Source organism: Amborella trichopoda, chromosome 4, assembly GCF_054954075.1.
Source record: "Amborella trichopoda isolate Santa Cruz 75 chromosome 4, AtrichopodaSantaCruz75HAP2 v2.0, whole genome shotgun sequence".
Lineage (NCBI taxonomy): Eukaryota > Viridiplantae > Streptophyta > Magnoliopsida > Amborellales > Amborellaceae > Amborella > Amborella trichopoda.
Window position 1 is genome coordinate 3438273 of NC_142339.1, and position 144179 is coordinate 3582451.

The 144179-nt window shown below is 36.5% G+C and overlaps 4 protein-coding genes across 29 annotated transcripts; 1 reads left to right on the forward strand and 3 right to left on the reverse strand.

Moving 5' to 3' along the window:
* Positions 1–22335: 22335 nt before the first annotated feature.
* On the reverse strand, positions 22336–25962 carry LOC18439346 (Ribosomal L18p/L5e family protein). The gene is made up of 2 exons (XM_006849512.4): positions 25525–25962; positions 22336–23513 (listed from the first exon to the last, which is right to left on the reverse strand). Exon 2 carries the CDS (start codon positions 23505–23507, stop codon positions 22434–22436), a length of 1074 nt encoding a protein of 357 aa, XP_006849575.1. The 5' UTR covers positions 23508–23513; positions 25525–25962; the 3' UTR covers positions 22336–22433.
* Positions 25963–30216: 4254 nt separating this feature from the next.
* APO1 (APO RNA-binding protein (DUF794)) lies at positions 30217–54672 on the forward strand. Of its 18 annotated transcripts, none has more exons than XM_088864361.1 (6): positions 30288–30383; positions 42420–42493; positions 42658–42772; positions 49460–49549; positions 50315–50629; positions 53625–54672. In XM_088864361.1, the coding sequence occupies exons 3-6, from the start codon at positions 42660–42662 to the stop codon at positions 54460–54462; spliced, it is 1356 nt and encodes a 451-aa protein (XP_088720487.1). In that variant the 5' UTR covers positions 30288–30383; positions 42420–42493; positions 42658–42659; the 3' UTR covers positions 54463–54672. The 18 variants fall into 18 exon arrangements, with proteins under 18 accessions (XP_020526007.2, XP_088720485.1, XP_088720486.1 ...); XM_088864364.1 differs by having other exon boundaries at positions 30296–30383; positions 42646–42772; XM_088864363.1 differs by lacking the exon at positions 30288–30383 and adding an exon at positions 31096–31329.
* Positions 54673–70381: 15709 nt separating this feature from the next.
* On the reverse strand, positions 70382–98829 carry LOC18439342 (P-loop containing nucleoside triphosphate hydrolases superfamily protein). 9 transcript variants are annotated; one of them, XR_016053820.1, is made up of 24 exons: positions 98763–98829; positions 98284–98625; positions 97874–97971; positions 96427–96516; positions 95646–95698; positions 92890–92955; positions 92739–92792; positions 87981–88040; positions 83915–83993; positions 81510–81577; positions 81152–81214; positions 80847–80951; positions 78608–78712; positions 78325–78432; positions 78107–78253; positions 77364–77542; positions 77022–77180; positions 75034–75267; positions 73164–73304; positions 72943–73068; positions 72792–72842; positions 71995–72042; positions 71691–71885; positions 70382–71393 (listed from the first exon to the last, which is right to left on the reverse strand). XR_016053820.1 is itself a non-coding variant. In XM_020670429.2 (24 exons), the coding sequence occupies exons 2-24, from the start codon at positions 98472–98474 to the stop codon at positions 70815–70817; spliced, it is 3003 nt and encodes a 1000-aa protein (XP_020526088.1). In that variant the 5' UTR covers positions 98475–98625; positions 98763–98829; the 3' UTR covers positions 70382–70814. The 9 variants fall into 9 exon arrangements, 6 of the variants coding, with proteins under 6 accessions (XP_020526088.1, XP_006849572.1, XP_088720505.1 ...); XM_020670429.2 differs by having other exon boundaries at positions 77364–77546; XR_016053819.1 differs by lacking the exon at positions 98763–98829 and having other exon boundaries at positions 98284–98752.
* A 34560-nt stretch (positions 98830–133389) lies between these two features.
* Positions 133390–134118, reverse strand: LOC18439341 (zinc finger protein GIS). Its single transcript, XM_006849508.3, has one exon. It carries the CDS (start codon positions 134116–134118, stop codon positions 133390–133392), a length of 729 nt encoding a protein of 242 aa, XP_006849571.3.
* Between the last annotated feature and the right edge of the window lie 10061 nt (positions 134119–144179).

Genomic DNA, 144179 nt, shown 5'->3' on the forward strand with positions numbered 1-144179 from the left:
TGATTGGCAAGGGGATAATCCATCTCCACACTATTCTAGCCTTCCTATGAAAGTCTTGGAATAGCAGCACAGCATCGTTTAGGAGTTCCAAGAAAGGCCGCTGTAAAACTAGCTAGTAACTATCTAGCCCCGGAGCTTTGTCTCTTCCAACAAGACAACCTCCAAATTAGATAGTATTTCTAAACCATTAATCTGAGGCAATTGCGAGTTTGATAAGGGGTATACTGTCAAATCTTGTTCTTTGCTTCTTTTGTTTGTGTTAAATCTTGTTCCTTGCTTTTTTTTTTTTTTTTTTTTGGGTTTGGAAGTCGGTGTCTCAAACATGGGTGGTGGTCCCCCAAGTTCAAATGCCATGTGACCCCACTTTGCGCATTCGCAAGCGAGTAGGGGCGACAATGGGTTGGGCTGGTTCTCGGTCCGGCCGGACCCATACCCAAAAAACAATGATATGGAACCCCGACCCTATCAGACTTGCACCTAGACCCAAATAGTGGTTAGGTCCAAGATTTAGACCAAGACCCCACCCAGCAGCCAATTTTTGGACCTGTATCGGGTCTATCCCTCGGGTCTCTAGTTCTGGGTCAGGTCTGGGTCCATTGCCACCTACAAGCGAGCTCTCAAAGGACTCACAACATTTTGTTGAGCCATTGGCTTGAGGGTTTTAGATGGTAACTTTTTCCTCGAATAGATTAGGTCAATTCTTATGAAGAGATCTTGAACAGCGGTTTTTAGTTTCTCTCTTTTTCGTGTGGGACGCTTGCAACATCTTTTTTTCCACTCCCAACTCTTGTATCATTGCATTGTTGGATACCAATTCTCCCATTTTTGGAAATTCAAATTTCATAAAAATTTTGAGGCTGTCACATGAGTTTCTCGTGTTAGAAACTTAGAAATGCATCATTTCTACTAAAATTTTGAGGTTTGAATTTATTTTCGTGTTGCCTAAACAAACCCAATAATATAATTCAGGCCAAGAACAAAACCGATTGCTTAAAAGATTGTATACTCCTGCAGTAGTATACTACCCATTTACACCCTCAGCCAAAACCCAATCCGGAAGTCAGGACCCCAAATTTTGGGATGTAATATATCTTCAATCCATAGATCAACCTCAATAGAAATATTTCAATTTACACTTTTAAGCACTTGAAAAAAAATGCCTCATGATATATATGGCGACCATCCAATTTTTGGAACGTAAGATTCAAATTCAATTTTTTTTTTTTTTAAATAATCATTTAGTGACTCTTAAGTCAATCGTATGACTGATGGAGTAGGTGTACAATATGCTCCCATTGGAGCATAGTATACACGCCAAAACGGATTTTCAGGATAGACAGTGCTGGTTGTGAATAGAGAAGATCTAGCCTCCTGCGGTGACCACGCAATCTTGACCGTTAGTTTCAATCGTACCCTACTCATGCTAGAAGACATTGTCCATGCCAAAATGATGTCTTTACTCTTTCTCTCTCTCGTCTTTGTCTCTCTCTTTCTTTGGCAGGCAGCGTCAGAGATTGTAAAAGCAAATTTGCAGTTTATCAGTCGATCCATGGCCATTTGTGGAACAGTAAAAGGATCTAAGGACGCAACATGATAGTAAAATAACCATGATGACTGGAACTCATATATTTCATTTTTTATGAATAGAAGGGCCTTTGAACATTTTTTTCAAATTTTTTTTTTAGGAATATCAATTACTTAACATTTTACCTATTTACAAAAGGGTGAGGTTTGTATAGAGCCGAGGTTCTAAACAATCAAAGTAAAGCACACCTTCAAATAGTATCGAGAAATGTGGTTTCAGTACTGAAAATCTTTGCGACAGCTTTAACATATATTTTCATTTTTAATTATAAAATTTAAAGCTTCAGATATAGTGTAGATCGAGCACATCTATGAAAACTTGAAAATCTTGAAAATTGACGGTCCAAAAATGCATTACAAGATGTACTATTTCCAAAACTTGAAAAACATTTTTTTCCTTATGCCCATGCATCTTGATATCGAGATGATCAATTTGATGATATTTGGACATCAAAACAACCTCGTCGAGTGAAATTTTTTAGGTGGGCTCTAATTTGATTGTTTGGAGCCTCGGTTCTATATAAACGTTTTTCTTTAAAAAAAGTGCGTTTTAAATTTCAACTATTATAGCTTATGATTATTTTTAAAGTTTTAAAAAAGAAGAAATGGATAAAATTTGAAATAGTTCTTGTCTTACTCATTTCTGATCATTTTTTGAGGAAAAAGTTTATATAACTCCACAAGGTTGTTTTGATAATGGAAAGCTGTCAAATTGAATTTCCTCATCAAGATATGTGGGTATGAAAAGAAAAAGAAATTCAAGACATAAAAATAGTGTCTTGTAACACACTATCTAAATCAGGGTTTTAAAAAACGCTGAGTTGAGCCGGACTCATCCGGTTCAACTCGAGAATCGCCACAGAACGAGCCGGTTCTACACATAAAACGGGAACCGCCTGTGTTTAAAGGGAACCGGGCGGTTTTAAACAGTAAATTACCCGATGACATCATCAACCAGTGGTTCTGACGTCACAACTCAGACACATGCAACAAGCGGACACGCGCACATGGACACGGACACATGCGACAAAATCACGTGTGAGGTTGCCCTAATGTTTCTGCACGAATACCTTAGTTCTTATTATATAGGTATTTTTATACAAAAGTTGAATACCCATCTTTCGATGTGGGATAATTCCCAAACATCATTAAACGAAAACGGAATGTAAATATATTCTATTAATCAGCAACTTATAATCACATGCAGTGAGACAACGGGATGGTTATGACCTTTGTTATTTCACTTGACCTCCCAAGGTCGAATCGCCTTGGGCGTTGCATTTTAGTTGTATAGTAGTTTTTGTTGTATATAGTGGTATAAATATTTTTGTAAATAATATAAAAGGCATAATTTTTTGTATAGCAGTTAATTTTTGTTGTATATAGTGGTATAATTATTTTTGTAAATAATATGAAAGGCATGAAAAAATAAAAAATAAAAAATTTATTCTATTTGAAATCTCCATCTTTCTATTAACAATCTCTTTCACTAAATTTATTATAGAAACCTAAAAAATAAATTTTTGAAAAATTGAAGTGTTATTTCCAAAATTTGTACGCATTTTATTAATTTTTACATTGATAACCAAATCTTTTATTTTATTTATTAAATTTTACATTATAAATAATGTAATGTACTATTTTTCTTACAATTGTCAATAATACATTTTAAACTAGATAATATTATAAAATATTTTTAATTTGTTATTATTTGTCTAATAAAATAATTATAAAATATAAACTAATAGTTATAATTTCAGTGTATAATATTATAATTAGTTAGGTTATAATAATTTTGGATTATAGTTAGTTAGGCTGTAATAAATTGGGTTTTTTTAGCAGATTAGGGTTTTTCGCCAAAATGAAATTTTAATGGTCATTCTTTCATTGATTTAGTTTACTCTTTATTATAGTCCATGTATAATTATATATTTTATCCACAATATTTCTATGATTTTTCTTTTATGTGATGCAAATTTAATACTTAGGTTTATTCAAGAGCATATCAATATTCACAAATTGATGAAAAAAATAAAAGTGAATAATGTAGTACCCTCATTTATTATTGGATTCCTAAGAAACAACATTTATAATGAATTTTAATAATTTTTTCGGATTTTTTTTAAAGCTTTAATCCGACCGATTTAGCATATTCCTGATCCGGATCGCCGATTCGCCGATCCGGATCGGTTTTTGAAGTGCCCGATCCGGGTCACCGATCCGCTTTTTAAACCATTGATCTAAACCAATGGTTTAAAAACCGGATCGGTGACCCGGATCGGGCTTTTTCAAGAACCGATCTGGATCGGCGAATCGGCGATCCGGATCGAAATCGGGTGAATCGGTCAGAATAAAGCTTCAAAAAAATCCGAAAAAATTATTAAAATTCATTATAAATATTGGTTTTTAGGAATTCAATAAAAAATGAGGGTACTCCATTAAGAATTTTCATGTTTTTGAATGAATATGCGAATATTGATATGTTCTTTCCCTGCATGAACCGCCATTCAGCATTTAATTTACAGTATTTCGTGCTCATCCCTACACTGTTGCTGTTGGGACTCGATATGTGAATAATATGGCTGGGATAGGGTGGCTTCAGAATCATCATCTCTCTCGTTTTCTCTTTGAATAATATGGATTAAAAAAAAAAAAAAACAAATTTTCAAAAAAATCGATCATGGATTAAAAAAAAAATCACAAATTTTCAAAAAATTCTATCATGGATTACAAAAAAAAATTCGATCATGGATTAAACAAAAAAAATCACAAATTTTCAAAAAATTCAATCATGGATTACATAAAATTCGATCATGGATTACATAAAATTCGATCATGGATTACATAAAATTCGATCATGGATTACAAAAAAAAACAAACAAAAAAAACAAAAAATTCAATCGTGGATTACAAAAAAAGAAAAAAATAGTTCGATCATGGATTACAAAAAATTCAATCATGGATTACAAAAAACTCTATCATGGGTTACAAAAAAAGCAAAAAACAAAAAATTCAATCATGGATTAAAAAAAAACAAACAAACATTTCGATCATGGATTACAAAAAAAAAACAAACATTTCGATCATATATTACAAAACATTCGATCATGGATTACAAAAAATTCTATCATGGGTTACAAAAAAAAAAAAAAAAACAAAAAAATCGATCATGGATTACAAGAAAAGAAAACAAACATTTCGATCATGGATTACAAAAAATTCTATTATGGGTTACAAAAAACCAAAAAATTCGATCATGGATTACAAAAAAATCTATCATGGATTACAAAAAAATCTATCATGGATTACCAAAAAAAAAAAAAAATTCCGTACGGAATCGCCGATTCACTGTTCGGACTCGCCGATTCCGTACAGTGAATCGGCGATTCACTGTACAGAATCGTCCGGTTCTCTCTAGAACCGGACGATTTCCGATTTTTGGGCGATCCGGTTCCTTTTTCACTATTTTCGAGTCGAACCGGGCGAGTCCGGTTCGACTCGACGTTTTTTAAAACGCTGATCTAAACCATCCATTTTTTAGTTTTTAAAATTTTTATAGGTATGCTCAAATTGTACTATTTTTTTAGATATAAATCTCATAATTAGGGATATATATATATATATATATATATATATATATATATATATATATATATATATATATATATATATAAGGCGTACCTCAAAATTTCATTAGAAAAAGTTATTTCGATGTCAAAAAACCTCAAATCGATTATCTCAACCTCTAGATGTATTGACGTGAAAAAAAAAGGATTTCAAATCTGGGAAATAGTGTATCTTATACTATATTATCTGGTTTTCAATTTTTAATATTTTCAAGTGCTTATAAATCTACTCGATTTACGCTATTTTGAAGTTTTAAATTTTATAATTAAGTATAAAAATAAATTTTCAGGCCATCACAAAGATTTTTGCTTCTAAAAATCATCTTTCGACATTATAAAAAGGTACGCCTTACTTTGATTGTTTAGGGCCAAAAACTTATTTTGATTGTTTAGGGCCTCGACGTAGTGAAAGATATGTATGAGGGAGCACTAATTAGTGTGCTAACAATTAGTAGGGAGATGAATGAGCTTCTTATGACAATAAGTTTACATCAACGGCCAGCATTGAGCCCAAAGCTTTGTCTTAGTTATGGACGATTAACTAAGAACCTACAAGATGAGGTACCATGGTATATGTTGTTCGCGAACGACATAATTTTGATTGATGAGACTCAAAGTGGCCATCACAAAGTTAGAACTTTGAAGGGTTGCTCTATAATCTAAATGTTTAAAATTAGCTAGATTAATACAGAGTATATAGAATACAAGATTAGTAATAGTAGAAGTAGAGATGAAGAAATAGTTAAGATTGACAGCCAATAAATACCAGCAAGAGTGCATTTTCGTTATCTTGATTTGATAATCTAGAAAAATAGAGAAATTAAGAAAAATGTGGCACATAGAATTAGAGTTGGCTGTTAAACGAAGAGACGTGCAACTGGAGTTTTATGTGATTGTCGCATACTAATAAAATTGAAGGAAAAGTTTTATCACACAACTATGAGACCAGCTTTGCTTTATGTGGTAGAATGTTCGGTAGTCCAGAAACACTATAAGATGAGTGTAATCGAGATGAAGATGTTGAGATAGATGAGTGGTAAGATAAAAAAAAAAAAAAAAAATTGAAATGAATTCATTCGATAGAACTTAGGTGTAACTGCAACAAATGATAAGATGAGAGAAAATAGACTTAAGTAAGCTGACCATGTACGGTGTAGACCTAGTATAACATTTGTTCACGGGTGTGAGTTCGTTCAAGTGGAAGCATAAAAAAGGCATAAAACATTATTGGAAGTAGTGAGAAAAAATAGTGCGATTCGGCGAAAACCATGTTGGTTTTTTGTGCGCAATTATGGCGGCTTGTGCGCAATTGTGCACCGTACTATTTTCCCCACTTTTCCCCAAACACATGCGCACGAAGTCGCACTAAAATGCCCTCCGTATGAATTTTTGTGTACATGCGTACCGCACCCACTCAACTCAACGCGTGCGATTCATGCGAAAACCATGCCAATTTTTAGCACGCAATTATGGCAGCTTTTAATGTACTATTTGCCCCATATTCCCCCAAACATGTGGGCACGAAGTGGCACAAAGATACCCTCTGTATGAACATCGTGTACATGCGCACCGCGCGTGCTTAACTCAACTCAACGCATGCAATTCGCGCGAAAACCGTGTTGGTTTTTGCCGCACAATTATGACGGCTTGTGAGCAATTGTGCACCATACTATTTGCCCCACATTCCCCCAAACACGTGCCCACAAAGTGGCATTAAAATGCCCTCCCTACGAACTTTTGTGTATATGCGCACAACGTACGCTCAACTCAACACATGCCATTCGCAGGAAAACTGTGTCGTTTTTTTGCACACAATTATGGCGGCTTGTGCACAATTGTGCACCGTACTATTTGCCCTACGCTCCCCCGAATATGTACGCACGAAGTGGCACTAAAATGCCCTCCGTATGAACTTTCGTGTACACGCGCACTGCGTGTGCTCAACTCAACGCGTGCGATTCGCACGAAAAACCTTGTAATTTTTTGGCGCGCAACTATGGCCGCTTGTGCGCAATTATGTATCGTACTATTTACCCCACGTTCCCCCAAACACCTGCGCACGAAGTGGCACTAAAATGCCCTCCATACGAACTTTCGTGTATACATGCATTGCACACGCTCAACTCAACACGTGCGATTCGTACGAAAACAGTGCCAGCTTTTGGCACGCAAATATGGCGGCTTGTGCACAATTGTGCACCGTACTATTTGCGCCATGTTCCCCCAAACAAGTGCACACAAAATGGCACTAAAATGCCATCCATACGAACTTTCGTGTACATGCACACTGCACAACGTATGCGATTAAACTAATGACCTCATTGAGAGTATGATAGTTGATAGAACATAATAGTAAACCAGAATTTGTATATTCAATCCCAAAGAGTTAAAAAAAAACTTTAATATGTCTATTGCCGAATGATATATCCATCTGATCTACCAAAATAAATGAGGCATGCGCATGCGAAGTGGAGCCTCAAATCCCCCAAACACACGTTTACGCATGCACAAATTTTCGACTTCAACCGCCCTAACAAAAGCACGTAGGCTTTATCGACCGCGCCTAATACGCTTATTTAATATTTCTCCAGTTTTCAATGTGGGACTAAAATCTCCTGCTTCGCAATAATGCATACCTCTACAATAATGCAGAATTCCAATTTTATGTGATTTGAGATAATATACAATGGATTTTTCTAAGAATACAACTTAATATATGGATAAAATATAAAGACTAACAACAAGAAATAAGAATCCTGCTAACACAAAAAATAAAAAAATAAAGTAAAAGAGAGTAATAGGAATGCTGCTGAAAGCAAGCGGTCGATAAATGTTATGAACCAGTTAGAGAGAGAAGGAGAGAGAGAGTTGAAGTCGTGTTTAACCTGCTAACTGACCAAAATGACTATAATTAGTAGCACACTTTAAAGTAGACACTGGAGCACACCATGTGCGTGCATCATCTTTAGTCAAAAAAGCAAAGACGTATATAGAGAGCGAGGGAGAGAGTCAAAAAAAGCACAGGCATCAAGAGTTGCTCAAAACCCCCATAGAAAAAGTATAGCGTAGCACCACATCAATAGTTTGGTCCTTCACATAACCATCATCCATTTGTTAGACAACCCTTCATAGTTTTGCGGCAACCCCTTCTAACAATTGAAATTTTAGAGAGAGAGAGAGAGAGAGAGGACCAGTTGGAAGTTTGAGACTAAGAGAAAGATGGTCCATTGCAAATTTTTAGAGAGGGAGAGAGTGACATACATGGATAGAAAGCAAAAAACCAGAAGATATTCATTTTCAGATGGTGAGATAGATGGGTTGAAGGAGTGACTCTCAGCTGGTAGTTAGAGAGAGAGAGGAGGTCATGCGAGGAACCACATCTGGTGAAAAGCAGGCTGATAAGATATCATAAAGAAGAGCACCATCAAAACCGCGGCCACACCCCAAGGGGAGCTTCCCGCCCTATGCAACAAGCCAGGGTCCCCTCCGCCCAAAAGCAAGGCACCCAACTGAGAAGGCTCGGCCGAAGAAGAAGAGAGCCATCTCACCGCCACCAGAAGCAGCAGCGGCGTGATCACCACCACTTGCCGTAGCCGCTCCGCCGCTGCGGCTACCAGCACCTCGTAAATTAGGTACCAAAACACGAGGGCCAATACCAGGAGCAGTGCAATGGTGATGGCCATTTGTTCCCATAGATTACCGTTCTGGTAGTAGTAAGTGGAGGAGGCCATCTTCACTTTTGAATGAGAGAAAGTAAACTGTATGTAAATAAGAGGGAGAAAGATAGTTGTATCAAAAGAGAAGTACAATGTTTGTGTATGAGAGAGAGAAGGAACTGCAAAAACGAAGTGATGTGTTTTTGGGTGAATAAGAGAAGTGCAGTGTGTGTGTGAGAGAGAGAGAGAGAGAGATGTGTTTACAAATGGAAGGAATGGCTGAGGGGAACACAGGTGTTGGGGTTTTAAGAGAGAGAGAGAGAGACTGGTGTTGGGGTTTAGAGAGAGAGAGAGAGATTGTTGGGTGGGGCGACATGTGTAGGCAGTAGTGAGAGGTGCAATGAGACCTGACACAAGGTACGTACATTGCATTATTTATGTTTGTCGTCATTGTGGCTCGAGTTTTCAACTTCTCAGCCCATGCATTAATTTTCAAAAGTTTTGTCCGTTTTCAAGTCTTCAATTTCTTCGACAATATGACCAAACCCAAAGAATATGGAATGGTACGCAAGTGGATATCTCTTAATTTTGGAAAAATATCATTAAATACGACCTTTTAAATCATCATCGTCATCTTTCTTTTTTTTTCTTTTTTTTTTATTTTCTTCAAATAATTGATGTTGACTACGTGAGTGGTGATCTACCATTTTGTTCTCTATATCATAAGTGAGGCCAAAAGTTATCATATCTTTTTAAATTTCGTTTAAAAGTTGTCATATTTTTTTAAATTTCGTTTAATCATGTTTTTTTGGACATACCTCTTGCCTTTTTCGATCTTTCTATTTGAACAAACTCGCACTTCATAACATATGTTGTACTTTGTCGATACCACACATAACCAACTGCGCTAAATCTACTCTCTCTCATCTTGTCACTTATTGGTGCCACCTAAATAAGACCTTTACAATATCATTCATCTTCATCATTATTTTAGTTTTTTTCCAATTAATTAGCGTCGGCTACATGAATCCTAGTTCTCCATTCTGCTCTATTAAATATCATATCTTCAATGATGCTATAATTCCCCATATCTTTTCGAATTAGTTCCAACTACGTTCCATTGTCTTTTCAATCCTTCCACTTGAACTCGTACATCCTACCAAGTGTTGTACTTTTTCGACACTACACATGGCCTACCAGTCCACTCTCTCATTTTATCACCTATTGGCGTCATGTCTAAATTCTCTTGAATAGATTCATTGTGAATTCTATTCGTTCGCATTTTGCCACTCATCCATCTCAACATCCTCATCTTCACTATACTCATTTTATGAGTATATTATTTTTTGTTCGCTCAACATTCTGCTCCATAGAGACCAACTGTCCTATAGAACATGCCCTTCAACCTCATTGGTAGGCACCGATCACATAAACTTTCAGTTGCACATCTCCACTTAAAGTAGTTATATTATATTTGGTAACAATTAAGGGCATATATTTCTTTTTCATATCAGTTAGATACCTTATCAAAAAGAAAAAAAATTAAAATACCACCCTAATTCGGTATTTGGAATGAACAACAACCATTAACATTTCTGTAATTTGGTCCTTAAAAGGCCTCCTCCGGGTAATGAATATGCCCCTAGTTATTCCATATGAAATAGATGGAATAGATTGTTTTGTAATCAATAATACAGAACAACTTAAGGTATTCTTTTCTTTTTTCAATTAAATGTTTTGTATGTATCCAATTACAAAAATACGTCTAGATTAATAATATAAAACAACTCAAGGTATTCTTTTCATTTTGCACTTAAATGTTTTGTATGTATCCAATTATAAAAATACGCCTAGTTGTTTCACATTACTAATATTGAACTATGTGTTCTTTATTTGCAATACAAAACAACTATAAAGATTTTTATTATTTAGGTGAGGGCTATTTAGGGATCAAATTATTGAAATGCCCTTTATTATTCTTCATTTCAATTACTGCACAAGGGCAACTTAAGTATTTTAAAAAAAATTAGATGAGGTCTTTAAGTGAAATGAAAACAAAAAATACATCCTCATCTGTTTATAGAAATAATTTGATCCCTTTAATGATTTTTTAAAGGTTTTTTTTTTTTTTTTGAGAAGCGCACGGCCGTTGGAGCCATTAGGTAAAAACATAAGGTAGTTGACAATGCATTATTTACTAAAAATGTATACAATGAGACCATTTATTTTTTTGATACAAAAAAATCACAATCATCATTAACATTTAGATTTAAAATCAGATGGTTGAGGATGTGTCATTATTTGGACACAAAATCCAAAACAAAAATTCTCAAATGTTACGTCACTTTCATTTATTGAATTTCACGTCGAATGACTAAAGTTATTGTAACTTTTTTGTACAAAAAGTAATCAATCTCATTGTACAATCGCTTATTTACCTATGTTTATGACTGTTTTGAAAGTTTAAAGGATATCCTTCTACTTTGTTACACTTCCATAGTCATCTCATTTCACATCTAGCGGTAAAGGATCACTTTGACTATCACAAGTTAAATAGTCTTGTAGCGATTATTTATTTATTCATTTATTTTTGAATATTACAAAAACGAACGCTTGCTCTCATCACCCCATATAGTATGCTTCCACAAGAGCATACTATACAACAACTCCCTTGGGCAAAATTACTACTCGGAAGATTTTTTTTAAATTGAAAAGTTAGGATCCATCTAAATATCAATAGATGATTGTTTACAAAGAAACAATTTTGAATTTCGAATTCTTAAACATGTAGATCCTTCCCTCCAAAAATTGGAGGGTTCTCATGCAGTCATGAGATGCCATTTTTAGACACATAAATGGTGTGGGTTTTTTTTTTTTTTTTGGGAAGTTGGTCATTAGGCTCTAGAGAGTACATTCACAAATTTCGGGATCTAACAAGGTTTTTTTTTTTTCCCTGAGGAAGTAGATAGAGTCTTCTTCCACTCCCAAGGGAGTAATAAATCTTTTGGCAAGAAAATTTATTAAATCACCATTAAAAAACTAACAATCTCATATTTTGTAGAGTTATATAAAAAACAATTAAAATATCAACTTTTCTCTTATTATTTTTCTATTGGTTGTTAGGGTGGCGGGGTATCACAACATGGCGTCTTGCATTCCATTATTACTACAGATAAAGGACCGCACTACCAAAAAAAAAAAGATATTAATTTATGTTCGGGGTGCTGATAAATTTCCGAATGACATATTGATTTGGATGCAATTTCTATAAAGGCTATGAAATAACAATAAAACCACACTTTGAAATCTCGTTTGAAAGACCCTTTGGGCATTAGAAATATTTATGAGGGCTCTAAAATCAATTTCCACTAGCTATAATGAAATTTATAGCTCAAAAAGTGGAAACTTGAAAATTGATGGTCTAAATAATATGTTATATTATATACTATTTTTAGAGCTTTAAATCCTAATTTTTATTCACAACCATAATAGTGAAGATTGAGATGATCCATTTGAACGTTTTTCTATGTTATAAGTGTAATTTTCATGAGTTTTGAGATGAGGCTTTACTCATTTTAAAAGCTGCAGCCCTATCAAGCCATTTGCAACAAAACTTTGTGCCTTGAAACCTAATGTCTTGATGAGGATATGACACTGCTCCTTGTTATCAAATAAACTGCATATTCAATGGAAAAATTGGTTCCGTGCTTTTCGGATCTGTCATTTATGGACGTAATGGACGTCTCAGATGTTTCCTATTTGTAGTTTGGGCCAGACATCTTAAATGAAATAGTTTATGGGATCTGAGCCATCAATTTTCATGAATTGTCCATTTCAAAATCAGAGAACGGTAGGTTGTAGTACCATCATTGGAAAGGCTAGCAAATTACTCGATGGTGGACAATTATTGGAGAGCACCTATACTATGCTACCGTGGGAGCGAACTGTACAACTACTCTCTCAGGATTATTTGGGAGGATTTTTTTTTGAAATTTTGGAAAGCACATAAAAATCTCTAGATGATTATTTTCAAATGAAAAAAATTGAATTTTGAATTTTCTAACGCTTAGATCTCACTCTCTAAAAATTCTATATTGAGATGTTATTTTTTTCAAGCGCCTAGAGAGTACAATTTGGAAACTTTTTAGTGAAGTTAATAGGTTGGAGAGGTTACATCCCCCCCTAATTTAGGGCTATAAAATTACTCCTAGATTATGTTCTACCCAAGGGTATACTCTTGCGGGAGTATAAATTGTTTTGGCATTATGGCCACTAGACCAACCAGTCATCTCAACTTAGAAAATCATGAATTTGCAAAAATAAAAAATAAAAATAAAAGTGCAAACATATCATTTATCTTTTGTACATGAAGGTTACAATCATTCTTATCCCTTAAATTTCAAAATGGGTGTTTGTAAGAGTGCTATTGAATAGACAAAAAGTTCAAAAAATAAAATTCTCGGACTTCGTGACTCACCTCAAGCCATCCAATTTGATATCTAATGAGTGAGAATGATTGTGACTTCCATAGTACAAAAGATAAATGACCTCTTTCTAGACAATCCCAAAATAAAAATCAATTTCAAATATTAAAAAACTTTCAATATAGTGTAGTATATTTCTGAACATTTCATTTCATATGTTCATGGATCCCCCACTTCTACATAAATTTTATTGCTTTGAACATCATAGTAAAGAGTGAAAACCAATTTGTATGCTGCGATGTTTAAAAATCCAGATTGGAAGGGCAGTTTGTTCACCCATAGATCGATGTCGTATTGCTGGATAGGTGATTTGGATCAAGGTTGGATCGGTCCGAATCAATTATCTAGAACATATTAATAAATAAATAAACAAAATACTGACTTATGAGGTGAAAAACATAATAATAAATAACTAAATAATTAATTAATTAAAGCTTTATGAGGTGGAAATTTAGAAGAAAATATTAGACATGAGGGGAATCTCTTCCAAAATTCAAAAGAGAACCTTAATTGCTCAAAATTCTCACTTCTCCAGCAATATCTCTCTCTAACCCCTCAATTGTACAATCTAACAATCCCTCTCTCTCTCTCTCTCTCTCTCTCTCTCTCTCTCAGACACACACTTCAGTTGCATGTGACACTTCCTAATTTAAGCTTAGGCAGACATTAATCTCAATGCTCAAGTCCAAAACACAATTATAATATATAATGGACTCACGACCAGGCTCCATGTGAGGTCTCAACAACTTCAAAACTTGGAAAGGAAAGCAAAAGAGTTTATGCAGACAACAAAGTGTTCTTCTCCAAATAACTTGCACACCTGAATGTTGTCCTTTTACTTGACAAGAAATTTCAATGGACTCCAAATCTCTCTCTCCCTCTCTCTAAAGCAAGGGGACAAAAACTCTCTCTCTCTCTCTCTCTCTCTCGCTCTGGACAAAAGACGTGAAGCTCATGTGTTGCTATCTAGTTTAATCCTTAATTAGACACTAAACACTAGGTGGGTGCAAAACTGAACATAATATAAATATTCTTAAGTTAACGCGTGAGGTGTCCGACATTTGTTTGAAGAACAACACGACTTTGCATACTCTTCCTCACATGGCTTACACAGACAAGATTCATGGGCCACTTCTGAGCACCAAGTTCAAAAATGTCGATCCGTGTTGGAATTGGTTGTCGTTCGAGCCGAATCTTGTTGGTATCGGGAACCGGATCCGTGAAAGTAGGATTGGGGTGATCTAGTATTGGGCCACAGTTTTATGGTGTATAGAGGTAATATCTCTCACATATGCATACATCACCATCAATGGTGAACTGCTTTTCTAATACGGCCATCATACGCATATGCCCTATGATGGATTAGTGATGAAGCTTTTGATCCTCGTCTCTAAAGACCAACCATCACACACAAAGGTCACACAATCCCTTGGCTCATTCATCTGGACAACTCCAACCTCATCAAGGGATAACCCATCAACCCGCATCAGTGTTTATTCCATATCCAAGAATCAATGGTTTTCTAACTCGACCAGCCTAACACGTAAAGCCCAGTCTGAGTTATGACAAATAACATTTATTTAGCATGATCCACATAGAACCACACTCCCACTTAATTTAAGTTTAATAAAATTCTTATTGTAAGCTCTTATAAAGCCTTTAATGGCCACACTAAGCGAACAACCGGTTCAGAGTGATTCGTTCAGTTTTCTCAAGTAATGACTCGAGCAACTAAAATATGAGATGTTTCCGCACTAGAGAATCAGTCCGATTCTGATCAATCTAGACGGTGATCGATCTGGCCTATCTAAGTTTTAAAACACTGAAATAACCGATCTGGGCCTTTCCCCTTTGGGCCGGCCCAATGACAAAATTGTAAAGAAAGATGCTAATGTTTGGAGTAAGGACATTTTGTCTTGTGCTTTTGAGACACATTTCTTGTTGCGCGTGTGCATGTTTTTTTAGCTCTTCTCTTCCTGTTTTGAAGCTGCTTTATGGGTCGAATCCCGTTCTTATACTACAAAAAGGTGATACAGGATTGGGACCCTAAGGATTACCGTTAGATCGCAACCCCAACTGGTTCACCGGCTAACTTGTTACAAAGTAAGTAGGTTAGGTTTCCAGTGGCACATGCCCAACGGTTACAAGAGAGAGAGAGTAGAGGCCAAAGTATACGAAAAAGGAAGAGAGTTGAGGTTGTTAATGGGGTTTGAAACATGAGAGAGAGATAGAGAGAGTTACAGATGTGAAAAAGGAAGAGAGTTGAGGTTGTTAATGGGGTTTGAAACATGAGAGAGAGATAGAGAGAGTTACAGATGTGAAGAGAGAGATGGGAGAAGAGGTAGAGTATGTCACGGATGAGTTTGGGTTGAGAAGGAGTGGTATGAGAGAGAAAGGTACACATCTTGTCACGGAGCATTAAATGGGTTCTTGAGCTTTGAGAGAGATAAATGGGAAAATAATAAAAATCCTAGCCGTTGATGTTTCCCATATTAATTGTAGTCGTTGGGCGTCTACCACGGGTAACTTGCTTTGGAGCAAAGCAAGTTAGCCGGTGAACCTAGAGGTTGGGGTTGTGATCTAAAGGTGATCCTTAGAGGTCCTATGTCATTGGATGTGGCAGGGTTTTATAGGATCAGTACTCTTTCATATTCATCAATAATAATAATAATAGTAAATTAAGAAAAAAAATATATGGACCTATCCTAGGAGCTTCTCTAAATTATTCCTACTTTTAACCAACCATAGAAAACAAGAACTACAAGAAAGGATAGGTTAAGGGTCCAATTTCAACATTCGATGACGGGAGAGAAGCAAGAAGATGGTGGCTTTTTGTGATGATAGAACATGCTAGAATAGAGAGATTCGTCTTGGTGGTGTTAGAACTTAGAAGTAGACCGAGATATATTTAGATTGCACCTCCTGCTGCTGGTAGTCTGAAACTCAATTTCGATGGTAACTCTTTTGGTAACCCTAGTGTAGCCGGAATTGGTGGTGTAACAATGAACAACGTATCCCATTGGACCTTCAACCTTCATGGTTGCAGATTATGGATCTGATATCCTCCATGTTGGTCTGTTTTACTCATGTTATCATAAAACGAATTTTGTGGCTTACGTGTTAGCAATGGTGGTGCCTCTTTACTTTCTCTTGTAATCTCTAATGATGTAATTTTTTTTTCATAGTATTCAATAAAAGTAGTAATATTTGTCAAAAAAAAAAAAAAGAGAGAGAAAGAGCAGGATCAGGGTCAAGGCTTTGGTTGTTAGGAACCAGATGCTTCACCATAATGTCCTACCCTTCACTCCCACGGTTAGCATGTCAAAAGAAAACAATGATTGATTTTCAAAGAGAGATTGACTGAGTGTGTGTGTGAGAGAGAGAGGATGGATGATCGAGTTTAGATCCCAGAACTAAATATAACATACATGAGGGTTATGATATCATTTCCCAACTTTTATTGACGTTTGGGCCAATGAATCCGTTTGATTCTCTCTTTTTTCTATTTTTTTTTTATGAAAGTTATCAACGTTTGTTAAAGTTACCAATGAATTCGTTTGATACTGAGTGCGAATGAGGAATAGAGGAATCATTATTATCAAATGCGGCCCTCATAACGCGTCATGCGGTCCTCAGCACATTGGCCCACTGGTATATGGGGAATTTGTGATGCGGCTGCAGTTGTGGTGCATTGATCGCATGTGCAGCCACATCGTATTAGGGTGATGTGCTTACGTATATAGTTCTCATAGGCAAAACATTTGCCAATGAGAGGGGGAAAGATTTGGGAGGCGTATAACCTCCTTGAAAACCCTTAAAACCATATTTTCATGGTTTTAATGAGATTGAAATAAAATAAAAATAAAAAGGAAGAAAAAGAATGGGGTAGATTTATTTTGAAGGTTTTATAATAAAGATTCAAAAGGTATTTGAAAGATTTAGGGCCTAGGATGTTAAATCTTAAAAATCAATTGTTTTTTTTTTAATTTCGTAATTGGGACTCAAACTTATCTAATTGAGAGTTGAGAATTGACGCATTGATTAATTGAGCATGAGTTCATTTACTATCTTTTATATTTTATATGTTATGAACTCTTGGTTTTAGAGTTTGAAAGTTAGTTTTAGGTTGTGGTTGTGAACTTGTGCTTGTGAAGCATTTTTAATCTTTGGACTTTATGTTAAATTGTTAATTGTCAATACTTTACACTATTTATGAGACTATCAGGTCACTTGAAAATGTCCTACAAGTGCACAAAAATTAGAGCTTAGTGTTTGTCTATGCATTCTTATGTTTTTTATGATTTTTTTATTTTTCAAAATTTATTGACCGCATTGTATGTGATGTGGCTGCCTCAAGACCGCACACATATAAATATGAAAACTTCCGAGAGTTAACTAGACCGGTTTGGTCCGAGGCTCCAAACTAGACCAAGACCTAGACTTAGACCTGGACGAACCCCAAGTTAGGTCCAGGTCAAGTGGACCAAACCCGACCTGCAACGACCAATGTCTAGGTCTAAACCCATACCCCCATCGGATCAACCACAGGGCTAAGCATCCCAAACATTCCTCTCTCTCTCTCTCTCAGGCCAACCCCACCCCAACATGAACGTTAAGTATGATGATGAATTGGGCACAATAACTCTCTCTCAGAGGCCAACCCCACCCCATGAACGTTAAGTATGATGATGAATAGGGCACAATAACAAAGTGCAAGCCTTAAAAGTAATATTTCATGGACCACTACCGTACAAAGCAGAAGCAAAAAAAGAGGTTCGTAAGTTCCATCCATCTTTTGTTCAGAAGCCCCAAGGGGACCACCATCGGTGGACTATCCTAACTTATTTCCTCCTTTTCTTGGTGAATGTCTGATTTTGAGATTGTACCATTTCGATTTTTATTTAGAAAAAGAGCAATGATTTCATGCATCCGTTGTATAGTAATATGATGCAATAACCTTAAAAAACTATCTAATGGCTATCTATTTGATCCAATTTTTGAAATATACACTCCTTTTATTATAATAAACAATTACAAAAAAGAAAACTTGTAAACACAATCTAAAAAATATTTTTTTAACCCAATTAACATAGGCCATTCATTTTAATGAGATGCTCAGATCTAGACCTTAGAAAGATTTTTTCATTTCCAATTTTTTTGGATGACGTTATTATCATTAGATGAACGATGTTAAAAAAAATAGATATATTTTGAATTTATAAAGACTGGACCGCATTTCTACATATGCGGTCCAGCATCCATCTGAAAGATGGATGCAAGTAGATGTTCCATCTAAAAACAATAGAAACTAGGGAAATTATCACAAATATACTTTAATTTAAGCTTAATTGGAAAAAAAAACCCCAATCTTCCATTTACCTCGTCTACACATTTTTTCTTCATTTTCGATTTTTTTTTTATCAAAATAACATTCACGATACTCTTACTACCATAATACTTATCATTTTATACCAGGTATTTTAAATGTCGTAGTAACTTCAGGTAATATTACAGTACTTTAAGTAAAGTACTGTAAAACTCTGGCCATGGCCGTGAAGCCAATTACGGTACTTTAAGTATCGTAAAAATTAAAACCCATTATACAGCATTTTAAGTACCGTAACAACTAACCCTAAAACCTATTATACGGCATTTTAAGTATTGTAACAACTAACCCATCTTATAGAACACTTAAAATACCGTAAATCATTTTCTCATTATGTTTATCTATTTCATCTCTAATTCTTTTTATGTTTATCTCTTCTTTCTCTCTATAATTCTTTTTAATATTCATCTTGTATTTCTCTCTCTAGTTCTTTTTTCTCTTCTTTCCCTCTCTACAATCTATTCTTTCTCTAATTCTTTTTATGTTTATCTATTCTTTCTCTCTATAATTCTTTTTAATATTTATCTCTTATTTCTCTCTCTAGTTCTTTTTTATCTCGTCTTTCTCTCTCTACAATCTCATCATCATTTTCTTAGATAGATCATGTCCACTGTCTTGCACAGCCGAAGTCAGTATTTGATTACTCTCTCTATATAAACTATGATGAGATTGTAGAAAGAGAAAGAAGAGATAAAAAAAAATTAGAGAGAGAGAGAAAGAAGAGATAAAAAGAATTAGAGAGAGAAAGAAGAAATAAATATTAAAAAGAATTAAAAAAAAAAAAAAAGATAAACATAAAAATAATTAAAGATGAAAGAGATAAACAGAATCAGGTTTACAACATTTTAAGTGCCGTATAAGGTACTTAAAATGCCGTATAAAATGCCCTGAGTATTACGGTACTAAAAATACCGTATAAAATTCCCTAAGTGTTACGGTAATACGACTATTGTGACGGTCATTTTGGTAAAAAAAATAAAAATAAAAAATGAGTAAAAAAGGTGCAAACTAGACAAAAACAAAAGTTTGGGGTTTTTTTCTAATTAAGCTTAAATTAAAATATATTTACGATAATTTCCCTAAAAGCTAACGGTCCAAATATTTTCTTACTAGAATTACTATTTCAAGTTTTAAAATTTTATTTATTTATTCATATTCATGATCACAATGTTAAAGATTACATGTCCTTAAAACTTAAGTCCTCAAATCAATCTCAAAAATAGATTTATTAAGAGGCCTGCATTTTTACATACGCGGACTTAGCCACATAGAAACCAGATCCTTTTATTTATCACAGGCTTAGCATTGTTGAGATATAACTGATATTACTCAAACCAGTCTAAAGCTTTATTAAGCTATATGCATGTTTTGCTAGAAATGGCTGATTCTATATTGTTTTCTAAATTCAAACTCACGAAAAAGCCGGCTCCCTCCACCAGAGCATTCAAATCAACTTGTTGAGCAAGAGAGAGAGAGAGAGACGGAGACAGACAGAGACCATTCAAATCAATTTTTTTATATACACACAGATGAATGGGAGATACAACACTACCACATCAAATTATAGAAGTCCATGGCTCGATGAAATTATCGCTTTCACATCAAAATATACAAAATGTGAACATGAACAAAAGGACCATTTCCTTATGTATAACTGTTTATATAATCTGCCCCTTTCACAATTTGCAACCGAGAGATCAGTTGGTGATAGTTCTGTACCAAAGTGCTTGTGTCTAGAAGATGAGAAGCTCTACAAGTGATGGATGTGAGGAAAGGCATTGAACTCAAGTTGTTAATGACCACAAATGCCATTAAAGAATTTCATCCAATTACAAACATTCGATTCATCGATACTTAAATGGCACGGATATTCATATTGACATGGTGGTGCAGAGATGGCAGATGAGCATGTGTATCTTTAAGTACAATGTTTGAAGACATCGTTTCACTGCACATTGATTTTATAGCTTAACAATCCGTACCTTAAATTAAGGGTCATCATCTCATAGAAGCAATTGAACTCTGCCATGGCCGGTCCCAATCCTGGATGAGGAAGGAGGCTGTGTTAGGTTGGGCATCCAGCCTAAAACTTCTGTCACATCTCTCATGAATCATGAACCAATGTGGTGAAACAGGACACGTGTAGCCGATCCCAGATGGTTGGAATAAAGCTCGATGATGATGACGATGATGGTCCCATATAAGCAATTGTTGTGATTTCGCAAACTGAGGTCATCACTGATATAGACGAGGAGTTCTCCTCAAAAGTCTATAGCATATCCCAAAGAAGCCCAAAAGCCACATACTTGAATTTCCTGAATCCCTTCTAAGCTTAACAATATGAAGCTGTGGTACAAGCTCTGAATCCCTCCTAAGCTAACCAAAAGACAGAAAAAAAGAAGTTGAACCATTTAACCAGTCACAATGATGCTCTACTTGACTTTCCTCCAAACGAATCATCTAAGCAGTCGTTCTAGGTTACCTACTTGTTAGTAAAACCAATTTCTATTTGATGCATTTTTTTTCCATATTGCCTACTATGAATTAGTGCTACATAGGTTTGGCCCATACCAAAAGTTCTACTCCAGACAGAAATGAGCAAACACCATCAAACAATGAGAATGGGCAAGTAGAGGATATGTCAGTAAAATAAAAGACGACCAGCCCCAAGTATGAAACCACACACATAGCAGTGGCCCATCTTATCTCCCATATGACCTAATTTGGTAACTTCATGTTGTTTATATCTTTAAATACACAGCTACCCTTCTCATAATCATATTATAAAACATAGTTTAATCAATGAAAAACCAATATAAGCTACATACATAAAAGCATAGCTGGAACATAAAAGCACAGCAAGAACATTAGGCTTCCTGTAAATCACATCCAATAAGTGGCAAATGAATGACGGAGCTACTTGCATGTGAATGTTATCGAGGGAGTGAGCACATGCCAGTTTACTTTACCCTATGAATGGAAATATGCAGCATGAGAGTGCATACTTGCAAGATTATGCATAAGTGACATAAAAAATGTGCATTAAAAACCACAGCCCATGAATGGAGTGATATAATATCAATGTTGATTCAGTGTGCCCAATGCAGTATGCATTCATGCAAAAAATATGCGCTAATGCTCTGCCTGGTCATGACCACTCGTGTGAAAGAGAATGAAATCATGACAACTCCTGCATACGACTGCAAATGGGTTAGGTCGGGACCTGACCCATACCCTGCTGTTTAGCTTTTAGGTAGACTGGGACACAGATTTAGATAAGTCTGGATAAGCCAGAACTGGACTAAAGCCGCTGGGTCCACTACTTGTACTGACTTGGCAACCCACAGGGTCAATCTGACTCGAAAACCTTTTCTCCTTTAAAAACTTAGTCAGTCCCAGACTTGGACCTGAAGAGGACAAGAGTATGAAGGTATGGTGCATGATAAGTTTTAGAAGTAGGTCCGGTTCACATTACTGCGAAACAATGTTCCTTAACTCATGGCAATTGATTCGTGCTCAATTCCAATAGTGTTTGGCAAATCATACACATCCCCATAATGTACACAGTACACCATGATGATGGATTTCCAGAAAAGGCATTCACCCAAGAAATGCAAGGTAATCACCATTACATTTTGTCAATTGAGTTATTATAAACACATTATTACAGGAATCCAATTGCCAAGACAACACACAGCTACTTCACATAATCTGGACAATGTACCCTTGTGGTTTTTCGTTGTTTTATTTTAACCTTGACATTAATCCCATGATCAATCAATGACTGCAAGACAATCTGAAGTTTTCCTTCAATCTTCTCCCCTTTCCTTGGTGTGTAGACTACATTGTGTATATCGTCTGCTATGGCACGCTGTGCTAGAACAACCCCCACTGCTTCACAAGCAATTGAATCCTTTGTTGAAACTAAGTCATGCTTCATGTCCTTAGAAATAGAATGAGCCACTGCAACAACCTTGCTGGTTACTCTGTGAATTATGCAAGCACGAACTGAGCTTTTTGAAATGTATACATCAAGGCAAAAGGGTTGCATATAAGGGTCAGTGAGTTGGTTATATGTTGGAGAACGCAGCTTTTTATCACCCACCAAACAAGTAGTAGCGTCATTTGCACTAAAAGAACCATTACCAGCTTTTTGCAGTGAAGCCCGATTCTTATTCATGGTGAGCTCTCCAACTTCAAGAGAGCTAAGAGTCTTTAGTGGCTTGGATTTGGCTTCAGGTTGTTTGTTTATGGCCCTTGTCTCTTCGGGCTTTTTTGTTTTTCTCCTTCGATGGAAGTCAAAATTGTATTCCTCGAACTCTCGAGAATCCCTGTCCAGCCTATAATAGAGATTACCATGGAGTCTCATGTCCTCTATCTCATCAAAATCAAACTCTTTGTCCACTACTAAAGAAGAATTTGATCCATCTTCATGGGTGTTCCCTTTGTTTGCTTCTTCATGTGTTTCTATCGAGTCTTGGGCATCATCTGATGAAACCCACCAAGGGTCAAGATCAACTAGCTCAATATTAAGACCTGTGGAGTGACTGTGTGTTGGAAAAAGGGTAGAAAGGCAAGTCTTGCTTGATGGGGTTGAAGAAGGGGTAAAATGGATGGTGCTGAACTTTTGCGTCCTGGAGAAACCTGGTGAACTTAATTCATTCCATGTGTCATGAAGGGCGAAAGCCTCTGAATTAAAATAAGAACCCAATACATTCATGATTAGTGGTGTGGCAAGATCTCTTCTTAGTATTGACCTTGTTAGCGCCATCTTGTTCTAATGGAGAAAAGCACAGCGGATCAGTCAATTCATCATCACTTCGAGGAATTTGAGAGAAGTAAAGAGAACCAACCCACCAACCCACACAAAAATAAGTTCACACACACACACAGAGACCCGATTGTTTTCCCATTATTTCCTACAAGTAAATAAATTAATCCCCGTACAAAGCACCTATTAACCATTCGTGAGGCAACCAAGTAAATGAGAGTTTCTAGCCAATTACAGAGGTATGGATCAGAAAAGAATTGGCATAAGTTCGTCCAGGTAATTTATTCGATACAGAAAGCCATGTTGTCAAGACCGGACCAGTGACGGAACCAGTGAGGACCGGCCGGTTCACTAGTCAAACCAATCTAATAAATTAAAAAATTAATAAAAATGAAAACATAGAAAAAAGGAAAAATGGAGAAAATTATGTATTTCAAATAAAAATACAAAAAATATAGAAAAATGTTTTTTTTTGTAACTTTCACTTTCACATGAAAAAACACGAAACCAAAGCAAATAAACAAATATAACAAGACAAAGAATCAAACTCAAGCTCTCAACATTTTTTCACAAGAAAAAGATTCATCTGAATTACACTCAAGTTTTCAACATTTTTTCATAAGAAAAAGACAAATTCGTGTGAAGAAGCTTAACTTATATACAGTAAATGAGTAAACTAGAGTTTGCGACTCATATTATCTTTCAATAGATATTAAATTTCTTGGAGTAAACAGCAATGAATTTTTAGAGAGAGAGAGAGACTGAAAAGAAAGCATGTAAAAAGCCACAAAAAGAGCATTTTGTAACATGAATAATAACATGAAAAAACCCCCCATGTAATAGATACTCTATTGAGATTGAATGATCATAATCAAGAGATTTAAGGCTCATTACAAGATTTCTTGCTAACCCACAAAAAGATCCAACTGTTTTCTATACTCAATAAAATATGCCAAAAATAAAAAAGCAACAAATTTCCATGGGAAAATTATGGAAAAAAAAAATTTGCATAGAAAATTAAAAAAATCAGTATAAAATCAAATACAGAAGGTAGACCGTCCTTTTCACATGCCCTTAGACTTTCTCAGTAATTATCTTATATAGAAAAGACCAGAAAAAGAAAAAAAAAAATTGATTGTGAAAAGAAAAAAAAATATGCATTAACATTTTTACTCTTTTACAATGTTTTTTTTTTTCACGATGTTCACTGTTACTCTTTTACAATGTTTCAAACATTTGGTGTAAACAAATTATTTCAATAATTTAGATAGATTTCTAGAAATTTAAAAACTAGCATTGCATAACTACTTTTATGCCCTTCAAATAAGCATTAATAAAATAACGAAATGAAAACATGGCATTAATATCCAACAAAGCAACATAATTATGCCACTGTCAAACTGCTTATTGTGAGATTATAATAAAAAAGCATATCAGCAGAAAAGAAACGGAAAATAATCCATATTCTAATATTCAAGCATTCAAAACATAGCTTTAAAATTCATGGGAAATTAACTCAGGAAGCATTTGAGTAGAATCTTTCTAGTTTTAGGATAAAATTGAAAAAGAAAAATTCAACAAATTAATTGTGTAATTTCATGATGATGAACAAGCCCCACTGCAAAATCACAAAATGCTTTCTATACAACAAAAAAACCAGCAAGAAAAAAAAAAAAAAAACAGAAAGAATACAACAAAAAAAAAACCTATGCTCTCGTTATTCTGCAGATCAAATTGTGCTTCTAGACTCAATAAAATAAGCCAAAAATAAAAAAACAAAAAATTTCCGTGGGGAAATAATTGAAAAAATGATAATGTTTGCATTGGTAATTAAAAAAATCAGCACCGTCTAGAGGGAAAAATCCAGGAAAATCACGAGAATAAAACTCATACCCTTGTTTAGAGGGTTCGTATGAGGGAAACCCTACCGTGTTTGGTGAAGAATCTTTACTTTATGATGGAGAAAAACTAGCAAAAAAATAAAATAAAAGAACACCAGCCAAAAAAAAAACCTTACGTTGTTGAAGAAGGTGGAAGCCTGCAAATGAATCCTTGCTTGAAGAAGATGAGGTATTTTATATGATGCTTGCAAATGAATCCTAGCTTGTGGGTCGGACGCAGAGGGTTGAGAGACAATGGCTTTGTGAAAGAGGACGCAGGGGGTTAAGAGACGGGGGTAAGGGTTTTTCGAGAGAGGTCTTCCCGTTTGTATGTTTTCTGTATTGTTTTCTGCTTTTTTTTGTTTTTTTCGGTTCAGGCCCCCCTTGCGGTAAAATTAAATGGAACTTACACCCCGCCTTGTGTGGAGGTGGGATTTATTTTACGGGTGACTTTTGTATAAGGTGTCAATCTTATACTATTATTGAAGTAAGGTGCACTTAGAACTATCTTGAAAGTACAGTTTGGGTTGCCGCAAAGCCTTGCAATATGAAAAACTATTGTTGCCCCCAATTATGAAAGTTTAAAAAATTGTGACGATCAAGTAAATCTATAAACATTTGATATTTTCAAGATAACGTGTTAGAAGTAATGAACTATTTTTGGATTAGAAATCTGTGGTTTTCATGTCTATGAACCTTAAGGTGGAGATGATTGATTGGAGGTTTTTCAGCATAAAAACGACCTTTTCTAATTGGTTTTTTAGGTGCACCTTACTCGTACAGTATAAGGTTGACCCTTTTTCTTTTTTTCTATGGCATAAGATTTTCTTGGTTGCACGTACAAACCAATTGTGTGTAACGGTATGTTTCATTTATCTATGCATGAACATGAGATGCATGCGAATTTGGTAACTATTTCTGGCGATCATTTGGCTTGGGATATTAGGATTAGCACGTAGAGGGTTGATGCTTCTATCGATGAACAGTTTCATGCATTTGTTGGAATCATTGTATGCTTTTTGTTACTATCCCAGGAAAACATATAGGATAATCTAGTCTCTGGAACCTAATGGTCAATTCTCTACTTCTTCCTTGTACCATGAGATCCTTAGAGACTGCTATATTGATGACATGCCTTCCCTTGCTAAGCTCTGGAAATGCACAGTCCCCCATCGGGTCAAGACCTTTCTATGGCTTCTTGGCTATAAAATGCTTCTAACTATTGATCGGCTGCGAAGAATGGGGTTCATCCTCACTAATGTTTGTTTGCTTTGTAAAAGCGATGAGGAGTCTATTGACCACCTCTTCGTCCACTGCCCTTTTGCCACAGCCTAATGGGATTTGTTGCTAAGCTCGGCAAATTGGATTGGTCCCAGATATACCGAGATACATGCATGGTTACAACAACTGTGGATCCGTCCCTTCTCCTCCTTGGGAATTCAGCTATGGAGGATCTCAATTGTTGATGTTACTTGGAACTTTTGGAGAGAGCGGAACCTGAGAACCTTCGAAGAATGCAACAGAAAGCTGCCCTCTTTTATTGAAGCAATAAAGTGATCGATCACACTCTAAGTATATATTTTTCTTCCCCTTAAAGATGTACCCAGGGACTTGATATTCTTTAACTTCTCACAGCTGCTGCTCTTCAAACCCATTCGCTCCAACAAACGTTTTGTTTGGGTAGCACCTTCAAAGGGTTGGGTTAAACTGAATTTTGATGGCAATGTAAAGGGTCCTATTGCAGACTATGGGGATCTCCTTCTAATTCATTTGTGTTCAGTTATATGGGCCTACTAAAAAACACTGCATCAATGTGAGGCCAATGGAGCTGAGCTCTAGGCGGTTCGAAAGGGTGTGGCCCCCTTGGATCCCTCTATTCATAGGGTTATCGTTAAGGGTGATTCAACCAATGTCATAACTTGGGGTTCTTGCCCGGCTTCCACTCCTTGGAGGTTGAGTGGTCTCATGGACAAAATCCGACTATTGCTTTATGGGATCGAGGTCTCCTTCGACCATGTTGTCCGTGGATTTAATTCTGCGGCGGATTCTTGACTAATGAGGCCACCTCTTGACTAATTCCGAGGGTTCTCCTCTTTCTTTCTCTTATTCTTCCCCTCTTCCTTTTCCCCCTCCTCTTTTCTCTTCTCCTCTTCCCCACTTCTTTTTCTCCTTTGTTTTCTTTTTCCTTGTAACTTTCATTATCATAATGAAGCTCGGCTTTTCTAAAAAAAAAACCTGCATGTTTTATTTGAAAATTATTTCATGATGCAAGTTTTCATACGAACTAAACAAACCCTTAATTTTGAATTTTGATTTGTGGTTATCCCGTGAGTTATGCTCCTGTTAGAACATATGCTACATGCACTCTCTTCTTTTCAACCTGGCTAGTTACTTGGTATCGGGCCCTTGCCGAGCCTGAGTTATCATGAGTTGGAGGTCTTAATTTTTTTTTTAAAAAAATATAATTTTTTTTAAAACTAATAATAAATATATTTGTAACATGATTATTTGTGTTTTTTATGGTTTTGGCAAAGATTAGAAGTATAAAGTATTTTGATCATTAAGACTTATTTTTATATTTTTCTATATTTTTTTAGAAAATTTCAAAAATACCTCCCATCACAGCCTCATTTTTTAAAAATATATTTTTCAACTATTTTTTTAACCACAATTGGTTATGTTTTGTTAAATTTTACATTTGCATATATTTTTCCATTTTTTGAATTTTTTATTTTTTAGTAATTTTCGGCTCTATAATTACTTGTACTTAGTGAGTACTCGGCTGGGGCATTGGCCAAGTAGTCAGCTCGAGCGGAGTTTTTTAACACTGTCCATACATTGCTCTCTTACTTGCAGGTTTGAGCTGTTTAGATCAATCGGGGAACATTTTGCCAAAAAATCAGAGGCTAGGGGAATGCAATTACTCTTTGAATTTCAAATTTACAAGAGAGGTCCTTTGTGTATCACATAATATGTGAAGAGTTGCCATTGAGTCTATTCTTATATTTGAACCTAGTGATTTAAAAAACAGATCGATGATTAGGATCGGGTATCGCAAAAACACAACCAAATCAGTGAATCGGTGGTTCAGATCGTCATTTTATCATGTGGAAAAAATAATGAACCAGCCAAAAACCGGTTCGGATCAGTGCATAAGTGTTTTACTATAGCAAATTGCCGGTTTGGATCAGTGCATAAGTGTTTTACTATAGCAAATTGGCGGTTCTCTTCTAAACCCGGATGATTTTATATATATTGACAAAATTGACACAGGGTGACCCTTTCCCTGATCCAACTGAGTGATTATGTGTCGACCCGGCATTTTTTAAATCACTACCTTAACCTATTCTATTTCAAAATGAGATTTTAAATCGTTGTGGCCAACAACACTGGTCGTTATTGCTCAAATCTCAAATGGTTTCTGTCCAAGGTATGGTGGTCATTTTTCCAAATTTTATAAATGTAACCTCTCGAACATGCAACTAACCCCAGGAAAAAATTCAAACGGATTATAAATGTGTCCCACCGAAACAATAGTATTGAAAGACATGAACAAAGACCATCCGATTTTAGATCTAAGTATTTAAAAACTCAAAACACATATATTTTTTAGTGGTGCAGTTTATGTAAAGCATCAACCTTAAACCATCAAAAGAAGGTGCACCTCTAAACCTTACCAGAAGATGCAGCTTAAATGTCAAAAGCACTTGCGGTGGTCTGAAAATTTGTTTCCGCTGCTAATTATAAACTTCAAAGTTTTAAAAATGGCATGAATCTCACAGATTTGTAGATATTTGAAAATGAAGGGTTCATATAAGGTATTACAAGATGCATTACTTTAAGACTTGAAATGTATTTGTTTTGTATTCCATACATCGCGAGGTCAAGATGACTAACTAAAGGGTTATTTCTCATGGGTCTTTGAGATGCACCTCATTCTATGAAAATAAAATTTATAGCCAACTTTATATTAACTTCTTCGTTTGCAATGGGAAAAAAGTTTGTATAAGGTGTTACTTTATACTATAGAAGCAAGTTGCACATCAAAAATCTATCAAGAAATGTTGTTTAGACATTGATAAATCATTCGATTGATCATCTTGACCTTGGCGTATATATATATATATATAAAGAATAAGTTAAAGTGCTAAAAATAGTGCATCTTGCGGCATATTATCTAGATCATCTATATTCCAGATTTTCAAATATTTATAAATATACCCAATCTACACCTCTTATAGAGCTTCAAATTTCATAGTTAGAAGATGAAAACAAATTTCAGACCACAAAAACTTCTCAACACAAAATTGGTATCTTTCAACAATATTTAAAGGTTCTACGTTATTTAATTGTTTAAGATGGGCACCTTGTATCAACCTCAACCCTTTAGAGAAAGGTGAAGTTTGTAAAGGTGTCCTTCTTATATTGTAAAAATAAGGCGCTCCTATATGGAAATGTAACTTCTTATCATAAAATCTTATGGTGGCTTGAAAATCTATTTTTAGCTTTTGCTATTAAATTTAAAATTTAAAAATACATCAAATCTAACAAATCTATAAATACTTAAAAATGTTCAAAATAAACGGCCCATATATCTTATAAGATGTGCTATTTTTAGGAGTTAAAAAATTCTTTTTCCCTTCAAATCTCATATATTTGAAAGTTGAGATGATTAATCAGAGGCGTTCAACAACATCGGCACCCGATCTTTTAAGAGGATTTTTTGGGTGTAGCTTTATCATCCATTGTAGGTGCATCCCACATCTTTAAAATATTATCCGATGCACCCCTTTGTCCAGAGGGAGTTACTGTATATATGATCACGCGGGAGTTAGTGTATTATGATCCCGCGGGAGCATGATATACGCCCCTGTATATAAAATCGGAGCCTCTCACTGTCGAGCGTTTATTTTCCTTTCTACCCCAGCTGAACTCTTCTCCGCACAAATTCATCTCTATTTGTCTGAAACCAAGAGCTCAGCTCAGGAAAACACAGGTACGTTCTGAAATACCTTCGGTTTATATTTGTCAATGGATTATGGATTTGTGGAACGTCTGTTGTTTTTCTTGGCTTTGCCTGCTGGTTCTGATTGCTTCTCGTTGAGTTTCGATTTTGGTTTTGTATGGTTTTTGGGAGTGCATTTCCCTCTCTCGTGACTGGTTTCGGGGAGTGGCTGCTTGTTTCCATTGATCCGTAATAGGTTTCGGTATTGGTTTTGATTCCATGAGTCTGAAGCATGTTTTTGCGACTGGTTTTTGTGAATGCCAATGGGTTTATTGCTAACGGATTTTGATTTTGGTTTTGTTAATGGATTGAGTTTTTTGCTAATAATTTTTGTGAGTGAGCTCATTTCCATCTTTTACTGATGGTTTTTTTTGCTAGAAGATTTCGATTTTGGTTTTGTATTGGGAAGGGGGTTGGCTTCCTTTTTTTTTTTTTTTTTTTTTTCTTCTTTTTTTTTTTTTTTTGAATAGATGGATAAATTTTGGAGCAAGAAGAAAATTTTTTTGGTGCTTTTTTGTGTTTCTTTTTTGAGAAATGTTAACTTTATATAAAAGGTAAAGATTACAAAATGTATACAAAAAATGGCATCCCACAGGTTGGGTGCTCCATAAATATCAAAAAGGCAGCCCACAGGACGGGTGCTCCATATACAACCAAAAAAAAAAAGCGAGAGCAAAGTAGTAGAAAAAGTGGGAGTGGAGGTAGAGGGAGGATAGAGAGATACAAATGAGATCGGGAGGAATAGAGAGAGGAGCAATAACATGCTAATATCATAAAGACTCTAAAAAGAAGAGATCCAAAAATCCTTTGCTGTCTTCATCCTGAGCGCATCAACACCAGAAATCTTCTTGTGCCTTCTTTACTTCATACTACTTCATACACCATGCTGGTGTAGCCTTTAAACCACATTGCAGAAATATGGGGTGTACCATGCGGGGTAAGAGTTGGGGCTACTGGTGTTGGTATGTATGATGGCCATGGAGCCTAAGATGTCATATATTTATCTCTCATATTATTTAATTTAATGATTTAATGTTTATCGCTAGGCATGACGGTTTTTTTAGAGAGAGAAGAGGTCATCATCTAACTGGTAGATGATAACCTCCCAAGATTGTGGGTCGTGCTTCTCAGAGTTTTTAGGAGAAAGCAGAATGTTGTAAAACGGCCTATTAGGCCTTTCATGGCTATGGAGAGGCACACACTGAGAAGTTTGAGTTCTCCTGCTTTTCTCAGGCTTTTCAGTAGAAAGCCGAATGTTGGAGAACGATTGCCTCCATCCCTAATTAGGCCTTTCATGGCCATGGAGAGGCACACTGAGAAGTTTGAGTTCTTATTGTTCTGGAAAACCTCCACTCTGCGTTCCTCAGTATCACGACACTATCTTGGAAATTTAGGGATCCATCTCTTCCCTCAAGTTTCCCTCAAGTTGTTGAATTTAGGGATCCATCTCTTCCCTCAAGTTTTCAACATTCGTATCAGAGCTTTGAAGCCCTAATTGGAGCCCTCTAGGTTACAGGGTGAAGTTTTCTTCCATTTCATTTTGTCCTCTGAAGCCTTAGAAACCTGAAGTGTTGCATAGTTGAAGGATGGAGAGCTCGCTTCAATGATCATCTACGGTTTCTAAGAATCTGCAGTGCAAAGTTTTTGTTTAGCTTGATAAAGCTCTTGTATTTGGAGAGTTCAAATATTTTGTTTTTCTTTTCCATGAGTTGAGTCATTACAAATCATTCTATTTTGGGGAACCCTCAATCCTGCATGATCTAAGGTTATAGTTTTTTCCAACCTATCGTTCCTCTGCTGCATCCTATTCCTGAAACCTTGAGGACCACAAAATAATATCAGGGAAGAAGCCTATAGAATGATAGCAGGATTTTTTTGGGTTGGAGATTTGGTAATATATATCAGCAAACAAGGTCATTTTTCTCTCTACTGTCTAGCCTACAGTCAATAAATTAGGTATTTCTTGCCATTCTTTTTTTTTTTTTTAACTTGGATTCACAAAGAACTGCTTTTCTCTCACTATTTTTTTTTTTTTTTGTTTTATTCTGATTTCCTTTATTTTGTAAAGATTTGAGGGGTGCATGTTCTATTTGTTTTTGCTATTGGGTAAGAAATCTTGCATCATCTTTTCCCTCTTGCCCTATTGCATCCTGTTGTTGTTCAATTGTAGGCACTCATTTTTAAAATAAAATTTCTTCGTGGGCTAGTAGACCCAATCATGTTTTTGGAATAGAAATCAGGGACCTTCTGATACATTTTTTTTTTTGTACTGCTGTTGTTGGAATTTTAGAGAGAGACAGAGAGACACATAACTCCTACTGAAAATCAGTGACAAAACTGCTGAAATTCAGTGCCTAAAACAATTGAAAAATCAATCTTTCATGATGGAATGAAACATTTGTTTGTGCTTGCTAAGAATCAAACTCTGAAGAGTGATAAAAATACTTGTTCTTTACTGCTAAAAATTATTGTGCAGCTCTTATTTTCTTTATTTTTTGGTTGCTGAAATTTGTGCACATCTTTTATGAAATATTGAAAACTGTTGTGCACACACTAACTGTTCGAGTGAAGGTTTACATAACAATTGCATGCATTTTTGTGGTCTATAATTTAGGGAGTTTTCTACATATTCTATTTGCATAATAATTGTCATTGTTTATCATAGTTATTATATGCTTTGGTTTCTTTAAGTGAGAAATTTCATGATCTTGATTTTGTGAATTCATTTTTTTTGTGATTATGCAATGCCATATGTTTGTTGAAAAATATCAACTATCATTGGACACCCTCTCTCTTATGCTAAGACATATTCACATATTTATAAAAATTATTCTTATGCAAGATTTGACATAAAGTAGTTGTTGCCTTACATTATTAATTTTTTGTTGCATCACAACAGTGCGAACATAAACTGTTTGAAATGTTTTTTCTTTGAGGTTGCAGCTCACTGAGAGTCGGCAAACCTATTGATTTAGCTAGCAGACAACCCTTTCTTAAACACAATTACATTTTTTGAACTTTTATCTAAAAATTTGAAATGGCATCTAGGCTAGTCATGTTAAAACTATCCAAACTTGAAAAACTCAATGGGACCAATTTTTCTATGTGGAAAAGAAAAATTAAATATATTCTTTTCCAAGATAGGGTAGATTATGTCTTAGATACAAAACCACCAGTTTTAGGGCTTAATGCCAATGGTCAACCTAGAAGGCGACTTGACAAATGGTTAGAAGATGATAAAGTAGCTAGAACTGTTATGTTAAGCTTTATGGAAGATGATTTAATTAGAGTCTTTGAGGATCACACCACAACTCAAAGTATGATGGGTGCCCTATTTGAAAAGTATGAGACCACTCTTGTGCAATTGTTGTTAGAAAAATACAATTCTTGCAGATTGAAAGAAATGGACTCAATGACCTTTTATGTCAATAAAATGACAGTGCTCGCAAAGGACCTTGCTGCATCCGAGAATCCAGTCGCCGATCCAATGCAAGTGTCCATAGTCCTTAACAGTCTCCCTCCATCTTGGGAGTCTGTTGTAATTGCATTGAACCATTCTGCACAAGGGATAACCATGTTAAATCTTCCCATGCATCTCAGTATTGAAGCTAAGAGAAAATGAGGAAGAAGTCAAATGAGCTCCGCTTTGTCCAAAGTTCATCTTCTCAGATCCCCAAGAAACTTTTCAATAATCAGAAAAATAATAGGTATAAGGGAAAGGAGAGAAATTTTAAAAATCAAAAGAATAAGGTTGAGAAGACCTGTTTTTATTGTAAGGAAATTGGATACATCAAGTTTAATTGTCCCAAGCTGAAAAACAAAAATAGAAACCAAAATAACAACCCTACTCGAAATAATCAAAATAAAAGAAAGGACTTGATCTGCGTAGTCCTAGAATCAATAGTTGCCGATCATGACCTAATACATTGGTGGGTCAACTCAGCCTCCACTCAACATGTCTCAAGGACCAAGGACGAATTCATAGAATTGAAGGAGATTGTAGTCGGTAACCAGCAGATTTATATGGGAAATGACACCTATTGTGATGTACATGCTGTCGGTACTTTCAAGCTGTGTTTACCAGGAGGAACAAATCTTCTATTGACCGATATTCTGTATGCGCTCAATATGAGGCACAATTTTATTTCTGTTCCTAGGTTAGACGACAAGGGTTATGAACTGAGATTCAAGTCTGGTCGGGTCACCATTGGGAAGCATTATAGAGCATTGGTGTACAGTACTAAAGTTGACAATTTGTACCGACTGAATATTAATGAAAGTTCATCATTTTCTGGTTATTTTGATGTCTCTTTTGATGCTTATGTATGTATGGATGATCCATATTTATGGCACTTAAGATTAGGACATATATATAAAGACAAAATGAATCAAATGGTTAAAAGAGGCTTGCTCTCCAATTTAGGAGAAATTGTATTCAAAACATGCGAGCCATATATTTCTGGTAAATTAACCAAGAAGCCTTTCCCAAAAGGGAAAAGGTTCAATGAACTACTAAGTATTGTTCACTCTGATATATGTGGCCCATTAAATGTAAAAACACATAGAGGTATAGAATATTTCATAACATTTATAGATGATAATTCACGTTATGGCTATATATACCTAATTGGTAAGAAATAAGATGCATTAGAAACTTTTAAAGAATATAAAGCTGAGATTGAAAATCAGTTAGGTAGACATACTAAAATTCTTCGAATAGATAGGGGAGGTGAATATTGCTCCGCCTTATTGACCGAATTTTGTAAGGAGCATGGTATAATTCACCAAACAATCATGCCATATACACCGCAACAAAATGATGTAGCTGAAAGGAAAAATAGAACTCTAATGGACATGTTTAGGTCTATGATGAGCCATTCAAATTTATCACCTCATTTTTGGGGTGAGGCTCTCAACACTGTAATGTATATTATTAATCGTGTCCCAACTAAATCTATAGACTTGACCCCATATGAATTATGGACAGGTAGGAAACCTGATCTTACTTTCTTGAAAGTTTGGGGTTCTTGGGCACATGTACTTATACCACCACAAAATAGAGATAAAGTACAAAGTAAAACTATAAAATTCTCTTTTATAAGCTATTCAAAAAATTTAAAGGGGTATAGATTTTATAACTATGATACTAGATCATTAGTAGAGATATGTGATGCTCATTTCTTAGAAAATATAGATGATGAAAATATTTTAAATAAACCTATTGACTTACATGAAATTGATAAAGATAAGGGTTTGGAAGACCTTGTTTCTCATACTCCCTCTACATTTGATGAGAATGATTCAATTGAATCAAGTATACTAGACAGGCCTAAAAGGACTAGAGCCCCACTTATGACTTTAGAAGAATTTTATGTATTTATGAATGAAGATAATTATTCTTCAATGAGTGAGGATACAATAGATGAACCTCAAAGCTATAGTGTAGCTATTAGCTCACATGATTCAGCTGAGTGGACTCAAGCTATGAATAATGAACTTGATTCTATTAAAAGAAATCAAGTTTGGGAGTTGGTTGACCTTCCTAAAGATAGAAAAGCCATCGGTTGCAAATGGGTCCTAAAGAAAAAGCTTAATACAAATGGATCCATTGATAAATATAGAGCTAGGTTGGTAGTTAAAGGATTTACCCAAAGGGAGGGTATAGATTATGTAGAGATTTGTTCTTCTGTAGCAAAATTTTCATTTATTAGAATCATCCTAGCATTAGTTGCATATTATGATCTAGAATTATTTCAGATGGATGTCAAAACAACTTTCTTAAATGGAGAAATAAAAGAAGATATATATATATATATATATATATATATATATATATATATATATATATATGAAACAACCAAAAGGGTATGTAATCAAAGGCCAAGAAGACAAAGTATATAAACTTAAGAAATCTTTTTATGGTCTAAAACAGTCTTCTAGGCAATGGTACTTTACTTTTCATAATGCAATCACTGAAATTGGTTATATAGCCAATATAGGTTAGACCATTGTGTATATGTCTGGAATAGTGAGAGCAATTTTGTTATATTGTCAGTATGTGTAGATGATATTTTGATAGCCGGTAATGATATTTTGATAGCTGGTAAAGTTTTTGGAGAAGCCTCATATGTATTGGGCATTAAGATAACAAGAGATAGAAATTCGAGACTTCTATGTTTATCTCAAGAAAATTATTTAAAAAGTATTTTAAAGAGATTTAAGATGGAAAATTGCAAGTCCATAGATACACCAGTTTGTAAAGGCTTAAAATTGTCAAAGAAAATGTGTTCATTAAATGATAGTGACAAAGCTGAAATGGAAAGAATTCCATATGCTCAAGCTGTAGGATGCATAAATTATGCCATGTTGTGTATATGACCTGATTTAAGGCATGCATATGGTCTTGTAAGTAGATTTCAAAGTAATCCTTGGATGGCTGGCAAGTCGTAAAAAAAATACACAGATATATTTAGAAAACTAAAAATTACAAGTTGACAGCTTAGAGGTTACTGGGTACTCTGATGCAGATTTTGCAGGAGACCCAGATGATAGAAAATCAACGTCAAGTTTGGTATTCCTCTTTGGAGGTTGATGTGTTTCTTGATCTAGCAAGAAACAAGGTTGTGTAGCTCGGTATACTATGGAAGCCGAGTATATTGCTTGTAGCATTGTTACAACTGATGTCATCTAGATAAAACACTTCATAAATGATTTGAAGCTGGATATAGCCGACAAACCTGTTAAAATTTTTTGTGATATTCAAGCTGCTATTTCAGCAATTAGAAATGGAGCTTATAGTTCCAAGGCTAAGCACATTGAAATTGATTATCATTACATTTATGATATTATTGAAAAGAATAAAATAACTGTATTTCCATCTTCAGATATGATTGCAATCCTTTGACAAATGGATTGAGTGCAGAAATATTATCAAAGCATGTAGCTTTGATGGGACTTAAAAATATTTAAGTCAGAAACTCCTGCATGGGATATTTTTCTTTGATGTCTTGATCATGAGAGGAAAAGCTGCATTAGTGTGAAAAACCCCATAACATGACTTTGGATATTTTTTATTATGAGATGTATAACTGCATTAGCGTGAAAAGCCTCATGACAAGGATATGCTCATAAATGTTAAATCCATTAAGTGGAATTATATCAATATATCTAGCCCTCATGGCCAAATGGGAGATGTTAGTATGTATGATGGCCATGAGGCCTAAGATGTTATATAGTTATCTCTCCTATTATTTAATTTAATGATTTAATGTTTATCACTAAACATGAGGGGTTAGAGAGAGAAGAGGTCATCATTTAACGGGCAGATGATAACTACCCACCTCCCAGGATTATGGACCACATTTCTCAGAGTTTTCAGGAGAAAGCCGAATGTTGGAGAACGGCCTCTTCCATCCCTCTATAATTAGGCCTTCAATGGCCATGGAGAAGCACACACAGAGAAGTTTGAGTTCTCATTGTTCTGAAAAACCCTCCACTCTGTGATCCTCAGTTTCACGACACTGCCCCTAATCTTGGGAATTTAGGGATCCATCTCTTCTCACAAGTTTTCAACATATAGTCTCCACTGAATTAGTTTTCAACATATGTGCCTTGCTTTTGAGAAGAGAGTTCGAAGGAGAGCGAGATTTTCGTGGAAGCAAAAAGAGGGTGCTTCCGCGATACAGTACCAAAGGTGGCTGCATTCTAGAAAAAATCTGTGGCAGCTACTAGGTTTTGGCTACATGGCTTTGTCCGGCAATAAAGGGGTGGAGAGTGGGGTCTGAAAAGGCCTTAAAGAGAGGTGGTAAGGCACAAGGGGAAGAGAGATGAGTATGGGTTTGAGGAGGCTTCTAGAGGGATGTGGAAGAGTGTAAAAAAAGCTCCTATTTGCCCAAAAAATGGATACCGTCTTCCTTTTTTTTTTTGGGGCTATACTATAAATGAATCATATGTTTAGGGGGAATTGGGATAGCAGATAATGGGAGCGAAAAAGGAATAGTTTAGATTTAGAGGGGGGAAGTGAGGTGATAGAGGTGGAAGGTCGTGAAAAACGTACCTTTGTGTGGCGTGGAAGTCGTTCCAAAGTATGCAGTGAAGCTTCGCTTAGATGGCTGATAGGGATCTAGAAGTGAAGTAGAGGGAACATGGATCCATAAGTGGAGTAGATGGATGAAAGAGAAAAGATGTTTTTTTTGTAAATAAAGAGAGAGAAGAGAGTTTGTGGCCTATCTGTGGCAATATGAAAGTAAACAAAACATTCATTTTTCTTCTTTTTTCCGTTTTTTTTTCTTTTTATTTTTTTTCACCTTTTTTTTTTTCTCCTTTTTTTTTTTTTTTTTTTTTTTTTTTTTTTCTCCTTTTTCCTTTGTTTTTTGTAAGAGGGGAAGAGAAAGAGTTTAGACTGGGGAGGTAGAGAGAGAGAGAGAGAGAAAGGGGAGCGTGTAACTATTGTCCAGCAATTTGTTGGGCTCCCACGCCTAAAGATGCTCCCTGTTTTGCCAGTCGGTCAGCCTCAGAGTTGGCTGCTCTGTGAATATGCGTGTAGGTAATTTGAGGGAGAAGGCTGCACAAGAAATCAATATGGTGAAATATAGAAGCTAGCGACCAAGGGAGCTGTTGTTTGACGAGTGGCCTAAAGAAGAATTTTAGAGGAGTAACTTCTACAAGGATGCCTTGAGAGTTAATTCCCAACTGAGCGACCCTCTTTAGTCCTTCAAGTAAAGCCACTGCCTCTGCAAAAGTGGAGTCCTGTATCCCAATGTACTCAGTGAAAGTGAATAAAACAGTTGTGCTATTTGCAAGTGAGCCACCTATGCCCAAGGGTCCTGGGTTTCCTAATGAAGACCCATCGGTGTTCAACTTTAGGAATCCCAAAGGAGGGGGCTTCCAAAGAGGTCTAGGTTGGTCTGATTGGGTTGATAGGTTTATGAGGCATGCCCAGTTATTAAGAAACTGTTGTAAAGGAATTGTAGAGTATATGGGGATGTTTTTGGTCCAAAGAAAAATGAGAGCAAATGAGGAGTCGAATATGGATTTTATTTTTTTCAGGGTGCCTCTGAAAGTTCGAGAATTCCTTTATAACCAAAGATTCCAGATTAAGGCAGATACAAAGAGGTGCCAAAGCTTTTTGCCATTTTTTAAGAAAGGGGGGAGAGAAAGGACTTCATAGTCTGCTATGAATGCTTCAGGGTCCCTTGCTACTAGGAAGAGAGCAGGGAAAGCCACTGAAAGAGGAGAGTTTCCTATCCACAAATCAGACCAGAAGAGACTGCAAGAGCCATCTCCTAACCTATATCGACTGCACTGTAAGAAGGCATTTCTGGTCGTGGAGATGCATTTCCACACTCCCGAAGATCCATGAGGTGGGGCTCTAGGGATCCATTCCCCATTGGTAGGACCATATTTTGCTTGTATAACCTGTTTCCAAAGGAATGGGTGGGGAGACGAAAATTTGCACCACCATTTGCCAAGGAGGGCAAGATTCATGGTTCTAAGATTTTTAATTCCAAGACCCCCAAAGTTTTTTGGGAAGCATACAATGTCCCAAGCCACTCGATGTATTTTCTTAGATCCCTCCACACCAAACCAAAGAAAATCCCTCATTAATTTCTCTAACCGCTGGATGATTGAGATAGGTATCTGAAAAAGGACATGTAATAGACATGGATGCTGGCCAGGGTGGCACAAATGAGAGCAATTCTGCGCCCTAAAGATAGAAACCTTCCCTTCTAGGAGGAGAACTGCTATGTGAATCTTTGAATGAGGTCATCCCACAGTTCCTTTCAAGGTTTTCCTAGACACAGAGGAAGTCCTAGGTATGAGGAAGGAAGAGTTTCCGTCGCACATCCCAGGCGTTGTGCTAGGCTCCTCAAATCGGTATCTCCTACATGGACTCCTAACATTTTGTCTTTTTGAGGTTGACCTTCATCCCTGTGACGAGTTCAAAGGTTCGCAGAAAACTCTATAGGCAATCAACTTGGGTTGGGTTAGCTTCACAGAAAAGAAGGGTGTCATCTGCGTAGAGCAGATGGGTAACAATTGGGCATGATGGAGAAGTACTGAAACCCGAGAGAAGGCCTCTGTCATAGAGTCTGGAGATTGTTTGGGAAAAGAGTTCCCTAATGAGTGCAAAGAGAAAGGGTGAAAGGGGGTCCCCCTACCTAAGTCCTCTTTGGGCTTGAAAGAATCCATTTGGGGAACCATTAATGAGAATGGCAAAAGATGAGTTGAAGATGCATGCCTGGATCACTTTCTCCAAAGTGAACCAAAACCCATGAGGGTCTGAATCGAATCTAGTAGGTCCCAATCAACCTTATCATAGGCTTTTTCCCAATCTAGTTTGATGATGAGACCTTTCAGACCAGACACGGACCTGGAATGTATTGCTTCATGGGCCGTCAGAGCACCATCTAGAATTTGTCTATTTGCAACAAAAGCAGATTGGGTTGGGGAGATGCCTCTTGCACACGAGAGGCAAGTACCTTCGCCAAGATTTTGTAGGATGAATTGAGGAGGTTGATAGGGTGGAAATCTGACATTCTATGAGCTCCTTCTATTTTGGGGACCAAGGCTATGAATGTGCAATTGAGAGCTGAGTTAAGTCCTGCTTTTAAGAAAAATTCTTGGAAGAAAGCATGGATGTCTGGGCTGTGGTCTCCCATTGGGTTTGGAACAAGGCTAAAGGGAAGCCATCTGGGCTAGGGGCCTTATCCTTGGGACGATCAAAAGCAGCTTTCCTGATTTCTTCTAAAGTGAAAGGGCATTCAAGTGAAGCAGCCAACCCAGGGGAGATGGTTTGGAATGCTATATTGCCTAGAACTGGGCGAGGGTGGACTGGTTTAGAGAACAGATTCTTAAAACATCTAATGAAAAGACGACTAATGTGAGAGGGTTGGGTAAAGGAGAGAGGCCCTACAATAATTTGAGTGATAGCATTTCCCCTGGGTCTTGAGCTGTAAGTTTTGTGGAAGAGACCTATATTCCTATCCCCTTGTTTAAGCCACTTTATCCTAGACCTTTGATACCAATAAGTTTCTTCCTGCTTAAGGGTCTGAGAAAGGGTGACCTTTGCTTGGATCGTTTGTTCCCTTTCTTGAGGGGTAAGACTTGGGGATTCCTCAAGGAGATCTAAATCTGAGATGAAGGTATTTAGGTTTCTAATTGGGACTCAAAAGTTGGAAGGAAGCTGACGACTCCATTGTTTCAGAGCGGCATTGAGAATTTGGAGCTTTCTGGACAACCTATACCCTACCCACCCAGAGATAGGAGTAGATGTCTAGATAGAATGGAAGAGGGGGAAGAAGGATGGATCAAACATCCAAAAAAGTTCGAACCTAAAGGCTTATTAGAACATTGTGTGGGGGTGGTATCTAGAAGAATGGACTTGTGGTCAGAGGTGGTCTTAGGAAGGGCTCTAGAGCAAGTACCTGGGAAGGAATCTTCCCAAAGATGGTTCACCAGAAAGCAATCAATCTTAGTCATAATTGGATTTTCTGCGTGGTTAGACCATGTGAAAGAGGCCCCTGATAAAGGGATATCAATGAGCGGGATGCTCTCAATGAAATCCAAAAAACCACTCATGGATGCATTGAGAGGACCAGCTGTCGATTTTTCTGAAGGCCACCTAACTGTATTGAAATCTCCTCCCAACAACCAGGGTAGGGTAGGGGGGGCCTGGGATGAGAGCTCCTGCTAGAAATAAGTTATGTTTTAACTTATTTATTCTGTTGGCTTATTATTTTGTGTTTTCTATGAATTTGGCGGGTTTTTCTACCTATTTAATTGGCTTTTTTTCTCTTGGATCTCTTGTCAATCTTTGTATCAGATTTATGCAAATAAATGGCTCCAGTATGTATCAAGAAGCACATGGAGTTTTAATACTTTTGTTTGCATTAAATAACTAGTTTGAGTTGTGCATTTGTGTTTTATCTGAAAATTCTGTGATTTTGATGGTGTACTGAGAATTTATGAATTTTAGTCAATTAAAAGCTGAAGATTCTCTCTTTTTATTTCATTGGCTTGTAACAGCATTGGTCGAACTACCATCTGATATACGTAACTAGGTGCCGAAGCAACATTCTCCAACCATCCATCTTTGACTAGTAAGATATAGAAAACAAAACATCATCATTGTACAAACCCATCATTAAATATCTCACCATCCTTCTTTAATTTCCTTCTGTTTCTATCAATTCAAGGCTTCATATCAAAGCTTTGAGTTGATGCCTAAATTTGGTAAAGTTTACGGTTTCAGTTTGATTTGCAGAGATGTCGAACTCTCTACTGCCGCATGTAACACACAAGAGCTTAACGAATACTTTCCTTCTTCCAAAGTGCCGCCATTTTTGCAATCACGAACTCCTCCCCTGGCCTTCTAGAATGTAATCCTCCCACACACACACTCACTCTCTCCATGTGTCTGTATATCTCATGCCTCTTGTTATCTCTTTTTTCCTATCCTTATCTCCTGTTCTGTCTAATTATGCATAGTTTCATCTGTGATTAATTGTTGTATCTTTATTTGTTTATTTGTGTTTAATGTATCCCTGCTTATTTGTGCTGATTCATACAATTTATATCATTTTCCATGGTATTGTTCTTTTTTGCTTATTCATTCTACTCACTGAAACTTAGCTTATGATGAAAATTATGTTGTAATTCATTTAGTTGAATGATCACAAAGTTGTTGTACCACCAAGTTTCCTTATCGGAAATTCTTTTCCCATCTAGATTCTCCTAAAACTTCTTTTGTCGCTTTCCTAATACAATCAACCATCTCATTATGTGGATTAAGATAGTTGATTGTATTGAAAAAGTGGCAAAATAAGTCTTGGGAGAATCTAAAGTGAAAAGAAATTTCGATAAGGAAACTTGGCGGTGGAGTAATGAGGTTCAAAAGGCTATTAGTGAAAATGATCATGTTATAAAAGCTTGGCAATGCAATAGAAATATTCAAAACTTAAAAAAATATAAAAATGCTAAGAATATAATAAGGCTAAACTTAAGGCATATGATAATCTATACAATAAATTGGGGACAAGAGAAGTTGAAAAGATACCTCTAAACTAACAAAAATGAGAGAGAGGAAGTGTAGGGACCTAGATTATATTCAACGGAAAATATCTCCTTATCCTTTATTTTTGACTTCTATATTTCATGAGACCTAAGGATTGAAAATATTACTTGTAAGTAAAAGGTCTCCATCTTTTCTATCTTATAACCCCTTGGACCCCTTTGACCATGAATTTTTGACCCAAAGAAACACGAAAATGACACCCTCTCCAATTTTTATTTTTTTTTCCATTAATGTTAATCTCTTGAAGCACCTTCTCTCTCTCAAATCATCGTCTCTCTCTCAAAACTCCATCTTTCTCTCTCTAAAATCCAAAGTTGCAGAGAAGTTCCCCTCTTTACATCGTCTCTCTCTCTAAAAATTATCTTACCCCTTTTGGACCCCAATATACCACAAACTCTCTAAAAATACCCACTAATCTAAAGGTTGACCAGAGATACTACCTCCACGCACGAAATGCCCTGGGCGTCCCAGGAAAAAATGCATCGAGTCACAAGAGGTGGAAGTGAGGTCTCTTCACTGTAGTAGGGCTTCGGATCAATGAGTATTTTTAGAGAGTTTGTGGTATATTAGGGTGCAAAAGGGGCAATATAATTTTTAGAGATAGAGAGAGAGAGAGGAGAGAGAGAAGTTGTAGAGAGGGGAACTTCTCTGCAGCTTTGGGTTTTAGAGAGAGAGAGATGGAGTTTTGAGAGAGAGATGGTGATTTGAGAGAGAGAGGGTGCTTCAAGAGATTAACGTTAACGGAAAAGGGTGTCATTTTCATGTTTCTTTTGGTAAAAAATTCATGGTCAAAGGGGTCCATGGGTTTATAAAATAGAAAAGATGGAGACCTTTTGCTTACAAGTAATATTTTCAATCCTTGGGTCTAACATGAGATATAGAAGTCAAAAATAGGGGATAAGGAGATATTTTCCCTATATTCAATGTATTAAGAGTGATGATCAAAGGGTCTTGGTGAAGGACGACGAGGTTAATGAAGGTGGAGAATTTACTTTCAAGAATTGTTAAATGACGAACATGTTAAAAGCACAGTGTTAGGAGGAGCCTTTGACATGAATGAGCTTGGAGGTCATAGATGCATTTGTAGGATTATGATATCTGAAGTGAAAGAAGCTTTGAGAAGGATAAAATAGAAAAGGTTTTAGGACCAGATGGTGTCTCGATAGTGATTTAGAAATGCATGGGAGAGGTTGACATTCTGGCTGACCAAGTGTTCAACAAGATGTTGACAACAAAGAAAATGCTAGACAAATGGAGAAAAAGATATTTACAGCAAAGGAAACTATCGAGGAATTAAACTTATGAGGCTGTGGGAGAGAGTGATTGAGCAGGGATTAAGACCTGAAAGGAGTTTATCAGAAAATCAATTCAGTTTATGCTAGGGTGGTCAACAATTGATTCTATTTTCCTACTTAGGCCACTGATTGAGAAGTTTAGGGAGTAGGGAGAAGGGATAAGACCTCCACATAGGCTTTATTGATTCAGAGAAAGTATATGACATGTTACCTAGAGAGTTAATTTGGTAAGTGTTGGAAAAGAAAGGAGTCTCTAGAGGATATATTGATATGGTGACAAATGTGTATGAAGGAGTCCTAACAAGTGTGAGGAATAGTAGAGAGACAAGTTAGTTTTTAGTGACAGTTGACGTACATCACGGTTTAGCATTGAGTCCATGTCGCTTTGTTTTGTATATGGAGTTATGGACAAGTTAACTAGGCATCTATGAGATGAGGTGCCATGGTGTATGCTCTTCGCAGATGACATCGTTTTGATTGGTGAGTCTAAACGCACAGTTAGAATTATGGAGGGATGCTCTAGAATCGAAAGGTTTTAAAATAAGTTGGACGAAGACATAATACATGGATTGCAAGTTTGGTAATACTAGGAGTAGAAATGAGGAAGTAGGTAAAATTGATTGCTAAGAAATCCCTAGAAGAGATTATTTTCGATATCTTTATTTGATAATCTCGAAGAATTAAGGGATTGATGAACATGTTTCGCATATAATTAAAGCTGGAAGGAGGGAGTGGAAATGTGCATCTGGAGTTTATGTGATCGCAGCCTACAGATGGGAAAATTCACAAAGCACGGCTGTAAGACCAGCCATGCTTTGTGAGACGAAATGTTGGGTGGTCAAGACTCAAGAAACAACATATTCATATGATGTGTAGCTAAGATGAGGATGTTGAGATGGATGATTGGCAAGATAAGAAAGGATAAATTTTGGAATGAATACATTCAGGGGAACTTAGGGGTGGTTCCAATAGGTGATAAGATGAGAGGAAGTAGACTTAGATGTGTTAGCCATGTGTAGCATAGACCTAATATAGCCCAGTTAGGAATGACATTTGGTTCAAGTTGAAGGCTCTAGAATGGTTCAAGGCTCTAGAAGGGCAATGAGAATACCCAAATGGATATCGTTGGAAGTAGTGAGAAGAGATATGGTGACTTATAGTTTGATTGAGGGTGTGGCCGACCCCAAATAATTTGGATAAATCTCGGATAATGATGATTATAAAGTTATTCCTACACAATAGTTTACTTCCTGTTAGATAAGCAGTTATATTTCATTTCTTTTGTAACGATACGTAGTTTGGGAAATTGTGACCTTGAGTAAAATATTTTATATACAGATAGTTCTTTTCAGCTTAAGACTCACGTGAAATGTGTTTGTTCATTAAGCATATTGCATTTTGGGTTTTTAATTGCTCATATTTCATTGTTAAGGCTTTGTGAGTCATTAAAAATTGAAGCAAGCTTTTCTCACTAGGACCATGTCATTGTTTTTCATTTTGGTCATGCCTGAAGAGCTAAGTTAGTTGAAATTAGATTTTAATTATTTTTCAACCATCAAAGCAATTTAGTAAAAACTATCCATATGTTGTATGTGGATGTTCGGCATGCCTATATCCACTGCAAACAAGATTGAGAAATTAATGAGAGATTTCTTGTGGGGTGGCTCATCAAACAAAGGCAAATACACTTGGCTAAATGAGAAAGAGAGTGCCTCCCAAAAATGAAAGGGGGTTTGAGGATTAGAAGAATCAGGGAAACAAATTCAGTACTACTGGCCGAGTGGTGGTGGAGGCTTGGTACACAAGAAAATCATTCATGGAAATAGGTAGTGTTGAAAGAAGTATTGGGAGGATGAAGCAGGATGGCTACTCGAGGCAATGAAAAATAATAGCAGTCTTTCAGGGGGGTGGAAATAGTTTAAACTGATTTTTATAAGACTTTCCCTTTATTTAGAGCAAAAAGGATAAAAGTGCAATATAAGAGGCGAACAAGATGCTGGATGGGCCATGAACCAGTCAAGGATAGGTACCAGGCCCAAACATCAGAATCGACGAAGCAGTGGAAAGAGAGGGGCTCCAAGCCACCTAGACCATCAGAAGAGCATTGAAACAGGATGAGATCAAATGTTTGGCTAATTCCTAGCAGAATTATTAGTGGCACTTTTATATTTTGCAAGGAAAGAAGACAAGCTGATATCGAGACTTGATACAAACGTATTTTCATTCAAGTCCACATATCAGATTTTGACTCAGTGGCAAACATTTGAATAATAGTTTTATCGATTAAGCCACCTGCTTCAGCTTCTTGTAAGATATGGATCATTCCTGCCCTCCCTAAAACTCAAATTTTTGCATGGCTGGCCACAACAGAGAAAATTCTTACAGTTGATCATCTGGTAAGGTGAGGAGTGAGCATCCCAAAAATCTGCTTGATGTGTGAACAAGAGTCAGAAACAGTAAATTACCTTCTTTTGTATTGTCCAGTAGCTACCAATATATGGTCCTTTGCATTGAACCTGTTGGTGTTTAGCTGGGTCATGCCAAGACTCAATCAAAGCGATGTTTCAGTAGTGGTAATGTGGTATATCCCAATTGCCCAAGTTGGATCGCATATTATAGCTTGAGCTAAATGAATGGTGCTTCAATGACTAGAAACAATGTGAGGGGAAGAAGGAACAAGCAAATAAAGGTCTTTGTGGCCTCATGGACCCAAGCAGGGAAAGACTTCTGGGGATATTCCATGATTGATTTTGAAACTAAGTGGTAAAAAATTATTCAAAAAAATAAAATAATAAACAACTAAGTGCCAAGAAAGTTGCAAAAGGAAAGATGCCAATGGAGGTTGGACCCAATATGTGAAAATTACCTCCAGCATGCTTTGTGAAGCTAAACTTCCACGGAAGTTCAAATGGGCTGGAAGCTTCTTTCTCTGTTTTTTTGTTTTTTTGGGTGGGTGGGGGGGGGGGGGGGGGGTTTCCAATGACAATAAAAACATCTTGTTGACTTTCTCAAGCCCTATACATGAAACAAATGAGTCTATGATGTAAGCGAGTCTATGTAAGCGAGTCTATGATGTATATATGGTTCTATGTAAGCGAGTCTATGATGTATATTTGATGTACATACAAGTTTGATCAATGGAATCTTGTTAACATTAAAAAGGAAAATGAAAGTGAAGGAGCAATCTTCAATGCAAAACGTTATGTATTTACCTATTATTAGATATATATATATATATATATATATATATATATATATATATATATATATATATATATATATATATATATATATATATATATATAAAAGCAACGGAATTCTAGGCTCTAGAGGGATTTGGTTTTGGTGGTGCTCATAATTTACGAGAGACGCTTACTTATAAATCCGACCGTATTAGAGCTCATAAGGAACTACTTGGTACCACGATCGTTGGAGGAACATTACCTAGGCTTGAAGGTGCTCTAAAATCTTTTCGATTGCTCATTCGAGTACTACGATCTTTGGCTCTGAAACTGAAGTGTTTCCTTGTATCTAAGAAGAACTTCCAGATTAATAGGAAGGAAGCTTGATTGGAATGAATTAGAATTTTTCTTCTAAGATCGACAGATATAAAGATCAACAACTTCGAATTGTATTAGTTTCTCCTTAACAAATAATTGCTTAGGCCAACGAAATCCTACCTAATGGGGTGATGGTTGGAGAAGTGACAAAACCCAGTAGTTTTCAAGCAATAAACCAGAAAAATATGGATTGTTTTGTGAAAGAATCTTTGGGGGCCTATAAAAAGTGGAATTTGTGCTTGTGGAAATTACCGAATCATTGGGGATGAAAAAGAAGACCCGAAATTTTGTGAGCAATGCGAAGTCGAATTTGTTGCTTCTTGGATACGAAGATATAAAATGGGATACGTCAAACAGGCATGTCCTGTGACTCATGTGTGGTATTTGAAACATCTATGTGAAATCTTCAGTTTATTCTTATTTCTCTATCCCTATCCCATGGGTACAACTTTTGAATCACTAGATAATTTTATTCTATATGAAAGGATATTACTACATTCCGATTTCTTCCCAATATCTCCTAAGACAAATCCCGAATTGAATCCCAATTTGACGGGTTAGTGTGAGCTTACCCATGCAGTTATGCACTCTCCGAGTAAGAATCAATTTTCCGAAAGAGAGATATGCCTTTAGGAGCAATTGCTAAAAGGGCTTTGATGGGTGGTTTCGTTAGAATGGGCAAATGAAATAACCATGTTAGTAAATGATGCAGAGAAGGATAGTGGCATTGATCAGCAAGAATCTTAGCAAACTCATGAAATAGCTTAAGCTAACCTGAGTAGAGCTGAAGGCAAGAGACAAACAACTGAAGTGAATTTAGCTCTTAGACAATCTAGGACACGAGTCGACGCTATCAACTCAGCGGTAGTGTATTGCCATGGTAATGCAAAAGTCATCGGTTCAAATTTGATAAAGGGCCTCCCACGAAGCTCCTGTCTTCATTTTTTTTTCGCAGACGATAGAGAGGTTTATTGATATTTATGATAAAAAAGGGAACATGCTAGACCTCATATAATAACTGTCCTAGTTCTACCCTATCTTTTGTTTCATTTCTGAGAAACAACCTATTCCATAGATGTATGGGCTGGAATTGACGAACGACCAATATTGATATTAGTATTTATTACTGTCAAATAGGAATAGAGATGGGGCTTGGCAAAGAAGGCAACAGGTTCTGGTCCTGATATTTGGAGGTTCGAATCCTTCCGCCCCTGACCAAACTCCTTGGTATTTTACTGTACTTGTGTATCATATTTGTTGTGGCAAATTTCTTAATTGTTCTTCTTTTGTCTATATTTTTTTTTTTTATTGATAAAATAAAAGTACAAAAACCTTAAAGGAAAATATGTTGGCCAATAGATGTAAAAGCGACAATTCAGGACTACTGCACCAGAAATGTTTCAATAAAAAACAACTATCAAAGTATACCTTTATTGGCAAGGGTGTTGGCATTGTCATTGGCTCCTCCAAGAATGTGTACTAGTCAAATCCTTAGTGTAAAAAATGTCAAATTTCGTGCCAAATAACGTAGCTACCCTATATGTAATGGGGGATCTTTTGCAGGCACATCTTATGACATTCAAGCAGTCCCCCACTACAAGTAGCAGGCACTCTAGACACGGAGGGGCGAAGCTGCAGGCCAGTAGGCAATGCATGAGCCTCTTCTAGTGCAGAATCAATGAAAACAGTGCTTCTGAATAGCTTTCGAGCTTTACATCCCAAATATTGCTTCCAATTTGGTCGAAACAAGCTGAGTGATAAGTGATTATCTTTTGTGATAATTTTATCCTTTTTGGTTTGCGATGAAATGAACTGTTTTGGCCAAGTTGGCAGCGAGAATATACTTTTTAAAATGCTGATGTGTAGTTTGGAAGAAGTACACGAGTTTGGACTGATGTGTTTGGCGTTTTGACTTTTAAATGAAAGCATGTCTCTTTGACTGTACGTGCAGTTTGTATAACTTTTTCATTCTGATAGAAAAAGAGCTCCCAGGACTATTTTTCATGCTTCTGTACGAGCTGCTTCAAACATAAAAAGAAGTAAATATCCTCAAAATGTGGATCTCCCTCCTATCCTTCCAAAGAACAAGAAAAAGCCATATCCAATTCCACTGAAGACAATACAGCGGGCTGCAAGGGCAGATAAGAAATTAGCTGAAAAAGGAATAGAGAAGCACCTTGAACCCCCAAAGAATGGATTGCTGGTTCCTGACCTCATTCCTGTGGCACATGAAGTGCTGGAAGCATGGAAAAGACTGATAAAAGGCCTTGCACAGCTCATAGATATCGTCCCTGTCTATGGTTGCAGGTAAGCCATGGAAGAATTATATGTGATTTAAAAGTAAGAACCAAGATCCTCGAGTTTTGAAATTTTTTCAGCCATGCGGTTATCTTATGAAAATAATAAAAAATTTGCTCTGATTACACTTATATTTGCTTGAGTTTGAAAAGTTTTGGGGTATTTTATTCTTATGAAAATAATTAAAAATTGTTCTGATTGCTCTCATGTTTGCTCAAAGTTGTGCTTAAAGTGATCCAGAGTTTGCAGATTCAACTTCTACAGAAACAAGCAGAACACCACTCTTACATAGTTGCATATTTCACTAGAATATTTGCTGGAAAATGTTGTGTATTAAATTGTACTTTTCTGAAAAGGATTTCTTCAACATTGAAAAGGTGTTGTTTTTCATCTGGTCAAAGCATGCTGGCCTCTGGAATACTCTTCAGACACTGTGACAAGGAAAATGGTCTTAGATATTTTTATGCCAACTATCCATTTACTCCCTAGGGAAAAAACCAAGCTACGGGTATTTTTAAGGCCTCAAACGCTGGGGTGTATCTTCTAATTGCTAGATACTACCTCGAAAAAAGAAAAAAAATTCAAATACATGCTCTATGAGCCTGGGAAAAAGTGTACCAAATTGAACAAACATCGTCCATTTGGATAGCAAGATATAAGTGTTAAAGAGCTCAAAATCTAGTTTTTTTTTCTTTTAAAGAAAATAATCATCTGATGATATTTAAATGGATCCCTAATTTTTAGATCCAAAAATCTTTCCCAGTACATTTTTTACCCAATGAAGCAAATGAAAAGTTTTGCTCTGCAGGAGCATAGTATATGTGCTCTATTTTATAGTATAGTTGTTTCTCTAGTGATAAAAGAACTGAATGTTCCTTAGAACCTCAACCATGAAGGACCTGAGTGGAGGAAAGGTTCATATCTGAATGGTTGGGCTTTATGTGCAGCATATTGTTTATATGCTACATGTATCATGTTATTCTTTCTTTGCACACATTTGTTGATATCAGTGTTTTAGAACTCGGTTCACACCAAGGACTCGGCCCTGGCCCAAGCTGAGTCACTTGGGCGAGTCTCATCCGAGTGGACTCGCTTGAGTAGTAACCACTTCAAAAACCTAAAAAAAGAAAAGCAAAACTAAAAAATAAAAAAAATAGGGGGAGGAGTCTTTTGGCCATGTGCCCAAGATATAGAAAGAGCTCCAGGAGCACCCTTTGGCCACATCTCACCCACAGCTCTCCCTCTCTCTCTCTCTCTCTCTCTCTCTCTCTCTCTCTCTGGCGCGCGCTCCATGTCTCTCCCACGGCCTTCTCTCTCTCTCTCTCACAGATTTCCCTCTCACTGATGGAGGGAAATTTCGCCCTCAGATCTCTCTCTCTCACACACACAGATCTCTCTCGTTAGCTCTCTGGGATCTCTCTCTCTCTCTCTCTCTCTCTCTCTCTCACAAACACACACACAGGGATCTCCCTCTCCCTTTTTTAATGAATTCTAAGTTTCCTTCAATCCAAAAGGTTCATAGTTTCCATGAATTCAACAGTCACTGAGGATTTGGTATTGAAATGCCTCTCATCACTTTATATCCAAACAAAATGAAAAATGGTTAGAAAAACAACAATAAAATTTTTGGAAATGTACCCTACCCACTCTTTTTTCTTTTGGAAATAAGTAAGCTATCCCTATAATGTTAGATACAAGCGATCCAATGGCCATCAAAAGCCAATCCCAGTTATCAGCATAGGAGAAGTGCTTAAAAATGGGATCTTCTTCCTTGGCTCAGATTCCTCAAGTGTTTTCTTCTCTTTACTCAGTGTTCTGTTCTTTTCCAAAGCTTCCACTCCAGAAATGGTTGCCGCAATCCTTTGTTTTCCTGTGAGAAAGGGTGTTTTGCAGCAAGATGAAGGTTTTCTTTTCTGTTTCTGAAGCAAAAAGCTACAGAGAGTGAGAGAGAGGGGTGAATTTTTTTTCTCTTTTGGGGGTGGAGGGGAGGCACGCGTTTTATTGTGTGAAACCCATGTACTGAGGTGTATATGGGTACTCATCTTGCCAACAGGGAGAGGCTGAGTTACTCGGCGGAGTCCAAGTGGACTTGGCTTAGTCCAAGAACACTGGTTGCAATGCAGACTTCGTAACAATAACATACGCATAAGATATTGGTGAACAGCAATATGTCCTTACTTTTATTGCCTGGAAATAGACTTGGGAAGTAAAAGTTGTTCAGGATAATGTTGTATTGACAAATATATGTTCACCAAGAGTTTCGAATGACGAGATTGTTTTTTGGAGCTTGGAAACAATTGATCATTTATTGTGTTCTTATTATAGAAAGAACTTCTACAATAGACTTTTTCTCAATTAGTTCTTTCTTCTGTATAGAAAAGTGATTCATGCTGAAGTAGTTAGGAGTATTTTGGTTTCCTAAGGTTTTGTTGATATTGACATCTGTTCAGTGATTTTCTATTTACTTGAAAAATATAATAATCATGAACAGAAAAGGAGTTATTCAATTTTGTTTGTAAATAACACTTTTCTACGGTTTAATAAATTGTGCTCTTGGTCTTATGGACTCATACCTGGTGGGAGGCCAGTCAGGTGGCTGACACACTGGGTAAGGAGGGCGCTTCACAATCCATACCAAGGGGACTTTGATTTGGCTCTTCCTGCTATAATGTGTTTTTGTTGGATTGTATAGCATTTTTTGGACTTAGGACTTTTCTGTCCCCCTAGAGGACAGTATTCTTTGTACATTGTACAGCTCTCTTACTTAACACAAAGTTAACAGATTCACAAAAATAAATTGTGCTCTTGGTCATTTTCACACAAAATTAACTGCATCTTAAAATGTTTTACATGAGAGACGTGATTTTATATGTTTCTTCATTATAATGGTGCCTTTGACTCAAATTCCAGAAAGCTGTCGATTCAGGTTCTTTCCTTCTATGCTTTTCTGTCTGATCAGTTATACCCATCAGTAAGTTTATGTTGACTAATCTCATGCACGCAGCCACTGCACGGAAGTCCATGTCGGCCCTGTTGGCCACCTCATCCAAAACTGCCTGGGCCCCAGCAACGTGAATCGCCGCAGCCTGCATGAGTGGGTGCGGGGCTCCATTGACGACGTCCTTAATCCCACAGAGTCATACCACCTCTTCGACCCCTTTGGCCACCGTGTCAAGCATGATACCCGCTTCCGCTATGACCGCATCCCCGCAGTCGTTGAGCTCTGCATCCAAGCTGGTGTTGACCTTCCCCTATACCCCTCTCGTCGCCGCCTTGTTCCCATCCGAATGCTTGGAAAGAAAGTGATCGATCGTGGGGGCTTTGTCGATGATCCTGAACCCCTTGTGGGCCCCATTCCTCCATCTTGCCTTGGGCTCGATACACATGGGATTCATCGATCAGCCGATCCACCAGCATTGCCTGCTTCTCTTGTAAAGGAGATTGCGGAGGAGACTTTGGAGGCTTGGGAGGCAGTGAGGGCAGGCGTTGGGAAGCTGAGAAAGTACAGTGTGAAGGCATGTGGGTATTGCTCGGAGGTGCATGTGGGGCCTTGGGGTCACAATGCGAAGCTGTGCGGGGCATTCAAGCACCAGTGGAGGGATGGGAAGCACGGGTGGCAGGACGCCACCCTTGATGAGGTGGTGCCGCCTAACTATGTTTGGCATGTGCGGGACCCTGACGGGGAGCCGCTGAGAAACGGGTTGAGAAGGTTTTATGGGAAGGCGCCAGCAGTTGTGGAGATGTGTGTGCAGGCAGGGGCCGAGATCCCAAGACACTACAGGCCCATGATGAGGCTTGATATCGTGATCCCTGAGTGTGATGAAGCACGGCTTGTGGCTTGAGGTTTACTATGTCATAAATTATACCACCATTGATAAGAAGAGGTCAAATGTATCTATTGTAAGTAATCATGGTATTTCGTTTTAGATTATAGAACTAGAGCTTTGTATTTCATTGTAGTTTTGGCTCAGGTATGAAAATTTTTGTTTTTAGCTTTGATTAAGAATTCCGCATTCCAATAATGAACTGTTATGGAGAATTTTTTTAGAAAATGTGGATGATTTGTTTTGAGGTATTTTTATTACATGATTAGGTTTTGAAGTTTCTCTGCATAACAATTCAAACCATCCCATATTGAAAACCTGAAATCTACTTTATATGTGTTCTGGGTTTTTTTTGGCAATTATAGTACCTATTAGTTTTTATTTAGCCTTTCATAACAAAGGGCACAAAAAGATCTTAATTTTTTGACTTTGCACATAACTGCCAACTTTATCTAGCATCTAGCCCAAACTTTATATGTTTCAACAGTTTGAAGTGTGAGTTTCTTCACAGCCTTGAAGGTCATTGTTGTCTAGTAACAAAATGGTTCCCACTCATTCCTCATCCCAGAAAGATCAACATAAAAAACGAACCAAGCTTGCCATCTAAACAATTTGAAGGCACTTCTTCATACACTTGTATTATTTTAATATATGATTGGAAATATAGACCAGCTTGTTGCCCCTACATGATACAGCCATTGAACCATTCCATCCCTCCAAGGATATCTTTCTATGGTGTTTTCAAAGGCCTCTGCCTCCCCCGACAACCCCCTCCCCCTATCTCACCCCTCTCTCTTCCCAACCTAACCCACCCCCACCCTCTTTCTCTCTCTTTGAGATGAGAGCTAGTACTTTGTAATCTCTCTCTCTCTCTCTCTCTCTCTCTTGTACTCTGTAATCTGCCTACGTGTGTGTGTGTTGTGTGTGTGTGTCCGCTGTTTAACTCTTTACATTGTCTTTCATGCACTCTTGAAACTTTGAGAGTGATCTCACATGGGGGTGCAGAAATAAGAATCAGAGAAGGTGGGTGCATAGAATAAACTTCCAAATGTTCTCTTCCACATGCTGGCAGCCGTCGCAGCTCCCCTTGAGATATCGATTCCCCAATCTTTACCGACTGGCCAGAGATTGTGACGCCTCTGTTGAAGATTATTTCCAATTGGTAGGTCCTTCTCGGTCTTGGAACCCAAATTTTAGAGGACATCTCTGTGAGGGAGAGTTCGAAGCATTCCTTCAACTCTTGGCCCTCCTCCACTCAGTCTATCTCTCTCCCCATTGGGAGGACCAAGTTATCTCTTCCCTAACTGTAGAAGGCTCCTTCACAGTTTCTTCCTTCTACCACAAACTCCACTCCATCCCGTCCCGTCCTGTTGCCGCCAAAGCTTGGACCTCCTTCATCCCCCCAAAATCCAATTCTTCAATTGGATTGTCCTTTCTGAGAAGGTGTTGACTGCCAATCAATTACAAAGGAGGGGTCCCAACCGCGGCGTAATGTGTTTGGCCGAGGAGTAGACAAACTCACACGTTATCATCCACTGCAGCCTAGCAAGCACTCTTTGGTAGGACCTACTCTGACTCTTCCACTGTCTTGGGTCATCTCCAGGTCTGTTCCACACCTGTTCCAATACTCGAAATGTCTCCCATGGGCCAAATCAGGCATTTCACTTTGGAAGGCTTCTGTGGTGGCCACCCTATGGGCCATCTGGATCGAATGAAACAACTGCATTTTCAAAGGCCGCAGTTCCCCTCTCCATGCCCTAAGGACAACATCAACTTCATGGTCATCTTTTGGGTGCTGAACCAGTGCCGCTTCAGGCATCTCTCAGCTTCAGACTTCCACCTTAACTGGTGCTCACCTCTTTCTCTAACGCATACAGCCATCCCTCGTTTGTCCCTTTGGCAACCTCCGGAAGTCGGCAATACGAAAGTCAACTTCGATGGTTGCTCTCTTCGCAAACCAGGGCTGGCGGGTATTGCGGGCATCTTCATAAACTACCTTGAGCAATCCCTCCTCTCTTTCACCAAACCCATTCGTTGAGCAGACTACACATCGGCGGAAGCTCTCGCCCTTTTGGAGGTCCTCAAACTTTTCAATCCCCTCTGGAGCACCAGTCTGGTCGTGGAAGGAGATTCTAAATATATCATTGTTTGGGCCTCGGGGGAGGCCACCCTATCTTGGAGATTCGCTCATGCGTTTGACAAGATCTTTGACCTTTGCGGGCATAGTCCTGCTTCATGGACTCGTACCTGGAGGGAGGCAAATCACGTGGCAGACACTCTTGCTAGAGGAGGAGCAACCATGGCAGAAGCTTAAAGACCCTAGGGCTGTGATTTTTGGAGTTTTTGGGGTTTTCTGGGCATTTCTTCCATTTCTCTTTAGTTGTATAACATATTTTGACACTCACCACCTTCTCGGTGGTTTTTCTATAGAGCAGCCTATTTTTTGACAACTTGTACAACTTTACTTAATACTATACAACAGTTTACAGTTCATAAAAAACCTCCCATGCAGACACAAACTCCCATTATTGTCCCATATTTTTTCACTAGCCATTATGCCTGCAGGATATTCCCCAACAAACCCATTGAAACTCCTCTCCACATACTCATATTTGTTATCTGTGCTCCTCTATCAGACTTCCCATTACTGTTGCAAAACCCAAGATTTGAACCTCATGACGGGCTTCCCCAAAATTTGAAATTGGATGACTGGTATGGTTTTCACTAAAATTTATTGTTGGAGAAGAGGCATCCTCGTCTTCTAAAAATATGTGCAGGAACTCTGTCACTCTCTAAGGGGAGATCTCTTCATGCTCATATCCACAAATCCATGCAAGCCCATCCTGTTTTCCTATCCAACAGTATAATGGATGTGTATGCAAAGTGGCGAGCATTTTAAGATGCAAAAGTGATTTTGATCAAATTTCCTGAAAGAAATTGTCTCAAGGCAGGCTGTGGTCTCTGGCTATATCTGATGCGGCCTCATGCCTCGTGTCCCTCTTAGTCTAGAAAGGTGTTGTCGCCAGGCCTGCTCACACCTGATCGATTTACCATTAGAACTTTGCTCAAGGTTTGCACTGGTTCGAATGTTTTATCAGAAGTTTCACAGGTATATGGACTTGCGATCAAGTGCAAGTTGGATCGTGAGTTTTATGTGGGGGGTTCTCTTGTTGGTTTCTATTGTAAATTGCAATAGGTTCATGAAACACCACGAAGGGCTAAGAATAGTCGGATTTGGAATGTCGTCATAATGAATGGTATTTGTGTTTTGCATCAGGTTCATGAAACACCACAGTGCTAAATATAGTCGGATTTGGAATGCCCTCATAATGAATAATGCTATTGTTGCTTGTCATGCTCAGAGTGGTAATTGTGTACGACCTTTACAAAAATACAGGCAAATCATATCCGCTTCTGCTCAACCAGCAAGAGCTAGCCTAGTTACTGTATTAACCGCAATTGATAATGGGGAAGCCCTGACACATGGAGGCTGTTATTCATGGCTTGATAATGAAGACCGTGTTTCATGATGGTGGCATGATAGATAACTACCTTTCTAGAATGTGTTAGAGCTGCCTTGGTGTAGGTGCTTTCAAATCTTGGATGAATATCATGGCCAGAATGCGACGGCCTGAACTAGTTTAATTTCTGGCTATGTTACTTATGGTTGCTTTAAAAGAAGCATTTGCCTTCATTTATAGGCTACATCTTTCGAGACTAGGCGGTAGTACCAATGAGCTTTATGATGGAGTCTCTAAATCTATTCTCACCAAAAGATAGGGGTTCTTGACTTACCCTTTTTTTATAGGCTACATCCTTCAGCCATAGCTATTAGCCATGGTAGCAATTTGGGTGGCATACTCGACTTATGTGTTTCATCCTTGGACATGGGTATCAAGTCCACAGACAGGTATTGCAACATGGCCATGGAAATGACATAGATATCTGGTTGCCCATGGTCTGATTGGCCAGGCCTTAAAAATCTAGGGCGTGAGCTATCAGCCTGTCACGGCCCGAGGAAAGAGTCGGGCCGTGTTTGGGCTAGGGCCATGACATGGCTGGCCCTGTTTGGCTGGCTGGCCTTTATTTTTTTCTATAATTTGTTTTCCTTTGTTTACTTTTATCTGATTTTGCCTGGCCTGGCCCTGATATGGCCAGGGCCTCTTTGGCGCGGTCTGGGCCACGTTGGGATCACCTGGCCCCATAGGGACTAGAGCCAGGGCTGGCCTGGCCCATTGCCACCCCTAGATGTTCAGAACTCTTTCATGCCACCCCTAGAATTTTGCACCCATGGCAAGCTAGCTGAGCTCGAAATTTATAGAAAAATCCCATTATTGTAACTTAAAAATAGCCATTTATATTTTATATTTTATGGTCAAGTTCTTCAATTTAATGTAATTTTATATTCATTGAATTAAGCCTGAATTTGGGGTGCCCATATGTCTCACCGTGTAAAAATATGTAATAATAATTTGAAGAAATAAATGATAAAAATACCCTTGGTGCTTATAGGAGTATTTTTGGTCAATTAATTTTATTGAATTATTTCTTTTATATATTTTTAGAGTTGCATGATGTTGAGAAGTATGGACAATTGGAAGGCTTTCCGACTTTATATATTTCAAGGTTGAGATAATCAATTGGAAGGCTTTCGAACTTTATTACATTTTTTTCTAGAGGATGTTTAAAATGCATCTTAATTCAATAATATAACGTTGTAACCAATGATTTAAAAAATTAGATCGGTGACTGGATTGGCCACCCAAAAATCAATTTGGATCGGTGGTTCGGTTCGCCGTTATAATACAGAAAAAACAATGAACCGGTGAAAAAACACATGAAAGATAGTAAACCAGCCAAAAAGGGGCTCGGATTGCCATTTTACTGTAGAGAATTGCGTTTTACGATGCGGAGCCATCGGTTCTCTTCTAGACTCGACTTTTTTCCTATATACATGCAGAACCAGAATAAGGTGACGGATTCCCAAGACATATTGAGCTATTTCGTGCCGGTTATAACCTGATATAAACTTTTTCTATGACCTCTTTCCATTTAAAAGGTTGCCAATGAGTGTTAAAGAGGAGTTGATGTGAAATAACCCAAACGGCCGCCGCTGAATATGGTGACGGTCGGCTTGAATTCCGCGTCTTGCCTTTGAAATTCAGCTTTGGCCAACTAGGCCTTATGTGGGATCTTATACTCTAGTAGGAGTATATTGTATATTTACTCCCTCAGGTAAAATTTATTATAGGAGTAATAATAGGACATCAAATTTTGGAGATGTAACCTTTTCAACCTATAGATTGATCTCACTAAAACGTTTTCTGAATTGAACTCTCTATGCACTAGACATCCTAATGTCTCAATATTAAACAAGGATCATCTAAGTTTTGAAGGGTGGTATTCGTAGTCTAAAAACTCAAATTTCAAATTTTTCTTTTCTTATGACAATCATCTTATGATTTTAGGCGGTTCCAAAAATTTGACACTGAAAAAGTTCAAATAAATAGGTCTTTTAAAGTGAAGGACTAGATGTATAGTATGCTCCTACATGGTATAATATACATGTTTCTTAGACATAAAACCCAACTCAAAAGATCCTGTAAAAAATTTCCACTATTTTCTTTTACAATGGATTTTTTTTGGTATCGTTACCATGTACTCCTCAAGTGAGTTTTTAAGGCAATCGATAATAGAAATACCTTAAAGTTGGATCAACATTCGGAGTGGAGAACTTAACTGGATCCGATTTGGTTACAATCTCTCTTTTACACAAGGTTGGTTTGGGATCAGAAATTCACTCTTAGGACCAAAGTGAACTAAGGGCTAAAAATTTCAAGTAGGAGATAGAGATGTAAAGAAAAATTGTGCAAGTGGGGTAGAGACTAAATGAATTTTCCATTGATACTTTACCTACTTTCAAGCATTCTAACAGATGCTCACGACTTTTCTTAAATCAAATAAAGAAAAAAAATCACGTGGAACCGCAACAGAAGACTCGCTGTCCATTGTGGATCTGTTCAATAAACTGCCACGAACATAGTAAGTCCGTGACGGTGGCGAAATACCGAAGATTAACATAGATGCGTTTTTTTCATTTTTACATATATAAGCGCTCATGGAAGCCCATGCCTCCATTAAATATAACACATCGATCTATCCACACGCAAATTCTCCACTGAACAAGATTAAGACATCAAGAAAAAGAGACACATCAAAGAGAATCTCAAATCCATGTGATTATTCCATAATTAATTACAAAAATTATCATAAACCCCCCGACAAAGAGCTAATAACTTAACATAAACTCTACAAATCTCCAAAAAAAAAAAAAAAAAAAGAGAGAAAAAAAAAAAAACTAAAATGAAAAAGCTTTGTAGCCCGAAAAAACACTACCCAATAATCGAAATATCATGTGTAATCCATGCATACATACATACATGCACATACTACATAAGCAGTAGTGCTCCTCCCTCAAAAAAGTCCCCACTTTGGTTGTGAATCCAGACACATATCAACTCCTTGTTAAGAGAGGGAACCACCGTTCATGGAAGTAGGACTGGTAAGAGATCATGAACAAGAGAAGCATCAACACGAAAGCGACGCCCCACGGCGAGCTTCCAGCACGGTGGATGGAATCCTTCTCCGGCAACTGCAAGATGAAGGGGACAAGCCTCTGCTCGTCGCTCGATAACCAGTGAACAACCAGGAGTAGGATGACAGGTGAGACAATCAACCAGAGCTTGAGCTGGTCCACTATGCTCTCTAAGGCTGACTCATAGCTCAAATACCATGAGAGAGAGAGGAACAAAAGAAGTATGAACATGAAGAAACAGAGATGGAAAGGGATTTGGAGTTCAGACAAATATGATCCATATGATCTGTTTCTGTTATAGTAGTATGCAGGCCCCATGCTTGAAGCTCCAATGGTTAGAGAGAGAAGAAGGATCAAAGAGGTTCAAGATTGCAGTCTAGAGAGAGAGAGAGAGAGAGAGAGAGACCGAAGTGTGAAGTGAGTTCGTGGTGAGAGAAGGGTTTTATAGAGGAGTAGATGGGAACGTAAGGAAGGAAAGGCACCGCCCACTTTGATAAATTGCTTTCGAGAAAGTTAGGGGCATTTCTTTATAGGTACGTTGACCTTAAAGCTCCAATTATATCTCTAAATGACCAAAATCGTCCACATAGAGCACTCTACAATGCACTTTTGGCTTTGGAACTCTTGTAAAGGTTTGTAAATTTCTTCTTTTTCTTTCTTCTTCTTCTTCTCTTTTTTTTTTTTTTTTGTTTTTTTTTTTTTTGTTTTTTTTTTTTTTTTTTTGCCTTAAAGAAGTTTATGTAAGGCATCCTTTTTATATTATAAAAATATGTCACATCTCAAATACCCATTTGAAAAAGGTTGTTTAGATGTTATGGTGAACCCTCTAATTGATCACCTTGCTCTCTCTAGAATTGTAAGGATATAAAAAAAAAAAAAAAGATGAAGTTTCTACAAGTCTTAGGCTTTATGAAAATAAAATAAACCTTCACTTCAAATCCTTGTTTGAAATTACTTTCGACAACGAAAATCTCCATTATGGCTCTAAAATTAATTTCCAACACCGACAATGTAATTCGAAACTCAAAAAATGGTACATATTTTGCGGATATATGAACATTTATTTTTAGGGCAAAATGAACGATCTAAATAATTTATTACAATATACACTATTTTTAGAGTTTGAAATCCTTTTTCTTTTCTTTTTTTCTTTTTTGTACAATCATTATGTTCAAGCCAAATTGATTGATGTAAAGGTTTTCTAACGCTTGAATTACAATTTTCAATGAGTTATGAGGTGAGTCTTTACTTGTTTTGATGGACCTGCAGCACTATCAAATCATTTTTCAAAAGAAAAAGATTTCAAATCCTAAAAATAATAAGGCATCTTGCAATATATTGTCTAGAGTCCTAGACTATCAATTTCAAAAAACTTAAGTATTTATAAATTTGCTTGATCCGGATGAAAATAGATTTCAGGTTATCATATGCGCTTTAGGCACCTAAATTAAATTTTTTTGGCAAGGCTGGAAGGTGCACCCTACTTTGACTGTTCAAGGTTGTCACCTTACATAGAAGTACCAAACTTAGTGCAGATTTTGACAATTCGTGAATACTTAAAATGAATGGCCAAAAGCAAAAAGCAGGCCATTTCAAGGAAATGAAATTCATATATACATATATATCCTAGATCCACAATCGTTAAAGTTGGGATGATCAATTTTCAATTTTTTGAAATTGAAATAATATTTGGATGCGGTTTTTATAAGGCCTACGCTTTTTTAAAACAAAGTAAAGCTTCACCTCGAATCTTCGTTGAGAAAGTACTTTGGCTATCAAAAATCTCTACGATGGCTCTAAAATCAATTTCCAATACTAATTGTGAAATTTGAAGCAAAAAAAAAGGTACATATCTTGTTGATTAGTTGAAGTTTATTTTTACGGTGAAATGGACGGTCTTAGATAATTTGTTATAACACACTATTTTTAGGGTTTAAAATCTTTTTTTTTTTTTCACTAGAATAATAATAATGGCCGAGATGATTGATTTGAAAGTTTTTTAATACCAGAATTGTAATTTTCTATAAGTTTTGAGATGAGACTTTATTTATTTTAAAAAGACTATGGCCCTATCAAAATATTTTCCATTATATTTTCTCAATTTTCCAGTAATTTAAGATGCAATTTTACAGTAGCATTACAAAGCACTTTTCTTTTATATCCTTTTCATTGATTATTCAAAGTGCAAACCGAAACTTTGTAAAAGCCAAGGGCATGCCAATTGTTAGGAAAAGCAGATGGCAGTTGAGATATTGTAAGAAACTTTAGGGCTTTCTTTTAGGCCATATATTATTCTTTTCCTCCCTTGCATTATGGGGATTCTTACTTTATTTTCGTGATCCGGATACTTCTTGGGGAGAGGGGATTCAAAGCCTAGAAAGTTAGCCAATGAGGTGTAGCCATGTATTACCAATCATATGGCGCCACGTACCACCGACCAAGGGCCTGTCTTTTACGTCCAAAATGAAATATTCTCCTCGCGTTTGCTGATAACGACTGTACCTCCATTTATGGGGCTCAAGTTATATTGGGTTACGCCGCGTGTTCATGGATTAATTTATTATTATATTTAATATTTAATATTTTTTTATATATTTTTATTTTTTTTATTTTATATATAAATATACAAAACTAAAAATATAAAAGTACTCAAAATTGTTGAGTACAATGATAAATTACTCTATACTATTAGCACCCTAACATAACCCATATATAAAATGAATTTTTTATTTTTTTAATTTCTAAACCCAACTTCGAATCCGATACCGGTCTCGGTCCAAGTAACTTGGACCTAACCCATGTCCGGGTCCATGTGAAACTTCAATCAAGTTGGGTCGGTCTTGGATCTGGGTCGACTCGGATTGACCCATTGCCAACCCTATATGTGGTCCGATTTTCATTAGGTCTTAAGCTTCAATGCTCTCTCTCTTTTATTAGATATTGAGCTCTCTCTCTCTCTTTCATTAGATCTTAAGCTCATTCTCTCTCTTTTATTAGATCTTGAGCTCTCTCTCATTTGATCTTAAGCTCTCTCACTCAGTGGATCTTAACCCCTCCTCTCTCTCTCTCATTAGATCTAGACAGTCTCTCTCTCTTATTAAATCTTATGGTCTTTGTCTCTCTCTCATTTGATCTTAAGGTCACAATCTCTCATTTATTAGATGTTGTGTCTCTCAATGATACAAAACATGGTTGCTGATAATCCCCTCAAGTTACTCATCAAGTGCTCTTCCTCACTCTATTCATTAACATGTATGAAGTAAATTATCAACCCAAGTTATTTAAGACCATTCTCTTTTTCTCTCCCAGGCTACTGTAAACTTTAAGAGTAGGGTGTCCCTCCATGATGACAAATCACTCAATATCTGGACATGCGTTAAAAGGAAAAACTTTATAAGATTACAATCAAATGTAGAATTAAGATGCACCTAAGAAATCCATAGTAAAATGTAGTTTTGAATTTAGAAAACTCTCAAATTTATCATTTAGATATCGCGATATATAAATATGAAAAAAAGAAAAAGAAAAGAGGATTTCGAGTGCCAAAAATAGTATATCTTGCAACATATCTAAACCCTATATTTTTTAGATTTATATGTGTTTATAGATCTACCTGATTTGAACCATTTTTGAGGTCTAAAATTTTATAACTAGAGATGAAAATATTTTCTCAAGCCATCTTAAAAATTTTCGATACCAAAATTATATCTTATAATAAAATTTAATGGTGCACGTTACTTTGATTGATTAAGTTGCAACCTTATGAAAACCACACCTGTTAGTAAATTATAACATTATTTCATTCTTCCTGACAGGTCTTTCTCTCTACATCCTACCTGATTAACAGGTCGATCTCTCTCTCTCTATGAAAAAGATTCATTAGTGGATCTGAACAAAAAGAATGAAAAGGAAAAAGAAGATTCAAGAAAGATTATGATATTAATATGATACAACATCCCATCTTTTCTCTCTCTTTCAAAGATAAATTTGTTGTTTTATGTGATTTTTAAGGGCAAGAAATCGGGCCCACAAGGGAAAGAATTGGGCCCATGCTCAAATTCTTAGTGGGGAAGATAGGTATTGGGATTGTGGGGTGGAAAGAAGAAAGGCTACGTGGAAAGTAGAAATGTTGCTCTTTGTCATGTTGTTGAGAGCTCCAGAATGGGGAAAAGTAGATATAGATGGAGGGCCAACTCTCTTTAATTATAATGCCTAGCAATCTACCTTTTGCCTTGGCTCTTCTTTGGGTTGTGTACTTTTAAGAGAGAGAGAGAGTAGGGATGGCAATGCACCTGGACCCGACCCGGGATCCAACAGATAGAACAGACCCAAGTTTGGGTGGGGTCCAAATATTAGACCTAGTACATTGGGTCTGGGTCCAAATTCTAGACCTGAACACTATTTGGGTCTGGGTCTGAATTCGATTCCCACATCATACTTTTGGGTTTCAATTTATGAAATATATTTAAATTATATAAAGATATAGATATTTCTATTTTTGAGTCGGATCCAATTGGATTAAGTCATATTTAGGTTCAAGTTTGGGTCTGGTCCCCATTATATTTTTGGGTCCAGGTTCGATTGGTCCGGACCCGACCCGTTGCGTCAGCAATGACTGAAAACTCACATATAAGTTACTTAGACTCTGTCCCTTGCCTAGCTGAGTACTCTGGTAGAATTTCATGACATTAAAAAATTTAGAAAACAATCACAAAAAATATTTTAATTTATAAAATCAATACATAAATATTTTGTATATGATTTTTGAGTTTTTTCAAAGTGATTTGTAAGTGTTTATTGTCATATACCTTATTTTACATTTTTCTTTTTATAGATTTTCTGAAATGTCTTCCGCTATAAAAACAATTTACCTAAATAGATGTTTTTTATACTTTTCCATCTTATTTGGATTTTTAATGAATTTTATTTTTAATATTTTATTTTATTTTTAGCATTTTTTGTCTATTATTTTTATTTATTTATTTATTTTTTGCCCCGTACACAACTTGGGCAAGTCCACTCTGACTCGTGAGTTACTCCACTTAGGCAAGGCCCACATCTTGAACCCGACCAAGAACCTTGAGTAAGGAAGGTCCACATCTTGAACCCGACCAAGAACTTTGAGTAAGGAAGAGAGTAAATTGATTTTTTATTTTTATTTTTTATTTTATTTTATGTGAGGAAGGGAAATGAGAGAGTATATTTAAGATTAGGAGAGAGAGTAGATACAAGATTTACGGGGAGAGTATATTGAAGATTTAAGAGAGAGAGATAGAGAGAGAAAGAGGTTTTTTTTAAAATTAGGGGAAAAGGAAAGTTAGGGCCTCCATGGTTTTAGTAAAGATAAGAACATAGGATACAGAAAGGAGTGGCTTGGTAAATATATGCTTATTATGCACCATGATAACTGTCGTACGTTTCCATCAAAAAAGAAGACCACGCACTGAGTGCATGAGCATGTTAGGGTCCACAAAGATTCAAAGATCAAAAATTATTTCTATTGCATAAAGTTTTTTTTTTTAATGGATGAAGGAAGAATAAATATTTTTGACCAATCATTCCAATTCCTTCATTATATGTGATGGCTACAAGAGATTGCTCATAATACTTTTTTTTAACATGGGCGCAAGCTTTCTGTATTTTTCCTACTCCATAAAAATTACATACTTCTTTTATCGAACCGTTTACTCTAAATGGACGGTTGAGATGGTCCCAATCACAATGTCACGTCTCTACACTAATTTATTTTTAATTTTCTTGACAAATTATGTAGACACCAAATTTTGATCGTCCACTCCTCTTACATCAATTTTGGAAGAGCAAACTTACAAAAATAGATCATACTCAGGCTCTGAACCCTACTCCTTTTTGTGTGTCGATTCGGAATAAGACACAGAACAATCATTTTATTCAGTAATTGAGTTTGGAATTTTACTAGCAAAAAGGGAAAGACACTATACAAAGTTACAAAATATCATGACGAAGTATCCCCAATGACTTTTGGATTTTTAAGTACTTTTATAACAAGATTTCAAAGAAAAAAAATACAAAAGAGTATTTAGGTTTCTAAAATATTAGACATGAATGTTGTATCCTTGACATGTTAATATTTACATAACACTACCCATATCTCCAAATTACGTAGGTTTGAAAAGATTATTACTCAGTTAATATACAATAAAAAATAAAAAAATGCATAGGTCATAATAATTATAAACTGTTAGATGTGAAATTAGGTGGTTGAAGTTGTGTCGTTGATTGGGCACAAAGTCCAAAATAAATCTAAAATGTTGTGACACACTTAAATATATTGAATTTCACAATCAATCTCTAAATATGATTGTGATCTCCTTGAACCAAAAATAAATGGTCTCATAGCATACAATCCCAAAAATAACTTCGCCAAGAAAACAAAGTCGACTTATAACCGCCAAAATTGGGCCTTTAATAAACTTAATGAAAAATGAGCACCTGCATTTCACTTAGCAGGTAAAATTGGGTCTTCAATAAACGTAGTGAAAAATGAGCTCCTAAATTGTTTAACTTGCCTTCAAGTTCCAAAATTCCTCTTGAATGCTATCTAGGGGTGTCCTAAGCAAAGGGTGGTTGCCTGGTTGGTGGGGATCGAGGGGTAACTTCGAACCTTAAAGGGCCTTAAGTTAAAGAACTTTGGACATTCAAGATCCTAGATTCCTCCTAGACGTCAATAACTACCCTTTGAAAGTCGAGGTGGGTCTAGGGTCCACGAAGAACTTCAGATTTTGAATGTTAACTTAAAGAACTTAGACCCTCAAGGTCTGCAGTTGTTCTCCTAGGGTTAAAAAAGAACTTAGGACCTTGATGGTCCTAAGTTAAGTGCAACTTTTTTAAAATAAAAATGAGTATAAACATAATAACAACAATTTGGGGGCAATTTTCTAATAACGGGAATGAATAGGGATATGCATGTTCATTTCTCGTGATATCACATACATTTTGTAAGGATAAAACATATAACATATGTTTCTCTCTCTCTCTCTCTCTCTATATATATATATATATATATATATATAGGGAAAAGATCATGTGCGCGCTTAGGTGTGTATTGGTACAGTAAATACTCACGGCTCAGAATGAATCTTGGCCGATCTGATGATCACAGATGTCTGCTAGTGTTTGAATTTTAATTTTTTTTATATAAATCCATATCAAAAGTTCATGTGTGTGTTCTTCAAAAATAGGCGAATCTACTAAAAAATATCAAAAATAAATTTTACATGAAATAAACTGAACAAAATACCTCCGAATTGTTTTGGGAGTATTTTCATCAATTTGTTTTATGAATTATTATTTTTTATATTTTTATTAGTTGTGCCTTGATGAGAAGAACACGCCTAAAATTTCAAGTGATTTGAATCTGTGTGTGTGTATATATATAACAATAGGTTAGTTACCTAACATGAATATTAGTTTAGGTTATATTATCTATCGTCAAACCTTGACCAGATGATTGAAAAGGCATTTTGCTATTTAAATTTAATATTTTTCTGCAAATCTGATCGAGATGAAATTTAGAGAGTATATTCTACGTAATAGGACACACAAGGGTCTGTGAAGGTCCTAAGTTCTTTAACTAAAGACCTTGAAAATCCCTCTAGGATCGAGAGCCACGTCTACAGTATATTAGTACAAATGAAGACCCATTTTTTTTCTTTTTTCTTTATTGATTTCTCTCAATCAAATTTACATGTTAGGAAAAGAGCCCGGGTTTAATTGGGCTTAATTGGTTAGCGCTTTGAGTGACAAGACTACATTCTAGGCTTAATTTCTACCAAGGGTAAGGCCCGCTCCGACTGACCCTCCACCCAAAAAACGGAAAAAAAATTACATGGAATTCTGGGATGGGTGTTCACTCCAACGTGCAGACACATGCATATAACATGCCACCCTCTTAACGAATTTCTCTATAATACTTTGTTGAATTTATAGATAGTAGGCAAAAAGAAATACAGGTGAACATTTCATAGAGTTTATTCAGAAGCCCTACTTTTGGCCATTATAACTCAACTTCACTATGCTTGCGCATTTTTTCTGTTTATTCTTCCAAGTGGCAATCTCTCAAAACACATGTAGCATGGAGACATGGGTAGTATTTTGCAAATGTCGACATATCAATACTTTAGAAGCCTAAATATTATTTTCGAAAAGTTTTTATAGAGCCAAGGCTCTAAACAATCAATTAGACCCTACCTCAAAAATTTCATTAGCAAAGGTTGTTTTGATGCCCAAATATCCTCAAATATCATCTCGACATCAAGATGCATGGACATGAAAAAAAAATGGATTTCAAGTTTTGGAAATAGTATATTTTGTAACACATTTTTGGACCGTCAATTTTCACTATATTCAAATTTTCATATATCTACAGATCTACACTATTTTTAAAGCTTTAAACTTTATAAATGAAAATGAAAATCAATTTTAAAGCTATCACAATGATTATCAGTAGTGAAACCACATTTCTCAACACTATTTGAAGGTAGCCTCTAATTTGATTGTTTAGAGCCTAGGCTCTATACAAACTGCACCCATGTTACTGCACCCATGTTCTTTAGTACTTCTTTCTTGAAATCTTGTTATGAAAAGTACTTAGTGTGTCATTTATCTTCCTGGTTTTTAATGGCACGCAGACGTTTTGAGTTGGGAACGCTACTTCTCCACAAATATATTGAACATTGTTAAAGAAAGAATATCAGAAAGAAGCATACAATAACACCATTTATATGTGGTATAAGGTCACTATTACCCTTAGCCATTAAATGAGAAATTAGATGGCTGGAGGTATGAAAAATGGCAAAGCTCAAAGTCCAAAAAAAAATATTTTGAACTTCTTCATCTAATAATATAAAAGGTGTGATTTGTTAACCTCAAACAATCAAGGTAAAGCACACCTCTAAATCTGGCTGAAAAATGTAGTTTCGGCACTAAAATTACAATGACCTAGATATCGATTTTTTCTCCTAATTATGAAATTTAAAACTTTAAAAATATTGCAAATCAAACACATATAAACACTTTAAAAAATTGAAAATGGACAAAGGATAATTTGTTAGAATATGCATTATCTTCAAGACTTGAAAATCTTTTTCATTGTCCCATAATCCATATATCCCGAGGTGATCATTTATAGCGTTCTAACATCGAAACAACCTTTAAAGGTCGAATTTTTTAGGTGCACCGTACTTCTACGGTATAAAGTTGATACCTTGTGTAAATTTTTCCTAATTATAAATGATCAAATAGTGCAGTTTCACACCTCAACCTTGGCAATAACAGTACCCTAACTTGGCCAAGTTACCGATATTCATGCAACAGTTCAATTTACCCTTTATAACAGTTCATGAAAAGTCAATGATTCATTCTTGGACAATATTACATTTACCCATTAGTAAATCCATTCATGCTGAACTCAGGAAAAGAGCTCAGGCTTAATTGGTAGCGCTTGACGATTTGCAATGCTTCTGCTCAATTCCTACCAAGGGTAGGGTAGGGGTCCTCTCCCCACTGATTCACCCAAAAAAAGAAAAAAAGACCCTTCAAGGTTTTGTTTACAGAAAGAGGGATTGAGAATACACATTCATCAGAGAAAAATTTGCCCTCCCCTCGCAGAGAGAGAGAGAGAGAGAGAGTATTAGGAGGACCTGTTAACACCAAGCAGTAAGACAATACACATTTTGACTATAACCCAAACAAAGCACACACACACAGGCACGCGCACGTGCACACACACAGAGGCCTACCCTCTGCTCCTCCTTGAATGTCCCAAAGGTTCATATTTACCAGCATCAAAACTCTCTCGTCCCAGCTCCAGCAGGTCATCTGTATCTTGCGTCTTCTTAAGCTTTGCCACAAGAACCCACATGTTCGCGAGCTCATTCTCGAGATGTGCCTCTCTCTGCTTTGATTCCTCAACTCTCTTCTGAAGCTCTGCCTCCCTCTGTTCTCTCTCTGCCAATGCAGCTTCATACGACAATTCTTTCTCATGACTCACGGCCAATTCTCTCTTTATTTCAGCAAGCGAACCCCCTAGATCTTGCCTTTTGGTATGAGAATCTCTCTTGGAGTTTCTCATACTAGAATTTAGCCTTCGGTTTGGCGAGTTTTGTAATGCTGTAATTTCAGCTGTAAGTTTTTCATTCTGGCGAAGAAGCTTGGTGACTTCTTCAGAGAGTGCTTTGAGCTCCACTGCAGCAGCAGAGGCAAGTCCTTTAGCATATGAACCATCCTCTGCTAGCTTTTGGTTTCGAGCTTCGAGCTGGGCCTTTTCCTCAGACATTTTAGACAACTTGAGCTTCAATTCCTCAATCTGAGAGACCTGGAACAAATTTAAATGAATCAGAGATTGGATGATAAAACACCATGCAAATTAGGTTAGCACGACACTAACAGAATTTTGGTTGATTTAAAATTGCAGCTTTTGGAAATAGAGGAAATGGATATAGAAAGAATATATTCCGGAACAACCAAGTGGGATGTATCACATATAGTACTCAGTATTTTGAAGGAAAAAGAAGTGGAGAGCTAGATGGAAATCAGAGCAAAAACAGAAACACCATGTGTTTGCCTGTCATATCATTAGTAGCAGCAGAAATCAGAGAGGTAGCAGACAAACCTGACTAATAACTTGTTCTTGAAGGAGTGATCCATTTGATATGTCCGCTTGAGGGATGAAATCTGGCTTGGAGGTTAAATTGAGTTCATGATTTGCTGTCATGGCTTCCCTCATGGTTTTGTTGGCCTCCGATGTTTGAGAGAGCTGTTCTTTAAGAGCAGCAACTCTTTCTTGCAATTCTTCACATTCGCGTATCTGAACAAGATGGTCATCATCAATACATTCTTTCACCACCTTTTTACATGAATTTTACACCTACACATAGTCCTAATACCAATGATGACTTCTGCAGAGTTACACTGACCTTCTGTTGCAGTTGCTCCTGCATGACTCTGTTATCAGCAGTTTTTACCTGAAGAAAAACACCCAACAATCATCAGCACAGACAATATCCACAAGAATTAGATTTTGTGACTTAAAACTTTTATTGGGGTGGTTGGGTTAATAATTTATTGTATCTTTTGAATGGTAAGCTCGAACTAGCACCCAAAATATTAGTGAGGAGGTCCTTTGCAACAAATCACTAAGGTGAAAGGTTCAATCCAAAGAGCCAACAATTTAGTTTTATAATCTTTGAAAACCAAAGGGTAGAAAGAATATAAACTTTGGGCCAAAGTACAGGAAATTTTGTCGTACCTTGGTCACATCTGGTAAAATCTAGGGAATGCTTAGGGACATTAAATGTAGTTCTTCTAAGGGCATAACTGGTACATTATCACTTCAAAAAGAATCATATTTAACTGGCACCGTAAGATGATGATGGCATTCCAGTCATTTATGAACATATAACAAAGTACAAGCCAATTCAAAATTAACTATCATTAAAAAAAAAGGAAAAAAAACTATCATCAAAATACCATATCTAGCGAAGGAATTCAGGTTGATCCCCATATTTAAGCTGTCTAATCTACTGCTAATTTTTTCACCCTGAAATCTACGATGACATTCCTCTAGGAATTCATGTTCCTATGCCATTCACTTTACTTTTCAACTTGCTTTTTAAGATTTCGCCAATTTATTGTCACTCTGCACTTTTATAAAATGCATGTGCCACTAGTTAGACAACACAGAGTTCAGCCCCTTGAGAGAAGTTTGCATCACCTCAAGTTCAAAGGCTTTCTCGTTGAATTGCACAGCCAGTTCTGCAAAGGACTGCAAGAACAGAAAAGTAAAGCCATCAGATACATGTAGTAAGGGAAAAAAAGATCATTTTACATGTATTGCATATTCCTCCAAGAGCTCATTTTCTTACTTGTGACAGTTCTGATGTGTCCACCTTACTTTGAGTGGCCTGTATGGATGTGACCATCTGCCTTTCTAGAGCTTCCATCTGTTGTTTCTTATCTCTGATTTCATCATTCACTTTTTTAATCTCAATCTTCAAAAAACAAGAAATAAAACAGGATTGGATGCTGAAACATAACATCTTAAAGAATACATGATTCAGGCTTTAAGTGAGATAAGGAATGTCACCTGAAGTTGTTCCTTTTTTGGGTTATCCGTAGCCTCTTCTGTAAGACGCCTCAAAGCACTTGAGCGAAGAGCAACTTCTCCAGACAAAATCTTGAGTTGCTCCCTTAATAAATCAATTTGGTCCAAAAACTTGCCACTCCTCTAAAACCAGTCAAGAGTAACACACATTAGAAACAAAAAAGGAAATTGCAATGTTAGCCAGGTGATGCACTTGGAAAGGTCATCACTGAGTAAGAGGAAACCATGATCAAATGAGTCATTTTGCCCGTGTCTTGCATGCAAAGTTGCAAAAAAAAAATATGACGAACAGGAAAAAGTGAAATAGCTTGCATTCAAGCATAAAAACAAGAGCCGTTTATTTTGTGCACATCATATCCATCCTGCCCAGAGGTATGCAAGTTATGATACAAGAATAACATACTTACTGTAGGACTTGACAGTGTAGGTAGGCCAAACAAATATGGTCTATCTAGGATTTTAGATATTGGGAAAATCATTATATACCTTTCTATTGAACAGCTTTGTAAGTGAACATTAATTTAAAAACAAATCCAGCGGTAACACTCCGATACATGTCTAAAGGTGTCTATAGAATGATCCTCCACTAAAGAAAGGATTGAGTGTTTGAAACAAATTCCCATGATTCCATAGTCCCACATGGATTTGCGATAATCAAAGACCAGAAGAGTCTTCCATTGCTTTTAGTACTTTCTTTACTTTCCCATATGCTTTAAAACCCAAAAAGGAAGAAACCCTAGTTCAGCACCCTTTATGTATAATGAAAATTTTGTCCCAACCCCTCAAATTAATGAACTCCAAAAAGGGGTTTATGCATAGGTGGATAGGAAGGGAACCGAAATATTCTCTTATTTACCTTATCTAACATTTTTCTATTTCTATATTTATGTTTCTCTTTTCATATATGTTCTTTTGCAAGAAGACCTGTAACATGACCAGCAATCATATCTTTTATCCTCATCCACTTTTTTAACAAAAATACACCAAGGCTCTGTTGCCTTTCTTGTGCAATCCCCACCATATGTGATATGGATTTCTATTTCTGATAAGTGGCTTGATGTGGATTAAGCGCAGACTGATACATGAAGTCCATCACATCCAAGGCAGCACCTTAATCCTTTCAGAAGAGGTGGGAGACTCCTGTCTATGTTTGCTTAGTAAGACTCACTTCTCCCCATTCCATTTTGTCTTCCAAACCAATACATTGACAAACTGAGACCCTCTGTTTGATAACTGTAAATGAGAAAGTGAGGAAACTGACAGCGGCCCTATAACTTAACAAGAGAAGGAAGTGAAAAAAATGAAATTTGACATGATTTTGGATCTAATTTTATCCCAACTTCACCAGATTTCCAAATCCATCATTCATGAAGGTCTGAAATGTCTCAAATGATGATGATGATGATTTGAGACATTTCAGACCTTCATGAATGATGGATTTGAAAATCTCGTAAAAAAGGGATAAAATTAGATCGAATTAAAAAAAAGAAGATCTGGTCATACAGTGAAAGATTAGTGTCCAGAAAATGGGACTTAAATATTGAGCATGCACAAAAACGTGCCACAGCACCTAATAGAGATACTCATTTTTTCCGTGATTATAATAACTTTGTTCATTATTAAGAATGATAATGGGTTAATAATTCCTTATACCTTTGGCCCTTTAAATTGAAAATGAAATTTAAACTTTTCTTTCCATGAACAAATGATTTTCATGCCAGACCCTTACTAAATGACACCATCATTAGAAATTATTTACCCATATCAACTGAATATCGACAATGTTAAATTATTCAAATGATACATGCAGGACAGGATTATTGCCACAGAGAGCACGGAAGACATGACATACCAATGGTGGCTGATGTGATGAAGCATTGTCATGAGGAGAGTCTCTATTATGCTCAAATTCCAGCAGAAGATTCCTGGAAGGGGTATTTTTCTCAGCTATTAAACTGTCATATGCTCTGTTCTCCAAATGACTGCTCCCATTATCTGCCTGAGGTGAGGCAATTATACTTGATCTTGTTGCACTTGATTTATCGCCATCGGAGCTTGTCATAGCAGACAAGCTACTATCTCGTTTCTGGAGAGTAGAGATGAAGTTAAAAAGTTGTAAGCACCAAAAAAAAAAATTAGAATAAGAAAAAGAAATCACCTAGCACATTTTCAGCCACATGACATGCATGCTGACGCATGAGCAAGCTGATCAAATTTCAAATATACAGAGATGCATATAAAAGTGGAAATTACCATGTAAAACTCAACTCTTCAGGTTACCAAGTGGACATAACAAGAAGCTGTATTTGTAATTCTTAATCTGATTTGTAAAGTGGTTAAATATCATAAGAAGAAATTTCTAGCATTTTCAAAATCCTAAGTCGCAGAATTCAATAAAATTACTCATTCTTTTTAGAGAAGAATTATTCATTCAACAGAATAACCCATTCTTTAGTCTAGGATTTTAGAGTCGAGTTACTAGTGCTAATGATGCCCCCATTCCAGAAACAATATCCAATTGCAGGAGCAGATCAATGGATATTTCAACAAAAACCAACGTTTCAGAAGCAAGAGTACGAAACTTAGGTCTTTTTTGGATGGACCAAAGTTTGTTAGCAGGGCCTTTTTTACTTCATACCAATAAGAAGGGACAAGTGGCTAAAATGATCTGCTCCACTATTCACAGGTGATGGAATTTATTGACCCCACTTCTAGTTAAAACATTGGGCGAAATAACCAGAGCTCTGAAAAAACAAGAACTGTTTTTCACTTGTTCCTAATGACCAGCTTCCTTATTGGAGTTGTCTGATGTTCTGCTGTTCAAATGGGGCCTCGGAGTTACATATTGGCCATGTTTTAGAATCATAGAGTGACATGTTTCCTTAAAACACAAATGACTAGAATGCCTGTGCACCTACATTCAAGAGTTTGATCAAATATGCGTATGTAAAATTTAGGTGTGAAAAAAGGTTTCAAAACAGAAAATAAAATGTCAGAGTACCAGTTCACCAGGGTTGTATTCTTTAAGAGACATGTTCCCGTTTGAGCAGTTCGCAGAAGCATCAATGCATACTTTCTTGAAAATCATCTTTCTTTATTAATAGCATCGAAATTGACATGTATGGTATCTAAGCATCAATGCTTACTTATGCTGAACCAACAGCAACAAGTCAAGCCAGCCAAACATGAGCTCAAGTAGCAAATTACTATCAAAGAACAGGCTCCATCACTTGGCCACTCACCTGTCTTGATAGCATTTTCAGTCAAGTGCATTCTTTGTCTATGCATATTCCCTAGTCCCTCCCATCTCATTAAAGAAGTTCCTAAAAGAATCCTTAGCAATTAAATGGCTCTATAAGACCTCATAGATAATATGAACATTGATTGCACCAGATAATCCAATCTAAACCCCACCCCCAAAACCAAAAAAAAAAAAAACCTGTTTCTCTGTCTTTGTGCAAAGAACTTCATCAATAAGGATGAACCTATTCAAGAAACCAGAACCTACAATAATTCAGTTCCAGACAATTCAAAGGTTATTAACACACATAAAGTTTAACTGAAGCAGCTAAAAGTCAACCGTCTGTCCAAATATATGAAAAGGAAATCTAAAGAGCTCATGGTGTTCAATGCATGGATATTATATGCTAGGTAAAATTTAATCATATTTATTTTTCTTTTGAAAATGTTAACTTAATTTACCCATATTTATTCAGCAGATTAAAACAAATGTCTTCATAAGTGGTTTCAATCTTCATATATGGATGACAGTACAGTTTCATAAAATGTAGTCAAACAATTGATTTCCTCAATAAGACTTTTGATTCTTAAAAAACTTACACGTAGCTTGAACCAGTTCAACAATCCATGCTTTCTGTTCTTTTTGTCCTCCTTACTCAATTCCTCAGAACTGTCAACATTGCCTTCGGGGGAAGCATACAGATCAATATTATCCTCCTCCACAAGAAAGTCCCGTCTTCTGTGAGGAAGGTATGCAAGCTGGAATTGTTACAACAGATGCCCAAAACACGATTAGAAAAAAAGATAAACAGGATAAACTTAAAATATCTAAAAGAGAATATGTACAAAGTGCTGACAATAAACTATTCATAAAAAGCTAAGAGCTCAAAATTTTGAAATCTTCAATAAAATAGAAAACGAAGAAAGAATGTAAAAGATAACCTCTTCTTCTCCAAATGAATGAGCTCTCCGGGGACCAGCTCTTTGAGGGACTTTTGAAGGTGGTGTATCTTTTGTAGAAACCAAAATAAGCTTGGTCAACCGCTGAATTCTTCCCAGTAATGCTGCTTTAGCTTCTTCTTCTTGTTCCAATCTAGATTGCAGCATAACTTGACCGTCCTCTAGCTTTTCAAAGAAGAAAACAAGTGCAAATCTGATCAGAATGGAACAGAGAACGGTCATTATAAAATAAACAGCTGCACTTAACAGGCAATTTAATACATGTAGCATAGAACAGTTAGTATTGGTGATAGATGTGTGACATAGTTTACTTGAAACAGGAAGGAACATAAAGTAAAAATAGAACTTTAACAAAGCTGTGTTATTTATGATGAGAGTTCAAGATATGGAAAGAAGAAAATTCAAAACCAAATAGGACACAACAAGAACAGCAGATAGACTATTTGGGAGAGGATAGCAGACCATAACTGATAACATTTGCTGGCAATTCTTGTGAGAAAATGGGAGATTTACGGCAAAATAAAGAAAAAGCAATCAGGTTAAACATGAACATGTCCCATTGATGTTACTGCAGCATAAAGACCACACATCACTGACATCCTTAATTGAAAATACGACTACACATAATTGGCAACATAGCACCAAATTTCTAATGAAATGACAAATAAAGCTCTAACATTCATAACCATAAAAAATGCAATAGAAATGGTTAGTTATTCTCATACCTTTTGCTTTAGTAGAACAATATCTTCCTGGCCTGCTACCTTTGATGGGAACACATTGACAATGCCTTTTTTCAGCTGTTCTAGTTCTTCTTTCAAGTTGCGAATCTCAGTCTGGTACTTTTTTATAAGAGATTTTTCATCTATAATCTGCCATATAAAAGGGTTAGTGTAGCCCAAAAATCTTCTATCCATGAATGAAGGAAGCTATAGACACATACCTTGTTCTGTGATGCCTGAACTTCTATGCATTTTGCACGGTGTGCAAACTTTAATGTGTTATGTGTCTCCTCCATATTGCTTGACGAAGGAGTAACAGTGCAAATAAGCTGTTACATAGAGAGCAAAAAGAATTCACGACAATGTTCTATCCCAAGTTCAGGTACTATAAACTGCCTACATTTTCATAAGTAACGATTCAAGTCTTTTAGGTTTGTCAAAACTCACATCTTATTATATAAATTTGGTGACATGGGCACTCTAAGCAGTAAATAGAACACTTACAGATACCCGCCCATGACCACTTAGAGAAGACTGAAGGAGCCGGGTAAGTTTTGAATCTCTATATGGTATGTGTGCTGCTTTTCCATCAGTTAATTTGGCAATAACCTACAAGAAACTGGATATCAGGGTTCTCTTGCCCAAAGCTAGCTAGAATCTAACAAACCCAGGTGCACTAAGAACAAAATAATGATGATAATGATGATGATGATGATGGTGGTGATGATATAAAACATTAAAGAATAGTTTGAAACAAAGCCTAGAAAAACTAGGAGAGCAAAAGAGAAGAAAGCTCAAAGGACAAGAACGTGACAGCAATATAGTATACTCAACATTGTAATTCAGAACAAAACTAAAGCAAATATAGCATGGCATAAGCAAGAAGGCTCAAGTTATCAAGAAGACAAGGCCATTGAGATGTAGATCTGTTAGCTAGGATGCTTCTAAATCAAACCAAGATAATCATTAGGAATGATGGTAAGTTGAAAATTGAGTCAGCCGCTTGTCAATCATGATGTGAGCACCCCATCTCTTCACAATCAACTTTTTTAATAACAAACTCATTGCATGGAATGTTCAAATCAATATTGATCCAATGAAAACTCGTGCAAGGAAGAAACTGATAGCCAAAACCACCAATTAGAAGGTAAACTAAGAGGGTATTCAGACCAAAAGCCAAGATCACCAACTAAACAACAAATATTACTAAAGGTCTTCAGTCAGAACCGCCAAATAGAAGATAGATATATTAGGCTCAATATGTAAGTACTGCCAAGATCATGAATGGCATAGCACCAGTTGAAAAGAATTTTATAGTAAACAGAGTTGACAACAATGACGGAGACCCAAGCATTCAGGCCACTATTGATGTCATGTTGCAGCTTGGGACATTTGGACCCAGGCAGCAGCTATCGGGCAAAGGGTAAGAGAGCAAGTGAAGCTTTCCCCATGGTTAAGGGGCTATTTAAAGGAACTCCCCAACAATTGATGGAGGCTACAGATGGTAAAGAAATCTGTTAAGCCTAGATAAGGTAAATGATGTTCATCATTACTATCAGGGTACGTGACAAGTAGCTCAGATAATTCAACTATGCCGAGATACGATAAATGATGTATATCATTACTTGTGATGTACATGGCAAGTAGCTCAGATAATTCACTCATCGTGTATTTTAAATTCTAATTATACTATGGATATAGGAGTTATGTGCTCCAGTTGTAAAAAAAATTACATTTGGTCCCACAGACAAAACACCATGTTACGGGAGTTTGTTCAACCACAAGACTTTCAAATCATCTATACTCATTTATAAGAATAATCTGAAAACATTGTTTGATATGGAGGCCAGGAAATCCTTCAAATGAATGCTGGCCCCAACACAGACTCTAGACTGTTCATATGATAGATGGTCAGATCTAGTTTTTTAATAGGATCAAATCTTTTTCTTTTCCTTTCTTCTTTGAAATTGTAAGGTGAATCAACTATTAATTGCAAACTTAAGAGGAAAAAGATCCCATAGTTTAGATGTTTGGGGTGAGGAACAAGTGTACAATGTGCTCTTGCAGGAGCAAACAATACACAGCCTTCGGTTATTATGGCCATTGTGCTTTATTCTTCATACGTAAAACTACTTTGCATTTGATTAATGGTACTCTCAACATTACTTCCAATTGTTGCGCTCAAGTTGAGTGCACTCATTGGTCATGTATTAACACAAGCAAGACTTGCAAATTTTCCATTCTAAAGCAGCAGACAATGATCTAGTTTCTTATATTCAGAAGTCAATTTGAGTTTGTAACTCAATCAGGACCACACTGACTAATCTCCTGATTCCTTATAACATGTAATGTGCAGCCCTACAAATCCTAGGAGCCAAGGAAGACACTAAGCATTTAAAGTTCCTTATATGTGGACAACAAGAAAGAAGAAAACACATATGTCAGTGGCACATGAAGCATGATCATGAAGAATATTGCTACAACTGATAATGGGGACAAAAATTATTTTGGGTTGAATATGGAGAAAATGGATTATCAGAAGGCAAAATTTGACTACATAAAAAATTGCGACATGCATTTGATAAACATAAAAATGACATAAATTCTACAACAGATGTTCACAATCAATTTATTTAAACAATTGACCTCCAAAACAAAAATGGAGAGATCATGCCATTAGGTAATCTGAATAAAAATAGAAAAATGGAAAAAGTTTAAGTTGGCAACTAGTTGCAGGGCTTACCGTTCCAAGAGTCAACAGACTTTTATTTATATAAGCTCCCTCTTTCCGCCGCACTCCAGTTGTTTCAGCCTTTGAGCTTTCAGAACCTGCGAGATCGATGAGGTTCTGCAGGCATAAGTAAATAAAAAAGCAAATAAGAAATATATGTAAGGTACATGAGGAAATGCATTAGGAAGAATGATAAACTCGTTAAGAAATGTAAACAGCATAATCATATAAGCCATTGATGATAGTTAAAGAAGTAACAGAAATAGGACCACCTCAAGCGTTATTGCTAATTCTATACAAGAACTGAAAAAACATACCAGCTGTGATAAATTTACAGCTTCACCTTCACTGCTTTCACCACATGAGCTACTCTCAATCGTCTGTACAAGCGCAACCATAAAATGTAACATTAAGCTCCAACTCATTGACGTGGAGTCCATAGACTGGCTTAGATGCCATCCATGATGGACAAATTCCACATCCAGAAGGCAGGGATGAAAACATAGCACTTTTTTCATAATGTTGCGGTCTAGAAATAGAAATGTAGGATGCATGCACATACTTGCATAGTCAAGCAATTATTCCGCATGTATTTGATACACACACACACACACACACAGAGACCCGAAATTACTACATAGTTACTATATATATTGAGAGTTTAGTTACAGATACCAGTGTGAATATTGTATGACTTCTGCTGCTGAGCAAATTGAAGTTATTTGATCCCACATGTCTGTGCTCTGTTTTCAAGTTAACACCCACCATGCAGCACAAGGTTGAATTACAAAAATGCTATAACACAATTTAAAAGAAAGTCAAGGAGTACAGCTTTCCATAATTAAGTGCAGTTAATTGCAGTTGCTCAAAGAACAGAAACACAAAAACAATAATTGCTTAAGTTCACTACAGGTAATGCATAGAACTGTGTGCTTGTGTTCAAAATAATTCATACATGGAGCCATGCCCATGTTGGTTCAACCAACAAGAGAATTTCATATATCCAGTGTTTCAAAAAGCAATAGGCGGCACTTAAACAGTTGGGGGGTCCAGGCCACCCAACTCCTAGGCGGGCACCTAGAACCTAGGTGGCCCAATAGAAATTTTTTTTTTTTTTTCTCTCTCTAAAATAGCCTCTAATAGGTTTTAGGTTTCAAATGAACCTAAAACCTACAATTTTGCCCCTTTAGTATTAAAAAAATGACCCAAAAATGCCCTCAAGGAGCCGTATTTCCACTCCTGGGCCGCAAGCCCTGGGCGGCCGCCTAGGCGAGTTCAGGCGGGCGTCCAAGGATATTTGCCTAGGCCGCCGCCAAACGCTGGGTGGTTCGCTTTTTGAAACAGTGCATATATCACTTACATCAGAGTTTCAAAGAAAATCACCATGGTGTCATGAACTGGAAGTTGATTCAACATGATAATGTGTCTATTTCTAAGGCAAAGAAGATCCAAGAGATGTCACTTTGAGTAATTTTTGGTAGAATATAAGCCAGAAGATAACTGATCATGAATTGCAAGGGACCAAAGAAGCAACTATGAGAAGCCGTTTTGTTTCCAAAAGAAAACATAGCATTACAGCAAATCCTGTAATCTAAGACATCTTTGCATGCTCCCACCCATTATCTGTAATTCAGATACTCGTAGGAATTACACAAGTCAAATTATCCACCATGGCCAGGTATAGTGATCCCTCAATTATTCATTTATATAGCTATCCTCTGTAGAATTATGCTAACCTCATGTCTCTGCTGATGGATGAGTCAACCAAGGAACAAAAATTCCAGGAATTTAAAATATTTTATCGCTAGCATGACAAAATTCCTAGAGGGCAAAAATCGATAGGCAGGGATTAGGTGGTTTATATTGGAACAAGTATATATCTTGGATTGCTTAGGATACTGTATTATTTGACTTTCCATGGCCAGTGCCGCACAATAACCCGGTGTTCATAACAAACCAAGTGGATAAAGATGAATCCTTCGCGAGTTCAACTAGACTCAATCACATGAAGCTTGTGACTCAAATATGAACGGACAAGGCCTCGATATGTAAAAGACTGCGAATAAAAGTTCTTCTCAACATCATATTGTGTTTGTTTGGAGTCAGCCACAGTGCCACCATTACCAGTTATTGCATACACAGCCTTTGGACTAGAGAAAAACATGATGACATGATGACTAGAGAAAAACATGATGACATGTATGCAGAGGAAATCATTTGAGATGTCTTTTACATTTCCCCAAGTAATAAATTTGTTTAAAGTAATAAGAGCACTCATTAATTTTACTGGATCGACCGACATTTCCTGGAATATTTACAGGGAAAAAATGTGTTCTGAAAAGGCCTTCAAGTATAAACCGAGTTGCAAGCACACAAGGGCAGTTGTCTGCATGAATGGGCATCTATGTAGGTTAGCCAAGAATGGTGGTGACCAAACATTGAGAGCAATCAAGGTGTCAATTGTGGGCCATCACAAACCCTGAGGATGACATCCAGTAACAGGCATTGACCGAAGTTTAGACTGGACTTGAATCAGAAGATGAGCATCTTTTCCAGATGGTTGAAGGGTAATTTGTTTTTACCAAAGCTAATATTTGCCCTCTATTTACGTGAATCACATGTTTAAACCCATCCTAAACACTAAGCAAGTGAGAACCATGGAGAAAATAGACAATGAGAGCACAAGGAAGATTTGGTAGTTTGTTTGGGGGAGCAGGGATGGGGGGTATTTGAGCAAATCGATCATAGTTTAGGCTGTGTCTAGGGCTTTTGGAAGTTCTCCACAAGGAGAAACCTTAAAAGTTCATATCTGTTTCCTTCTAAAACTTTCACTAAGGTCAGTTTGTACACTCATAAATGCCTATTTCATCAAAAGTGTTAGGTTTTATTTTCCAATATATATGCCCAAGAGGAGCAATTACTTAAATACATTAGAATATGGCAGACATATACGAGAACATGCTGTGCTATGGTGCCTACACATTAAACTGTGAGCTGCTACATCAAAATTTGCAAATTCAAAATTGAATTTTGAATCATACAAGTGCATTAAAAAAAATTACTGGACAACAGAAGATCACCTTCTCCAGCAGCGATGAGGGATAAAGCATGAGCAGGGGATAGCACAACCTCTTCTTTTATGCCCTCAACAAATGTACCCTGCAAGAAAGAGAGAGAAGTAGAAAGAGGTAGCATTTAAAGGTTAGGTCCATACCATTTGCTTCTAAGGAACAATCATTTTGTGAGCAGACTTAGTTCAACTACAGAAGTATGCAGCAAAGTTCCGTATCCATTTTATATTCTATTTTAAAGATAGTTACAAATGATTCATGATCAAGGAGTTGAACCAATCATAAAGGAAATGCAACGAACTGCAGGTCTACCAAAGATAATCCTTGGAAAGAGCTTTCAAAAAATGCTAGTGAATTGATCACGAGACTAATAGACACAGCTGTAGCAACATTCAACGAAGAAAATCACAGCACCCAACATGATTTCCAATCAATGAAGTGATAATTTATCTCAATGCACTTCATGGTAATAGGAAATAGGGTTTGCAGCAATCCTTGTAGCATGAAGTAGTGTTTCAAAATCCACCAGTCAGGATAAGAAATGACCAATCGAGATCGGGAATTGGTGGGAACAGTCCCAATTCCTGTTCAGAATTGAAAATCTATCTTATTTTGACGAATTTCTCAGGCCCCTGTCAGAGAACCGAGTGAGACTGTCAGGGAACCAGTGATGGACCGATTTCACACCAGAGATCATACTGGTACACTGATCAAAAATGGTTTTCTGAGAGGCTGACTCACCAAGCCAATCTGGTTTTTGACACACTCAAATGAAAATTTCCAAAATACATCACTAGCTGATATAAGTAAATAACAAGATCTCATAACATAAATGTCAACCAAGTAAGCTACACAACCTAGAGTATCAGAAATTTAGATCAGTTCTAGTCCAGACAACTTTAAGTTTCATTCTAGTACACTATGTGTAGTTGGAGAGAAATATATGAAGTATCGGTTCTTGAAATATCCAACATTATGATAACCAAACAATAACATCAAATAAAGCCAGCAAGTTGAGAGAGAAAGCATGTTGAAGGAGAAGATATCAGTAATGATGCCCTTAATAGACCAAAGAATATTATTTGCAGGGATAAAATGATAATCAATTGGCTTCTACATAACTTCCATACAAGCTTGATGGCATGACTATTTTTAAGTCAAGTAACAATAATGCAAAAATAAGAAAAGTTATCCATAGGAGCATCAATATGGAGTAGCTTAGAGATTAAATTCAAAGGAGTATCAACAAGCTTGCAATCAGGTGTAATGAAGCCATTGGTCTATGAAATACAGAAACCAGCAAACCACTTGCCTCAACTTCCATGAAACAGTAAAGCAGCCCAAAATCCTTCACCTCAAATTGATGCTAATTAATTGAATTGAGACTATATCCTCAAAAGAATTGAATTGAGACTAGAAAGTACGGAAAGTTTAGCCCATACATGTAAACACAAAATGATTAGTCCTCAATGTGAACACTTAGTGGTCTGAGTAAAGGTGATTTGTGATAACCATACTATTGATGCATATGAAGGCAAGGGCATTTTTATACTAGAGAAAATCTAGTTTCCAGCTTCAACTGTGCCCCTGAAAATCCGGGACCAAGAAGTCTAAAGGGAAATATGCTATCAAGTGTATGGAAATATGCCTGAGCCGCCTCATACTTGAGCGGTCACTCGAGCAAGGCAGACAGCTGAGACCAGAACATCTTACAACACAGGAGGGCAATTAAAAGGTGTATACAGTGTTCAAGAAAGTGCAGGCACCTAGGAGCTTGCCTGGGCGCTTTGGATGCCTGGCCGCCTAGGCGCTTGCCCAGGTACCCTCACATAAGATCTTAACTCATTAAGATATCACATAAATGAATATATAAGATCTTCGTTTCACTTTCACATAAAACTTAACTCATTAACATATTACATAATCAATAATTTATCAAATTAAGTAAAAAAAAAAAAAAAAGAATTTCAAAACATGATACATTGTACAAAAAAGGAATCTACTATTCATAAAGAATAGGGTATATATGCCCAATTTCATCGTCCAAATGAGGAAAAATTCAATTCCTCACAAAAAAAAATCAATCTTTCAGCTACAAACATGTAAATATATCGCAAAAAAAAAACAAATGATGCACAACATAATACATTGTAGCAAAATAAAATCAAAACCTTTATTCAAATATGATAATACTTTAAAAATATCAAAATCAAATCGATGTTAGTGCAAACCTCGTCTATTGGGCTGCAAGAAGTCCTCAAAATCAACAACTAGAAGCTCCAAATCCACCCACAAGCTATTGCCTTATCAAAAAAATCAAAAGTTTATCGATCTTTCGATAAATCACAAAAGAGTGATTTTTGGAGAGTTTTCCTCTCCTTAAAAAGCACGGTTTTGGTTTTGGTTTTGGTTTTGGTTTTGGTTTTGGTTTTGGGTTTAGAATACTCCTTCACCCCCCTTTTTAGGGGAAAAATGACTTTTTTTTTACCCTCACCAAAACCCTCTTCCACCTTTTTGCAAGTTGTCACAAGGTGGCACCTAGACTGTAGCACCTAGGCGGGTACCTAGAAGCAGGACGCCTAATAGTTCCACCTCGTGAGCACCTAGTCGTTTTTTGAATTTTTCCGCCTAGGCGGTTAAGCGGGCGAATTTTCGAACATTAGGTGTATAGTACTTGGTGGTGAGTACTTTAGAGACCACCAGTGTACTTCAAAACTCAGGGCTGACTGGCTTGAGTTTTCAAGTACTGGGGCAAAACCAGTATAGTACTTGCCTGAGTACTGAACAAGATAGCAACTTAAAACTTGCGGTGGGTGGGGGAGCATTTTTTCTCTATTTTATTGCCGACAATCCTAGAGACATTGATTTGAGCTGAAACTTCACAAAGTAATTTTTGCATGATCTACCCACAAGATAGATCAGGTTGTTTAGAAAAATTCAAATTTGACGGATTTGAGATATCAAAGTTTTTGACCAAGGTTTATTTCAATTTTGAAAATTTGTGAGTTCTATCCAATAGTTGATCTTGTTTCACATTAAAAAGAAAGAAAAGAAAAGAAAAAATCAAATTTGTCAGATTTCAAATTCCTATTTACAATTCATCCTTATTCTTTTCAAGAGCTCAGATCTTATATATCTAAATTTGAAACCCCAATCTGGGTTGGGATTTTTAATTGAGGTTGTCTAAGGAAGCTTTGAATAGATTCGCACCAAGCGCAAAGATTGGGGGGATCTGCCTCAAAAATTTTGGGTCAGTCCCATTTTTTCAACATAAATTCATTAAATTCATTTATTTTTTACTAAATCAATTATAATTGGTTTATAGTTAAGTTTGTATATACCTTTTAATTTCTGTTTTTTTTTTTGCATGGTGGTTTTTAATTTCTATTATGTCTTAATGATATTCTAAATTTCCTATTTTACTCATTTTTATATATTTCTTTTCTTTTAGGCCAATAACATTGGTTTTTCTTTATATTCCATATTGTGCATAATTCATTTTATATTGTTTTGGATTTTTTGTATATTTTTCTTCTTAAGGGATTTTTTGGCATTTTTCCCTTTTGTGTGCTTCTTTTGAACTCTTGGATGGCTCGAGCAGACCAGGGTAAGTCAACTCGGACTTGCCCAAGTCACTTAGACAGCCAGGGTGGTAAGTCCCCAGCCCGAACCAATTTTTCTTTATGCTTTATACTTCGTATTACAAATAATTCCATATTTGTTCACTTGCCCCAAATAGGATCCAAGAAACACAACTAGGTTTAAGTATTCTATTTTCATAAAACAATGCAAGCAAAAAGGTTATCATCCTTTTTCATAAATAGTTAAATAATCTAAGAAGTTGTAAAGCTAATAAGTTGGTCTAGTAACAACATCCTTTTTGTCTCATTCATCATATCAAAAATCAACTTATATAAACATTGACCCAGGCCAACACTTAAATATTGAAGATATAGAAATACTCAGGCAAAGCATTATATAAGATAGTTTACTGACATGCTTCTCAAGTACAGACCCCAAATCAAATTATTAAAAAACCAAAGAAAGAAAAGAAAAAAAGAGTATGAAAGGATACCTGATGGTCCTCTCTTATTCTTAAATTCTGACCAGCAGGATTTAACAAATCATTGACAACCTGGAATGAGAGAAGAGAATTGTAAAGTTAGAGATCAAACAAAATAAAAATATGAAGGACATAATTATTCACCAAAACACCACAGATAAAAAGTTTTCCGAAATTCTAAGTCCGTGACAGGTTTCATTTACAAACCTACATAAACTAACTTCTAAAGGAATAATATCAACTTCATCAATCCCCAAAAATGCACATTCCTGAAAATTTTAAAACAATTTCTATGACATACTTGCTTAAAAAGCATTGATGTACCCCACAAAAGGCTAACATCATTGAACATGGATAAATGGTAAAGTAAACCATCGATCAGCAAGCAATTTTCCCGCAGGGTGCCAAGAATCCAATCTATTTCAGAAGTCCCCAGAAAAACATTGAGATATTCATGATCAGTGTTTAAAAACTGGTGACTTGGCCTCAGACTTGACCGAGTTGATCAGCATGCAGTGCTGCGTCTACCTTCCGGGTCTGAATAAGAAAGACCTGAACTCGGGCAGGTCTTACGAGTCCCAGCCCTCCCATTTCTACTTTATTCAGAGACTCAGCCGAGTTGGACATATGGCTCAATCAAGTCAGTAGATAAATTAGATTCAGGACCCCTGGCAAGTCCAAGCCTGAGTTCTTGTTTCCGTTTGCTGTTCATGATATTAAGCATAAACCACTGTATCATATCATAATTAGATAAAGCCACTGCCCTTCTCCAATAGTGTTAGATACCTTATCTGGATATTTATTTTGGCACATCAGGATCTCCCACAGTTTTTGAAACTTGAATTATAGGTGCCCCCTTAACTGATGGGATGTTTTGGTGTGAAAGCAGTTGGAGATGATGCTGGTTAATAAGTTGTGATATCAAAATTTGGATGAGGCATGATGCCATATCCACAGGAGACATGGTTGCCGCGGTGGACTGCAGGTCTTTATGTGGTACTTGCCTTGAAGTTTGAAAGGTTTTGTGGAGGAGGCATGAATTTAAGGAAAAATCAGAGTATGGAAGCTCCATATGGGTTCCAACCACTTTGAGGCGCCTGATTATACATCCTGGAGTGAAGCAGCCAAAGGCAAAAGGGCCTGTCTTCATTTTAAACAGTTTGTGCTTACTGAATATGAACGAGAGAAGCAGTCTGTACAGAGAGAAGACGGGGACAAAAATGCAACCAAGGTACCGAGAGGGAGCATCTTAGCTTTGTGGAACACTTCATCCATTACTTTGTTTTAATTTGATGCCTTACATAAAACTCCTCCAAGATCCATATGGATTACAAGTATCCATAACAACAAGAGACGTACGAAAAAATGTCTGCATGCATATCATAGTAGTTACTGCAACACTTCTTTGGGAGCATCACACCCTTTCATAGAAGAATTGGAAGCTCTGCAGAGGCTTCCAGGAAGGGTTCCCAAGACTTCCCGTGAAGCATTAGACACTTGGTCAGTGTTAAAATGTGCAACTAATACTACCCTAATAAGTGTTAAATACTCCATGGGAGAGTCAATATGCAATCAACCTCCTGGGAAGGCTTGGACCCTTGTCAAAGTAGCCAGAAGTGTGTGGGCATTCATTGCATCAGCATTTATTGGGCAACTTTGCAAGCACTGTTGACACATTTACAGTGAACCACGTTAGGATCACACATTACACAACACAGATGGTACAGCCAAGGAAGCCACTCAAGCATGGGTTCCAAGTTAGCAAGGCGACTCAGTGGAATGAGTGACCTCGTCAATAACATTCTCGTCAAACAACACAAATTGGAGTCTAGTACAAAACTTCCTCAGTCATACAGGAGGTTTGGCATGAGAGGGCATCTTAAATCACCAGATCCTCTGAGAAACATTTTTGCTTCTAAATGATGTCTGCATGCAAATAGCAGTAATAGGCATAAAGCATGTAAACTACATATGGAAGATTGCCACTTTGGGCCCAATGCGGTTTGCCATAAAGCCAATTTGGGCCCAATGTGGTTTGCCATAAAGAGGGCATTACCACTTGAAGATGATTGGGAAGGGAGAACCAGCTTACCTTATGATTGGTTTTATCTTCCACCAATGTTCGAAAAGTCGGCCGCCCAGCCTCCTAGGCAACCGCCTAATCAGATGAGTGGCCAAAACACCTAGGCAGCATCTAGGTGGGGCGCCTAGGTGGCTTGCGTAGGCGCCCATCTAGGCAGTGCTTTACCTGCCTAGGCCGCCTTAACTAGCCTAGGTGCAGCCTCGATGCAACTTTCCAAGGGAGGAAAGGAAAAATGCCCTCGGTCGGGGTCAATTTAATAATTCCCCCCCCCCCCCCCTCAAGAAGGCGGAAAAGGGTTTTGGAGGGGCATTCTAAACCCCCACAACCTAATCCGTGACTTCGAGAGAGATAAAAACTCCCTAAAAACAACGAAACTGTGATTTATAGAAGGAAAAAGTTTCTAGAAGGATGCTACCTTATAATGAAGAACTACGGATGCCCCTCAAAAATCCATCGAAAAAGGTAATTTTAATGTTGAAAAACCCTTTGATTGATCATCTCGACATCGAGATGTATGACTATGAAAAATAAAAAGATTTTAAATCTCAGAAATAGTGCATTTTACAACATATTATCTACACTGTCCATTTTCAAGATTTTCATATGTTTATTGATCTACTTGATTTTAACCATCTTTTAAATTTAAAATTTTATAATTAAATATAAAACTAGATTTTGAGATAATCCTAAGAACATTTTACATCAAAATTATATACCAAGATAAAATTTGAAGGTGCACCTTACCTCTACACCTACGGATGCATCCGTATGGAAACTGCACCCTTTATAGAAAGATTGAGAAATTTTGATTTTTCTGATTTCTTTCGAAATCAAAGCCATTCATGGCAGTTTTTGGAGCTTCTAGGGGTCGATTTTGAGGACTTTAGCCGACCCAATAGACGAGGTTTGGGCTGACATCATTGTGATTTTGATATTTTTAGAGCATTATCATATTTGAACAAGGGTTTTGATTATTATGTTTTTGTTATAATGTATTATGTTATGAATCATTTGTTTTTTCTTTTACTTTTTTTCCCTTTTACGATATTTACATGTTTGTAGTTGAAAAATTGAATTTTTTTTGTGATTAATTGATTATTTCCTCGTTTGGATAATGAAATTGGGCATGTATCGAATTCTTTTATGAATAATTGATTCCTTTTTTGTACAATGTGTGATGTTCTGATATTCTACTAGTTTTGTTTTATTTGTTTGATAAATTAATAATTATGTTATATCTTAATTCTCATGTGAAATTATATATGATCATTTTGTTTAGATTGATATCATATTATGTGATTTCATATTATTTCTTCTTTCTTTTTCTTTTTTTGCATTTTGCTTTAAATTATGTTATAGGATTATTTATATATATATATATATATATATATATATATATATATATATATATATATATATATATATATATATATACATCTCATTGTAAAGTTTTCTACATTGCCATATGGGATTTCGAGCATTTTGATGTCTTACAATCTCTTCGAGTCTTTGTATCCATAAATCTGTTCTGACTGTAATATTATGTTTCCTCTTTTTCACGAGGGGTTTGGGGGTCCCCCCTTCCTGGGCAGGTGCTTAGGAGGGCAGCAGCCAGCCCCCAAAACGCTTAGGCGCCCGCCTGCACTCTTTTTAACATTATCTTCCACATATGGACTCTACATTAATCAAATCTACTGCAGAACAAGCAATGCCTCCTTCAATCTGATATATTAACTTTAGTTTCAAAACATCTTAGGCATCCAGAAATGTTGAAACTACATAAAAAGCCACAATGAGATATTATTGTTAATTGGTGTTGAACATGCTACCTAGGGGCATGAGATAGAGGACCATACAGCTTGATTGCAAAAGAACATTTTTTAAAATTAAGAAACATTCAATAACATCATGACATACGATGATTAAATTGGAACAATCATCAACAGTTTTGACACTGCCTTTTGACCTTCAGAAATCCAATACCCTTCAACAGTACATTGCTTTGAATGACTGCACATTTCTTTCAATGTTCCCCAACTTTCCTTGACCTAATTGCAATACTCTACTCTCTTTGTAAGATCATATGTTGTGCTAATCTTTCCACCAATACAAAAATATTCTGTTTTTTTTTATATGTTTAATGGTGGGAATGGAGGGCCGGAATACAAATATATTCTGTTTACATCAGTTCAAATGGCTTGTGCACTGAGGACTGAAACAAGGTATCAAATCAAAGAATGCAATACAAATATTAAATGCACTAAGAGTTCAGAAGCAAGTATAAATAATAAATCAGGTAATAATTCATAACATCCACAGAATATTTATTGTGATCAGCTTTTTCTTTTCTTTTCTTTTCTTTTCACATTACGCAGCTGTGATCATTTCAAGCTAAAAGAATACATCTCACAAATGCATCTGAAACAGTGTTCACCAGTTACAAGCTGAAAAATATGATAGCAATCATCATGCAACACATTGATTTACAGGTCAAATGGATTGCAAACATTACAACAGTCAGAAGCTCGAAGGCTATAAGTGCAAAACATTAACTTAAAAATTGAAAATAAATTTCCTTTATTTTATAAAGTGTGACTTCAAACTTTACAGATACCCAAAAAGAAACAGTTCAAGGTCCATAACCTTTCACAGAGAGAGAGAGAGAGACAGAGAGAGAGAGAGATTACCTCATTATAGATCTCCAGATATGAGACGCGAAGCAGAAACTCACGATTTGGAGTCTGAATCAAAGGTCATCATTGTAAGAAGACAAGGTACGGCTGCAACTTAAGAAGATCAATATATATTGGGGAAAAGGATGTTACAAATTTTCAATACCTCTTGTATGATACTGAAAACATCTTTCACAGCCAATGGTATTATTCCAGGGGATCTCTGATCTCCCTGCCATGTATACACTGCACAATGTCAAGATATAGAAATATTCTGAAGGCCTATTAATAACAAATTCAGGGCCTATTTTTTGGTGTCTATGCATCAAGAATGATGCAAAAACCTTCAAAAAATTCAATGACAAGATAATTCATATTATATAGTAGCAAGATTTTTTTTGCAAAGAGATGAGGATGGCTGGAACAAAGGTGCAAAACTTATAGACAACTATATAAATTAAAGCCTGCATATGACCTATAAAAAATAAGTAAAATAAAAACTACATATGGAGGAACACAGGGCTCGAAAACCATTCCCAAGTGCCTAATAAGATATTATATGTGACAAATCTTTTCTCATTTTGTCAGAAGCTTGAAGTAAAGGGGCGGGACTAAGCCCATGAACATCTTTGCAACATCGCAAAAAGCACTAAAACACCCTGCCATATGTTTTTACATTTTCTTTGCCTTGCCATGGGAAAAGGAAGCATGGCGGAGCTTTGGCCACTTTTGGTTGAAGTCAAATGAAATTAGTGAGAACATCAGAAAAAATTAAGAAAAAAGTAACTCTAGTGAATAGAAAATCAAATATGTTTATGAATAATAAAATCATCCATAAATCCTAATGACATAGCGAATAACATTTATCAAACTGATTGTAAAATTGCTCATGAATCACTTTAACCTTATGGGATCACCAAACTCCAGCTTCATCATCAATTAAAATGGAAAACCCATTATTACAATTCATGGTTTCAGAATCTTCTCAATCTTTATCAAGCAATGGCGACATAAGTATCTTACATGGAGTAATCATCTCTTTCATCATGTGAATGATATGATGACCAGAAATTCTTACGGTTCATCATGAATTTTTTATTAATAGAAAGAGCTCAACAAGTCCAGTATTAGAGTATGAAGGCACACAAACATTCGATCAAGGAGACACACCAGCTTCACACTCCTTTGCTTTAAATATGATTTCTTAATTATCAATTTCTAAAGTTGGAAGGCAAGTCACCCAAGGTAGGTTCTCACTTAACACCACTTGTAAGTAACTAAAAAAGAGAAAGGAAGCAACGAATGGCAAGGCAACAGCTATCCTAGGCAAAGATAGCTGCGACTTGCTCTTTTTTATAAACCTGCTTTGTATATGGGAAGGGCAATATAGAACCACAATCAAATGCCTAAGCCTAAACAACCATACGCTGGTGGCAACACAGAAACTCAAGGGGTCCGAAAACAGCCAACCGCACCCATTGGTCTATTGGTCAAGAAAGTCAACAGTGGATGACTTTTCTCATCCATTGATCTCAAAACTCGAGAAAGAACCCTGTGTTTCTACCTAGCCAGCAGCTGTGTTAAGAAATCAGTATCAAGCTAGCTATTCATTGCCTGTTCGCCTTTAACTTGTGGGGGGAAATCCTTCATCTCTTCAAAGTACAATGGGTGCTACCGGCTACTGTCCCTAACATTATCTCTTCTGTACAGCCTTTCCCGTGGGCCAAGGCCGGTATATTCTTGCGGAAATCGGCGATGGCAGGCACTATTTGGACAATTTGGATTGAACGGAACAATCGCATTTTTCGGGGAGAGCACTCTCCTTGGTACAAAACATTTGCCAAACTTAAGTCCACGCTGATCTTCTGGGTGACCAACCATGAGTGCTTCAAAGGTCTTTCCACTACGGCCTTTGAACAGAATTGGGAGGCTGCCCTCTACCACCATAGTAAGCATCCATCCAAGGCTGTACTATGGAGACCTCCCTTGCAGGGCACTCTCAAGCTAAACTTCGACGGATGTTCTCTGGGCAACCCAGGGCCCTCGTGTGCTGGTGCGATACTCCGAGACCACTTGGGCACTCCTATAGCCTCCCTATCCAAGTTTATAGGCCATTGTGATTCAACTGAAGCAGAGGCCATCACTTTGCTGGAAGGACACAAACTTGCCTTTCCTTTCGGAATCGAATCTCTCATTATTGAGGGAGATTCCAAGAACATTATGACTTGGGCTTCAACCCCTTCTCCTCCACCATGGCAGTTGGCTCATCTTTTTGACGAGATTAACTACATTTGCAGGGATACGCTCGTCTTTTAGAAGCATACATGGAGCGAAGGCAACCAGGAAGCAGACACCCTAGCTAAGCGAGCGGCGACCTCGGCTGGTTCCTAGTCTACTTCTTTTTGTTTGGTCACTGACACTGGAAGGCTTATTGGTTGTCACCTTCATTTAGAAGGGTCTCTTTTTATCCCTCTTTTGGCTGTTCCTTGAGAAGGCTTTTTTGGCTTTTTTCTTTGGTTGTCTTTAAACTTTGGAGCATCCGAGGTGTGGATTGCCCATCTTTCTGATAAATTTAAGGTTAATATTATCAAAAAAAAAATCAATATCAAGCTAACCGTATTAGGTCCCACTCCAAAACCCTCCTGCCCTAAAAGGTGACTTTCTTGGCTGTCCTAACAAACTTTGTCTGAGGAAGTGAAAAATATAAAGAATGTTGAGCCCTCTGCTGTCCTGACAACCTTTATGTCTGGAGGAAATGAAAACTATGAAAGAATGTTGAACCTTCAACAAACAAGGAGAATTAACTGGCTTTTATCCAAATCATAATGAACAATGATTGAAATCATTATGAAGTGAAAATATGATCATATATTGTATTGTCTATGCTAAACTGCAAATGTCCAGATGGGATATAGTTCTCACGTGCATTGTATGAGTCTTTCCACTGCTTGTTACTCCATATGCAAACACTGTGCCTGCGACAGAAAAAAAATAGAAAAAGAATCAGTTGTCAACAAACTAGTCAAAAACAAAAGAGACAACCTCTAGAGCACGTTTGTTTAGCTTACACCAACTGTCGCACTGCCATGTTTGTTATGAAAGAGTCGAAGCTGCAATCGGAAGAGGTGGCTTCCAAGAGCCCCAAAAACAATGTCACTTGAAGTTGTTTTTGGGAGGCTGCAACTTCCATTACCATGGAAAGTGGTGGCATCCAAATTTTGTGGAAGAGGGGGCTTTGGCAGCCCCCTCGTCCACATAAATTTCAACGTAGAAGAAGAGGTGGTACTAAATTTGACAGGCTGTGGGAAGACTAGGCATATACCTTCTTTTAAAAAGTTCCAGGAGGTATTCTTTTTCATAAATAATATGTCTGGGCCGTGCTAATACATACATTGCAAAACCATGCATACAATACCACATCAATGTGGATGACATGAAACTGATTTAAATGAATGAACATATAAAACAAAGAAAGTAAATACTTTTTTTTTTGGAGCAAAAGAATATGCATCCGTATTACAAATAAAGCATCATCCACTAAATTTTGATAACAACCATTAAACAGAGCCAATCAATTTCCCCCAAACCAAAAAAAAGTCAAGATTGCTAATATGATCAAACCTGTCACAAATTTAAGAAAATCTATGCAAGCTAATAGCCATATAACTGATAAATGCAGAGGAAGAAAACTAAAGATACTTACCATTGATTCCCTCCATGGCTCCACTGACTACATGTTGGGCAGCAACATCGTAGACATGTCGTGTCGTGGTTGTAGGTCCAAAGACACGATCTGGAACATGAAAGTAAATCAAGCAAACCAGTATAGATTCCTTTTACGAGAAGCCATACATAAGAAGGCACATGCAATAAATCAGCCAACTTAAAAAAGTCTAGAAAAGTCACAATACAGCATTGACAAGAAAAGAGATCTAAAGAAAATCGTATTTCAATAATCAGAAGTGCCTGAACCCTTCAATATTTTAACTGCGTAAAACGCATAGTTGTAACTGTATGTTATTAAGACTAGACCAACCAGTCTGCCTGGCTGAACCAGGAACGGGACCTGTAGCCAGTTCGATCTGATTAGTGAACAAGTAGACTGGTCAAAACCTGTTTGAACTGGCCACTCAAAACCACTTCAGTCAGCTTTCATGAGTTCTGACAGGAGTTTTATATTTTTTATTTTTTCTCATTTATGTTTCAAGATCAACTTGGTTGGTAAACTGGCCTGTCAGACCAGTTGGACTGAACCAGTGGCCTCACCGATTCAACACGTGGACTAGTGTTGATAACATTAATTTGTATTTTGTAGCATTTTATTGTACGTTGGGTATTTTTCTCTTGGATTTTCCCTATTTTTCGCAGCACATATGTTGTCTAAACTCTAAACAGAATATAATAACTCTTCTCACGCAATTGAGTGCCCATTCCTAGAGACATTCCTGGGCATTTCAGAACCACCCTAGAGTTGTGTTTTCCATTAAAGTCGCTATGTTAGATAAGCAAAGGGAACATCTTTCATGGATTTAAAATTAATTCTTGGAAAAGGGAAGTCTTGTCCTCCACGCTCCGAATTGCTAATACCTGCACAATCATTTGACCTCAAATTTTCTGAAGTACTAAAGAGGAATTTTATCACTCTAAAGGTCACACATATGAGCATCTAATCGAAAAGCAAACATCCAGCCAATGGCTGAAGCTGAGCCTAAACTTGATCATAGAACAATTCTCATTGAACTATAAAAATGACATTAACTACTTTTACCAATTATCATGAGAAAGTAATATTATTAATAACTACCAAACTTTCATATTTATTTTTTTAAACGAGTACAACTTTCCTATCTATCAAAAATCTGCAAGTTCCATCAGTTACCACAGTTATTTCAAATTAATTTGATCGTGTTGCCATTCATGGATGCCAAGGCTGCAACAAACTCAAATGGATAACATAATTGAGATGAAAACAATTAGTAGCAACATTCTGCAAAATTGCATAGTATATATGCAAATTCAAATGTTCGAATACGACAAAAGCGAAAAATACAATTGTTTGTCACTTTCATATGCTGAGACAGATTTGCCTCGAAAAAGTAACATTTAAATCAATGAACTAGAAGCATATAAGAAGAAAACAACAAAACTACCATAAGCATATGCAGTAGCCGGATTATGTTCATTCCTCAATATGGTGTCTCCATCAGCATACCAAGAAACTTCATCACCTTGACGTATCTCTCTTGGACTGCAAAATACATCAATTACATTGAATGTTTAAAAAGCTATAAAACCCTCATAGATAACATCAAATGCAAAATAAGCCAAGCATTGCCAAACTACAATCAACACATCAAAAACGGTTAGCTTAAGTGCTGCATTGCAAATAACAAATACGTTGGACACTCCTAAATTGCAAAATGCATTCCATACAAGACAATCAAGAGTGAAATTACCAAAAGTAAACAACTATTCAGCGCTATATCAACTTGCATTCTACAAATTTGAACACATCAAATGCTTCAAAGAAGCAAAATAAATAGCAGAGATCTATGCACACCTTAATGGGCGAAAACGAACAGTCACTGTAACATTTTCCTTTATTTTATCTACATCAGAATTCGCATTCTCTGAGTACAGATACTGAGTCTTGCTCTGAACTGAAGAGGACGTAGAAGACGAAGCAGAGCTGACAGGCTTTTGTACAACACCCGAAGGTCTCCTCGATTTGCTACCAGACTTGGACGCCATTTGAGCTAGAAAGTCACAGAGAGCAAGGGTTTCTCCACCAAACCACTCAAGAAATCACAGAATTTCAACAACTAGCAGTAGCTCCACCATTTCTCTCCATAAAGCCAAGCCATTGCAGCTAAAATGTTGCAGAGAACGCCATTTCCTGATCCTGATTACTCAAAAATCGAAAGCTTCATAAACTATCGCAATGGAGAAGATGATTCCTTAGAAATTAGGGTTTCTGACAAAATTACAGTCTCTCATATGGTTTTGCAAAAAAACGTGCGTTACGGTGAGAGAGAAGACCTGCATTTTGCCACGGTTCTAAGCTGCAGCCGTGCGCTTCACGGATTACCAGGGCGTCGACCAGGGCGTCTTTTTTCAGAGGCGTGGCCTTATATAGAAGGAAAATGACTGTAGTGCCCCGACATTTTTTAAGAAATTTTTTAAATAGCCCCAGACCTTTTCGGGAGGGATTCTTTTTTTCTCCCGAAACTTAGACAGTTATTTTTCTTGGGAGAATACATGTCCCTGTCTTCTCTATTGGGCAAGGTTTTTAATAAGTCTTTAGACTCATATGTAGAAATGTGTCCGCTCTTTATTATCTACTTTTGGGATGGATTTTGGAACCCTACTCTTCTAGGTGCTTTAAACTCCATATCATTACTACCTAAAATTAAATTATTTTTAAAAATTAAAATGATAATATCTTGAATAAATTTTTGTAGCCTTGGTGTCTTTATATTTTTAGGGACCACCACTTTGCATCCATTTTTAAGATAAAAGGTTTGATGCTTTGTGGGATTCAACTGCTGGATTGTGTTCCCCAAGCACATAAAACACTTTTCCTTTATATAATACCACGTTTATCCCCAGGGAAGCAGTTAGCATGCAATCAGCCCGAATATTGTAAAAATGTGAGCTTGGCAATAAATATATTATTTAAATATATTTTTATTTTAATTTTTAAAGGATACAATCTTTAACATATAAATTATGAATATGAAAAATAAATAAATTTTGAAAACTAAAAATAATAATTATATTACAAAAATATTTAGACATTAGTTACAATTGTTTTTAGATGGACCACCTATTTGCGATAGACGTTTTATACCTCTGGACCGTATATTATAGCAATACGGTCTAACCCATATGAAACAATTGTTCTATCCTTAGACATTTAAAGCAAAAATGAGAACGTACATTTATTAGCAATGTGTTGTGCATGTTTGTGTTGAGGATTGATGTCTTGTATTTTGATGAAATAGATGTCAAGGTAGAGTCAAAAGGATAACTCCGGAGGGCCGAAGGCCTGAAAGGCTCGAAGCCCGGAGGAGTGTTCGTCCCAGGTAGACTCGGCCCCTACACCCCCGAGGAAAAATTTAGATATTTCCGTACATGTGATTCTATATATCTGAGACTTTATATATATCCGTACAAGGGTATTTCGATAATTTGTACCATTTATCTGAGACTCGATATATATTGTTGCGATGAGGGTTTTACGGTCAAAGGAAAAACACATATTTCTTTGTAATCAGAGAGAATAGAGAGGCGTGAGGAAGAGCGTTATTGTAACCCTATTTTCCAGTGCCAGTAAAGAAGCTCTCATTTCTCATAGACGTAGGCACATTGCCGAACCACGTATATCTTTGCGTTGTGGTTGGTTGTCTCTTTCTTTATGTTTGTTTCTTCTTTCTTATTTTTATGGATTGCTTTTCGCTTCTGGAGTTTGCATTTCTTAACACTGCATAGTGGTCGCAACAATGCCACTTGGGATCAGGAATCGGTGGGACTAATATGGATCCTTGGCAGAACTGGTTCTTAATAAGACTCGAGACTAATTCATTTTATAGGTACTTGCTCCGTTCTAGAAAAAAAAAATAGGTGCAGCATCAATAGGCAATAAAGATGAGAGAGAGTAAACTTGGGGTGGGCTGGACATGTGTGGGTGCATAACGGTGGCAATGGATCGGGTCTGGCTGGACCCAAACCCAATAGTATTCGAGTCCAAGTTTTGGACCCAGAACAGACCCATCGGGTCCAAAAGTTGGACCCATATCGGTACCTATCAGGTTTCTGGTCTAGTCGGATCCATTGGCACTGCTTCTTTTCATATTTTTTTTGCCTTTTTTTTATCATTATATAACCATATTATTGGTAACAAAATCGCAATCACCTGTCATTAGATTTCAAGCTCTTTGATTTGTCGTTTAATAGCTAAAAATGATTACAAGTTCTTATTGTATACGATCCTTAATACATCCAAACGAATAGGGCTTGAAGTATTTTATCTCCAAAAGTTTACAAGTATGCGTTGGGTTGAACTGGACCCCACCCACCGGGTCCAAATGCTGGACTCATACCTGGACCTGTGTTAGGTATACGCGGTGGATCCCATGTCGGGTTCAGGTCCATTGCCACCCACCCAGTACAACACCTGTTATGAGGTGTATGTTAGTTCAAATGGAATGCTAAAAAAAACAAAAAGGTATGCCCAAAAAGATATAGTTGAAAATAGTAAGAAAATATATGGAGACTTACAACATTACTGAGGATATGATCATTAATAGAGCAGAATGATATACAAAAATTCATGTAGCCGACTTCAATTAGTTGAAAAAATGTATTAACAATAATGATAGTGATGCTCAGTTCTAACAAAGAATTGAGTGTATCTACTAGGTAACTAGGTAATCTAAATCAACCAAATCACCCAGTTCCAACCCATTATATATCCGGTGTCGGTTTTAAATCATTCCCAACACTACCAAAGGTATGCATTTTGCAATCCTTAAATAAATTGTGTACATGGCTCTCTTCTTTTATTATGGTACAAAAAGCTATGGCATCTCCATTTTTTTCCTTTTAAGCCCCTATTATTCTAGATTCTTAACTTCAACAGTGAAGGAAAATGATATTCTAAGGATCTCAATTTGCTTACCCACAATTCAAGCAAAAAGATTATATGCTCCCATGGCCATGTACTCATTCATGTAAAAAGGTTTTTGAAGCGTAAGTAGGGGACTCCAAAATTTCAAGGACGCCATCTCTTATCCTAGTGACCAACCTAAAATTTTTTTACATGTATACAATAGATGTTGGAAAAAATAGCATCTTAAGATTGAATGCATATTGTCTAAATTTTAGATAGTCAAATCTAAGTGTTCAAAAACTATTTTTTTGGAAAATATTTCTAAAATAAATCCCAAAATTATAGATCAAGAAACCCTCAAGAGCAGGTCTTCTACCCAGGAGAGTAAGTATACAACATGAACTATTGAATGCAATATATTTAGTATATTTAATATTTAATTTGGAATTATTGCATTAAGAAATCTCAAAAACTCCTTTTTGTGAATTTTTCTTTCTTTTTTTTTTTTCTGAAAATGGAAGTCTCAATAACTCTATTAATGTGTTTAGCTATGCATTATTGTTTTCCTAAAGGAAAAAGAATAACCTCTTTCCAAGTAGGGTAGACTTTAAATGGTTAGGCATTGAAGGTCAGATGTATAGCTTACCCACCCAAAAACATAAAGTTGGGGTTTTGTTATAAAGCTTACTCAACAATACTGACCCCCATCACCACCCACCTCATACTCCAATATAAAAACTCCACAAGTTCTCTTCAGTTACCTTAATCGATACATAACAAAAGGTATTTCAAATTTTCCTTTTGTTTGAAGAGACGCCTTTAATGAATAGTACTCATAGATATTCTCAATCACTTTCATGGGGTATATTAAATGGTGTGGTGGGGTACCGCAACATATGCCCATGCTATCAATGACTTTTGGCTTAAAGAAATAAAGGAATTCAAACTTCAAATGCTTAATTACAACACATTCTATTTTTTAATAATATTATTACCTACTATACCTAACCAATTCTATTCCATAGCTAAACACCTAGAATTCCAACATTTATTTCTTAAGCAGTTCTTTTAAAGCCCGAATGCCACCTATAATGTTGGAATTTTGGGCTAAACCCTGCCTCCGAATAGCCAAAGTCTCCCGATTTTCCATTATTTTCAATTTTTTATGCATTTATTTTGAACAAATTTATATAAGGTTGCAAACGTAAAATGTAGAATTAAGTGCACCTCAAAAATCCAACTTAGAAGGTTGTTTTGATGTTAAAAACCCTGTAATTGATCATCTCGACATCGAGATGTATGAATATGAAAAGAAAAAAAGATTTTGAGTCCTAAAAATATGGTATCTTGCAACAAATTTTTTTGACCATCCATTTTCAAGATTTTCAAGTGTTTATAGATATACTTGATTTGAATCATTCTTGGAGTTTAAGACTTTATATTTAGAGATGAAAATAGATTCTCAAGCCATCCTAAAAAAATTTTATATCGAAAATATATTTATGATAAAATTTGGAGGTGCGACTTATTTTGATTGTTTAAGATTGCCACCTTATACAAACCACACTCTTTATTTTATTTTTTATCAAATGTAGCCTAGACTGACTCTCACCTCACTTGAGTTAGGGGCAACCCAAGATTCGATCCTCCCATAGTTGAAAGCTTATTTTGATATTTGAAAATCTAATCTTAAAGGCTTCAAGCATTCAAGGCATACCAATGAAATAGAATCCCTGATAACATTAACAGAAAAATAAGAAAAAATAAATTTATCAAAATAATTATAAGATATGAAGTATTAAACATTTTATCTATATTTTTACTTAATTTTAACATACCTATTGGAAGGATCATGACATGGAATAGTTTTAAAAGGGTAAAATTTTATAATTTATCTATTTTGCTAAATTTTTCCCCTAAAAATTAATAAAATAAAATAATTTCAGGACCCTTGAGCTTGATATTGCACAAAAAGAGCAAGGGTTTGATTGTCATGAAAGAGGAAAAAGAATGGTATTTACAAATGGTGCGGTTTGTATAAAGTCGAGTCTCTAAACAATCAAAATTAAACAATCAAAATAAAACGCACCTTCAAATAGTATCAATAAGTGTAGTTTTAATATTAAAAATATTTGTGATACTCTTAAAATATATTTCATCTCTAATTATAAAATTTAAAGCTTCAAAAATAGTGTAGATTATATCTATGAAAACTAGAAAATCTTGAAAATTGACGGTCAAAAAATGCATTACAAGATGCATTATTTTCAATAATTAAAATCCATTTTTCTCATGTCTATGCATATTGAGGTTGAGATGATCAATTTGATGATATTTGAGCATCAAAATAACATCTTCTAGTAAAAATTTTGAGTTGGGCTCTAATTTGATTGTTTAGAGCCTCGGCTCTATATAAACTTTTCCTTTACGAATTGACTTGTTAATAGATTTGGTCAGTTTTGTCATTTTTTATAAGAAAGTAGGTGCTTTATGTAATTTGACTTAAAAAGTAGCTTTTAATGAAGAACTCCTTGCGTAGCCGTTTGTCTGACTGGAGAGGCCTCAACTTCCACTTATCGATGAAGATGTTATATCCATCCAATTAGAACGTGCCATGTGGCTGATATTGTTTTGATACTTTCTAGCGGCTTTTTCAAATGGATGATTGCCACGTGTACTTTCTGCCACTGTATACCACGTGTCACTGCATGCGATTGTATAGGTCAAAAATCGCGCGAGATCCGCGATAAATGGGGAATTCGCAAGGACACCTTTTTTTTTTTGAAAATTACCAAAATAATATCAGAGAAGGGCTAATTACAATTTTTTTTTTTTAGTCATATTTTTTTGATTAATTTTAAAATCTCATAATCATAATAAGTTTTTTTTTTTTTTTATCTATTTGGAGTCCACTACATATATTTTTTTCTATTATAATAAGGGTCATATTTTCGATAAGAAAGGGGTTGAGGTCGTCGTGGGAGCATGCCCACACGAAGTCATCGATTTTACTTACCAAAAACCAAAGAAGTCACCGCATTGTGGTTCGATTCATACGATTAACACCACCTAATTAACACTTTAAAAAATCTAACTCCCTAATCTGCTTCAAAAACCGATAGTGGGGGGACTGTCTTCCTTACTGAATTACCAAAAAAAAAAAAACCTATATCCTAAGTGAGTCTATAAGTCCCTATATCATAACATATGCTATACTAGGTAGACCTATCCTCTTACCATTTTTTAGCCTTCCACTTAAGTTAACTTGCATGTCTCTAGGTATGCACCTGCTAATAACTTGGGATAGTGCAACATAGATATAATATTACATAGTTGATTAATTATATTTATAAATCTCCACTTTTTGTTCAACAAAAAAATTGAATGACAACAAAATTAACAAATATTTTGGATTTAAATTATAGTTTAAACTTGAAAATATAAAATATAAATGGGAAATTTATCAAACTATACCTAAGATTTAAATAATTTAACGTTTTAACCATAATTTTTATCTAATTTTAAATCAACTATCATTCTTTTTATCACATTTCAAATAACCCATCTAGAGACACATCAAAATCAGTTATGATATTAGGTAGAATACTAAACAATTCAATTTTCTGCAAATTTTGATAAATTTCTAAATGCAACAACCCAATAGAATTCGGACTATTTAGCATCTAGATTTCAACAAAATGCTTTCGGCTTTCAGTCATCCCTGCCAACGATGGACAGTGGAGGCAGAGGCTCTCTTGTAGGCTAATTTGATTCAGTTATTGAGCAACAATTGTTTAGAGAGAGAGAGATAGATGACTTTTAAAAGCTTTTTATCATGGAAAATGGTATGATAGGGCCGCAGTCCTATTAAACAAGTAAAGCCTCACCACATAACTCATGGAAAAAATGCAATTCAAGCATTCGAAACCCTTCACGTCAATCATCTTGGCTAGAACATTATTGTGGTTGTGGAAAAAAAAAAGGATTTCAAGTTCTAAAAATAGTGTATATTGTAACAAATTACCTAAATCATCTATTTCTTCATAAAAATAAGTGTTTATAGGTCCGCAAGGTTTGTACCATTTGGTGAGTGTCAAATTTCATTTATCGTCGGTATTAAAAATTGATTTTAGAGCCATCATAGAGATTTTTGTTGTCGAAAGTGCTTCCCGCATGAGGACTTGAGGTTGAGGCTTTATTTTGTTTTCATAAAGCCTAGCCCTTATAGAAACCTCACCCTTTTATCATGCTATTATATTTAGGGTGCCGTTGGCATACGGATGCATCCGTAGGTGTAGAGGTAAGGTGCACCTTCAAATTTTATTATGGTACATAATTTTGATGTAAAATGTTATTGATTATCTCAAAATCTATTTTTATATCTAATTATAAAATTTTAAATTTAAAAATGGTTAAAATCAAGTAGATATATAAACATATAAAAATCTGGAAAACGGTCGGTGTAGATAATATGTTGTAAAATACACTATTTATGAGACTTACATTCTTTTTATTTTTTATAGACATACATCTCGATATTGAGATGATCAATCAAAGGGTTTTCAACATTAAAAACTACCTTTTCCGATGGATTTTTGAGGGGCATTACTAATTCTACATTATAAGGTTGCATCCTTATATAAACTTTTTCCTTATATTTAATCTAATTTCAACTCTTAGAGATATCATGGCTGCATGAAATAACAAAAAACAGTATTATTCAATGCAACAAAGTCCTTTGTTTCAATCAAGAAAGAATGGATGTGACACTGAATGTTGTAGTTATTCAGAATGTTGCTCATATAAAAGACCTATGTTGAGATTTCAACATCATCACTATCACAATCATCTTTTAATGATGCCTTTTGTTTCTTCCCTTTGAATCCAATTTGCATAGGAAAACTTCATCAATAAAATATAAATATTTTAAGATGTTTCAATCTATGTAACTGGTCACCCATATTTAATATTTTTTTTGACAATAGGGACAAAATTTAATTGCCTCATACTTCATAATTTTAGATTATTTCTTTTCATTAACCTCATTGAGATTTTGTTAAAAAGTATTTGAATGTCATTTAAGATCTTACATCTCTTTGTAATGGAAATGACGCATGGGCATGTCTGATGAAAAATGTAAAATGAAAAATGTAAAATGTAAATTTTGCAGTTGGCATTTTTTACACACATATATGTGTCAAACACTAATACATTTGCAAATGCAATTATACTTGACAGGGTTTTGGTGCATAAATTGATGCGCTGCAATCTCCTTCAAGAATCCATCTTAGAAATGGATATTTGAACCGAAATTTCTGGATTTTGAACATAAAAAATGGACTATTTTAAAATTTTATTTTTGAATGTTTATCACCATTCATTTTAATTATTTGCAAATCATAAAATCAATTGTATCTTTTCTGCGGCTACAAAACCATGGATCCAAAGCAAAAATGTATCTAGAGTGACTGAGGTCGTGTTTCGGAATCTAAAAATCATCTTTAAGATGGAAAGATGGATTTTTGGAAGGTGATTGTATTTGAGTAAGTCGTCATTTAAACTTTTTCCTCCAACAATAGAATTTTCGATATTGCTGCGTGCTATATGGTACACCCTAAGGGCCTCTAATAAAAAATATATATATATATTTTTCTAGTCTAAAAAATATAATAAATGTATATTGTTCTTACAGATTTATTTTTCAAAAATGGACCTCTTAACTACATGATCATGTGGTTATCGCCATCAAATACATAGGTTTGGATGGTGATGGAGAGACGATGGAACATACAATAGAAATAATGATAGTACCGGATATTATGTTTTTTATTAGTATTTAGGTATGCATGCCCAACATCAATCAACCACTTGTCCATGAGAGGTAGGATCAAGCGATTATTCCCGTGATAGACACTTATTTTCTTATTAATGATATGGTTTATGGGACCCACTTTCTTCATACCACCCAACCTATTTATTGGACTATGATAGCCTCATGATCATGTTATTACCATGATCATGTGGATCATTGTACATAGACCTTCTATGTGATTATATATGATTGACATTTTCATGTGTACTCTTAATCACAATTTTGGCATTGGCTTAATTGGCATGTCAGTTACAGTTTGATGTCCATGTCCTGGATCCCTTGATGACCGATCTGACAAATGGGAAATATATTCAATGAACACATTGAATCCTAAAATTTGTAAAGATTTTTAATAAACTTTGAGCAAAGGAGAAACATACATCAACCTTCTATTGTTATCAATTGTTAACAGAGTCATCAAGATCGAACTAGTTAATAAATCGGTGAGGGATCTAGTCTAGTCAAAATTGATCCGACTATCAACCAAGCAGTTTCATTGGATTTTAAAAGTATTAAAAATAATATGAATAATAATTTAAAAATATGAATTATATTAGAAAAAAAGTTGCCCACTTGGATTGACGAGTTGAACATGTCGAAACCGGCCAAACCGGTCCAACACTGGCTTATATAAAACCCCTAGCGGTATCTTTTTTTCTTTGGAAAGTTTATATAAGGTGTCAACCTTATAATACAAAAGTAAGACACATCTCAAAAATCTACTTGAGGAGATTGTTTCGAAGTCGAAAAACAATACAATTGGTCATCTCGACCTCGGGATCTATCGATATGAAGAAAAAAAATTTCAAGTTCTAAAACTAATGCATCTTGTAACACATTATCTCGACATTTCATTTTCAAAGTTAAAGTGTTTGTAGATCTATTTAATCTACACAATTATGGAGCTTTAAATTTTATAATAGGGGTAAAAATAGTTTTACGCTATCATAAGAGTTTCCAACTAAACATTTTGGTAATATTCAAATGTGTGCTTTACTTTGATTGTTTAAAGCTGACACCGCATACAAATCACACCATTTTTTTTTTTTTTGTTCTAAGAGTGGCAAAGGGGTGCTTTTCGTTTTTTCTTTTCCGCTATCGGAAAACCACGCCAGTGGTGGCATTTTGCTAATAAGCAGGGTTCCATTCCTGAAAAGGCCTATAACAAATTCAAAGGAGTTTTATCCCTAATCTCAAAAAATAAGGTCATCCAAACTATCCCATAAGGTTTATCCCTAACATAAAAAATAGGGTTATCCAAATTATCCCATAACAACTTCAAGAGGAGTCTTATGCCTAACATCAGAAAAAGGTCATCCAAACTATCTCATAACAACTTCAAAGGAGTTTTATCCATACCCTAAACAATAAGGTCATCCAAACTATCCCATAACAGCTTCAAAGTAGTTGTATCCTTAAACCTAAAAGAAGGGTAATCCAAACGTGCTCTTAGTCTATGACTATCTTTTGAAGGTACACTTAGGTGTGAAAGTAGTTGAACGTGACCATATATTTCTTTCTGTCTTTCCTTTTTGTGGTTATTGAGGGGGGGCCACTTTATCGTTTGGGGAACAATTTTCAGGTTTGAAACCTCACCTTTCGATGTGGCCCCCATTGTTCCAGTTGCTAGCTGTGCTCACCAAACCACTACTACTAATGAAGGGATTCATGGATTCTGCTTTACCTTTGCTTGGATCCAAAGGTTATTGTCTCTCATTTATTGAGAGATTCCAAATTTTGTCCCTCTAAGGGATTGGTCCCACAAACCTCTCTCTCTCCTTCTCTTTCCCTCCCTTTCTCCTCCCCAAACAACAATGACATTCGTTTTTCTCTTTCTAAATCTCCCCCTCTCTCTCTCTCTCTCTCTAAACTTCTCCCTCTACCTCCAATTTTTTGTGCTTCCATGACATTAGTTTCTCTCTTTTTGAACATCTCTCTTTGTCTCACCATAACAATGTACCAGGACTCGGCTGAGGCTTGAGTTATGTAATAACTAGGAGTATTGAAAAAAAAAAAACAAAAAACAAAAAATTGTCAAAAAATAAAGCTATGTAATATAAGTTTTTCTTATGCGATTTAAATGTATTTGGCAAATCACATTTACAAATGAATAATGATCTTATAAGACCATCCCCCACCCATGTGTGTAAGATCCCAAAGGATCACCATTAAATTTGGTATGGATCTCTAGAAAAGTTATCACATGGGGTGTGGGACTTGATTGTTTTAGAGATCCGTGCTAAATTTAATGACGATCCTTTGAGGTCCTACGCATATAGTGGGGGAAGGTCCTATAAGATCATTTCTCTTTATATATATATATATATATATATATATATATATATATATATATATGGCAATGATTTCATGCAATGGTTGTATCATAATATAATGCAATCACATTAAAAAAATCATGTTAGAGACATTTGTTTGACACAATGTTTTAGATACATACTCTTTTCATTCTAAAGAACAATCGCAAAAAATAAAATTTAGAAAAAACGCATTAGAAAGTGTTTTTCTAGCTCAATTAATATAAGCCGTCCATTTTAGTGAGATGGTTAGATATAGGCAACAGAAGGATTTTTTTATGCCCAAAATTTTAATATAGTGTTATCATCATTAGATTAACAATGCTAAAAAGAAAATAGTGATTTTAAATTTGTCAAGGCCTAGATCTTGAAATTCACCAAATGGACGGTCGAGATTCATTGTTGGAGGGTACTACTTTTGACCATATCTAAGGTGCAAATTAATTTTTTTTTTCCCATAAGATTGATTATAAAGATGAAGACAATGTGTGTGCAAAATTTGGGGCCATACAAATGCCAAAAACATGATTTTCTAGAAGTGTGGTTGCATTATACTATGATATAACCGTTGCATAAAATCATTACCCATATATATATATATATATACATTATACTATGATATAACCGTTGCATAAAATCATTACCCATATATATATATATATATATATATATATATATATATATATATAAATAAAGATCCCAAACTGTAAATTGGGTTTTCTAATCTATATTTTCTCTAATTTTTTTAACCTTGTTTGAACTTTATAAAGTTGTTTTAGGTTTGAATTTACTTTTAATATATGCTTTTATTTTTTTACTCAAAATTCTTAATTTTTTTTATATTTATTTAAGCTTTTTGGGTCTGTTTTAGACACAGCAAGTCCTGAGGACTCGACCGAGTGACTCTCCTTAGCCAATGCAAGTCCCGGTACACTGCCCTGCAATTTTTCCCTTCCATGACATGTTCCCACTATGACCCTCCTCTCTCTCTCTCTCAACAAGTCTGGCCTTCCATGATATTGGTCCCACTACTACCCCTCTGTTTTCCTCTTGCTCTGCACAATTTTGCCTTTCCATGACATTAGTCTCTCTCTCAAAATACCTCTCTCCCCACAAATTTGCCCTTTCCATGACATTGGTCCCACCATATTTATATATAGTAGAAGAAAAGAATTAAATGAAGTCCATGTCTACTTGAAATAAAGTGAAATTCATCTCTGGTACACAGAGGATATCATCTTGCATCAGTTCACACTTGGGTGCCAAGAAACAATGAGAGCACTCTCACCTAACGTTGGTCAGAGGCATTGATGCCCTAAAGTCCAGGGAGCATTCTAAGCAGACCTGCCTTCTTCCTCCATTAAGAACGAATGAAGTGGCTTACACATTTGGTAAGTCATGGATGGTAATTGAATGCTTAAGCTTTCATAGGTGGGGCACAATTCCTCCAAGAGGGAAGGCCCCTCTTACATTTTAATTAAAAAATAAGGGAGTAATAAAGAAGGTTTCTTTTTCACTCTCTCGTTTTAATTAAGACATGACTGGAGGGAATAACAAAGAAGGTTTCTCTCTCTCTCTCGTATTCATTGTTGGTTGACTGAAAGTACCGTAAAAAGTAAGTTTATTTTATAAGAAAAGTATATAAAGAGTGTTTATTTTTATTATAATGAGATCACAATCACTTTTGTCCTTCATATTTCAAAATGGGTGATTGTAAGTGTGTCATTGAAGATACTCAAAGTTCAAAAAAAAGGTTTCTCAAACTTTGTGATACACTCCAAGCCATCTAGTTGTTCATCTAATGGCTAGTAGCAACTGTGACATCCTTGTAACAAAGATAATAGTCTTATAGTATTGGTTGGGCCTGATTTCTCATCATCCCCGGTCAGCCCAATATGAGTGATCCAGTCGGAGGAATCCTCTCTCGAACAACCGCGAGGCCCACGCGTGTGTGTGTACGTATGCATGACGTGCGGATAGGAACCAACAAAAAAATATATTTTAACAGCAAAGAAGGGCTTGAACACCTACTTTGCCATTTGGGTTCGAGGGATACGTCTGGGCGATTCGCCCTCTTAAATCATTTCGAAAGCCCTCTGGCAGTCCGTCCAGCACGGTTTGAATTTGGCTCCTTCACTTCACTGCACAACATTTGGTTTTACACACTAGAAATGACCTTCATGATATACCTTTTGCGATCCCCTCCTATTAGTAGTTATATGGTAGATTGGGGGTCTAGTTTAAGGGTTAGAGGGGTTGAGAGTGGATAGAGAAGAAGAAGTAGAGAAGAGAAAGGAATGGATGGAGAAGAAGAACAAGAGTTAGAAGAAGAGAAAGAAGAATGACTCATAAATTTGATAGTCTTCCGGCGTAATATTTCATAAGAGGTATTACTGGAGACAAGAGAAGATACTAGGCTTGGAGGCCATAAGTATATTGTGGGATTCAGGAGAGTGAGTTCCGTAGTTCTAGTCTATCGAGAGCTCACTCAGGAGGATTCTAGAGAGTGAGGTCTGTAGTTCTAGACTCTCGAGAAATTTCCGAAGCTAGAGAGTGAGGTCTGTAGATTTAGACTATCATGAAATCACTTCTGAAGAGCCTCACGAGAGCTGTCAGTGCTTAGAAAAATAGATAGAATATGAGAGAAGCAAGGGATAGAGTGATAGAGAAGAAAGTAGAGAAAGAGAAGAATGAGAGTGAATTAATGAGAGTTTAATTTAGAGGTCAGAAGAAGAAGATGAGATGAAAGGATTGAAAGGATGACCCGACAATTGGGCAGCCTCCCGACATAACCTCTCCCAAGAGGTATTACTGGAGACACGGAAAAACACAAGACTCGAAGCCTTGATACCCTGAGTATTTGGAAACAGGAGTTACAAGATTGAGCCTGTAACTATGTCACTAACCCAAAGAGTCCCCTAAAAGTGATCAAGGGAGGGAAGAAAGTGAGAGAAAGAGAGAGAGAGAGAGAGAGAGAGAGAGAGATGAAAGCTCATCACAACCCGAACACTGTGTGACTCGGTGGTTAGAGTAGTGAAAGGGTTAGAACTCTAAGAAAAGCCGACTCAGGATGAACCCAACCTGAGTGTAAGAGAATCAGTGTCTCTTATAAGTAGACTGCACTGTACGAGCTGATTGTTAGAGTAAGGATCCAAGAGTTAGAACCTTAGGGCACTATCCCAGGAGGACCCCGACTCGAGTGCTCAAGGGTGAGAGAAAAGATGGGTGAAGAGTGAGAATGATGAAAGAAAGAAAAGAATTAAAGAGATGGGGCAAGAAATAAAATGTAATGTTTTTTTGGAAAGAGAATATAAGAATTTTAAGAAATAAGATGAAGATTTTTAAAAGAAAAGATAAAAATTTAGAAAAAAAGATTTAAGAAAAGTGAGAAAGATAATTTTATGAGTGTGTGTGTGTGAGAGAGTTTAAGAGTAGAGATGGGTTGAGAGAGGTGAAGAAATAGAGAGATGAGAGAAAGAGAAAGTAAGAGATTAGAGAGAGGAGAAACGAGAGAGAGAGAGAAAGAGATAAGCTTAATCAAATGGAATATATGCAAATGTGTGGTAAAGAATGATAATGAAATGATGTAAGAATTTTGGAAAGAGAGTAGAAGAAGTTTAAAAAGTAAAACAAAGATTTTTATAGAAGGATAACATTTTAGAAAAGAAATAATGAATAAAATGGGGGTTTTATGAGAGAAGTTTTTAAAAGAGGCAGAGGGTGAGTGGATTTTCTTAATGAAAAAAATAAGAGTGATTAAAAAGGAAGGAGAGAGTTTTAGAGAAAGGAATAGAAGAGTTAAAATAGTAAAGAAAGGATGAGATTTTTTGAAGAGAGAGAGAGTTTTAGTTTTAGAAAGATAGATAGAGTATAAGAAAAGTAGATCTATAGGAGAATAGAGAAAGAAATGAAATACGAGAAAAGAGAGTGAAAGAGGGTGAAGAAAGAATAAGGAAGAAGATAAGAAGGGTGAGGAGATAAAGAGAAAGAGAGTGAGATAATGTATATGGAGAGAGTGAGTGTGTGATAAAATTTAAGTGTGTGAAGGGTGCGTGGGAGAGGGAGAGATAGAAGTGTGTGGTGGAGATAGAGAAAAGTGTGTGTAGGAGGAGAGAGAAAAGAGGATTTGAGGGAGAGAGATATAAATTTGAGAGAGAAAGCGGGAGAGAAATGAGGCGTGAGGGAGAGAGAAAGAGTAAGATAGATTTGGAGAGAGGGAGAGATTTACGTGAAGGGAGGGAGAGATAGATACAAGAAATAGAGAGAGAGGGAGGTTCGTGAGAGAGAGAGATATGTGAGAGGGATAGAGAGATAAAGACATAGTAAAGAGAGATAAAGAAAGAGATAGAGATGGAGGAAAGAGAGAGATAAAGAATTAAAGAGAAAGGGAGAGAGATATGTTGCGTGAGGAGAGAGAAAGAAGAGAGGGTGAATAAAAGAGAGTGGGAGAGCAGGGAGAGAGAGAAAGAAGTTAGGAGGTAGAGATATTGAGAGACAGAGGGGGGGGGGGGGGGGGGGGTGCAGTTGTCACGGACCTGCTGTTGGTCTGTGCACAGTAGGAAGAGAAGAGAGATTGAAGGAGAATGTGGGTGAATCAGGGAAGGGGTGTCGGAGTGACGATGGACCTGCCCTTGACGCTGGTTCGTGATAGAGGAGGGAGAGAGATAGAGAGAGAGGGAGTGAGAGAGAAGAAGATCGGGGAGAGAAATAGAGATAGGGAGCGGGATCAAAGGGAAGGGAGCAGCAGCAGGGCCGCTGCTCATGAGATATTTTGAGGGAGAGAGTGGGAGTGCGAGAGAGGAAGAGAAGAATGATAAAGAGAAGAGATGGGGCATCCCGTGAAAGATTTTGAGAGAGAGAGAGAGCTGGAGTGAGCAAGATGGCGTATATGGGAGAGAGAGATGAAGAGTGAAAAGATGCGAAAAAGAGAGAGATAGAGAGAGAAAAGATGAGGGAGAAAGAAAGGGGAGGCAGCCCTGCTACTGTCCTGTGTCCTATGATGGTGGGAAGAAAGAGAGTCAGGGAGTAGATAGGGAAAGAGTGATTGAAGGGAGATGGGCTCGCCCCTTGGGGTGCGCGTCTAGGACAAGGAGAGGGAGGGAGAGAAACAATAGTGCACAGACCCACTATTGGTCCATACAATTGAGAGAGAGAGAGAGAGAGAGAGAGAGAGAGAGAGCTAGAGAGAGAGAGAGAGAGAGAGAGAGAGAGAAATAGAGAGAGGGAAAGGGTGGTGCACAGACCCGCTGCTGGTCCGTACAACTGAGAGAGAGAAAGAGAGAGGGAGGGAGAGACAGCTCGGACTCGCTGTGGGTTAGAGAGAGAGAAAGATAAGTGGAGCTCGAACTCGTTGTGGGTCCGAGTGGGAGAGAGAGAGAGAGAAAGAGAGAGAGCTCAAGCCTGCTATGGATTTGAGAGAGAGAGAGTGGAGGGGCACGGACCAGCTGTGGGTCCGAGTAGGAGAGAGAGTGAGAAAGAGAGAGAAAGAGAAAGAGAGGGAAGAGAGATAAAAAAGGGATAGAGATTGAGAGGAAAGGGATGAGAGAGAGTGCACCTAGGCGGCTCAAGTTTAGTGCGCCTTCAACGGTCTCTTTGCATGCACATGAGAGAGATGTCTTAGCCTTGGGTCAAGGTTAGGGTCTAAAGTGTAAGAGTCTAGCTTAGGTGGGTTGGGTTGGGTTGAGGTATGGTGTATAGGAACTAGGGTGTATGGGATGGGTTAGGACCAGCTGTGGGTCCGAGTAGGAGAGAGAGTGAGAAAGAGAGAGAAAGAGAAAGAGAGGGAAGAGAGAGATAAAAAAGGGATAGATATTGAGAGGAAAGGGAAGAAAGAGAGTGGACCTAGGCGGCTCAAGTTTAGTGCGCCTTCAACGGTCTCTTTGCATGCACATGAGAGAGATGTCTTAGCCTTGGGTCAAGGTTAGGGTCTAAAGTGTAAGAGTCTAGCTTAGGTGGGTTGGGTTGGGTTGAGGTATGGTGTATAGGAACTAGGGTGTATGGGATGGGTTAAGGTATAGGCTAGCTAAAGTGTATATGATACTATGGTATATTGGCCAGCTAAGGTGTATAGGATACTATGGTGTATGGTGTAGGATAGGGTATGGGATAACTAAGGTGTGTAAGATGCTATGGTGTATGGGGTACTATGGTGTATGAAATAGGATAAGGTGTAGGCTAGCTAATGTAGGGTGTAGGGTGTATGGAGTAGGATTGGGAGCTAGGGGTTCTAATATGTATGGAAGCTAAGAGTCCTAGGGAGTATGGGATTAGGAGTTGAGAATCCAAAGGTAGTTGGAATTTTGAAGTTCTAAGGAGTGAAGGGTTCTTAGGGGTATTTTCTTTCTCTAAAAATTATTTCTCTCTCCTACTATCTTGAGTCTTGAATTTGGAAACAAAACAAAAGAAAGACTAGAATTCTCAAGTTTTTTTCATTAATTAGCTCATTACAAATGACTTGAGTTCCTTATATAAAGCAACCACAAAACAAGAGTGAAATGCTAAAAAACTATCAAAATTGTCAAAAAATACACATTTAATGAATTAAAATATTAATCCCATTTTTTGGACCAAATGAGCAAAATACCCTTAAGCACTTTTCAACAAATGACAAAACCATCAATCCATGAGGGGCCTCGGGAGCTTTTTTTAAATGTTTGCGGTGGCAATTAAAGTGATCAAACGTCATATAATGGATGCTTGAACTATTACGCACGTTTTCATACCCATAGATCGTCTTGAAACATATTTTTTAGGAAGAACCCAAAATCCGACCAATTTCCATATACTTATGATTTTTTACTACCAATCTGACACGATCTATGATGCTCCAAGTCTTCATTTTGATCACAAATTGAAGAGGACACTATCATGATCATTTTACGATTAATTTTGTCCATTTTGGTTATTGTTTGAGTATATTCCAATTTTGGGAAGTTGCCGGAGAATGAGATTCCGGCGACTGAAAAAGTATGCCATTTTTTACCTCAAAATTTGTGTCATCCAGCCTCCGATCATTCACAAAAACTCTATTAAATTGTAGCTCTTCGAAGCATGGTCGCAACGGGCTCATACTTTCGATGATCCGACACCGGGATCTTGAGTATAGCCTCTCAAAGAATTAGATGATCTTCATTTTAAAATTTGAATTTTCATGTTTCGAGCCCATCTTATCTCTACAGATTCTCTAGCTTCGGGCCACGCCATGATGCGTGCTATATGTCAAAACAAGCATATCGTCGAGATCTAGCTCGCATCCAAATTTGAGCTTAATTGGACTCAAAACGAGCGAGTTATGAGCATTTGAAAATTATCATGAAATGAGAAAACACAGTTTTCATAAATGAAAACTGGTTCACCGAGGTTGCACCGCAATAGTGTAAAACCCACCCTTTTAATGGTAAGTTACGCCCATAATGGTCCCAATGGGTTTGACTAAGCCGAACTTTGGTACTTGAGGGTTTTTTGACGTTCTGGATCCAATGGTGGTGATCTGATATTGTTTTGAGACCCAAAAAATAGAGCTATAGTTATACAGTCCATTTTCAGCATGAAAGGAATTATATTTGAAACACAAGTTTTGTCCTGATTATATCAAAACTCGTCAGAATACGACGAAACTTTGTGGGTGTCCTTAGGGTTTCAAAACTACCCTCTCATGCAATTTGAGGGAATTCTGACACTTCTTCAAAGGTCGCCCAATATTAGGCTTATTATTATATTGCTCCCGTGGTCTGGCGGTGTCTTGGGCACCAGAACTAGGTTACTTCTGGTTCTCTCCTTATTTTCCCTAGGGTTACAAGTACGTAAAAAATGATTGTATAACAAGTATATACCGCTAATTTTATATTTTAATGGAAAACCAAATAGGAATAACAAAGATGTTTACTCTCTCTCTCCCATTCGTTCCTCTCTCACCCGTATGCATGTGGGGCCTAATCATGGTAGTTGGTTTTAGAGAGGGAGGCATCCAAATGCTTGGCTCACTTTATACCTTACAATCTTAAGAATATTTTAGTCATTTTGGTCATTTTATTTATTTAACATTATTATTTTTGTACTTTTTTTTGCATGTGCATGGTGGTAAGAAGTATTAACACATAAAATTTAAGCTGACATAAAGAAAAAACAATTAAAATAAAATACAATACATGCCCTAAAAAAAAGGAGATGAGTGTGAAATAAACATTGGCAACAAATTTTAAATTTCGCATTATATAGGGGATATTTTGGTGGGTGAGTGTGGCCATTAAGACCTTATGAGTGCTTGTAAAATGAAATGATATAGTAGAACATGAACTCAGTAGGAGTATGGTCCTTTATAGACCATACTAAGTAAATGATGTTTGTTGATACGAGACTGAGTTTGACGAGCTAGGCCAGTCGGTTGAAAAAACCTATGCTACCTGAGCATAAAAAACTATCCGATAAGGGTTATAATAGGTCATCCCTAGATGAGGTCAGAGTATGTCCGGATAAGTGAGTCGAGGAGCTGTGCAACCCTTATATGTGATGGTGGCCTTCGGAGACGGGGGCCAAAGCCTCATCCACGAGCCATCACACGACATGCATATATGATAGTCGTTTTAGAAAAATGAACCACCTTTCAGGGTGAAGCTTATGCATTTGCGAGAGATACCCCTATGCATCAGGTCTAGGTGACCTTTGTACGTCTCTAGGGCAGAACCTAAAATTAACAAACTGGGGTTACGACCCCTTGGCTCATTGGCCAGACTTTTAGTGACCCACTAATGAGCTCCTACATGGACTCTGAGTCATGGGAAACACTGGGTCAGTTTGATAAAACAAGTGTGGACCGTAATCCACAGTTGAAGGTGGAGTGTCCCAACATTTATTTATTTAATTCCTAGATTTTATAGATCATTTTCCTATCTAATCAATTTAATTATATTTGTTTTAATGATATATGATATTTAGAATTATTATTTGAATATTTCTAGATCTCTGGATATTTTATTTATCAAATTTGGATTTATAAAAACATAGATATTGATTTTAGATTGACTTAAATAATCAAATTTGATTTTAAGGATTTCTAAAAATCATATAATTAACTTTAATAATTTTAATATTGCATGGGAGACCCAATATGTTAATAGGTCCACCATTGCATGTGGGTGGGGCCCATGAAGTATTACCTAGGGTGGCACACCCACCCTAATGAAACATTCCTTATGTTAGTTCAAGCTTTGGCTTGAAGAGAAAGCTTTGAAATGTTTTGAAAAGATTTTGCCTTGAGGAAGCTTTCAAAGGATTTTTGGAAAGCATGAGAAGGCTTGTGCATAATTTTGGTAAGCGCTATATTATGAATGAAAGTATTTTATTTAATTTTTATTGATAAAAAAATGGTTTAAGAATGGGGGATAAAAGTTCTAGCACATTCCATAATGTTGACGACCCATCTATGGAATGGAGGGCTCAAATCTCTCACTCTACAAGTCACCAAAAATTTATGATCTATATTCAATCTCACAAGAAGATGCAAGTCAAGGAAAACCCTAATAAACCATAATTTTGTTCAATAACTATAAAAGGGGATGGATCCCTACCCAAATTTCTACACCTTATCTATTATACCTAATTCTCATATCTCTCTCATATCCCACAAAAGGGACACACCCCACTTAGAATATCCCTCTCTCTTAAGAAAGTTTTTTTTCATTCTCTCAAGAGATCCAAAGGAGCACGCCCCCCTCTCTTATCTTTGATATCTCTCTCATGGTGGTTCTCTCAACTTTCTCATGATATCTCATCTCTCATTGGGGTTTTAAACTATAGGGTTGTGGTAGAAAAGATAAGTATTTCTCTCAAACTAGGTTGCTAAGAGGATTCACCTTTGTAATAAAAGAGTTCATAGTTCTATTAGAGGGCATGACCTAAACTTGCTTTCCCGGTTGAGATTGAAGGTTGATCATTGATCTCGTGCCATCGGATGGTGGTGACTCGGTGTGGGGTGTAATAAGCCCAGTTATTGTAATTTCCATCACTCTCTTTTTGTTTCTTGTCATATTTAATTATATTGTCTTTTTATTCAAGAGCATAATAACTGTGGATATTTTCTTTGTTTAAATAAAATTGGTTTAATAGTACCAAGGTTTTTAAGATCTTGGATTTATTAGTTTTATTTTCTTTGAAGCAAGAGTTATTGTAATAAGACTACTTGTAAGTGATCTTTGGCAAAAGAAAAGAGAAAGAAAAAAAAAAGAAAAGAAAAGGGGTGAAAAAAAGAAAAATAAAAAAAATATATCTCCCGACAAGATTGAATTAGTCTTTCTTTCATATTTATGTAGCTGTCCCTTTAAAATTAGATAGTTGGTGTTTCAAATCAACTCCATTGAAGTCCAGGGAGTTCAGGCTTCAACTTTGAAGAACTGAAGATTAAACGCAATTAGATTGTTTGGTTATGTCTCTCTATTTGTCAGTGAGTTGGGGCAATTTTCGAACTTGTTGAACCCCCCCAAGCACATTGGGAACAGCTAGAATGAACAATATACCCCCAATGGTATTTTACAATACTTACGATAGGGAGCCGGCACCTTCGCTGCGGTTATGGCCACCTATTATCACCTACTTTGTACTTTTGATCAAACCAGGTTTTGATACATGTTATCCTTTCCACCCACTCTCAGTTCCTTCTCTGTGGCAACTTTAGATGAACATAATCTATAAATTTTTGGACTTATAAAGTTGGTTTTTCAGATAATGGAGTCAAAAGTCTCTCTTTGTGAGTTTATGGAAAATCATGATTTCAACTTTGATTTTAAGTCATTTCTAGAGAAACTTGTTTCTGCTGGGTTCCTGTTGATATTAGCCAAAGGCTAATTTAGTTTTTGCACCCCGTAAGGCTCCTAGGAGTGTGCAACTCTAAGAGTTATTTAATAAGTGTTTCACTTGGCTTAGTTATATCTGGGGAGCATAGTCTCCCCAATCTCGGTTGCACCATAGATTGATTCTGCATTGAGGATGTCTGATACTTTGAAAATAGTAGGTACATTCTGTGACTCTGGGTTCAGTTGAAATCTTGTCAAAACCGTTTTTGAAAACTCTAAATACCCAAGCTCTATGTCTGTTATTTTGCATAAAATATCGGGATGGGACTTTAGTAATCACTCTTTTAGTGGTTTTGTCGTGGTTGAAGTTGGCCGGGTAAAATTGTACTTGCAGAGGCTCAAACGACCTTGTTGGCCACGGTTTACGCATGAAACTCGTCCTTCGACTATGAACAAATTTCTTAGTAGTCCATGAGCATTGCTTCCGAGAATTGACATCAGTTTTGGGTAAATTTTTGAAGCATAAAACTAATAGGGTTTACTGTTAGGCCACAGTTAACTGAGTTTTCTTAGTTCTTTCCTTTGTTTAGCAGTTCTTTAACTTGCTCTGTGTAAGTGAAGTTTTGCCTCAAAAACTTAAGTTATTCACCACAGTCATCACTATTTTCAACGTTACATCCTGAATAAAGACTGCATATTGAAGACTATCTTAAGCAATTTAGTAATGGGAAAAGTTTATAACAGTTTTAACGATGTTCAGAAAATCGATTCGGCCAAGGTACTCGATCCCTGCCTTAGCCGAGTTACTCAAGCGAGTCCAAATAACTCGCCTGAGTATAGTTTAACTTAAAAACAAAAACAGAAAATCACAAGTTAAAGGTAAAATAAAAGTTTATTTTGAACAGAACGTATAAGGGCTCATCCGTACACTGCAGAAGTAAATGTTACTATTTGAATGAGATCAAAACTGGAAGTTATTGTTTCAACGAAACATATATCGGTATCCAAACAAGGGTTTACTCTTGATCCGACTCTAGTCGAGCATTGAGAGTAAAAATCCATGCTTTACAAAAGAAAAGTCTGTCGTGACTCGTGAGTCCCCGGATTCATGAGCCCACCCAGGTTCTTCATACATTTAGGATTTAAAACACATCCAAAATCAATGGAATTACACTTCTGCTGTAGGGCTATCTCTTTGCACCTCAAAAAATGGTGTACTCCTGATAATATGCAAATAAGTACAAGGAAGAGTGCCAATAAATTTTTTTTTGTTGAAAAATACCACTTTTAAATTTCAAAATTTATTGATTTTTCTAGTTCTATGATTGTCATGGTCAAGATTATCGGCCCCAAAAATTTTAGATCCAAAATCCATCACTACAATAGAATTTGAACTGGTGACACATATAAACATGTGTGTCAGCCGACACACCAAAACCATACACCCTTTATAATTTTTTTATTTACATTTTGGAAAAACAAAAATATGTTTGTCAACGAGTATGTAGGTCGGTTAGGGTCAGGGGACTGGTTTGATCGGTTATCCTGTTGATTATGGCAACACAACATCCAATGTTCCAATCGCACACCTGCTAAAAAAAACAGTCACTAAGTTTAATGGTGAATATTGTTACATCTTTTGTATTTTATTGAAATAACTGGCTATTATTAATGGGAAAGCTTTCTATACACCACTAGGTGTAGCGAATTTATATATGTCAATTTTTTTCCAGCCGTCTGATTAGATCGGATGGCTGGGATAGCTTCAAGCGTAATGTCACAAGTGAACCGCTGACTGTTTGGCTAGGCCTCACGTCTCAGAGTATTTTATTTTTAATTTTTTCTATGGATCATATGAATATGAAATTTGGTGTGCGTCATAATCTCAATCAGGTACACCTGAAAAAATATAAAAAAAAATATTTTTAAAAAGTAAAATGACCAAACTGCACTTGAAACTTTTATGGGTATTTAGTATTTTGATAATTCTATTTTATCAGAAATATTTATTTTTATATTTTTCATAGGTGCGAACTCAAGAGAGGATTGAATACCCCAAATTTGATGTCAATATCTTTTTTAAAAAATAAATTATTTAACAAAATTGTATTTAGGCATAATATTATGATTGGGGCCATCACAACCATCCATTCATAATGGACAGCTGGGAGAGAGTTGGCATATATGAATTCCCTGCTCCTAGTGGTGTATAGAAATCTTTCCCTTAATTAATTGCCAAAAGCCAGGATTGCAAATGATGGCAATTTATTTTACATTTCTTGAAACTCCTCGTGACTAATCGCTACCAATTCAAATAATTCACAACTCAAGATTTACTAATTATTGTGACAATAGACATTGATCCCTTTTTTCTCTTTGAAAACCACAAATTGTCATTATATAGAAGACAATATAGTTTTTACGCTTCATCAAAAGTTTGAGCAAAGAAATAAATTTTGTTAATTTTGGGAGAAGGGATCATAACACTTTTCAAAGGCTCAACTTTTTGAAAGGATATTATTTTGAAATAACTTTTAATATTTTTCACACACAAAAATAAGCAAAAAAGTGTCATCTAAATAAGTCAACCAAAAAAGTGGCATCTAAATAAGTTACTTACTGAGCGAGGCTCAGTTGCCCTGAGTTTTACGTAGAACTCGGGATACATAATATATATTAAAAATTATAAAAAAATGAGAATGTTGTACAAATTTTTGTATATGACTTGGATGTTTTTGACAAAGATGGGTAAGTGTTTTTTGTCATAAACCCTATCTTTTTCTCTTTTTTTTTTAGATTTTTAAAATGTCCCCAACCATAATTCAAATTTTTAAAAATCCATTTTTCTTTACTTTTTTAAGCTTATTTGGGCATTTATAAGGTTGATTTTTTTTTTCTTTACTTTTGCTACATCTATTTTTTTTAAAATTTTAAATTTTTATTTTTTAGTGTTTTGGCCTAGTGCAAGACTCAGGGGAGTCTGCTTGGACTTGCCTAAGTAACCTGCTTTGGGAAGGGTTGAGTACTTCGCCTGGAGCGAGATCCTAAACACTGATTTGCCTATTCCCAGTGACTACTATGTTTTTCTTCTTTTAATTTGGGAAAGGAATACTATATAATTTTTAAATAAGAATTTCTAGGAAAGTTGATTAACCAAAGGAAATCTACAAAATTTTAAATAAGAATTTCTAGTATAGTTGATTAACCAAAGGAAATCTACATTTTACGATTCATATATCCATTTTCTTATGATGTTTGTTTGCCCATCTTCAGGTAATAAGGTTTGTTTGCCCATCCTATGATGTTTGTTTGCTCATCTTCAAGTAATAAGGTCCCCTTGTGTTTGACTTAACAAAAAAGCCATTAGCCCTTTCTCTCTACCCTTAGGACTAAGATTTCTCTTTACAATGAAGTGTCTTAATGAACAACGTTTATTTGGATATATTTTTCTGCCCTCATATCTCCTTGTGAAGACATGACAAATAAGGTTTTATTCTATATCAACGATCAAGATAAATTTCTAATCTAATTATTTGATTTTATAAACTTCTTTGTTTAATGAATAAGAATTGTGACAATTTACATTTTTTAAAAAAAAAAATTTGTCAATTTTTTCCATACGTGAAGTCAATTTGATGTAGAACCTTTAATTTTGTTTGTTGTACCTGTGAGTAGCCGACCCCAAATAATTGAGAAAAAACTCTGAAGATGATGATAATGACGAGTTTCGACATATTTAATGAAGGAAAGGCACCCATCAACCATCTATTGTTTACATCATCAAGCGCATATTGTTGACACCAAATGGTAGAGAAAGGAGTGTAACTCCTAAACTGTGTATTGTTGACATCAGGTGGTTGAATATTATTGGAAACTCAAATACAAGATTCCTTATCTAATGGAAATGTATATAATGAGACCATTTACTTTTGATACAAAGATATCACAATCATCAGTGATCGTTAGATTTGAAATCAGGTGGTTGAAGATATGAACATAGTCTAAAACAAAATTTCTCAAATATTATAACACACTTTCGACTATTGGATTTCACATCCAATAGCTAAAAATGATTGCGACACATTTATATAATTCACCTCAACTAAAAGAAACAAACTATTTCTATTATTTCTATACATGGGTTTCAAACTTGAAACACATTACTAGCAAAATCCAAATAGTCCCCTAGTTGAGTTAACAAAGTTTGAATGTTATGCCAGCACTCTAAAATTAGACGGTTTGCATTTAATTTAGGACTTTTTCTTGTCTTACAGAGAGTGCATTTGAAGTTTTCCTTTCTCTTTTAGAAGTTGTTGCTAGGTCAAAGAGGATATATCCCAAAATGAGGGTCCTAAAAGTTGGGTTTTGCCTGAGCAAACAACTCCTATGCGACAAATAACTTGACATAAATAAAAGCAAGAATATTGAACTGCTCACTTTTTGAATTATTGACCCACTTATTTTGCCTTTTGTTTGTCATGGCGATTTAAAATCTGGCAATTTCAGATCCCGATCATTGATTCTGATAGCAAATGATCAGGACCGAACTGGTTCGGGATCATTGATTTTGATAGCAATTGATCAGGACCGAACTGGTTCAAGGATGGTATGGGTCCTGGCTCGGTTCCCATTGAATCGTCCCTTTTTTATATATATATATATATATATTCATTTTTAAGCTTGTCTAAGTCCTCTTAAATCTCATCCCATTAACCCTTCCAACTTTATGTATTTTTAATATTTTTGAGGACTCACTCATTCGATGCAATCTGTACTAGAACCGAATCGCTGATCCAACAATCCGAAATGGATTTGTAGGTAAACAATCTACCCCACCAATTCAGGTTTTGAAGCACTTTTATATCTCCACTATTATGGGTAGCGCTACAGACCTCGGGATAATTCGTGGATTATTAAGAAGAAAAAATTACAAATGACCCCCAAGAATAGACTTCCTATGCAACTTACCCCCAATCAAACTTTTTTTCACTTTTTAGTAGGATAATTTATGATTTGTATAATGACTTGCAATATGGATATGTTGATACATTGTCGACAGCACAATTATTAAGGGTATTAGATATATCTATTTTTTGAAAGTATCAGTGGATGGTGTCAACAGGATCGAAAACCACAATGTGGTAACTAGGCATGGGGTGGTACCACATTTATCTTTAAAGCATACTTCCCAAATCGTTAAATAAGTCGAATACTTATTTACCTCATGTGATTGATGCCTACGACCTCTAGTGCGATTAATTAGATGTAAAATAAACAAGGTATCTACGGGTGCCTTGGGTCTGTAACCCTTGGAATCTGAATAAAAGTTCCTTAACCAGAATGAAGCTTTAGTTGTTCAATGTCTGCATCTTTTTCAATTGTTCAATGTCTGCATCTTTGCCTTATCCACTTTTTCTTTTCAAATCACATTTGAGCAAACGAGAACGTTATGTGATGTGCATGAAAAGGACATGGATACGAGAATTGTAGAGTTCATTTTAGTAAATGCAAAAGTATTATAAGTTCCATATAAAAACCATTATTTTGGAAAATGATGTTTAATTTTTTTTTGGAACAAGGGTATCAAGATAAATACTTGAAGATAGTCAAGGGGCAGCACTCTTTCCCTGGAATAGGGGTGCCAACAGGAGGGGTCAGGTTTGGCTGAACCTGGACCCACAGAACTGTTATGGGACATGGACCCAGACCAAAAAATGTAATGTGGACCCGGTCCCATATCCGAATAGTATTCGGGTCCAAGATTTGAATTCAAAACCGACCCACCGAGTTTAAGTTTTTGGACGCATACCAAGACCGGGGTTGGGTCTAACCGTCGGGTTCCGGGTCATGTCCAGGTCCATTGCCACCCATACCTTATAACTTCTTTTTGAGCTAAGTTGTGTTAAAAAAGGGTACTATAGAAGTACGTGTGCATGAAGTTTCTTGTTCTGTGCCAAATGACTTTGCAGTATTTGATTCTTCCCTCCTATACACTGATGAGGAAAAAAACTCCCCAATGAAGTTTGCTTTTTTTCCCTTTTGGACATGGAGTTCGAACTATATTTTCAAAACTCGGATCAGCTTGGTGGACCCTCCACCCCACATATCCATGTCAGATTGCTAGACAACCGATCTTGATCTGTCTGAATTAGCAATCTGCAAAAATATTTGAAAAAAAAAAGAAAAATGAGGGATTTATGGTGTTGGGGATGCAGGGGCCTAAGAAATCATTAATACTTAAAAGATTCAAATATGAATTTTTTTTTTTATAATTTGTTTCTTCTTTTGTTTTTTTTGAAACACTAATTCAAAGTACAAGACCAAGCCTCCAAACCATGTGAGTTGGACCCCATTCAAATGCCCTTGCTTTGTGTCCGAATTTGAGAATCTCTTATTGAATCAAATAAATCCCAATACCCTTTCTTCTCATGGTTGAATGTCTATGCATGTTGGATGCCGTTGTATATTGGCATTCTAGGTTATAAATATAAAGGATGGTTTATGTGAAAGTAAGTTCTTTTAGTGTGGTGGTAAGAATTTACCTCAAAATTTTTTTTTATGAAAGTTGGTAGCGAGGTTCTTCCATTTTGAGTATGTGATCGTATGTTAAAAGACCATTTATTTTTATTACAAGAAAGTCATAATTGTTCTTAGCCATTAGATGTCAAATTGGATGACTTGAGATAGAATGATGGTCATCTCTTTGTATTAAAAGTAAATGGTCTTTTTATATACTTTTCCTTATGTACCCCCGCATTTATTTCACTCAATTTCATGCATCCTTGGTTATTTCTTCTTTCCTTTGGCTACCAACTCAACCATATTTGAGTTGTAAGAGGGTTTCTTCTTTTTTCCTTCTTATTTATAAAGAAAAAATCTCTCTCATTCAAAATATGCGATAGAGAAAGTCTAACAATTGATAAGAAACATTTGCAAATTTTAAAGCAGTTAAATGCTAAAGCCATGGATAACTATTCTTTTGGAAACCCTCTAAGATTCTCTCTTGGGCTTTACCATGCCTCTTATTTTCATAGCTTCTTCAAAAAACAATCAATATAAATTTATTTTTTAGGAATATACAGTCCTATACATGATTAAAGCAATTTTTAGAAAATGAAAATCGATTTTATTTTTCAATGCATTCTTCTAATAACTTGTAATAAAATTAGATGCTTATTCACCATCTGTGATCAATTTTGTCTCATTAATTCATGAAGGACTGATATTAATAAGACCTTGTGAATATAATTAGAAAACCAAAAAAATTTGCACTTTTCTTATATTTCCATGTAGCTCTATGCCGTTATGAGTTGTACCTTTATTATATTTCTTTTCCTTAATCCCCAAAAAGAGTTAATGAGCAAAGTACATTATTACGCTTACTAATCACGTGCAAATTTTACATTTTCCCATGAATTAAAATAACAAATGTAAAAGTTACTCTCCACAAGCACTTTTCAGAAATTAAGTATGCATTCAGTTAGGTTATCACTTACCCAAAAAAAATTTCAGTTAGGTTATCTTAATTGCCAACAATAGGTCGTACTTTCTTGAAAAAGTTTATATAATGTGTGGACCTTGTACTGTAAACTAAAGCAAACCTCAAAAACCCACGGGAAAAGGTTGATATGACATTAGGAAAGCTCCACTTGATCATTTTGGCTTCAAGATTTATGAATATATACATAAAAGAATATCCGATCTTAAAATAATGCTTGTAATATATTATCTGGACCGTCCACTTTCAATATTTTCAAGTGTTAATAGATTTGCTCAATTTGAAGCATTTTCTGAGCTGTAAATTTCATAAGTAGGTGCAGAAATAAATTTTTAGGTCACCGTATGAATTTTTGTCATTGAAACTGCATCTTCCAGCTAGCTCGAATTGGAGGTGCACCTCACTTTGATTGTTTAAGCTGGAAGCCTTGTATATAATAATGTGTGTATATAATTTTCAGTTATTAAATATAAACCACACATGTTGTTAAAATTATGAATCCACAAACACCTCCTAGAAAATAGGTGTTGTTAAAATTATGAATCCACAAACACCTCCTAGAAAGTAGGTGTTGTTAAAATTATGGATCCACAAACACTTGCTAAGAACTATCTTCCAACTTGATTTATTTTTGTCCTTGCATGAAATCAAGTACATTAATTTGCAAAGCCTTGGGTGAGAAAAAAAATCAGAAGCCTTGAACTCTGAGGCTGTACTGTTGGCTCTTCATAATATAAGATCACACCTTTTCTATCAAGTTTTTGGGCTGGATGAAGATAAGTCAATGCAACTTTAATGAATCTTCCCAAGATGGTTTGCATTGATGGTTGGTAGATGCAAGCATGATGTAATGTGTTCCCAAGGAGTTGTTGCAATCACAATAACGCTTTCTTCACATCTGCTATAAATTGATTCCCTTTTTGAAGGGGCAGCAATCAAAATCTTGCTTCCTTTGTTTCCAAATTATTTCAAATTCCAAGTAACCATAATTGAGTACTTTATGCACCTTATGCTATCACTTGTAGCCAGTTTTCTAGAGATGTGTATTTGGGAGAAAGATCCTCTGGTGAAATTTTGTAGAGTAAATATTCAAAATTTCAAATTCAAGAACCTCATTTTATATTGCGTATTAGGCCTATATATCCTAACATGTATTCAGAAAATCAAATCGGCCAAGGTACTCGGTCCTTATCCTAGTTGAGTTACTCGGGCGAGTCCAAATAACTTGCTCGAGTATATTTCAAAGTAAAAAACCCGGATCGCATGCCAACTCGAGTACCCGGTGAGCGAATCGGGACTAAATGGTGAAAAAAAATATCATGAAAACAAATAAATTATACTTGAGACTTGTAAATTGGCCAAGTCCTTGCAATGATCTGGATCAAAAAAACTTGTGGATCAACAATTAAATTTATATATCTGATTAAGATATTAATCAAATGGATGTGGTTTGTATACGGTGTTAACTTTAAACAATCAAAGTGAGGTACATCTCTAAGTGTTGCTCAAAAATGTAGTTTTAGCGCCAGAGACCCTTATGATAGCCTAAAAATATTTTTTTATTTTTAATTATGAAATTTAAAGCTCCAAAAGTAGTGGATATCAAGAAGATCTATAAACACTTCAAAATGTTTGGAAAATAGGCAGTCGAGATAATGTGTTACAAGTGGAAATTTAAAATCTTTTTTTTTTTTCCATATCCATATATCTTGAGGTCGAGATGATTGAGTTTGATTTAGATACTAATATTTGATTAATACCTTTGCAATTTGGAGTACTTAGCCGCCATTCGATTATAAGGCTACAGTCTTCAGTTCCATGTCCTCCTTACCAACGAGAAAGAGAGAGATTCATATTCTTGAAAAGTGTAAATTAGTCCAACGCAAACATGAAACGCACCATTTTACACACATACACCAAAAAGGGCAAAAAAGAGAGAAATGGTTTGATTTCAAAGCTCAATAGATGAAAGAAGTAATTAAATATAAAATATAAAACCATTTAAATTTTTTTTCTAAAATTAAAAAAATATGCTATATTGAGAAATATAAATAATTTTAGTTCACACTAGAATTTATAGGACTTTACTAAATACTTGTTAGAGATGGTCCTTTCATAGGAATTTACTAAATGCTTCTTAGAGATGGTCAAATACTTATTAGAGATGGTCCCTTCATAGGAATTTACTGAATACTTCTTATAGATGGTCCCTTCATAGGAATTTACTAAATACTTCATAGGGATGGTCCATTCTTTTCACTCACTTCCACCACTTAAGCAATTGAAACCAACAAGCCAAAAATTGAAAGGGGAAAATGAACTAATATATCCTTACCGTTCCTTGCACATATTCCTCTTTTTCTAAATGTAAGAATTATGCCTTCTTTCCCTAAACCCATCCCTTATTTCCTTATACAAAAACTCATATGTAGAATGGTATCACCCATTAATGGATCAATCAATAAAGGAGAGGTTGTTTTGCTAAGTTGCTACATAAAGACTTACTTCTCTCTCTCTAGACTTGAACCCCTCTCTCTCTCTCTCTTAATTGGTTCTATTGGACTCTTACCATCTCTTAACTCTTTCCACTGCTTTCTCATGTTTCTTTTAGGGGAATGTAGCACTCAGGAACTCTTGTTGCGTTCACGCTCCCATACAAGACGAAGAGCGTTTAGCATAGTTATCAAGACCGGACCAAATAAAGTGGGTAACTTTTTTTTTTTTTTTCTAATATATCACATATTTTTTAACAATTATTTATTTTTTAAATATTTTTAAAATCTGGTCAAATTTGTTAAATCAGTGGTGCGATCGATTTTGATTGAATCAGTACTCTCATCCGTTTAGCAGTCGGTCCTGATTGCACTGGTGTGTAGCAACGCTGCTCGAGAAAGCGGTTTTATACCTTCGTAAGTAGAAGCTAATTTCTTGGAAATCTCTCTCTATCATAAAGGTTTCCATTCAACCAAACAAGCTCTTACAGGTTTTCCCTAGTCTCCCCCTTTCTAGAGAGAGAGAGATCACATCCTTGGTGTTAGTGCCATTAACATTTGCCACTGGGAACTCAGCATGGTAAAAAGAGGAAAGATGAAAGTGTCAGCATCAGCCTTGTGACAATTCTTTGCCCGTTTCAGGCTGTACATGTTGTCGATGCTTCTCTCTCTGTCTCTCCTCTTTCTCTCTCTCTCTATATAATATGAAAATGTACTCTCTCTCCTCTTTCTCTCTCTATATATACTATGAAAGTGTACTCTCTCTCCTCTTTCTCTCTCTCTATATATACTATGAAAGTGTACTCTCTCTCCTCTTTCTCTCTCTCTATATATATACTAGGACAGTGTACTCTCTCTTTCTACACTATGGAAAGTGTACTCTGAGGCCATCAAAGCATTACACATGATATGATGGATACAAGGCCTAGGGCTCATGATCCACAGCACATGACCAACTGAACATTAAGTCTCAAACATGCATACGGAAACAAAGGGGAAAATAAAATAGAAAAAGTTGCACACAGCAGCAACTACCGCGCCATTGCCATTGGTAAGCACCTCATCACGGCATTGGAACTATCTCATCATTCTTTTCCCTGATCTATTGCTATTTCCCCCTCGGATACCCCCATCTCTCTCTCTCTCTCTTGCTTTCTCTCTCTTGAAGAAAGTAACTCATCTCTCTCTCTCTCTCCTAGCTCATCTGGCTTTCTCTCTATCTCTCCTCTCTCTCTCTCTCTGTTAAAGAAAGTATCTCATTTCTCTCTCTCACAGAAAGTAGCTCAGTTTGTTCCCTGTCTCTCTCTCTCTTGAAGAAAGTAGCTCACAAGATAAATATCTCATGTGGTAAAGTGTGAGAATGTTTTTACATCTCGCCAATTGACATAAAAGATGCAGACCGATTAGTATAAACATATTCACATTCTTAATCCCATAAGAGAATTTTTTTATGTGAAAATATTTTTTAAGAAACAATCTCATGCGAACCAAACGTGAAATATACAGATACAGAAAGTAGCTCATTTTGTTCTCTCTCTCTCACATACACAGAGGAAGGAGCTCATTTTGTTATCTCTCTCTCTCTCACACACACAGGAAGGAGCTCATTCTGCTATCTCTCTCTCACACAGACACAGAGAAAGGAGCTCATTTTGTTCTCTCTCTCTATCAGTGCTTGTTTCAACCATGGCTTGCCGCTCTCTACTTCTCATTCTCTCTCTTGGATTGCACCTCCCTCTCTCCTGTGTGTATAACCATTTTAAGCATACACACTCTCTCTCTCTCTCTCTCTTCTGTTTGTATATGTCTAACAATTTTAAGCATCTCTCTCTCTCTCTCTCTCTGCTGTGTGTGCCTAACAATTTTAAGTATCTCTCTCTCTCTTTACAAGGAACACAAAATACAAACCTAATCTGGGCTTGGCAAAACCAAATCGTGCAACTGCACCTCTATAAATGCCCAACCCAGATATGGAAAGCGTAAGAAAGATGCAGTGTAAAAATGGATTTTTCTTTAAGCTGAGAATGAGATGTAATTACTTTAAGCAGCTAAATAGGTTATTGTTTACCACAGGGAAACCATTGAAAATGTGTGAGAGAGAAAGAGATAAAAGAGATTTCCAATTAATGATGGGTTAGAGAGAGAGTGAGAGAGATTAGTGGTGAGTTTGAGAGTAAATAAAGATGAACTGCAAAACACATGGCTTCTGCTTTAACAGGCCATCAAGTGTTCCCTGCCCCCCCCCCCTCTCTCTCTCTTCTGCAATTCTTTTTCACCTTAGCATGAGAGAGAGAGAGATGAAAAGATCAATGGTAACTAATGAATGCCGAGCTCTTGGTAAGGGGATTGATATTGCAGGGGAGCTACATTGTGTACCTTTGGTCATTGAAAGTGATTCTAAACTGTCAGTTGATTCTCTGAATCAACGGTGCAGGACTCCGTGGAAACTGCATATAGGCGAACTGCAGATATAAACTCTCAAATTTTGTAAATCATTAATCTCAGAACCTAGAAATATGATAGGGATTCCTCAGCCAAATACGCAGTTCTAAGGATTGTATGAGAATTATCCTTATAACATATTTTGTAATTCAATAAAAATGAGTAGGAGCTCGTCATCCCCACTAATTCACAAAAAAAAAATAAGAAAAGAAAGAGTTTGAGAGTAAATAAAGATACGATAGAGAGAGAAGGGGGAGTTACCCATTAATTTAGTTTTAGTTTAGAGAGTAAATTAAACTAAGCCGCAAGAGAGAGAGAGAGAATACATTATAAGTGACGTGTTTAAGAGTAATCTACTTCATACACGTTATTCCTGTTGTCACAGACCATTAAATTGTTCATCTCTCTCTCTCCTCTCTCTGTCTCTTCTGTAATTCGCTTCCATCCAAACTGGTTTTCATAACCCACTTGTCTCTTTCCGAACCCCATGAAAAGAAACTCTACAATCTCAAGATTCTCAACCGCAACAACATGAAATAACAGAGAGAGAGAGAGAGAGAGAGAGAGAGAGAGAGAGTGAGAATGGAATAATTAATAAAACCAATTGCAATAATCCATTCAGATCACCCAAAAAAAACAAAAACCGCAAAAATTACAGATGCAAATCCAAACTTATTTGATCATGAACCTTAGTAGTGGAAGAAGATGAAGAAGAAGAGGAAGAGGACTCACTCCAACTCCGATTCACCATACTATCTCTCTTCTTCTCTTCTACTCCAAACAAAGGCAATGGGATCACATTTGAGGAGCTCTGAACACTGAACCCATGACCACCATAGCCTCCATGGCTCTGTACTCCGAGGCTTCTCCACGCCGGTGTGCCGTTAATGGGTTGGGAAAACCCTCCATTTTGCAGAACAGGCGAACCAGTCAGGCCATTGAAGCCATTGAAGGTGCTCAAGAAGCTCCTGTTGTTAGAGAGAGAAAGTGGGGGAGCAAGCCTGTGATGAAAATTGACAAGGCCTGGGTGGTGAGAAGCCATGGCTGAGTGCAAGTGCACCCTCTTAGCTTGCTGTCTCTCTCTCTTATGAGCATTTTGGTGGCCTCCTAAAGCTTGAGAGGTCGGAAAGTTCCGAAAGCAGTAATGGCACTCGAATTTGCGACCAGTTGTCGGGGTGTTTTGCTCTTTGGTTTCTTCCTCTTCGACTGAATTTTGGCTCGAATTCTCACCAGAATTCTGGGATTTCTGGTTGAATTCTATGCCGAAAAGCTTGATAGGTCGAGTTTCAAGAGTTGGGGCTTTGGGGTCATGAGGTAAAGGTTGAGGAGGGGTTGATCTAATGAATGGGAGCTGAGAGAAAGAGTCGACAGAGGGTGGCATCTCGTGGGATGTGGAGTTAGAGTGAGAAGACAGTAGAAGAGTGTTTGGTTCTTCTTCCATTGAGAGACTGTGCTGCATGGAACATGTTCTCTCTCTCTCTCTCTCTCTCTACACAAGAACTACATGTACGAACTCTATTGCATTGCAGGCCTCAAGGAAATGCAGTAGCCCTCTTCTCTCTCTATGAAACTAAACGAAATATCCCTCTCTCTCTCTCTAATTGCTAAAACTACAAATAACTCTCTCTCTCTCTCTCTCTCAAATTGCTAAAACTTCAAAAGAGAGCACCCTATCTATCTTATTAGGGTAGATTAGATGCTTCCCACCTGTCTTTGTGATGAAACTGCATCCAATATGCTTCCTCTCTCTCTCTCTCTCGCTCTCTTGGAAGAAGCTACATGCAATATGTTCTCTCTCTCTCTCTCTCTTGTATGTAACTATATGCACTGAGGTCTCACTATTTCTAACCCCTCACTGGTCAGAAGTTGGAGTTTTGGAACTACATATAGCTAGGTCTCCACCCCCCCTCTCTCTCTCTCTCTCTCTCTCTATTTTTAGGGTAGTACATAAACTGATAAAAGATCCTCTCCCACCTCTGTCATAACCCTACTATTACTATCTCAGTTGTAACTCTTACATGCTTATCAGTGGTGGGTTATAGTTGAATCTAGAGAGAGAGAGAGAGAGATAGATTTATTTAGAGAGAGAAGAGAGGGGGAGAGGTTTTAGGAAAAACTAGAGAATAAAAGGAAAGCATAGAGGGCAGAGAGAGAGAGAGATGTAGAGATTTTAAGGAAAATAGAGAGAGAGAGAGAGAGATAGTTGATGGGAGAGAGGAAGAGAGATTTTAATGAAAATAGAGAGAGGGGGTATTTTAGGGAAAATAGAGAATAAGAGGAAAACATAAAGGGCAGGGAAAAGGATGAGACCATTAAGGGTGAGGAAGTATTCTTTTTGGGTTTATGGAAGGAGCGGGGAGGTGGGACCCATCCCCAGTGGGTTTTGATCCCTCGACAATTCATGCTGCTGACACCAACCGCCCTTGCCTTCCCCAAGTACCGCGAACCCCCCACCCCACAACTTTTTCTCAAATGACCAAAACACCCATTCTTCTCTCTTTGCTCTTTTTCCTTCTTCATGTAATAAAATATATAGCTTTTTTTTTTTTTTTTTCCTTTCTTTTTTTAGTAAATTATGACCTCCTGGGCACTACCCTACTACTGGAAAAAATCACTTTTTTTTATAAAAATATGTAGCTCGAAGATGGAATTCTCAGATTGAAAGGCAATTTTGAAAAAATAAAATAAAATAAAATACGAGTTGTACATTTTTTTCACCCAAATTTACCTCATTTCGTACCCTTTTTTTTTTAGTAGGGCCTCTTGCCTATAGTAGAAATAGAAGTTAGGACATCATTTTGTAGGTGCCAGCCTTTGGCCCATTCCAGAAAAATATAAAGTAGGAGGAGTTGTTTTGTACTCTCTTAGCATAGGAGGAATTGTTTTGTACTCTCTTAGCATCTAGTGAAATCCTCTGTATGGTCTCCTCTTAGAATATGAGGGGCTCTCTATGGTGTGAGGGTGCTTTTGCCACATTTTCTCCACTCAAAACCAGATTTCTAAGACCCCGAAAAGAAGAAAACCAGGTTCCTTAGACCCTAAAATAGGCCAATATTTAAGTTTTGAAAAAAAATAAATTTTTTAATTCAATGGGAACAGGTTTTCAAAGCTATCAGTAAAATTGGAAAGCACGATGTACGATTAAGAAATTGGGCATGCTACCACCACAACCCTAGCCCTTTTCCTAACAGTGGCCTTAACAGAACAAAAAAATAAATGGTTTTAAAAATATAAATATGATTATAATTTTGAAATTTATTTATTTATTTTTTTATATTCATGTTCACTTTGGTTGAGATTCTTGTTATGTGCAAAAGCTCTAAACCCAACATGTTGATTTTTGGCAAATAAACTAAAAGGCAAATAAACTAACAGAAAAAAGTAGGGCTACATGTGGGTGTTCTTTTGAGTTGCTTTTTCTCTTTATGGGGTTATTTTGTAGGGAGAGAGTGAGAGAATTTGAGATGGACCTTTGGATGTTTTAAAGAAAGAAAGTCGTAGAGAGAAGAAGGTTTGGTGGGAGATCGAGTTATGTGTCTTTCAAGTAAGTGCGTTGTAATTTTTTTTTTTTATTTAGCAAAAAACATTGATCGTCTTCGTATGTGAATGTAGTCACTTCTCTGACGAACCACGTAAATTATGATGTTCTTTTTGTATTATTTCTTTTTTGCTTGTTGCAGTTTTTATTTTTTTCATACTTTATTTGCCAAAAATTAACCCGTTGGGTTTAAAGCTTCTACGTATAACAAGTGGTATCAGAGCGCATGGTTTAGTACAAAGCTAGTGTTTATATATTCAGTTGAAGAAAAGCACATGGCAAAGTATGTAAGCTTTTGTTTGAGATGAAGAAATATGATGGCAAACACTATTGTTTCAGTAAGAATAACGAATGAATTTATTTGACAAAAGATGAAGAATTTATAAAGCTATTCAATGGATGTTGGCATGGTGAGCAGGTGATTTTGATATCAAGGTGGAGATCGTTGGATTTGGTAATATCCAAAATCACTCGTATAAAAAAATCTCGTATCAAGTGGGATTGAGATTGACATTGATAAGCTTCCTAAAGGAAATAGAAATCCAAAAAGGTTATGACTCTTGGATGTGTCGCTTGGTTTTTGAGATATATGTAACATATGTAAGATAAAAGAAGAAAGAATATATGTGCCCTATTTAAGTCGAAAGGTGACTTCCTCTAGAGAGAGAGGCATGGGCCTCCTGTGCATGAGAGGCAAGGCCTTCCCTTAGGCCTTCTCTTAGAGAGAAGAAAGCTTCTTATAGAGAAAAACACCCTCTTATAGATTTTATGGAGAGAAACACCCTCATCTAGATTTAAAGACTTGTTTTTTGTAGAGAAGTGTTTCTCATGAAGATTTTGGATGGTTGTCTCTTTTAGTCAGAGAATGTCTTTATTGCTCTGAAGGATCTCTTCCTGGATAGTAATTTAACTATGTAAAAAAGGTGGATCTCTTCATGGACAATGATTTAGCTGTGGAATTAAGATGAGAGATCGGTAGTGATGCCGCTCAGGAGAGCAGGTCTAAAAGGGTTTACTCGACTGGATTTTTGTTGAGGGCTAGAGATGTAACTGTATGCTCTAAAATTTATGATGTAACTTTCACGGTATAGTGGGTTTTAGTTTGCCGTACCCGTAGTTGTAGCCCTTCTGAGGTGAATCACGTAAATTCTGATGTTCTTTTTTTCTGTTATTTCTTTCTTGCTTTATTTTATGTACTTGTTGCTGGTTCTATTTTTATCATACTTTATTTGTCAAAAATCAATCTGTTGGGTTTAGAGCTTCTGCACACAATAATTCTCAACTCCTAAAATTTAAAATTCGAAATCAATGTCTATAATGGATTTTTGGAGGGAGACTCATACAAATTAACGAGTCAGTGGACTCATCAAACCTTACCCTTAAATAGTACCCTAGGTTATAGACAAAACCTAGTTATTTTTCTCCTTGAAGCCAAACAACCCCTTAGTGTCCCTTTAATATGAAAAATATGAATTTCACTCCAATAATATAATATTACTAATCATCATTATTGAGACAGGGCAAGATTGTTTAGCTTGTTGGGTCAGACTGCCAACCAGTGTCCTTTCCTGTTTAGTCCAAAGCAAAAATCTTTTTTGATCGAAAATCTATCAAAATCAATATTTGATTTGTTTTGGTGATCTGATTGACCAGTTTTGACTAGTCCAACCAGTTAAACAAAGTTGAGAACCTTTTTTTTTTTAATATGTTTTATTTTTTAAAATTATTCTTCCTGTTTTTTCTTTTATTGATCCACCTGTTCGATATTCGAACCGCTTTTTAATTAGACCAAACCCCTCACTGGTTCACTGGCCTGTCCGATCAAGATAATACTATGACTAATAGTGTAAATGCTTAAGATTCCAAAAAACTTGAAATGATATATGGATTGAATAATAATAGATAAAAATAAAAGAAACATGTATGGTTATAGGGCAACGGCAAGTATCACCATGGTCTAAGTTTAGAATCCCCATAGAGAATGGGCTCTAAGCGGAAGCGATCTGAATGGCAGATGTCACAACATGTCGTCTAGGACTCACTTCTCATGGCAGTCCAAGTTACCATTCCAAAAGAAGGAAAAAAAAGAGAGGTTAGAAACCCTCATACTACTTACAGGATAGAAATGACATTAGCACTGACGTTTAAGGTGTGAATTCCTGTCACACCTATCCAAACAAGAACTGGCCTTTAGGTTTCAGTAGCTTTCATTTGCTTCTTGCTTCTTATGTTACAAAAACTTAAGCTTCATTTTGAAGAGAGTTTGACAAGTAAGTTCATGATGGCCACGTTCACAAAATGAAGAATTGATTGATATGGAGAGAGAGAGAGAGTTTTGAACCAGGGTAACAATGCCCATAATAGCAAACTTGCTATTATTCCATCCTTATATTCGTGAAAAGTTTGTTCATCCCAAAATATCCATAAATAATTGTGGCTTCATTATGAGCATACCAAAAGAAGGCAACATCTTCAAACACCAGTGTTTTAAAAATCGCCTGTCTGACTCAAGATTTCCTTCGAGTCAGACAAATCAAGATGCTAGTGATTCCAAGCTGAAAAACTTTAGAATCACTTGTCGGCATATTTCGTTTGCGTGAAGTTATTTTCATGTAAAAAATTCCTTCATGTAGTTAGGTGTGAGAATATTTTCATATCCATTGGCTGCCAATTGGTGTGAAAAGATATATTGGGACCAATTGATTTGAAAATATTCCCGCACCTAACCATATAAGGGCCCTTTGAAAATAATGTTTTCACACGAACCAAACGTGAGTCTCCTAGTTTTTTTAGTATTTTTTTCTATTTTTCTTGTTTAAAAATCCCAGTGTAATTTAGGACTCACCTAAACTTAGGGGAATCGGGCTAGGACTCTAAGGTCAGAGCCTGAGTCCGACTTTTTAAACGCTATAGAAAAATTGGACAAATTTCATCATCTAGATAGCAAAATGGCTTTCTAAGCAATATGTTTTTTAAGTAATTGTTTAGGAGACTATTTGTCATTCATGGAAAACTATGACCTTTCACTATTGTAACAAAGCTGAGGGTCTAATAGTCATTTTAACAAAATCTTAAGGTTATTTTAGTCATTTGACTGATTTCTTACCATTTCGAAGCAAAAGCGGAAAAGGCTGAATTTGATCCTGGGTCAAACCGTAGGGTTTAATCAAGTACGTAAATAAAATCATTTAATTATTTATACTGAAAAAGAATAAAAAGGAAAAAAAAATAATAATAAAAATAGGCTGAAAAAAAATATGCATATAAAAAATGGAGTACTGATTTTTTTTTTTTCCAGGTACCCTTGGCTTTCATAGCTGCTCCAGACAAGAAGTGGCTTGGTGGTCCAGAGAAAAAAGGCACCCTAAAGTACATTGAGAGCTTTTACTTCTTTTTTACCTAATTTTTGTTTCTTATAGCGAGTAAAATTTACTAGAATACAAATGGAATTTTTATTAATTACATGAATTTTTGTTTTTTAGAAGTCAACAAAATAAAGGGCCTTATGTTTAATAGATTCCTTTTTCTCCATGACATGTAATTTTGGGTATTTTTTCTAAAGTGATTTAATGCTCTCGCCAGAGCGTACTGCCCATTTGCTCTCTCTGCTAAAACTGAAGCGAAGAGCCCTTGATTTTGGGGATGTAACCTCTTGAACCTAGTGACGAACCACAAAAATTTAAGAATTCAAATAGACTACATGTGCCCTCATGGGGCTGAACAGGGACTGTCCAGTGTTTTTATGGTTATATTTAAGTATTAAATAACTCAAACTTCAAAATATTGTTTCTTTATATTGTGAGTGGATCCTAAAATTTTAGATAAAAAATACTCTAAGATAGCATGATAGCTCTTTTACTCGAGAGAGTTCATGTCCAGTATGTTCTTGCTTGAGCATAAAATACTCCCCCTTTCTCTCTTTACCTTTGATTTTTTTTTTTTTATCACACAAAAAAATCCATAGAAGCTTGGATTTCCCTAAAATGGAACATTACTACGCCCCTCTCTCTATCTAAATGTCCCTCTCTCAAACATGTTGCTCTTACTCTTATTTTTCTCTATCACTCACTCTAGAGAGAGACAGTAACTCTTATTTTTTATCTTTCAAGCAAGAGTAACGACCGGCGTTCCAAAAGTCAGTTGTCTGGCTGAGTTACTTGTGCTCGGCCGAGTGGTCCCGAGTTGGAGGTCTAACTTAAGGATCTTAAAGTTTTTTAAAAAAATATCTAAAATAAAAGATATATTTGTAACATGTTTGTTTATGTTTTCTATTTTTTTGGCAAAATTGGAAAGTATTTTGGTCACGAATATTTATTCATTTTTCCATTTAAAAACTACCCCGAACTCTTATTTTTTAAAATCTATTTTTTCGCTACTTTTTTAACCACAATTACCAGTGTTTTGTCAAAATTTACTTTGAATATGTTTTTTCTATTTTTATTTTCTTTAATAGATTTAAGCTGCTACAGTACTCGGCCAAGTTAATGGACTTACGAGAGTACTTGGCTGGGACATGGGCTAGTAGTGGCGGCCCGGGTCGACTTTTCCAACACTGGTAACAACCCTATATTTTTTCAAAATGTTAAGCAACAGCCCTACATCAAATTCTTCCGCCTCTCATGTTAGAGAGAGAAAGAGTGACAACCCTAAATCTCCAAACTACTCTTTTACCCACTTACTATTTCTAGTGTTTTCCTTATCTCTTTAGTTTCTCTCTCTACCATCTTTTTGATGTCTTTTCTTGGGGTTTGGGACTGTAGGGCATCTGGGTCCTTGCATGGGCTTTAGCCAATATAGTAATTTAATGATTTAGAGGGGGCCTGAGGTCTCCAGCCTCTGAGCACAGGCTGCTTTATTGGTGCATGCTTCATCCATTTTTGCCATTATTCCTCTCCCTCAGCAACTGTACACATCCACATAATACTGGAGCTGCTAGTCTCAAAGACCAGTCGCTTTCTCTCTCATCTACCCCTCCAACTCTTCATTTCTTCTCTATGTGGGGATACAAACGACTTCTTAGTCCAACTCTTAAATGAGTAAATGAGGGGGACATGCCCTCTCTCTCTAGAAACCTCCTCCCTTTTCTCTCTCTAAACTCTAAAGTGAGAGGTACATTGCCCTCTCTCCTCTCTTTTCTCTCTCTAAACTCTAAAGTGAGAGGTACATTTTCCTCTCTCTAAAACTCTTCTCTCTCCTCCAACTCTTTGTGGGGATACCTCTCTTCTTAGTCCAACTTAAATGAGGGGAACATGCTCTCTCTCTTTCAAACTCTCTCTCTTTCTCTCTCTATACTCTAAAGTGAGAGAGGGGAATGGTGTCTCTCTCCTAACTCTCTCTCTCTCTCTAAACTATAAAGTGCAGAACCCCACCTCATGAAAGAACCCTACATGCCCAAAAAACCAAGGTCCTTCATTCATGTAACTCTCCACCATCATTAAAGTGCGTAGGGGACCATGTCCAAAGCCAGGTCGGGCCCCTCTCCCTCCAAACAAGTCGCCATCCCCAACCTAGTTCACATCTCTAGTCGCCCTTTCTCTCTCTCTAAACAACCAGGTTCAATCTCTCTACCCTACTCTCTCAATCTTTAAAACCATGGTGTGTCTCTCTACCCTACTCACTCTCTAAACCCATGTTATCATCTCTAGTCCCCTCTCTCTCTCTAAATCCATGTTATCATCTCTAGTCCTCTCTCTCTCTAAATACATGTTATCATTTCTAGTCCTTTCTCTCTCTCTAAATCCATGTTATCATCTCTAATCCTCTCTTTCTTTCTCTCTCTAAACCCATGTTATCGTTTCTAGTCCTCTCTCTCTCTCTAAACCCATGTTATCTTCCCTATTCCTCTCTCTAAATCCATGTTATCTTCTCTAGTCCTCTCTCTCTCTCTAAATCCATGTTATCATCTCTAGCTCTCTCTCACTCTCTCTAAATCCATGTTATCATCTCTTGCTCTCTCTCTCTCTCTAAATCCATGTTATCATCTCTAGTCCTCTCTCTTTCTCTCAAAGATCATGTCCTATCTCTCTAACCTACAATTTTTCTCTTTGATGTTCCTCTCTACCCCGGTCTCTCTCTAAGCCCATCTTATCATCTCTAGAATCCTCCCTCTCTCTTTCTATGATCATGTTGTATCTCTCTACCCTACTTTATCTCTCTCTAGACTATATTCTCTCTCTACCCTAGTGTCCCTCTAAGTCCATCTTATCATATCTAGAATCCTCCCTCTCTCTTTCTATAATCATATTGTATCTCTCTACCCTACTTTATCTCTCCCTACCCTAATGTCCCTCTAAACCCACATTATCATCTCTAATCCCCTCTCTCGCTTCACTAATCTATCTCTAACCCCATGTTGTGATCTAATCTTTAACTCTACTCGATTTCTAACCCAACTTCACACCACTAGTTCTATCTATCTACCCTACCCTATCCCATGTTTGCTACACTAGGCTAACACAGGATGTCTTAAGAGTTTCTGAATTCTAGAGAGAGAAAACCTTCTTGAACCGCGTCGAAGCTCCCCCGACACGGTGTCACCATCACGTCCTACCTCCCCCTGGCATGAAGGCGATGTTGCTGTCGACTCCCATTGCTACGTCGCCATGCACCCAATGTCCCTTCCCACCCACATGGGGTTCTTTTTAGCTTCTCTTTCTCTCTCTTCTTTTTGAACATTTACTCTTTCATTTCTCTCTCATCAATGGACCACATTTTGATGCCAACTCTTCACACACATATTGATTTCCTATGGGGTACAAATCTATGTGTGTGTGGTTTTAGATGAGCCAACCATAGTTGGAATCTACCCTCCAAACATAAGGTACACCCACATTTAAACCCTCATCTAGAGTAAATGTTTGTGTCTTTACTCACACCACACCCATGAGATACAGATGTAGAGGTCAAAAGATTATATGCTCCCTCGGGCACATGTTCTCCAGGTTAAACATGCTATCTACAAGTGTTTTCAGGATAGCTGTTTTTTTTTTTTTTCTCAAGATTTCAAATTTTAGGGATGTAACCTCTTCAACCTAAAGTCTAATTTAGTTTTAGACCAGTGTTCAAGTCATCATATCCAACGTTTTTACAGGAAAAATATTCATTTGGTGATTCTAAATTGAGATACTAAGACTACAGCTCAAAAAATTCTCCCCACCAAGTCATTTTTTTGAGGGAGTAAGTGTACAACGTACTTCACATAAGCACAATGTACGCCCTCCACATGGAGAGGCGCCCTTTTCTATCCGTTTTCTCTCTCGTCATAAGCGATAGAGAGAGACTCACTTGGAGAGAGAGGTCATGTTTATCTATCTACATAAGAGAGAGGTCATGGTCATCTCTCTACACAAGAGAGAGAGATCATGTTCATCTCCTTAGACATAGGAGTGGTAATGGGTCGGATCAGGATCGGCTCGACCAGACCTAATTGGATCCGATCCAAAAAATTAAAATATCTAGATATTTTAATATATTTTCATAAATTAGGAAATGTGGGACCGAGACCTAGATTCAAACCCAAATAGTGTTCGGGTCTAAGATTTTGACCCAGACCCAACCCACTAAGTTCAATTTTTGGACTCACACCAGGACCCAGGTTGGGTCTAGCCGTCAAGGTCCTAGGTCGGGTTCGGGTTTATTGCCACCCCTAGGTAGACGAGAGAGAGAGAGGTGAGGCTTGGTTCCACTTTGAGAAGACAAAGAGCCACATCGAAGGAGTTGATATTAAATAAAATGATGGGAATTGATGTGGATTATAAGGCCTTGGTTGAATGTGGAGCATCATGATAAGAGATAGAGAGAGAGAGAGAGAGTTGATGTGGTGGGCTTGGATAAGGGTGAAAGCCACTTGTGAGGGATGAAGGAGATGCGTCATAACATGAAAACCTGATATCTGTATTTTGTGT

Excerpts from the sequence above, each read along its gene's own strand:
- LOC18439342 (XM_020670429.2), bottom strand. The coding sequence starts at position 98,474 with ATGGCGTCCAAGTCTGGTAGCAAATCGAGGAGACCTTCGGGTGTTGTA. Across the intron at positions 75,268-77,021 it reads TGAACTGGTTCAAGCTACGT|AAACGAGATAGTAGCTTGTC; the intron begins GTAAGTTTTTTA and ends TCTACTCTCCAG. Across the intron at positions 72,843-72,942 it reads ACACATCAGAACTGTCACAA|TCCTTTGCAGAACTGGCTGT; the intron begins GTAAGAAAATGA and ends CTGTTCTTGCAG.
- LOC18439341 (XM_006849508.3), bottom strand. The coding sequence starts at position 134,118 with ATGCCACCCTCTGTCGACTCTTTCTCTCAGCTCCCATTCATTAGATCA.
- LOC18439346 (XM_006849512.4), bottom strand. The coding sequence starts at position 23,507 with ATGGCGCTAACAAGGTCAATACTAAGAAGAGATCTTGCCACACCACTA.
- APO1 (XM_020670348.2), top strand. The coding sequence starts at position 30,245 with ATGATATACGCCCCTGTATATAAAATCGGAGCCTCTCACTGTCGAGCG. Across the intron at positions 30,384-42,657 it reads CTCAGCTCAGGAAAACACAG|AGATGTCGAACTCTCTACTG; the intron begins GTACGTTCTGAA and ends TTTGATTTGCAG. Across the intron at positions 49,550-50,314 it reads GCCCCTGACCAAACTCCTTG|GACTATTTTTCATGCTTCTG; the intron begins GTATTTTACTGT and ends AAGAGCTCCCAG.